Genomic DNA, 130,836 nt, shown 5'->3' on the forward strand with positions numbered 1-130,836 from the left:
CCAACCAGCAATTTTTGGAGGCTTGTTGCACCTGACTTTGGGTGGAGGCTGGGCAGGAATGAGGGTAGGAAAATGCATCAGTTGCTCTTCCTGAAAGAGCGAGACCCCCAGTCAACAGCTCACCCAGAAGTTTCGCACCTCAGCTTCTCCCACAAGAGGGCCCCGGGGTCTGCTGGGAGTCCAGGAGGACGGGAGGGTGTGAAGTGAAGGCTGGGGTATGGCGGTCCCCCTCCCTCCCGGCACTGATGGTGGTCACTGCCAGGATCACATCCAGGCCTCCTGACTGAGAATGGGAGTCCAAACTGCCCCGGTGCCCAGGGCTGCGACTGACCCATGGTCCCAGCCAAGGATGGGGATGCGTGGAGAGGCTTGAGGGGCCCCCTGGGCGTGAGCCAGCCATGGGGCATCTGAAGAGCAGGAGATAAGGCAGCTCTGGGCAGCTCCCCAGGCCTTCTGTGGCCACAGCCGCCATGCCCCTTCTGTTCAGGGTTCATTCAGCACCCCTGCACCCCTGCCCCATGCCTCAGGACTTGTCTCCGTGATGCAGGAGGCTGGCAGGGAGACTGGGCTAGTCCTGCGCTCAGGACCTCCATGGGGCCAGGAGGGGGGCGGAGCACGCGTAATTCTTTCAGGAGGCTGAGGCTCAGAGGAGTCTTGCTGGAGTCCCCACACCCCCATCAGGCACTTCTCCCTGGGGAGCCCCTCACGGCCCCACTCAGAGCCCATTTCTTCTCCTTTTTTTTTTTTTTTTTTTTGCAGTAAGCGGGCCCCTCACTGTTGTGGCCTCTCCCGTTGCGGAGCACAGGCTCCGGAGGCGCAGGCTCAGCAGCCATGGCTCACGGGCCCAGCCGCTCCGCGGCATGTGGGATCCTCCCGGTCCGGGGCACGAACCCGTGTCCCCTGCATTGGCAGGCGGACTCTCAACCACTGCGCCACTAGGGAAGCCCCCTCTTCTCCTTTTTGATGCAGTTGTGGTGCTTTGATTTCCTAGATCAGAGCAGAATCGAAGAAGATCATTAGAAACATGCATGGAGGGAGGGTCCAGAAAGAGGGAAATAGTTGCTAAAACTCAAACATTTGCCGAGAGGGTCTGTCTTATATTAAGTATTCTTATCATAAAACAAACACAAACCACAGTTGCTGACTTGGCTTTAACAACATTTGTAGCGCACTCTAAGGGAGGACCCAGAGCCACTGTATAACCACAGGCCACCTGTGGGCACTGCCAGGCGGCTGGTCACAGGACCCATGGATGCTGTCCTGGCTGTCACTGCTGAATGCCTTGATACAAGTGGAGGCTGCATTTGTAGGACATTTTGTTAAAGCAAACTAGGTATAAATAAAGACTTATGTCCACAGATGTCTATTGCAACTCACAAAATAGTGAAAAACTGGCCACTGCCTTAGTGTGCAGCACTGGGGGCTTGGGGTTTGGTGAAATGAATCACAGCACCTTCCTATGACAGAATGTGATGCAGCCACTAAAAATGATGCTTATGAAAAATTGTAATAACATAGGAAACGCTTTTGGTATAAAACCAGGATACAAAATGGTATAGGCATATATATTACATCAATAAAAAGAGAAAAGGAAAAACTAGCTGCTGTGAGCTCAACTTCATTTCACAACATATAAGGAAAAAGCAGACAGAAAACACAAAAACGCTCACCTTATTTATTTCTGGGTAGTGGGATTTAGAGTGATTTTTAAATTTTTAGTACTTTGTCTTTTATTGTATTTCCAAATTTCTACGATAAACACCTTCAAGTTTGAAAGTTATTTGAAATAAAGGCAAAGAGTGTATCCTATATTTAAGAAAGAGTCTTTTTTCTCTGGAAAATCTTTTTATGTGGATGTGAAAGATCTTGGACTGTATTTAATACTCTATATTTTTCAGCTTGAGGTAAGGAGCTTGAATCAGTTTAGGAATGCATTTGACTACAAGTAACAGAGAGCAGGTTGGTTTTTCTCCATAACAGGAGGTCCCTGTTAGGCCAGCCAGGGCTGATGTGCTCAGCGATGCCGCTGTGGAAGCAGATCTCCTGTTTTCCACCCAGAAACCACCTCTTTCAAGCTTCTGTCCCCCATGCCATTTCTCAATATTCTGGGACTGAGAACAGCTTATGCACACGCTGCCCCGCCCCAGCCCAGTGACATTAGGATGTTAGAGAACCTCAGGTGGACCAGGCAGCCCAGGTCACGGTATACTTGTGGGAGGCTATTCCTGAGGAAGTGACCTGTCCAAGGTCACACTGCTGCTCAGTGAGCTGAATGACCAAAGGATGGATGGTCACATGGAGGCCGGATTAGAACATGGCTCTTCCCCAAACTGCCAAGTCGAACCATTTGACGTGGCACATGAGGACCTGGAAAACCAGGCCGTGTGGACCTACTTACTCAGCACTGAACTGCTGTGGCTCACAGACACCTCACTGGTTTTACTCTGAGCCTTTGCTTATACTGTTCCTTCTGCCTGGAATGCCTTTCCCTGCTGCCCCCACCCTCTTTGGTCTAACTTCTGCTCACCCTTTGAAAATCAGCCCCAGCATCATTTCCTCCTGGAAGCCTTCCTGACCTCCTGGCTGGGCTAGTGGTCCCTTTTCTGGCACTCATAGTACACTGTGCTTGCTGCTTCTACCACACTTGGTTAGACTTTTCTGTTCACGTGCTGACTCCCCTCCCCACCAGCCTCTAGCCCCTTGAGGGAGGACTGCATCTGATTCATCTCAGCATCGGCCTGGCCCCAGTCTGGGCACATTTGAGCAGGAAGTCATAGGACTGGCTCTCCCTCTGCTCCTGCAGGAGCCTTGACAAGTCATAGCCCCGTTTCCCTGCCCCAAATGTGGGGGAGTTGGGCTTCACCAGGTCCCTTCTGAGACCCAGTCATCCTTAAGAAGGCAGGGCTGTTGGTGGTGCCCAAGATCCAGTGGGGCAAGGGGCCCTCGGTCAGGATGGACGTCCCCTGTGGCCACCTGCCCTGCTTAATGGTAGGGACGGGTTGGGGTGGAGGGCTGCATTCTGGGCCTCAGCAGACCAGCCTCCACCAAAGAGGCTGGCCCTGTGTCCCCGCATCAGGGAGGGCGGCCCCCAGCACTTATCAAAGGCCAGCAGGGCCCCCTCCCTCGGAGGATGACTGGGAGGGGGAGGGGATGTCCCTGGGGCTGCTAAGGCTGGGCCACTGCCACTGACAAGCCGGCCATCCGTCAGCCAGCAGCACAATGCGGCCATTAACCCCTGCCCCCTGCCCCTTTTTAGCCACTTCCTCTGGAGGGCTTTCCCCCTCCCCATGGAGAAGGGAGAGGAGGATTTCTGTTAAGCCTCCCTCTTCAATGAGGGGCCCAGGAGCTATGGCCCCTTGGCTGGTTTGGGGAGTCGCAGCTCTGTGTCCCTCCCAAAGCTCGAGGTCCCAGGTTTCCAGCTCCATCTTCTGCGGCCACCTTGGGGGTCAGGTGGTGCCTCCTCCCTCTGCCACCCACGGGAGTACCCTCAAGCCAAAGCAGTGTGTATGAGGAGAGACAGAGAGGGACCCTGAGAGAGAGACAGGGATAGGGACGGAGAGATTCTGCGAGACACACTTTAGACTCAGGGATGGCTCCTTTCCATTTACACAGAACATTCAAAGGGACATTACAGACAAGTCCTCCTCGTGAAATTCAATGCGGGAACCGTAAGTAAGATATTAGCGAAACAAATCTGCAATGAATAAAAAGGATATATACCTCATAACAGAATTTTGTTTATCCCGGAAAGGGAACCGTGGCTTTACATTCGAAAGTCTGTAATGCCATTCATCACGTTAATAAATTAAGGGAGAAAACTCATATGATCATCTAGGCACTGGCAATAAATTTCAACATCTACTTCTGATAAAAATGTTTTAGCAAACTTGGGACAGAAAGGAATTCCTTAAACTGATAAAGATTACCTACAGAAACCAGCACATAGTTCTTAAAGGGCCAACAGATACATTCCTTAAATCAGGGACAAGTTTGCCCTCATCCATGCATCTATTCAACATTGTACCTAAGGTTCTATCTGGAGCAGTAAGACATGAAAAAAATAAACAACAACAACAAAGTATAAGGATTGGAAAAGAAAAAGTAAAACTGGCATTATTTGCAGGTGATACGATTGACTACATAGAGAATCCAAAATAATCTACAGGCAAATTATTAGAACTATGAAGGAAATTTCACAGAGCTAGAGATAGGATATTCCTATATCAAATCAATATCAAAAACCCATTGCAGGGACTTTCCTGGTGGTCCAGTGGGTAAGACTGTCTGCTCCCAATGCAGGAGGCCGAGTTCAAACCCAGGTCGGGGAACTAGATCCCACATGCCACAACTAAACATGTCGCAACAAAGATCCCACGTGCCACAACTAAGACCTGGCACAGCCAAAATAAATAAATTAATGAATTTTTAAAAAATTGCACCTACAGCATGTGGATGGATGAACCCTGAAAACACGACGCTAAGTGAAGGAAGCCAGACGCAAAAGGCCACGTATTATGATTCCATTGATATGAAGCACCTAGAATAGGCACATCCATAGCAACGGAAAGTAGCTTAATAGTTGCCAGGGGCAGGGGAGAGCGGGGAGATGGGGAGTGACCGCTAATGGATATGTTTCTTTTTTGGGGTGATGAAAATATTCTGAAATTAGATAGAGGTGGCCGTTGTACAACCTTGTGAATATAAACTGAATTGTACACTTGGTGAATTTTCTAGTGTGTAAATCATATCAATAAAAAGTAATTGCATTTATAAACAACAGAGCAAACAAAATATAATTTTAAAAAGTCCTCCACTTACGATAATAACAGAAATTAAATATAACAAAATATTTACAGAGAAAAGCATAAAATATTACTGAGGTATAGCCACGCTGGAAAATAGTTTGGTAGTTTCTTAAAAAAGAAAATGTCTGCTAACAATATGACCCATTTCTGGGCATTTATTATAGAGAAACAAAAACTCATATCCACAATGATATATGTACATGATTGTACATGGCAGCTTTATTGGTAATAGTTAAAAATTGGAAGCAAACTAAATGCCTTTCAGTGAGTGAATGATTAAACAAACTGGTACCTCCAGACCACATAATACTACTTGGCAATAAAAAAGAATTCACAATCAATACATGTGAGGATCTGGATGGAGCTCAAGGGAATTACGCTGAGTGAAAGGAACTATCTCAAAAGGTTGCATGCTGTGGGGTGATGTTCTCAAAATGACAACACTGTAGAGATGGAGCCCAGATTAGCGACTAGAGGAGTTGGGGAGGGGAAGGGGGGAGATGGGAGTTGCTACAAATGAGTAGCGTGAGGGGTCTTGTTGGACAGAGTTCTGTATCTTGATTTTGGTGGTGATTATATGAATTCACGCAGTTGATGAAATTGCATGGACCTACACACACACACACACACACACACACACACGCACAGAGGAATGCATGGAAAACTAGTGAAATCTGAACAAGGTCTGTGGATGGTACCAATGTCAATTTTCTGGTTTTGGTAAAGTGCCATGGTTATGTAAGATGTCACCATTGGGAGAAACTGTACTATTTTTGCAACTTCCTGTCAATCTATAATTCTTTGAAAACAAAAAGTAAGACAAAAAAAATTACTGGCAGACATTAATGAAGACCCCAAAGATTGGCTGGAAAAAAAATGAATGCTGGGATGGGAGTGGGCAGGATTATGGTTGAAGATACAGTGGCTGAGAGGTTTAATTGGTAAAGCTTGGTGCTGGGTAAAAAGAGCTTTGTTATCCTTTTTTTGTCTAATCTTGTGCATTTGAAATTTTCCTTAATGAGAAGTAAAATAAAGAAACTAAAATGAATGCAGAGAGACAGCCACTGACTTGCATAAGGAGATTCAATATCTTAAGGATGTCAGCTCTTCCCAAATTAATGTCTAGATTCAGTTCAGTCCTGATCAAACCCCAACAGGGTTTTGGTAGTGTTTGTCAAGCTGATTCTAAAGGCAGTAAGAAAGGGCGGAGCACTAAGAATAGCTGAGATACTCCTGAAGAATAAGGTAGGGGCACTTGCCAACTAGCCAGGCTTATTATAAAGCTCTAGTAATTTGGCCAGCGTGGTATTTATTGGAGAAAGATGGACAGCTAGACCGATGGGACAGAACAGAGAGCCTGACACAGACCTGACACGTATGGATCCTGAGGGCGGGGTGGGGGGCAAGTCAGAGGGGAAAGAGGGAGAAGACACAGTCACAGCTGTGTCCCATGCCATCCCCACCTCTTCCTGTGGGGCTGGCTTTGCTCTTAGCATCCCAAGATGCCATTTCACACTTGGTGGAACTCAAAGAGGGCCAGGGATGCCCAAGGTCTTCTGGCTCTGGTCCCAGTCTCTTTCCAAAGTGGGGTCCTACCAAACCTCCCAGCCCTGTGTTGAATCATGGGCCCCCATGCTGAGCCTGATATAATCTCTGGGGGGTGTTCCTGGAACTACATAGGTATTAACTTCCCACTTGAGACTGAGAATCCCTGACCTGGAGAAAGAGAAAGAGAGAGAATGACAGAGAGACGGGGAGAGAGGGGGAGAGAGCCAAAGTCAGTCCCTCAGCAGCCAGCATGGCTGCGCTGCCAGGGGCGGGGAACAATCAGGCACTGTCCGCCTCCCTCTGCCCCCCGGGCTCCCACTGGCTTTCATCACTGACCTAACCCGGGGGGCAGAGCACTAGGCGGGGGCGAGAGGGGAAGGTCAGGGGTCAGCCCATTACATGCCAAGCAGAACTAGGAATAGAGCTGCCTTGGGGGTGGCTGGGGGAACTCGGGGCCCCCCAGGGGCCTCTGGCCAGAGGCAGCCGATTGGAGGAGGCAGGTCGAGAAGAAAGGTGAGAGCTGCCCACGGAATGAGGGCCATGGCTCCCTCAAAGCTAGGAACGGGCCTCTGGAAGGATGCAATCTAACCCCCTGCTCACCCACTGCTGCCCTAGTGGGAGAGGTTTCCTTGTCCCTAGGGGGATCTGGCCCCCACCGGACCAGGGCTCCCTTCTGCCTCCCCAGCCCAGCTTCCCAGTCGGGCCACCCCTGCAGTCTGATTCCCCACCTCACTTCAGACTCCGGGAGGGGGAGGCGATGCCCCCGCCTCCACGACAGGCGTCTCTGGCTCCCTCAAGCTGCCGCTAGGGGCCTGTGCACTCCAGCCAATGCACAGATCTGACTGATCTGTCCCTCCTCTGCTCGCCTCCTGTGGCACCTCAGTGCCAGGCTGATAGGGTCTGGGGTTCTGATTCTGAAATTGGAGACCTCCACTACCTCTGACCACTGCCTGGTCTCTGGGATCCTAGTGACAGAGTTTTTCATTCATTCATTCATTCGTCAGGTATGCATTGAATGTACTACTTGCCAGGCGCCATGCTAAGTGTTGGCGACAGAGGTGTGACCGAAACAGGCCAGGTTCCTGCCCTCAGGGAACTTGCAGTTTGGAGAGAAAGACAAGAAGCCAGTTAACAAGCAAATAAATGCGTAACCCAAACTGTGCTCCATGTCAGGTGGGAGATGAACGGATGTTCTGAAAGAGACTGGCCAAAGGCTGGTGCTCACCGAGGGCTTCCTGGAGAAAGCGACGAGGTAACACGGAAGTAGAGATGAGGATGAAGTGAGGGAGTAGCACACCCGGGGGAAGAATGTTCCAGGCAGAGGAAGCTACAAGAGTAAAGGCCCTCAGGTGGAAACATTCCAGCATGTTCCACGAACAGCAAGCCGCCAGAGGCCCTGAACAGGATGTGAACAGGGAGAAGCAGCCAGGCCCAGATCTCTAGCTAAGGACCTGAACTTTATTCTGCCTGTGATGGAAAGACATTAGTGGGGTTTGGGCAGGGGGTGTCATGGTCTGACTTAAATTTAAAATCAGCACTCAGGCTCTTATGATACCCATTTTACCCATGGAGACTAAGGCTCAGAGAGGTCAAGGGACATTTCCGGGGTCACACAGCTGCCACGGAGCCAGTGCTCTGTCCAGCCCATCCACCAGCTCCCACGAGTCCAGTTACACCCTTTCCCATTGGGCTCCCCTTTTATTTTGGGGTCTTGCCCAGTGCTCTGAAGTGGGGAATGTTACCTGGGTCAATGCCTGCCACTCCCACTCATGTGACCTCTGGCAGGGCAGGACCTTGCTTTTCTTGCCCCCTGATGTGGAAATGGCCAATACGTGTTAGCTTCTAGTATTACTGCTATTATCTGTTTGCTTTAAAAACCCATGCTCTGGGCTTCCCTGGTGGTGCAGTGGTTAAGAATCCACCTGCCAATGCAGGGCACAGGGTTCAAGTCCTGGTCTGGGAAGTTCCCACATGCCGTGGAGCAACGAAGCCCGTGTGCCACAACTACTGAGCCTGCGCTCTAGAGCCCACGAGCCACAACTACAGAAGCCCGCGTGCCTAGAGCCCGTGCTCCGCAACAAGAGAAGCCACCACAATGAGAAGCCCACGCACCGCAACAAAGAGTAGCCCCCGCTTGCTGCAACTAGAGAAAGCACGCACGCAGCAAGGAAGGCCCAACGCAGCCAAAAATAAATAAAGAAATTAAAAAAATAAAAAAACAACCCATGCTCTAAATCTCTATGCTGATGATGAATTGAACTGAATTCCACCCACCCACTCCTGGTTCCTTGACCTTTACAAGGGCCCATGAGGCCAGGGGTGAGTCAGTAAGGAGTCAGGCCTTGTTCTGGGGCCATGGCAGCACTGAGTGGTGGGCACGTCAGGCATAGCTCAGCACCCATTGCCCACAGACTCCAAAGACTCGCCAGCCAGCCCTGAGCTAGGCGGGGTAGTGATAGTTACAGGAATGGTGCTGGCGGGGTCGGGGTCGGGGGGTGGACTTCGGTGCCCCAGGAGGTTTTTCTCCCAATGGCCACTGGGTGGCAGCACTTCCCCAGGAATATGGGATTGTGGGGGGCAAGCTTTTCCTGATTGAATCTGAGGCTCAGAACGGTTAGAACCTTGGAGGAGACCTAGGCCCAGAGAGGACTTGCCTGGGGTCACACAGCTTTCAGTGGCCGGGCCAGGCCAGGGGTCACCCTCCTGCCTAGGATGGACTCTGGAGCAGCAGGAGGGTGAGGGGTAGTTCTCCCTGTGCTCTGGCCAGGACTTGGTGGTAGCCTCATCATGCCTGTCACTGCCCCCGCTGTCTGTCTCCCCTGCCACACTGTGATTCTCTGAGGACAGGGGACTGTGCCTTGTACCCACTATCGCCTGTACCAGCTATGTCCTCTGCCTGGGTCACCCTGCCCCTCTTCTCGACCCGGGTCCCACCAGCACCTCCTTCAGGACTCAGCTAAGATGTCAGTTCCTCCAGGAACCCTTCTCTGGCCTTTGTCTTGGGCAGGAGCCCCTCCTATGGGCCTACAAAACATCCTGGGCTCCTCCTAGATGGTGAGGCCCCCAGGGCAGGGATCGTTGATGTAGCTGAACAGGCCCACCCTGAGGGTGCACAGACACTGTACATTCTGAGCCTGTGACACAGTGGTCCTCAAACTGCAGGAGACATTGAAGCCACCCATGGAGCTTTGTGAAAATGCAGCCTCCAAGATTTCCCCTTTCCCTGGAGAATCTGATCCAATAGGTCTGAGATAGAGCCCAGGAGCCTACATGTGAGATACTTCCCAGGCGAGTCTGAAGCAAGGGCCCGAGCATCCTAAGGCCCTCGAAGTGTGCCATCAGCCCTGCCCTCTGAAGTAGTTGGGCAAAATGATTATAATGAGGAATGACAATAAAAACCTCTGATGTCATTAAAAAGTCTACAAATAACAAATGCTGGAGAGGGTGTGGAGTAAAGAGAACTCTCCTGCACTCTTGGTGGGAATGTAAGTGGGTGCAGCCACTATGGAGAACAGTATGGAGGTTCCTCAGAAAATTAAAAATAGAGTTACCATATGATCCAGCAATCCCACTCCTGGGCATATATACAGACAAAACTATAATCCAAAAAGATACATGCACCCCTATGTTCATAGCAACACTACTTCTGCCTGCGAGAGGTGGATTAGAGCTGAGCCTGGGAGATGGGGGAGCAAGGAAGAAAAGAGGAGGTTGGGCATCTTGCCCTCACCTGGGGAGAGGGACTGGAGTGGGCTGGGTGGGGGGTGGTCAGGAGGCTTGAGGGACATATGTGTCATGTGAATTGTTTACAAAGCACTCATACCCGTTTCTCTTTTTTATCTTGATCTTTGGGAGAGTCATTGTCCCCAGTCTACAGATATCTGAAGCTCAGAGTCAGGTAGTGACTTGCCCAAGATCCCCTAGCTACAAGATGGCAGCATCTGGGCTTGATCTAGGGCTACTGTGAGGTGGAAGAACCACAGTCCACGTTAAATTATCTGGGTTTGGAGACTGCTGATTTTTTTTTTTTTTTTTGCAGTACGCGGGCTTCTCACTGCCGCGGCCCCTCCCGTCGTGGAGCACAGGCTCCGGATGCGCAGGCCCAGCGGCCATGGCCCACGGGCCCAGCCGCTCCGCGGCATGCGGGATCCTCCCGGACTGGGGCACGAACCCACGTCCCCTGCATCGGCAGGCGGACTCCCAACCACTGCGCCACCAGGGAAGCCCCAGAGACTGCTGATTTTTTAGAGTCGAAATTCTGGCCTGCAAACAGGGCTTGGAGGTCCCAGCCCTAGCTCTGCTGCTGACCACCTGGGAGACAAGGGCAGGTGCATCTCTGAGCCTCAGTTTCCTTACCTGCACAATGTGGCTGACAATACTTGTTCTTCTCTCACAGGGTCAAGGTGAACTTTGAAATCCTGTGAAAGTGATCTGAACAGCAGAGCAGTGGGTACATGGGAAAGTCATCGCTGTTGTGGCGTTCTGCACAACTGCTGAAACTCAGATAGTTCCCTAAGGAGGGGGTGGGGTGCAGCTCCCATCAGGCCATGGGATATGTGGATAATCATCCTTCTGCATTCCTCCTTCCTCTGCTGCCCCTGGGAGGAAGCTGGACAGGGCTGGGCCCATGCTGCCTGGATGAGGCAGATGCCAGCGCTGGGTCTCTGGGAGTACCAACCCTCTCCAGGGAACTTACTTTACACAATACCAGTGGCAGCAGAGGTTGTTGGGGAGATGAGATTTGGACCCTTCGGCTGGGAAGCACTGATGGCGTTCCCTGAACCTCAGGTACACAGGGGCTGTTACTCTCAAGGGGATCCCAGGGGAGCTGCTCAAGACTAAGGAAGGAGTGGGGGTGTGAGGAGTCTTTCACTAAATATCACAGAAAGCATTTCCCTCAGTGCTCTTAGTTTGCATTTGGAGAAAGGAGGCTCGTAAAGGAAAGGGAAGGGAATCCAATCTGTCAGTAGCAGAGCCACTGACCACAGGTGTGCAGGTGTTAAGACGGGCACTGAAGTAGGTGGCAGGAGTCTCAGGGTCGAGATCTGGATCTTATATTAACTGTGGGTGGCTCTGGACAAAATCTCTTCCCCTCTGGCGCTTAGTTTCCTGGCCTGCAAAACTCCTATTAGGCTGGCATCTCGAAGTATCCTTCCAGCTCGGACACTCTCATTCTAGTAGAGGAGTGACGGCACCCTAGGACGGGGTGCTGAAAATGTGAAAGGGAGAGTGTCGGGGTTTGTAGTCCACTGAACTTCTCTGGAGGTCTCCCCGCCTAAGGATGCTTCCGTTGCTACGGCAACCAGCCAGGCGGCTTGGTCCCCCGGCGTCCCGCTGAGGAAGCTGGGAAGAACCCTGACCTTACCAAGATGGCGGCGGCCACAGGGCAAGGGGCGGGGTTGAGCGCCGTCGGCCTGTCCGGACGTTTTCCTCTGTTTCCGCTTTTTCATGCTAAAGAGGAGCTTCCGTCAATACTTGTTCTCTTTCCTCGTTCTGGGAACCCCGAGAGGCAGGGAGGGAAGGGTTGCCTGTAGGGACCCAGGCAAATACCCAGTGCGGGAAGACGGGACTTCCGCGTCCCCCCGGAAGTGACGCGACAGTCGCGGCCGCCGACAGGTGGAACGGCAGGTGCGTTCAGGTGCCAGCCTGGCTCGGACCCGGCTGTGGTACTGGCGCTTCCGGTGAGCGACAGAGGCGAGCTCCCAAGGGCCTGGAGACCCGTGGGGCGGGCTCTGGAATCTGAGGCCCCGCCCTGGCCTGGAGTCCCCCCTGTACCTAGTAAGAATCACTTACCCACCCCCCACCCCGGGGACTACCCCCATCGTCCGGAGGGGAGGGGGAGGGCCCGGCTCTCCCAGATCGCCGGGGTTGGGGTTGGCATTTAGGCACTTGTTCCCTAAGCCCTGTGCTCTTTTCTTTCCCGGATCCAGTTCCCCATTCCCCTGCCGAGTTGGGCAGTAAGCCAGCCCACTGAAACTCTCGGAACCATGTTTGCAGACTTGGATTATGACATCGAGGAGGATAAACTGTGAGTATGTTGTTACCCCAAGTCCCACTAGTGCAGGAGCCCCAGGTCTCTCAGGTGCCTGGGCTTACCAGTTCCACAGACCCTTGCTTCTCAGCAGATTAGGTCTCGTACTGTAGCAGAAATGAATCCTGCCCTTCCAGGAGCTCACCGTCTGTAGGGGGCTGTGGACACATTGATGGATAAATACAGTTCAGGGCCATAAGGGTGCTAATGGAGAATGACCTGGCTACGAGGAGAACCCAGCAGGCCAAGCAGTGCCTCTGCTGGGGTGTTCAGGGAAGGCTTCACAGAGGAGGTGACAGTTGAGCCACATTTTGAAGGATGAATAGGAATATCATAAACATACTTTCCTCCCCAGCGTAGATGATCAGTGGAGCAGATTTTCAAAAATTAAGTTAGTTTCCTTAATAGAATATATCCTCCCGCAGAGCAAGGACTGCGTCCAATGCCTTTCTGTGTCCTCAGCACTTAGTATGATGCTCAGCATCAATAGGTTGTTAGCAAATGTTTGTCAAGTGAATAAGAGAATAAATGAGAATATTTACCACAAAACATAAATAAGTGCTAATGTATAGTGAAAACTGAGAGGTAATTGAATACAGCAATTGACAGATGGGTGATGGATAGTTTAACAGGAGAAGGCTTCCTGGAGGAGGTGACTGTTATGTTCCATATGTGCCTGAGAAGGTGACAAGGATAGAGTCTGACTCAAATCTTAGAGGGAGAATGAAAGAAAGGGAAGGGGGACCTATTTTTACGGAGTGCCTGCTCTGGGCTGGGTTGGTGTTAAGTGCCTTCCATGTACTTTCTTCTAAGAACTTTGATAAAGTGGCCATTTTTTATCCATACCATTTTATGGATGAGGAAACTGAGATGCAGAGAGGGTGACTTACTTACCCAAGTCCCGCAGCTGATAAATGGCTGAATTGGGATTTGATCCCCCATCAGCATGGCTCCAAGAGCTCTGTGATGTTCCAGCACAAAATGCTGTCTTTTTGGCCAAGTGAGAAAGAGAAAAGGCTGTGCAGCACTTGGAGGCCCTTGGGAGTTTTAGAAGGCCTGTCTGTCCCCGTCCCCTCCAGTCATCCTTTCTCCAGGGGACTCAGCTGCACGTGCTTCTCTCTCCAGCGGAATCCCTACTGTACCTGGGAAGGTGACCTTGCAGAAGGATGCTCAGAACCTGATTGGGATCAGCATTGGAGGAGGAGCCCAGTACTGTCCCTGCCTGTATATTGTCCAGGTATTAAGTGCTTTGGAGGTGGAAGGGAGGTGCTGGAGGCGGCGAGCCACCTCCCTACTTGGGCGTGACAGAGGTTCATTACTCCACTCTGCACAGCTGACTCCTCATTCTCTTCAGAGGGGCTTCCCCGAACACCCACTGTCAGTAGGTCCGCCCTTGTTTTTCTCTATCGTTTCAGTCTGTTCTTTTCCTTCTCAGCACTTATCACCATCTGTACTCATGGATTTGCTCATTAGTTCTGTATCTAACTTCTTTTCCAGACTCTTTGCACTATGAGGGCAGGATCCCAGTTTGCTTTTTCACTGCAGTCAGTACCTTGTACAATGCCTGGCAAATAGCGGACCTTCAATAAAAATGTCATCAGTGAATCAATAAAATCATCAGCCTTTGGTACTAACACAAGTGAAGCATAATGGAAAGACTAAAAGACCATGAAATAATAATGGCCTGAGTCCAAGTGCAAGCTTCCCTGCTTATTAACTAGTTACTTAAGCTCTCTGGGCCTCAGTTTCCTCACCTGGAAAATGGGGATATAAAATATGTAGATCTGGGCATCTTTGGGTTGTTGTGAAGATTAAACAAAATGACATCACACAATGTCCGGCCCTTAAGCAGCACTCCCTCGATAGCAGCTGCTATTATTTTTATGACAGTTCCCTTTCACAGATGATCTGCCAGTGATACTGAACAATTCTGTGGTCCTTATAAGAAGGGATGCCCTGGTGATATTCTGTCAGCTGTGACGCAGGAGTGGGGACAGGCCTCGTTTATTATGTGGCTGGTCAGAGTCAGTGATCTTTCTGTAGCCTTGGAAGGGAGCTTGCCCCGCTCAGACATAAACTTGACCTGGATTCCAGCTATGTTTTAACCTTCTCAGCTATGTAGCCATTGGTGGCAGATGGGAAACTGCAGTTTCTCTGAGGATCTTGCAAAAGAGTCACTTCTAAGGCCTAGAAGGTGGAGATTCCCTGGATCTGGTCTTGCCTGCTTAGCGTGTGGCCTTTACGAGCGCTTTGGCCTCCTCTGGCCCAGGAGGTGTTAGGGAGGCCTCCCCCAGGCCTGGCTTCCTTGCCATCTCCCTGCTCAGCCTCCCCTGCCACCTCCCCCTCGCTACCTGTGGGGGGCCAGGTTTGTTCTTAATATGAGCTGTGATTATAAAATAATAGAATTGATTTTTTTCAAAAGTCCATTTTATTTTTAATCAAAGGCTATCTGACTTGCTTTGAACAAGTCAAGAGTACTAAAAGGCTAGTGTCAAATAAGCAATCCCCTCTGCTTGACGCCTTCTCACTGCCCTTCCCCCCACCCCCGCCAATCCCAGAAGCAACACTGCTTCCCACCCTTTTAGCTGTTGATTCAGGTGTGAGGTCCCATTTTTCCCAGTAAGATGCTTATCCTGTTATTTTTTGGTCTATTGCTTGTAAACATCTGTCAGCTTTTCTCAGTCTAGGAGATAAAAATTTAGCTTTCTTCCAAAACCTGCTTCTTCTCACTCTGTCTTCCCAACATAGTTATCGTATCAATTTTGGTTAAATCAGTATCAGTACAACAGATACTATGTTCGGGAAATATTTTCTGAGGGCCTGGCCAGGCTCTTTCGTAGCCACTAGAAACAAGAAAGCAAGAAAACAGAGACCCCGCCTTCAGAGAGCTCAGAGCATAGTAACATGCTGTTTTTTTGTCCTTTTTTAAAAATGGCATAGTGTTTGCATATGACCTCTGCACATCCTCCCGTATAGTTTATTATTATTATTATTATTATTTTAAATAAATTTATTTATTTACTTATTTATTTTTGGCTCTGTTGGGTCTTCGCTGCTGCGCATGGGCTTTCTCTAGTTGCGGCAAGCGGGGGCTACTCTTCCTTGCGGTGCACGGGCCTCTCACTGTGGTGGCTTCTCTTGTTGAGGAGCGCGGGCTCCTCAGTAGTTGTGGCACGTGGGCTCAGTAGTTGGGGCGCACGGGCTTAGTTGCTCCGCAGCATGTGGGATCTTCCCGGACCAGGGCTTGAACCCGTGTGCCCTGCATTGGCAGGCAGATTCTTAACCGCTGTGCCACGAGGGAAGCCCTTGTGTGGTTTTCTAGGTGAGCAGACCCAGGTCCTGGCCCAGGTCCCTAGCCAGCTAAGTGGTAGAGGCCAAGTTAGAAAGCAGATCTGACAGGCTCCAAAGCATCCACATGCTCTCCTGCTGTACCAGATGGCACTGCCTGAAGACTCTAGAAATGCTGGTCCCTGCCCGCCCTCCCCGCCCCCGCCTTAATCCCTGCGGCTGCTTCGGGGGGGCCCAGAGGCTTCAGTGCGGACTGTCTGCCAAAACCCGTGACAGTCTGGGAAAAGTCCGCTGCTGAAGCTCCAGCAGGATGTGGGCAGGGAGCCAGTGGCCAGTGCTGAGGCATTGGCATTCCCGTGTCCTCCGTGTTCCCCAGAGAAGGGGTCGTGGAGGGTTGTGTGGGTGGGGAGGGAGCCTGGAGTTGAGTCTGTCCCCCTACTTTCTACCTTGCCTTCCACCCACCTAAGGATGTTTTCAGAGGTCTGTTTCCTGGCCTGCTGGCAGTTTCCAGCAAAGACTAGCTCTCTTTCATCAACCCCCTCTGCAGGCCCTTGGATCCCCACTGTTCCATCTTCCAGAAACGGCTATATATCTTTTATTGTTGTGATCTCCTTTACCATTCTTTTTCAAATAATCATGATGTTTTTATTGTGATTCTTGGAAGGTAGCAGAAAGAAACGTTTGTCTTAATTATTTCATTTTTTTCTTATAATATTAACGTATATGAAACATCATGAAATATTCTTTCTACGTGCTTTGCATAGAAAACTTGGAAATTAAAGATAAGGTATAGGGGAGACAGCTAATAATTTTGGCATCTCTCCTAGTGGTTTTTGCCTGATGTGACTTTTGTATTCTTGGGTCCGTCTCTGCACACACCTGTGTAGCCTGCTCACCCCTTGCCCCGAGCGTCCCCCATACATCTGTCCTTTAACAGACACATTCAGCTGCACTCAGCCAGTGAGTGCAGACCCTGTGTTAGGGGTCATCTTGGGAGAAGGGGCTCACATGTGTGGCGGGGCCCTTGCTCCTTGGAGACAGAGATGAAGAGCAGGAACTGATAAGTGGTGCCTTGGGGCTCCGAGTCAGCTCAGTGCAGCATTGTTGGAAAAAATCTCAAGAAATGGCTTGGGAGGAGCAAACACTCCTGTGGTCGTGTAAGGTTTGGTGTATTTGATACCAGAAGAGGAAAGTCTCATCAGTCGCATTTACCTCCAGTTCCCCCTTCCCCTCCCCCAAGAATGTGGGTCACTCATTTTTGGTTGTTAGGGTGTTTTCTCCCCTTGCCCTTCTCTGGCACCACTTAAGGGATAGAGGGTAGAGACCAGGACGGAGCCGGGTGCCGGTTGGGGTGGAGGGAATGACTGTCCCCCACCAGATTTCTTCCCAGCTTTCCTTTTTTCCCCCCGCCTTATGCACCCACAGGTGTTTGACAACACCCCAGCCGCGCTGGACGGCACCGTGGCAGCTGGTGATGAGATCACCGGGGTCAATGGCAGGTCAATCAAAGGAAAAACTAAGGTGGAGGTGGCCAAGATGATTCAGGAGGTGAAGGTAAGGGCTGCTGCGGGGCTGGGGGCACAGAGGCCCTTCTGAGACCTCCAGCCTGCAGGGGGCCTGGAAGGGGGGACTGGCCCTTTCACAACTCCCTCCTCGGTGCATCAGGGTCTGGGTCACATCCCGGCTCCCTGGGTTTCTTCCGTGTTCATTCAGTAGATACTATTTATGATCCAGGACTTGTGCTGGGCCTTGGTGAAAGAGTGGGCACCAGGACTGAAAGGTCCCCATCCTCGAGCTCCCAGGGGAGCTGTCAGACTTGGAACCACTCCTCAGGGCGGGCCAGTGTGTCCCCAGTCAGGGCTGGAGCCGAAGCTGGAAGTCTGAGGTGAAGCTACCTGGGTCAGTAGACATCCAGTACATGTCCACCGGGCCATGCTGGGCCTAGGAAGTTGTAAGAGGGAAAGAGGGACCCCTCCCCCCAACCCCCGTCCCTGTAGGAACTTTCAGTCCCCTGGGCCCTGGGGCAGCCTGGGGCAGCTCCTGGTCCAGCGGTTGGTCTCCTGTTCTGCAGACCACACAGCACTCTGCCTGTCCCCAGCTTCCCCCTCCCTGCCCCCGCTGCTCCAGGCCCAGGCCTCTCCCCACAGGGCCCCTCTCTCCCTGCATGGCAGGCAGCAGCCCGGCCAGTCCCGGAGGCGTGCAGCCCTTTTGCCGTTTCCTAGAGATGTTTGCTGCCGGTAGCTCTTGGGAAACCAAAACAGCGAAGGAGGTGCAAAGCCACAGGATGATTTAAAAATCTGAGAGTCAAGCGTCCCAGCTGTATGTGGAGCTTGGCCGAGTGTTTGAGCTCCCTCACCCCATCCATCCAAACCTCTCCTCACCTCACCTCCCATCCGTCCTCCATGTCCTCTGTACCGTGTTTCATTCTGGTACAGAAGTGGGGTGCATGTGCCCCCTCTGGATCCCCTCCCTCATCCCCCCATCTCTACTCACCAGAGCCCTTCTCGTCCTCCCAGGCCCGTGTCGCGCCAGCCCCTCACGTTGCCCACGAGAAAGGAGCTTTTGGTGTGTGAGCACAGCCTTGCCATTGCACAGGGACTCCCCAGCTCCCACGTTTGGGTGCCAGGCAGAGATACAGCCCCTATTTTACTGGTGCCCAGAGTGGGTGGAAGGGTTTGCTTGTGGTCACACAGCCGGACCAGAGCCCAGGTCTGGCTGCCGCTGCAGCGCTCCTTCCTTTCCCCACGGCGGCCCTGAACACACTGTGCTGCAGCCCGAGAGCCTTTGGCATCTACCCCTGATTCACTGCGTTGGGTCCCTTAGGAGGCAAGTTTGAAACCCTGTTTTGCACTTGAATGGATTCTGTCCCAAGTTCAAAGGTCTTAGGATTTCAAGAACAGAGAGAGAGTGATCTGGGTGGCCTCACATGGTCAGGGGAGGCTTCTCAGGAGGAGCACCACCTCTCTTCCAGTCAACTAGACTGCAATTCATGTAATTTCCCTGAATTGCATCGGCCTCCCTTGCTGGCCTCAGGCCCTTGGGGGCTGGGGCTGCCCCTGCACCTGCTTCCTCCATCCCAGCACCAGGCACAGAGAACGTGCTGGGACAGTCTGTGGAGTGAATGGAGGGAGGATGGGGATGGTTTAGAGCGCGGGAGAAGATCCTCCGTGTGGCAGGAAAAATGATGTCGCAGAGGTTTGGAGTGTGGCCGTGGCATGGGGGTGGCAGGGGCACAGGACATCAGAGATCGCCAGGCTGCGAGCTCAGTGTCAACAAGGACCTTGTCTGCCCTTGTCCCTGCTGATTCTCCAGGGCCTGGTGGGTGGTGAGAGAAGGAGGGACCTTTTTCCAGGGCTCAGGATTTTTTCATGACCACAAACTCCAGGGAAAACAGGCCTCTGCCGGGAAGGGGCTTGGGGTCCGGGGGACTCTGTCACAACTCTGCTTGTCCTGCTTTTCCAGGGGGAGGTGACTATCCACTACAACAAGCTGCAGGCGGACCCCAAGCAGGGCATGTCCCTGGACATTGGTAAGCTGGGCTGGGGCAGTGGCGTCCAGTGGCCCTGTAAGCCCCTGTTCTGCATTCTTATGACAATGCATCAGTACTCACATGGATGTGGTCTCTGACTCTTCTGACCAAGCCGATCCAAAGGGTCTGGGAGGACCCAGGGGTGCTCCCCCTGCAGCTGGTCCCAGGAACCTGTCCCTGGTTTCTCCCTGCCCTGTGTTTTACCCCCTTCCCCCAGCCACCTCCTCTGGGACCTTGCTGCCCTAGGGTTGTCCTTTGTAGGGCAGCCCTCCAGCTCACCAGACCCAGTCGCTCACCCTTCTGAAAGGGAGGGCAGCCCAGCCCTGGCCTGGTACCTCATGCCCACCTGCATACCCCTCCTCAGCCCTGGCTCCTTCTACGCACCTGCTCCCAGAAAGACTCGGTCTGAACTGGACCTCACCTTTGGGGCAGAAGCCAGCCCTTCTGCCCATAGCGTGCCCTGGGACATGTTGCCTCCTGCTAGGGGGTCTAGGCCTTGGTTCTGAGGAAGCTTCAAGGCTCAAGAGCTGGACAGTAGCTTCAAGGTCCTCTGGGCCAGCCACTTCATTCCAGATCAAGGCCCGAGATCCAGAGAGATGCTGTGTCCCCTGGGTGAAGGCACACCCAGATCTCTTGGCTCTGGGATCCAGCACCCTTTTCCTACACCCTTGGGCCAGAGCCTCCTCCTGGTTTTTAAGGAAAGAGGCTAAGGGCAGATCAAGTCTGTCCTGGAGGTTCTTCCTCTAAAACCCTCTGGTCCCATCCTAGTCCCCTTCCAAGGACCGAGTATGTGACCACATACGCAGTAACCGAGTCTGGAGCCTGAGGCCAGTTGTCACTGATGGTGCCTCTGCTCCTGGAAGTGGAGGAGAGACGGAGGAGAGGTTCTCCGTGGTCGGCCTGTGAGCTGGAATCAAGCCTGGGCAGCTCTGGGCTCTCAGTGGTAGCCAGTAGCCACTTTGAGTGTCAGGCCCTTGGTTAAGCGCTTTACATATTTACACTTCCAGTCTCCCAGTGCCTCCCTCAGGTAGAGAATGAACAGGGCGGGGGCCCAGAACCCCTCACTGGGACCCTCCCTACTTCACAGTCACCCACACACCAAACCCCAGTTCAGCCCCTTCTGCCCCTAGTGTCACTCCCAGTGAGTCATGATGGGGCAGGGATGGCCTGGGGGCCCAGACTATCTCACTGAGTTCCTTTCTCACCTGGTCCCAGTGTTGAAGAAGGTGAAGCATCGGCTGGTCGAGAACATGAGTTCGGGGACTGCAGATGCTCTGGGCCTGAGCCGGGCCATCCTGTGCAATGGTGAGTCCCCTCCTTCCACCCCCTGACCCTCGGTCCCAGAGGACTCAGGCCCAGGCCCCAGGGGCAGGGGCACCGTGGCTGCCCACCAGGCTGCACCCTTGGAGGCCTCTCCCGCTTCCAGAGCATTCACAATAGTCAGCGTAGGCATCTTACAGCCAGTGTCCTCTATTCCCCAGCAAGGGTTCACAGGCCCAGGTCACAGATGAGACAAATTCCTGTTGGGGAGGTGCCTCCTTTCAGCTCCCCAAGCTGGTGCCTTCGCCACTGCCCCCAGCTGCTCTCACGCAGCCAAGGCCTACCCCCCAGCCCCCCCCGCCCCCCCCACCTGCCCGGTTCCACCCTGTGCCCTCTTGTCACCCCAGCATGCACTGCACTGCTCCCACTGCCCGCTCTGCCCCACCTCTCTCCAGGAGGTGGCGCTGCTGCCCGCATCCCAGGGCTGGAGGTGGCTGCCTGCCTCGGGCTGGGGGAAAACCGCGTACACGCACATTCACGCCCACGCGTGTGCGTGCGCGCACACACACATACACACACATACACACACACATACACACACACGCACACGCTGTCTCCCCAGGGGGCCAGTGAAGCACTCGGTCCTGCTCCTGCTGTCACCAGCCTGAGTTTATAAATAGCAGCAGCTCTGCTGTGTACGTGTGGGGACAGATATAAATACCTACATACATTGTAGGCTCAGCTGGGCACACTGGGCTTTATTGGCTGGGATGCGGGGGAGGAGGGGTCTGAGCTTGTTCCAAATGGGGTACAAAAGTGGCGGCTGCTATTTCCAGCTTCTTGGTGTCTATAAATCCCTGTTACTGTAGTTACCATGCGTTGGGATGAAATTAGAACTGGTTGTTGTGTTTTTCCCCCCAGACCTTGCAATTTCCCCAGCCTTAAATAGGGTTTCTAAAATTGAAGCTGTCATGATGTCCCATGACCCAGCTAAAAACAACAGCATGGCGCTTACGTGGCTCCTTCCCTGCCAGTCTGGCCGGGGGCCAAGGCTCTGGGGAGCCAGGGCCTGGAGGCCAGCCCAGTGGCCGAAGCCTCCTGAAGACCTCCGAGGTGCTCCCTTCCAGCCCCCAGAGCCCGGGCCTTCCTCCCTGACAGCCCAACACACAGCCGCCTTCTCTGCCCAGAGAAAGGCCCAGGCCCAGCTTCTGCTACTCCCCTTCTCTCCCGCCACTCTGAAAACCCTGGCCCAGGTCAGTGCAGGAGACTGGGCACCCCAGCCTGCACAGCCCTCGCTGTGTGCCTTTAGGCAAGTTGCTTTACCTCTCTGTCCCTCGATTTTCTCTATAAGATGAGCAAAGTAGTCTCTGCCTCAGAGGCTCATGTGGAAGAAGGACTGAGCTGCATGGAGGTCACTCAGTAAGGCCAGGCCCTGTCTAGGAGGTGCCGGGCAAGGAAGCCACCAACATGGGCCCTGCCCTGCATTTGCTGCCAGTGCTCCCGGTGGGGAGTTGGGGGTGGACCTCAGCCCTGTTGGAGTGGAGGAGGGTGCCACTCGCTGCTGGTGGGAGAACCACCCACCCCAATCTGGAATGCGGCCCCCTCCCTGGCAATCCACTTGCTCTCGTTTTGAGCCCTTGAGGTGAGGCAACTGCCCCTGCCCCTCAGCTTACAGCCCTTACTGTCCCTACCAGTCATGGCCTGGTCAGTGTCACTGCTGGACTATGAGCCTTGAGGGCACAACTCAGATTTCATTCACCACGGTCATTCCTGGGCCTAACGGGGTCCGGCACACAGTGCGTGCTCAGTAAACTACCTGTGAAGCCAGCGAAGATGATCACCGGGGCCCGCTCCCATGCAGGCTCTTCCTCGAGGCCCTCGCTGAGTTTCTCTCCCCTCCCCGGATTGCTCTCGTCTCTGAGCCAGCGGTGGTGGTAGGGGCTGCCTTTGAGCCTACCTTAGAGTTATTGTCGGGGCGTCCCGTCTCTCCTGCTTGTCTCTGACTGCCTTGCTCCTTGGCTTTCAGCAGGGAGTATGTTAGAAGTCCCAGGGCCTTGACTGCCAGGCATGGGCCTGCCTTCTGCTGGCCGTGGGGAGCCACCCGCGGGCTTGGCCTTGGGGACGGCCCAACTGGTTTTCACTCCTGATTTCTGGAAGTACCCGCATCCTCTTCATCTTTCTGCCCCTTTGCTGTGTCCCAGCCTGCTGGGGTGGCGCTTATCTCAGGAGCATCCTGAGGGCTGCCCTGCCTACCCCCACTTGTCTGGGTGTGCCGGGCTCTCTGCAAAACACCAGTGAGCCAAGCTGACCCTGAGGTGCCAAGTCCCCCTCCCTGGGACCACATCCTGTGCTGCTCCCCTGGGGGCGACCTTGCCCCTCCCAAGCCTGGCTCGGGTGACCTGTGGGGCTCTCCCCTGACCCTGTGGCTCTCTGATCCCCACAGATGGGCTTGTCAAGAGGCTTGAGGAGCTGGAGCGGACCGCCGAGCTGTATAAAGGTGGGCAGGTGCACCCTCCGGCTGGCAGCCCCGTGGTGGTGGGGTATCCCGGTCTGGAAAGTGCCTAGCACTGGCTCTGCCCTGGGGTGGAGCTCTGGAGCCCTGCTCTAAAGATGATGGCAGTGGGGGCAGAGTGCCAGCCTACGCAATTCTAGGAGCATGGCCATTAAATATTCATAAGGGAAAAAAATCTTAAGACATACTTCTTTTTTTTAAAAAAAACTTATTTATTTTTGGCTGTGTTGGGTCTTCGTTGCTGCTCGCAGGCTTTCTCTAGTTGGAGCGAGTGGGGGCTACTCTTTGTTGCGGTGCGCAGGCTCATCACTGTGGCTTCTCTTGTTGCGGAGCACGGGCTCTAGGCTTGCGGGCTTCAATAGTTGTAGCATGTGGGCTCAGTAGTTGTAGCACGCGGGCTCAGTAGTTGTGGCTCGCGGGCTCTAGGGCGCAGGCTCAGTAGTTGTGGCGCATGGGCTTAGTTGCTCCGCAGCATGTGGGATCTTCCCGGACCAGGGCTTGAACCCGTGTCATCTGCATTGGCAGGTGGATTTTTAACCACTGCGCCACCAGGGAAGCCCAAGACATACTTTTTCTGATTGTAGAAGTAATACATGCCCATAAAAATCAAATAATGGCACATGTAAACCTAGTGAGAAGAGTCTGAAACCCAGGAGCAGTGAGGGCCTCGTGGTGGGGTGGGCGTTTGGAGGCCGTGTCCTGGGCCAGTGTGGTCCCCACCATGTGCCCCCAGCCCCCTTGGTTGGGTCTCTCCCACAGGGATGACAGAACACACCAAGAACCTCCTACGGGCCTTTTATGAGCTGTCGCAGACGCACCGGGGTAAGGATGCCCCAAACCTGCTGCGTGACCCTGGAAAAACCCTTGTTGCTCTCTGGGCTCAGCACCTCCCCTACACCCATACAGTGAGGGTGCGGCCAAGCTCCTCCCTGGGGCCTTTCTCATGCCCATGCTCAGGCAGACACCGCAGCATCTGACCTCAGGCCAGGTTTGGGCTGGGCACTGTCTAGATGCTGGGGTGTAGCAATAATGGGGCCAGCCGGGAGCATGTAGACCAGCTAGTCTTTTTCTTTTTTTTGGCTGCACCACACGGCTTGTGGGATCTTAGTTCCCCGGCCAGGGATTGAACCTGGGCCCCCTGCAGTGGAAGCGCAGAGTCCCAGCCACTGGACCGCTAGGGAAGTCCCCTAGACCAGCTTGTCTTCTGTGGGGCACAGTTACTCCTCCGGGCCCTGTCCCGTCTATCTGTACTGCCGCTTACAATGTACGAGGCCCTTCCTTGTTTGTGATCTCATTTCCTACAAGTTTGTTATTAGTTGGGCAGGGCAGCTACAGTTAACCCCGTTTTGCAGTTGGGAAAACAAAGCCCAGATAGAAAAAGTGGTCACGCAGCTCCTTAGGGGCAGAGTTGACCTAAGGCCCAGATTCCCAGACTAGTATTTTGTCCCCAGACAATTTCACCGCCTTCAACCTTGACCCAGCCTTCTCCATGGTCTGGTCGCTGTGGGGAACGAGGGCCAGCTCCCTTGAATGTAGACCCAGCTTCCTCAAGGTGTAGACTCAGGTGTCTACACCGGAGTCTACATTCCTTGGGGATGTAGGTCCAACTCTCTTAGGGGTATAGATTCACCTTTCTTGAGGTGTAGACCCATCTCCCTTGGGACGTAGACCTCGGGCAGACCTTGGCCTCCAGCCTGCCACACCCCCCGCCTTGCTTCTCCCCAACAAATCCCTGGCTTCTCCGTTAAGGGGTCAAGTAGGGGCAGCCTTCAGGACAAACTTGTCACGCAGCCTTTGGGGACGTGTTCTCCGTGATTGGGGTGCGGGAGCCCCAGCCAGCTGCGAGTGAGGCTTTCGTGAAGTTCGCCGACGCCCACCGCAGCATTGAGAAGTTTGGCATCCGGCTGCTGAAGACCATCAAGCCAGTAGGTCCTGTGGAACGTGTGTATGTCAGCACGTGATGGGGGAGGGGGCAGTGTGGTGAGCAGAAAGGGTCCTGTTCTGGACTCGGAGCACCGGGGGGCTGGTCCTGGCTTGGTGTCCTACACAGCTGACCATGGGTGAGGCACTCCTCCTCCGTGGCCTCAGCATTGACCTCCAGGCTCTTTTCTGGCCCTGGCTCTACCAGAGTTACAGCTTGCCCTTGACCTAGTCTGTCTTCTCGTCCTTGAAATGGACAAGGCTGTCTAGGAATGCCCTTTGGCTCTGACACCTGAGTCCACTAGAAGGATTGACACATCAGTGCCATTCCTTGCCACCGTGGCCAGCCTGACCCCTCTGCCCATGGGGACTTAAGCGTCCGCCCCATCCTCCCCTTCCAGATGCTGACGGACCTGAACACGTACCTCAACAAAGCCATCCCAGACACTCGCCTCACCATCAAGAAGTACCTGGACGTGAAGTTTGAGTACCTGGTAAGTGGTCTCCAGCCTCTGCGTGGGTGTGGGCCTGGCCTGCTGGAGTCAGAGCCCACCTGGAGATTTGCCCCTCCTCAGTCGGCCACACAGTGGCTAGCAGGGCAGGTCCAGAACCTCGGTCACATCTGATTGAGGAGGTGGGACCAGGGGCCTAGGGAGGTGCTGGAGAATCAGGCAGCAGCCTAGGCCCTGCTTCAACTGTTCAGAGGAGCCCCTGGGAGCCTGGGTGGGTAGAGCCCTCACTCTGGAGCACTCTGACCCCATGGGAATTCTTTGGTCACTTTTAACAATGGATTAGACTAGGTCAGTGGTTATAAAGTGGGTACCAAGGGATGTTAATGAGTTTTATGTTCAAATAATAATTCTGTGGTGAAAGGAGATGAGGAAAAATACTCCATCAAAGAGGTCAAGGTCCTTTGCTTGAGGACTTGTCAGAGGCTTTGATAGACCCATATGTAACATGGGCCTTCAGGGGCCTTCCCAAGTTCTTTGGACCATGGAACCTTTTTTCCCAGAGCATCTCTTGGGACTTGAGTGTGGTAAATGCTGGCCTGTCTCTCAGGCCCTTTCCACCCTCCTAGATGAGTGCCCTGGCTGTCCTGAGTCTCCCGAGCAAAGACCAGTCTGACTGAGGGGCCAGCCTCTCCCTGACACGTCTCAGCTCATCCCAGCTGAGGGTGCGCAGGGCCCATGAGGCCTGGCATACCGGCTCCTCTGGGTGGCCGAGGGGTACAGCGTGGCATGGGAGGAACTGGGGACATCAGGGTGGGCACCCAGGTGGTGCAGCCCCTCTGACAACCTGGCCTCACCTGTCCCACAGTCGTACTGCTTGAAGGTGAAGGAGATGGATGACGAGGAATACAGCTGCATTGTGAGTGCCACGGGGGGAGGGGGCATGGCTGTGGTATTGGAAAGGCTCGGGGTGCACAAATCTTCCCCTGCCTACCTCACAGAGCCCCAAGAATGGGCTGCGTCTGCCAGGGACACCAGGTGGGCCAGGCCAATCCAGGAGAGGCCTGGGGGTTTGGCCAGGCTCTTGTTTCTGGAGATTGGGGCGATCCCCCCACCCCTGGCCCCTCCGGGCCTCGGAGTGCTGGCCAGCTTGCTGTGGGACACTCCCAGTGCCTGCTCCCAGACCAGTTGCCCCCCAGACTTTGTGGGGCTCTTGCAGGGAAAAACTGACTTTCCTCACTCCTGAGAAGTGGTTTTTTACTTCTTTATAATTTTTTTTATAGATTTTTAAAATTTTTTAATTTTTTTTAAATGTATTAATTTTTGGCCGTGTTGGGTCTTCGCTGCTACGCGTGGGCTTTCTTTAGTTGCAGCGAGTGGGGCTACTCTTCGTTGCTTCTCATGACAGTGGTTTCTCTTGTTGCAGAGCACAGGCTCTAGGCACATGGGCTTCAGTAGTTGTGGCGTGTGGGCTCAGTAGTTGTGGCTCGTGGGCTCTAGAGCGCAGGCTCAGTAGTTGTGGCTTGCAGGCTTATTTGCTCCATGGCATGTGGGATCCTCCTGGACCAGGGCTCAAACCCTGCATTGTGTCCCCTGCATTGGCAGGCAGGTTCTTAACCACTGCGCCTTCAGGGAAGCCCGTTTTTAATATTTTTGATATCAGGGTCCATCTATGACTAAATATTCATTTATTTAATGTGGCAAGGGTTTGGTTTTTTGGTTGTTTTTTTTCACAAAGCTATCACTAAGCGCTTCTAGCAGTCCTGGCGCCTCAGAAATGGGGAGCCATGGTAGCTTTGAAGGGTGCCGTGCTGTGCAGGGGTGTGAGTCGGCTCTGCAGCCTCCCGCCCCCACCCCCCTCTGCCCCAGAGCAGGCTCCCCACCCCGCCCAGGGTCCCTGACATGCTTCCCCTGCCCCAGGCTCTAGGGGAGCCCCTGTACCGCGTGAGCACAGGCAACTACGAGTACCGCCTGATCCTGCGCTGCCGCCAGGAGGCCCGCGCTCGCTTCTCCCAGATGCGCAAGGACGTGCTGGAGAAGATGGAGCTGCTGGACCAGAAGCACGGTGAGGGGTGTGGGCTGTGGGCGGGCGTCTGGCCCGCAGGCCACACCCTGCCTCGGGCAACCCCTACACCATCCTCTCCCCATTTCACAGCTGGGAAAACTGTGGCCCAGAGAGGTACAGTACTTACCTCCCAGGGCCAGCGCATGGCAGAGCTCTGAGTCAGACCCAAGATGGGAGCTTCCTGGAGCCTGGCCTGGGTGGGACTGGCCGTGTCCCGTGGGCTCCTTGGGGTGTAGTCCACCATCCCCCGACCCTGGCAGGGCTCCTCCACTGCCTGACTGGGAGCTGGGAGGCGGCCTGGGTTCTGTGCAGGGCTGGGCAGCCCTGGCCTAGCCCCGTCCCGGGGCACGAGGGGTCAGTGAGGTGCATGATGGGGTGCCCAGGCGGGCAGGGAGGGTCTTCTCCACGCGCAGGCAGCCCCGGCCCACTGGCGCCCATCTGCCCGCCCTCCTGCCCCAGTCCAGGACATCGTGTTCCAGCTGCAGCGCTTCGTGTCCACCATGTCCAAGTACTACAACGACTGCTACTCAGTGCTGCGTGACGCCGACGTCTTCCCCATCGAGGTGGACCTGGCCCACACCACGCTGGCCTATGGCCTCAGCCAGGATGAGTTCACTGACGGCGAGGACGAGGGGGAGGAAGACGAGGAGGACACGGCAGCCGGGGAGCCGTCCAGGGATGCGCGAGGGGCTGCCGGGCCCCTGGACAAGGGCGGAAGCTGGTGTGACTCCTGAGTGCCCCCTTGGGGTGCGGATCTGGGGGGTAGGGCGAGTGGGAGGACGGCAGCACGGGAGTGGGGGCAGGGCTGCCGCACAACAGGGTGGTGCCTAAAGGCCTGCTGGCTCGGGGCACCCGCCTCCCTGCTCCTCTGTCCCAGCACAGCGAACCCGGGCGCCTGCCCAGGAAAGGCACCGGGCTGTGGCCTGGGACCTGGACGCTGGCCCCTGCACCTTCCCTCCCCACCTCCCCAGCCAGCTGGAGAGCTTGGTCTCTGGACCTGCCTTAGGAAGGAGAAAGAGGGCAGAAAGGAAGAGGGGCTGGAGGTGGCAGGGAGTCCAGGAGCCATTCCTTGCGGGCACCTCCACTGGCCCCCCGGAGACCTGCCGGGAGGGGGCCGCGGGTGGACCGCCGAGCTTGGGACCAGGGTTTCACGCGCACCCTCACCTTGCCCTAGGCCGGCCCCACCCCAGTCCACACTCACCTCGGCGGCCTTTATTTGTTTTATTCCCTCGCTCAGCCACTTCCCTGGGGAGGGGCTGGGCGCTGGGCCTGTACTGAATAAACACAAACCCAGATGGAGCCGGGCTCTTGGCAGTGGCCTCAGACCCTCTCTCCCCTCGACGCCCCCCTCTTCTGCCCCCTGATCACCAAAGCAGGGCAACAAGGTTTACTGACATTCCCTTTATAGCACTGACTCCTCACAGCACTTCTGTGGATTAGCACTGCTGTCCCCATTTACAGATGGGAAACTGAGGCTCAGAAGAGGCTTGCTCAGGGCCACATGGTGTACAGGGACAGAGTGGGATCTGGACTCAGATCCATCAAATTCAGAAGACTCCACTTTTCCCCCTGCCTCCCAGGCTTTCTGCTCTGTGGAGCCTCTTACATCCTCCCTCATCTTTGATCCTTCAGTGCTTCTGACCATGAACTCAACCTTTATCTGGGGAAGGGCAGGGCAGATACTGGGTCAGGAGGACCCGAGGCCCCAAACTGGGGAGAGTGTTAAGGGTGCCCTGGCCATTCCAGGTCGCCTGTTCTGCCAGGGCCAAGGGGAGAAGCCCAGTGGGCAGTACCACACTAGTACCCCATGTGTCCGGCTTCACCTGGACAGTCCCAGTCCACACCTGTGGTCCTAGTGTAATTATGAATAGTGGCCCTTTTCACTCTCAAAGTGTCCCTGTTTGGACAATGAAATATGTGCTCGTCCTGAGAATGGGAGGGGTGCAGGAGGGTGTGAGAGGTGGGCAGGGTTCACAATGGCCGGGGCGGGGGGTAGTTTCCTGCTTATTAGGTTTGCGTGTGTGGGTCCTGGGCAGAGACCTGAATGGGATCCTCAGGCAGGATTGGGAGTGTAGAGAGAGGGATGGGCTGTCACCACGTAGATCCCCTAGAACTGTCAGACTATACCACCTCCCTGAAGGGGCAGCCAGTGTGGAGGCCAAGGGCACAGGCTGGAACCGACAGCCTAGGTTCCAGTCATAGCTTCTGTGACCCTGAGCTACCTCCTCACTTCCTGTGCCTCAGTTTCCCTATCTGAGTGCGGCTAAAGAGGGTACCTACCTTCTTGGGTCCTTACTGAGGATGAGATGAGTTAACATTTGTGAAGGGCTTAGCACGGTGCCTGGCACAGTCAGCGCTCTGTGAGGGTTTGTTAAACAAGACAAGATGTAGTCACTGTTGTAGTGGCTTAGGGGAAAGCACAGACACAGTGACTGTTGGCCAGGCATCTGCAGGGGCTCCCCACACCTTCCTGGGACGTGGATGGAAAATGAGCCCAGTGGGGAGGGGGTCACCAGTGGAATAGGCTCCCCTGAGGAGTACGGATGAATAGAGTCAGGGTCGGCGGTGGGAAGGCTGCTTCCTCCACTGGGCCCGGGTCACCAAGCTGGTGATTCGGAGGCAGGGAGGCAAGGAAAGGGGTGTCTGGTTTGTGGGAAGAGAATGAATACTTAAATAGATCCCTAAACCTTCCTAGCCAGGGTGAGACCTGGAGCTCCATGCACTTGACTCAAAGTGCCATTGAGGAGCTATCCCTGGGACTCCACTGGCGTTGGGGGGAGCAGATGCCAGGGTCCGCAGTGGCGTCCCTAGGGACACGTCCAGAGCAAAGGTCCCAGGACACCCGAGTTTATCCCCTAGAGAGAGGAGACCCAGAGCCGGGCTGGAAGAGGGTCCCTCTTAGGAAGGTGAGGGGGCAGGGCAGGTGCCGTTCCCCCCTCCCCCACCCCCCTGCTGTCCACAGGATGGAGTCATAGCGTCAGGTACTCTCCACCTCCAGGGCCAGGATCCAGCCCCAGCCCTCCACTTGGACCTGCGCTCTCTCTGCTCTGGGCTGCTCCAGTGGCAGGTGCTGCCAGCAGGGGCTTCAGTGTACAGCTCCGAGCAGCGGGGGCTGGAGCTGGGACACTTTCCCCTGCCGTCCTGCACCTCTGCCACTTCCACCCCAACACCCACGGTGGGGGGGGGGTCGGAGGGCCCCAGGGAGAGCCTCTCAGACTCCCTGCTAACCCATCCCCCAGGTAGCAGCCAGAGGCGCAGGAACAGGACCTCTTTCAGCTCAGCTTTATGGACTTAAGATTCACACAGGCCCAGACCCTGCCATGCACAGCAGCTTCACTGCGGGGGCCAGGGCCAGTGGGCAGATGAGGGAGGCAGCTCCCGGCATGGACCCTGGGGGTGACCACCAGAGCAGCCTCCCGTGTGCCAGGCCCTGTTGGGGTAGCCGGGGCTCTGAGAGGGGAAGCCCCATTCCTGAAGTCCCTGGCCACCCCACCTAGTGCCCCCGCGCTACACAGGCTCGGAGTCTAGCCCCGGCTCTGCCTCCATCTCGGGTTCCGAGGGCCCAGTCCCTGGGCTCGGCACCTCCAGGGCTTCGAGGCCACCGGGCTCCTCGGCGCTGGTAGGCAAGGGCTCAGAGTCCACTTCAGCCTCAGCATCCTCCGTGTCGCTGGCCCTGCCCTTGGTGCCTGGGCTGGGCGTGGCGTCCTGAGAGCGGCGCAGGCAACACTTGGTGGCGACAGCCATGAAGATCCCGGCCAGGGCCACCTCAGAGCCTGCCAGGTAGAAGATGATCTCGTAGTTCTTCAGCGCGTCCACCAGGCGGCCTGCGGGGAGGGCGGATGGGGAGGTGAGGGCCTGCGGGGGAGCCCACCCTTCACACATACACCCACACCCTCAGGTAAGGGCAGTGCTCTTGGTGGGGCCCACGGGTAACACACACACATGCCCCAGTCTTTGTTCCCATTTCACAGATGCAAAAATCCATGAGGGTTCTGCCATTTGAGATCTTAACACTGTCACTTCACCTCCCTGGACCTCAATTTCTTAAGTGATATGGGGCCTTTGGTGAGGCAGCACTTCACAGTTTACAAGGGACCTCCTGTCCTCAGGATTCCAACCCCACATGTACCCTGGGACTTGCCCAGCTGGGGATATTTGACCTGTGAGTGGGGAGTGCACTGGTCTTAGCCCTGCTCTCCTGGGGGCCCCCAACTCTTGTTCTTTCCATTCCACTTAACCTCCTTGGTCTTCAGGAGCCTGGCTCAGCTCTCCCCACAACCCCCAGGCCTCCCCCCTCCCAGGAGGCCCAGTGTACCCAGGACTGAACTATCATTAGCACGGGGGCTGGGGACAGGGCTTGTAGAACTCCTGTTGCCTTCTGTGTATTTTCCAAGTTTTCTATCACAGGTACATGTTACTTTCATACTCGGCAAAATCTTTTCATTGCAAATACTTCCCCTAAAGTGTGGTTCCTCAGTGGGCTCCCCCCTCTCTCGGAGGCATCCTTGTGGCTGTCCATACCAGGCTGTGACCCCTCAGTCTGTATCTCTGAGGCCTTGGGGAGGTTCCCTGGAGTCCCCCAAGCCAGCTGCCCGCCTGAGCCCCTCTGAGCAGTACCCCAGACTTGCCTTCCTGACCCCTGCCCAGCCAGCCAGCCCCGCCCCTTCCACACACAGCCCCGTGGTGTCCCTCACCTTCTTCTCACCCCACGTGCCTTCTCTGCCTATTAGATCCACCCCAGGGTCACCCAAGAAAATGGAAGATGTGTCCCTGAGCCTCTGGCTGGTTTTATAGCTTTTGGTGGTTGGGCTTGGGGGCTGCTCACATAGGGGTTCAGGTTCAGTGCAATTCCCACTGCACTGAAGTGGAAATTCAGGGTCAGGTGAGGTGACAAAGCTTGATGACGGCACTCAGCTAGCCCAGCCCTGGAAGAATGGGCAGCTCACCTCATCTCGGGTGCAGCCTGGGCCCTAGCAAAGGTAGCCCCCGTCATTGCTCCATCCTACAGCCTGACCTCAGCTCTCTCCTGCTCACAGGCAGGCTTCCTGCTGTTTCAGGGATGACCTGACAACCCAGCAAGACCCTAATGTCCCCCACCCACACCTTTCTGATCCTAGCTCCTGCCTTACTTGTATAGGAACAGTGTCCCCCAAACACTCCCTGTGCCCTCTCCTGGGGGGTCCTGTCCTGCCCCGTGAGACTGCCTTCATGCCAGCCCCTGCAGGAAGCCTTCCCCTACCACCGTCAGGAGGATTTCCTATGATGTGTAGAGCGCCCAGCAGGCGGTGTGCACAGCGGAGACTCCCATGCCCCGCCTCTCTGTGAGCGGAATGAGCCCTCCCACTCTGCTCCTGGTGCCCCAAGGACTCTCCCTATTCCAGTCACCCTTAGAGGCTGGGGAGACTAGAGCACTCAGATACAGTGTTTCCAAGGTATGGGCACTGAGCACTGGGCAGGGCTCCACTCTGATTCTGGGACTGCAACCTGTACTGGGCCTCTGGGCCTCAGTTCCCCCACCTGCAAAAGGAGAATACGCATCTGCACTTCACAAGGCCTTTGTGCCATCTGCTGGAGATGAGCCAGTGGGCCAGCTACTATCCGTGTTGGGTTCTTCCTGGCACATTTCCCGGCTTTTCCATCCCCACCCTGAGCTGGTAGTACCGCCTGGAGGGGAGGCTAACTGGCCATGGTAAGGGGAGTCTACCCCACCGGGCTGTCTCTCCCCCCTCCCCACCCCCCATGGGTCCCTTCCCCTCTCTCATCCCTGGACGTTCCATCTGGGATAGGGAGGGGGCTTCCCTTGGGCTTAGGGGCACTAGGCCGCGTCACCCTCTCCTCCTGCGGCGCGCACCGGCAGAGGGCGGTCCGATGAGCACAGCCACAGCCTCGAGGAGTAGCACCAGGCCCAGCGCACTGGGGAATCGGGCCGCACCCACAGCCGCCATGAGCACCTCGAACTGCAGGGCGCCCACCATGCCGTAGGAGAGGCCGAAGGCGACACAGAAGGCGACAAGGGCGCCGTAGGTGCGCGCGCGCGCGCTGCTCAGGTCCGTGAGCCCGTTGGCCATCAGGGCCAGGCTGAAGAGGTAGGCGACATGCGGCCGCAGGCGCGCCAGGCCGGCCAGGGCGCCGCATGCAGGCCTTGCCACGATGTCTACGAAGCCCACGATGGAGAGCAGGAAGGCAGCCTCGGAGTCAGGCACGCCCGCGTCCTTGGCGTAGTTCACCAACAGGATGGCGGGCACGAAGAGCCCGAGCGCCATCAGGAACTTGGTGACGGCGTACACCGCGAAGGCGCGGTCGGTGCACACGGTCACGTCCAGCAGGCGCTGGCGGGTCCGGCCACCAGAGGGCGCCTCGCGCAAGCGCAGTCCCGCACTGTCCGCCTCCGCCTCCCCGGGAGCGTCGCCCGCGCTGTTCCTGCGCGGCCGCGGGCCGGGTGGCGGCCGCATGACGGCGCCGCACGCGCAGCAATGCAGCAAGAGGCCGCCGAGCAGCAGGAAGCCGCCGCGCCAGCCGAAGTGCTCGAGCAGCTGCTGGCCGAGCGGCGACAGCGCCGACAGGAACACGGGGCTGCCGGCCGCCGCCAGCCCGTTGGCCAGAGGCCGCCGCCGCTCGAAATACAACCCCAGCATGATGAGCGACGGCTGGAAGTTGAGGGCCAGGCCCAGGCCTGTGGGCGAGGCGGTGCTGTGACGGGCTCCCCGAGAGCGCCCCCACCCCAGGCCCCGGCGGGAGGGAGGGGCGAGGTCCCGACAGGGTGGGCAGACCCCGGGGTGGGGGGTGGGAACGGGGCCGAAGGATGAGGACCGCCCCTCGTGGGGAAACTGAGGACAGGAGGTCTTGCAGCAAGGGCTGCTGACCCCCACTGCACCCCGACCCCCACGGGGAGGAGAGCAGTGGGCGCCCTCACCTGTGAGCACCCCAGCTGTCAGGTATAGCTCCAGGAGGCGCGTGGCGAAGGATGCTAGGACCATGCCGGCCGAGGCCAACAGTCCACCCACCAGCATCACCGGGCGACAGCCAAAGCGGGTCACGAGGATGCTGGACACCGGGCCTGTGGACAGGGCAGGATCACCAATCAGGCTGGACCCCTCTCTGGTAGACACTCCAGGCTTTGTACCTCCCAGCCTTGAAAGACGGCTTGAAGGAATGAGGTCACCCCCGGTTCAGAGAGGGCAGTGTTGTGGCCAAGGTCACTATCTTGGCTGGGACAGACCAAAGAGAGCCATATGGGGGGATGCAGGGGAGGAGCCTCTATACTGGTCCCCAGCCCTCCTGAGAACACGGAACATTAAAGCAGAAGGGGTGGACCCCATTCTCTTTATTATCTTCACAGCTGGAATCACAGCTTGAGCTGCCTTCCTCCCCAGGCTTCCCCCATCCCTCACCTCCACCCCTCCACGCTTCCTGGCCAGGATAACTCCAGCATCTCCCCCACCCCACAGGTGGTTAGAGCTTTGGGACTGGGAATCTTATTTAGATCTTAGTTTTCCCACCTGTAACACAGGCGGGTGTGGGTCTTTTGACAGAAACGGAGGGGCCCTTCCAGCTGGCCAAGCTTGACAGGTCAGCCACCTGGGTGTGGGCTCCACCTCTGGCCGCTGCCACCCTCCTGCCCTCTGCTCCCCTCTCTGGTGCTAATGTTTCCACAGGAAGGAAGGGGTTTCCATGCCCACCCCGAGGGGCCTGGGGGAAGATGCTCAAGGGGTCGGGTGTCTCCTGGTCCCTGATCCGGATCCTCAATCCTGGGCCTGGGGGAGGGGGGAGGGATCCGCGAGGGGCGCTGACCTGTCCCGTAGAGCATGGCGAGCATGATGGAGGATACCCAGGCCGTGTCGCTGTAGCCCGCGCCGAAGTCACGCATAAGCGCGCGGAAGAAGACGCTCACGGCCTTGGGGAAGCCATAGGCGAAACCGGTGACCACGAAGCAGGCGCCCAGCACGGCCCAGCCCCAGCCGCCGTCTGGGGGGCCAGGGCCCCGCCGGGGGCCTCTAGTGCCCATTGTCACCGCCTCTGCTGGAGGAGAGGGGACAAGAGGGAGCGGCGAGGGTCTGTAGCCCAGACAAGAAAGGGGGACGGAGACCCCGGTGTGGGGAAACTGAGGCACAGGGCTACCCGCGGGAGCCCTGCTCAGGGAATGGAGCCAGGAGGGGAAACCGAGGTAGGACCTCACCCCGAATCTCCCCTCCTCCAAGGGGCGTGAAGGATGAGGGGTGGGTAATAGAGTCGTTCCCACCTGAGTCTTAACTTCAGGAAGACTCCCTCTGGAGGATACTCCTTGCCCCTCAGGACCTAGTAGTGTCAGGAGAAGGGGTTCGGATGAGTGGGAAAGCCAACAGCCAGTGTGTGACTGGAGGCATGCGTGGGGACCGGCAATGTCCCCAGGGTGTACATGTGGGGGTCTCAGGGCAACGGAACAAACAAGGTGTGGGGTGGAGGGGGAGACAAGTGCCAGCGGCAAAATGGGCGGAGTTCATTTTCCTCCTTGGCCTTGGGGTATGTACCTAATTTTTCTCAGTGATCAGGAATGTCTATTGTCATTTAGAAAATTATGAAAGAAAAACCAAAACATGTTGTAACAATATTAGCCTTGTCTCAGAAGCCAAGGGAGCTGAGTTCCAATTCATCCCAGCTTAGCCATGGACTTGCTCCGTGACTTGGGCAGCTCCCCTCCCCTTGCTGAGCCTCAGTTTTCCCACCTGTAAGGTGGGTGACTGAACACCCCAGACCAGCTGGGGATCTTGGTGTGGGGAGGGTCAGATCTCTGGCTCCACTGGACAGATGCAGACCTTTGAGGGGGCACTGGGAGAGAGACCCTCTGCCCTCCAAACCCTTAGCAGCCCCCAACCCGTCCACATTTCCAGAGCTCCACCCAGGGGTTCACACAGCACCCCCATTGCCCCCATAACAGACCAGGAGGGGGGCCTCACAGGCAGGATGGACCAGCCCACAGCTGGAGCCTCCCTCCCTCCTGCAACCCCTCTGCGCTGGGGTCTCCCGCCTGGCCTTGGGCAATGCCAAGGGCCCCGTGGGACTCTGCCCCTGCCCCACCAGGACCAAGTTCTGGCTTGGTCACCACAGCTGCAGCCACCTGAGGACCAGGACAAGAGGTGGTCCCTGACAGCTGTCGCTGCACACTTACCTGAGCCGTCCCGTGGGTTTGGGTGTCCAGCCTCGCATCTCCTGAGGCCTGCAGGGAGGGGCTGCCCCACTGGCTCCCCTGTGAAAGCCTAGCCCCGATGGGGGCTGCAGCTGAAGACTCCCAGGCTTCCTGCAGATCAGCCACTCAACAGCTCGTTCCCCCAAGCCTGGGGCTTAGTGTTCCCCACCCCCATCTCCTCTAAGAGGCTTTCCACGGGGAGGGGAGAAGGGCCAGGCAGCCACTGCAGCACAGGGCCAGGCTGGGCCGCATGGTGGGGCTCCCTGTCCCAGGCCCATCCAGGGAGAGCTAGAGATAGGGGGGCCCCTTCACCTCCTGGAGCTTCGGGCAGAGAACACAGAGAGCCCTGCCCTGGGGGGTCCGAGTGGTACAAAGGGCACAGCCCTGCCCTGGAGAGACCCCACCAGCCCTAATCACCTCAACTCCTCGCCTGCCCTCCGCCCCCAGGCCACATTCCAGGAGGGGCCTCCATGGCTTTCCCCTGGATAAGGCTAATCCAAGCCAGAGCCTGGGACTGAGGGGGTGGGGATGGGCCAGAACAAAGGGTGCTGTGTCCCAGGGCACCGGAGGGTGACTTGCTGATGGTCCCAGGCCTCAGCCACTGCCATCCCTCTGGCTCTAGGGAACCCACAGCAGAAATGAGCCTGGGCCAGAGATGGGGGGGAGTACAGTTTGCAGGAGTTAGGCCAGACCTAAAGACTTAAAATGAGGGATGTGAGGGGCTGGGAGTGAGTGAGGCCTCCCAGGGAACTGCCAGTGACATTTAGGACCTTCCGGACTCCCTTCTCCAGTGGGAGGTCTCCGTCCCCACCCTGTCCCACCCTGTCCCCCAAGTCAGACTCCACCAGTCCCGCTGCCATGTCTCACTTGCTTTATTTCTCACCGTTTACAAAAGTTAAACAGGGGAGGTGTGTGGGGCAGGGGAGGGGGTGTGCAAGGGGCTCCTCCTCACTGGGACAGAGAAGAGGGAAAGAGGTTGGGGGGCATGAGGCAGGCCCCCAGGGAGAGTCTGGGGCCCCTGGAGGGGAAGAACTGGTTCTGTCCCCCACTTCCGGCTGCTTTATTTTGAAGTCCCCAGACCCCAGGCCAGTGCCTTTGGAACGGCTCAGGCTGGGGCGTGGTCTGGGGAAGGGCAGCTGCCCCGGTACCAGGGCCCCGGCTCCTTGGATCCACTGCTGCTGCTTCTGCTGCCGCCAGCTCTGGGCAGCCTCCAGGCAGGTGTTGGGGGGACGACCTCAGACCCCTGGTGGAGGAAGGCACCTCAGTGGATGAGGGGCGCTGAGCGGTCATTGGTGACGGTGGGACGCAGCTTTACGGTGGCAAAGGGGTTTGTGCCCCTGTTGGGGGAGAGGAGGGGGTGAGAGGGGCCCAGGTCCCCAGCTGGCTGTGGATCCAGGGAAGGCAGCTGGGCATCTGAGACAGGTGTCCCCCCTACCTCCTGTCCCCGTCGGTTCACCTCCACTCACGCCCACCTTTGTTTCCCCTCCACGGCCCTCTGCTGAGCCCGGCCCCCTCTGACCCTCACTCAAGGACTCACCGAGGGAAGAGCTCTGGGGGTTGCTGCTCCCAGGACATGAGTTTCTGCAGGGAGTGGGGAGGGAGGGCCAGGTTTGGGAGGGAAGGAGCAAGTGAGCCCCTGCCCCCGCCAACAACCCAATCCAGCAGGGCAGAGGACTGGACCAGAGGCCCCTGCAGCACCAGGCTTCTGGGAAATGAGGTCCAGCCTTCCGAAACCCAAAATGCTGTGGGTTTCAGACTTGAGGAGCCTCTGGGCCAAAGTGCCATCTCCCAGGGCTAACACCACCCCCAGGGGGGGGCCTTTTCCAGTAATCCCAGCAGGAGCCCGGGGCTCCCATCCACTAGAGGAATGCATTCCCCCCACCCTCCACCCCAGACTCAGAAGCCCATCCCACCCCTCCCGGCACAGATGGGCAGACTGAGGCTGGAGTGAGAGGATCCCCTGCCAGACAGCCAATGGCAGGGCAGGGAGGGTTACCTGGTCTCCAGTCTTCCTGCCCACTGGACCACCCCAGGGCTGAGGGCAGACTGGGGGAGGGGGCTCACCTTGATGTCACTGGCCACCCCCATGCTGCCCATGCTACTTCGGCGGCTGCCAGGCAAGGGTGTAGGTGTGGGGCTGGGGGTGCGGCTCGGGACCCGGCTCGGGGTTCGGGAGCGGGACTGGCCATCCCAGTAGTCTGAGGATGCTGTGGAGTTGCCTGGCCGGTCCAGGAGGTCATCAAGGCTGTGGCTGCCCCGGAGTGGGTAGGACCTGAGCCCAGAGAAAGGAGGGACGGGAAGGGGCAGGCCCTGCTGCAACCCCCACCACCCACCCCATCTGCTGGGCTCCTGAGCATCCTACATCCTCCTCCCTTGCCCCTGGGTGAGAGGAGACTGTTGGCTTGAAGGCAGTCCTGAGGGGAGGCAGAGGGATGGACACATGACCTTCACATGTAGAGAGATGGGGGTGCCCTTTCTCCAGGAGCTGAAGGAGGTTGGGCTAACTACGGACTGCAGCTCAGAGATGCCCTTCCTGGTGGGTGGGGCCACCCCCCACTGGAGTCCCCGCCCCTGCCCCGTCTCTGACCACAGCGGTACCTGGAAGGCAGCTCATTCATAGGGCTCATGGGGTTCATGGACGTCACTGGGTTCAAGGGGTTCGTGGGATTCATGGAGGTCACGGGGTTCAAGGCGTTCATGGGATTCATGGGCAGCTCCTCCAGAGGCTTCACATAGGCCTCGGGGAACCAGCCGCTCCTGTGGGGTGGAAGCAAAAGGCCCGACAATGGTGGTCAAAATACCATTTCTAAGAGGAGTAGATGTGTGCCAGGCCTGGCTCTAAGAGTAACTCATTTCATCCTTTGAAGGAGGTCTTTCCCGACATTCAAAGCCACTCATCCAGCCTCATGTCCCACCAGGGGCTGGGGCGCCTTAGAGAGGAGGGACTGGAGATCCGAGAAGGAAAGCATTGTATCCAAGGACATGTGGTGACCAGCTTCATTCCCTACTTGCTGAGTACCCACCACACGAGGTCCCACCGAGAGCCAGATGCAGTCCCTGCTCCCCAGGGGCTCCCAGCCAGCCTGCGGGGGAGACAGACCCACAAACAGATGATTACAAGGGTGAGGCAAAGGGGACCGGTGGGGGGGACCAAAGGCAGCTGTAGGAGCCCAGAGGAAGGGGAACCAGAGCCGGGGGTGCCTGGCTACCAACCCTCCACCATAGGCCCTCTGGTCCCGGTGACCCCAGCCACCCTGCTCTTGGAGTCTTTGTCTGGCTGGAGGCTCATTACTGCATCTCCAGAGCAGCCAGGGTTGAGGGAGAGGCACTATGATCGATGTTCCTTAGCCTTTTCAGACTCCACGGAACCCGTCAGATTCTTGCAGAACATCTGGGAAAGTGTTCTCCAAACAGCCACCTTAGATCCCCAAACCCGATCAATAACATTCTCACCTATAGGTAACTGGAAGCTATTTCAAGTCAAACTGACAGAATAAAACCATTTCAGAACGTTTTACTTCTGTTTTCACCATAAAGTGCCTACTGATGAAACTTGTCATTGTTTTCCCTAACCTGAGTCTCAGAAAGAATAACGATGTCCCGGAAACGCGGTTTGAGAGCTCAGATCTAGGTGGTTTTATAATCAGGTCCCCAGGAGGTTTGCTACACACCTGTTTTGGGGACTTTCAGGGCGGCACCCTGCTGCCCTCTGACGCGGGTCTGCAAAGCAGGTGTTTTTTCCACTACTCGTGCTCTTAGTCGCGTCTCTACCCACCGGCTCCTCTTTCCATTCCTGATCCATGCGGTCACCTGCTATCCACCCATCTATCTACACGTCATCCCATCCATGCATCACCCATCCATGATCCATGTGGGCAACCACCCAAGGACCACCAATCCACTAACCCATCCATCAGCACTTGCCCACCTGCCCGCCTCTCTATCAACCCACTCACACACCTCTCCAATCACCCATTAGTCGATACACGCACCCCACATCCGTGCATCCTCCCATGCCCCCTTCCATCTACCCGTCTGCTCACAGGAGCATGCATCCACCTGCCATTATGCCCTCATCCATCCTCCACCTGTCCATCTACTAATCACATGACCATCCCGGCAGGTACCCTCACATGCACCTGCTGACTCCCCTGTCGACGCTCCATTCATTCATCCCCTCTTCTTGTCCTCATTCATTCCTCTCTCCTTAGCATGAGTGGGCGTGGGCACCACACAGTCTCTTGCCCATAAAGCCCTGTGGGGGGCATTGCCTGGCTCCAGCAAGCTCCCACCTTCCCCTTTTTCTCTGGTAGAAAGAGTGATCCCTACTTTCCTCCAGGCTTACCGAGACTGCAGTGTACTCCCTCGCCTCCCCCTTCTATTCATGGTGTCAAAAGCAGCCCCAGTTTATGTTCTTTAAGGATTTCCACTGCGCCTGGCTGCAAGGAGGTGAGCACACTCAGCTTGCAAGGTCCCAGCACCGCCCCTGCACCTGGCCCCCCTCCCTGTCCATTCCCTCCGTCAGAGCTTGGCGGACTCCCTCAGGGTAGAAGGCAAGCTGCCCCCTCTCTTAGTGTAAAGCGCACAGCAGGTGCTCAAGCAATAGGGTTTCTGTATTGTTCCCACTTGTGAGAGAACCTTCCCATTCCCCATCCTCTACCACCCTCTCAAGGGCCACCACCCTGAACTTGATAAAGAGACTCTTCCTACCCTCGTTGAATGGATGAGGAAACTGGTGTGGGACGAGGAGGGGATGGGGGATGGGTTGTTCGAAGGCCCAGGGACAGCCTCCATCCTGGAAGACTCAGTTGCAGCTGGAGCCCAGGCTTTCCGGTCCTCCTTCCAACCCACCCTGCGCCCCGAGGCTCCTACTCACGTGGATGAGCCCTCCAGCTTGCCATAGAGCCAGCCGTTCTGGGCCTCCGGCACCAGCACCTCCACAACGTCTCCGGCCGAAAAACGCAGCAGCGTGTGGTTGGCGCCCTCCGAGTGGGAGACCAGGGCGCGGACTCGCCGGGCGCCGCCGCCGCCCCTGCAGCCCGGGCGCTCGCCGAAAGAGTTGGAGCGCGAGCGCTCGTTGCTGCTGCTGTAGAGCGAGGCTGCCGAGGGGCAGGAGAGCGCCGCGGCACGTGGGTGGGAAGTTCTCCCTGGCGTCTACCCTCGATCCCTCCTGCTGCAGCGCAATCTCGGTTCCTCTTCCCGGCCCCGGGTCCCCAACCTGGGTACCTGGCCCTCCCTCTGCGTTTCGGGGGCCGGGGGTACTCACAGGCGGACGGCGTCCGGGGCAGGGACCGGCGTTCTGGCTCCAGCTGGGACGCGTATCTCGCCTCAGTGGGCTCGGGGCCGTGGGAGCCGGAGCCGTGCCGGCTGCGGGGGGAGCCGAACTCTCCCAGAGGCCTCTGGGGCTGCGAGGGGAGACGGGCAGGGGAGGGTGGGGCGGGGAGGGGCGGGGCCGCGGTGCCCTAGTCCAGCCCCCACCCCCAGTCCCAGGCGTCAGCGTAGGGGTTCTCTGGCCTGCGGCCGAGCAACCACGGGGGCGCCGCGCCGGGGCGGAAGGGCCGGCCGAGGGGCGCTTCGTAGAACGGGACCCTCGGGGGGAAGAGGCTCCAGGCGGAGGGCCTCAGGCCCCAGGGCCCCGCAGAGGGTGCCGGGGGCGGCGGGGGCGCGAACGGCGGCGGGGGCGCGAACGGCGGCGGCGGGGGCGGGGGCGCCCAGGGCCTCACCATGTCCAGGCGGGTGGGCGTCAGGCGGCCCGAGGGGTAGGGCGGCCCCAGCACGGGGCCCAGCAGGCCCGGGGAGTGGGCGCGCGACGGACTGCGGCTGGCCTCCGACTGCTCCTTCCACAGCAGCACGCGGTTCTGGAGCATCCCCCGGGCCTGGCCGGGTGGGGACACGGGGGTCAGAGAGATCCAAGCAGACCCCAGAATCCCGGGGACTCAAAACTGGCATCCTAGACCCGGGAACTCGGGCCCTGCAATCTGAGGATGACCGGACTTTCCAGCTGGAAGGAACCAAAGATCGCTGTGGTCACTTTGGGTTCACCCACTGGCCAGCCCTCCCGGTCTTTTGTCAAAGGCCCCTCACTTTTCCTGGAGGAGTTTCCCCTGACCCGTCTCTCAGTCTTTGCTTTGACGGGGGCTCTCCTACTGTCTGATGCAGGGGTAGGGGTGCAGTCCAGGCTTGGCTACAGAGATGGAGTCAGGTATGTGCACCTACCCAAAAACTGTTACCAAAGAACCCAGTCCCAGAACTTACCCTGGAATAATCTGGAAAAATATATTCTCTCACCTCACGGGGTTTGCTAAATGGATAGAGCGAAGCCGGCATAGGACACTTCAACTAAGCAACAGACAGTGGCAAATTTCTGATGACATCTTGTGTGCTCCTGGATCCAACTGTACCTGAAGCCCTTGAACTTCCCAGTGACTAGAATAATAAACACCTTTTCTGTTTAAGCCAGTTTGAGTAGTTTTCTAAAAGAAGCCTTCCAAATACTTTTTCCAGTCTATCCCTTTAGTCTACGTAAGCATCCCTTTTCTAGTATCCCCAATACACGGGCATCTAACTCTGCCTGAATACCTTCAAGGACAGGAAACTCAGCTGCTGACCACATAGTCCATAACAACTTAGGGTGGGAAGGTTTTAAATGTTAGACCTGCTGTTTGTATTAATCATGTTTTTAATTTTCTGTACTTTATGATGCTTTGACATCGTGGGGCCTTGTTAATCTGAAAAGACTGCACCTCACAGGGCTAGATAATTCCTAGAGATAGTAAACAGTTTGCTTGGAGCACACCTTTCATATGCAAAACAACCAACCCAAAACCCATATCCCCAATCACCTCCTTCTAATTCACACACCAAACCAAAGTTTCCCCTGCCCTAAATCACCCAAGCCAGGTACCAGACAATTAGAATAACCCCTATAGCCCAGAGCCCACTGAAATTATTCAAACCATCCAATCCTAAACTTACTTAAACTTGCTTACCCTTCTTTGCCCATCCCTTCCCATGGAAACCATAACAAAGGTTCTGGGCCATGCTTTCCCCTAGCTCCTTCTGCCTCTTGACCAACCCCCAGTGCTCCTCCCATGTGGCCCTGCGTAGTGTGTCATGACCCTTTCTCTTGGGAAGTGTGGTATGTAATAAAACTTCTTTCAGTGGGATTGACCTCTCTGTGTTGTCACTCAGGTCATCCTAGGTACAATCAAAACACTCTGCTCTCCAGTTATCAGTGTCTCTCCATTTTCTACTCCAATACTCGCTCCCTCAAGGCCAAGTTCAGGATTGTCACCTTAGGAATAATAAAAGCTTCCCTTTGCTGAGCATCTACTCTGTGCCAGGCCCAGTGTTAAAGACTTTACCTCCATTATCCTATTCGATTCTCCCAGTAGCCCTGCTAGGTAGGTGCCAGTAGCCCTGCGAGGTAGGTGCCATTATTATCTCCATTTTATAGAAGAAGATGCTGAGGGTCAGAGCAGTTAATGACTGGCTCGAGGTCTCTCATCCAGTAAGCAATGGAGTGGCCTGTACTCGTCTGTCTTGAGGAAGCTTCCTGTGACTATATTTCCATGATTTTTCCCTTCATTCTGGCCCAGCTGCTGAAAATTTGATCTCAGGCAGCAAAACAGAAAGGCTCAGCGCCTCAAGTCACAGGAGCAACTAGTTCAGTTGGTGGCTAGGTGGCCGCCCCCTCTGTCGCCTTGCATAGTTAATTAGCAAAGCAGCCCAAAGACAAAACTCCAAAGGCCTTTGTGCGCTTGTTTCAGAGGCAGTAAGCAAAGTGAGACCATTAAGTTTTGCTTATCGTATTTAAAAAAGGGTTTTTGTCCAATTTGAAAGTGCCTGCCAGGGTGCTAGGGGATTCTCGGAGTAATGGCCTCAGCACCGAGTCCTGGCCTGGATGGCACTCAACTTCACTGGCTCCCCTCAGCCCTGCCTTTAGGCAGTTTAGCCAGTGGTTGGGAAGAAACATAGAGGAGACCATGGGAAAATGTTAAAAATATTTACAGAGTGGAAAAGCCATTCTGGGACTTCCCTGGTGGTGCAGTGGTTAAAAATCCGCCTGCCAATGCAGGGGACACGGGTTTGATCCCTGGTCCAGGAAGATCCCACGTGCTGTGGAGCAACTAAGCCAGTGCACCACAACTACTGAGCCTGCGCTCTAGAGCCCGTGAGCCACAACTACTGAGCCTGCGTGCCGCAACTACTGAAGCCTGCGTGCCTAGAGCCCGTGCTCCGCAACAAGAGAAGCCACCGCAATGAGAAGCCCGCGCACCGCAACGAAGAGTAGCCCCCCGCTCGCCGCAACTAGAGAAAGCCTGCATGCAGCAATGAAGATCCAACGCAGCCAAAAATAAAATAAAAATTAAAAAATTAAATTAATCATGTAAGAAAAATATTAAAAAAAGAAAAGCCATTCTAAGTATGATACAAACCCCCTAAACTATAAAAGACTGATAAATTTGACTAAATAAAAATAATTTTTTTACCATGGCAAAACTCACAATAAGCAAAATCAAATGATAAAGGACAAACTGGGAAAATAATTTGCAACTCATCACTGTGAAAGGGCTAATTTCAGCAACATATAAAGAGCTCCTACAAATTCATAAGAAAAATGGAGGAAAAGATACTGACCTGTCACAGTAAAGAAAATCAAATGGCTCTGAAACATGAAAAGATGTCAATCTCACTTATAAGACAAGCGTAACAAGTGTAAAACTACACTGATACCATTTTTATCTTTTTGATTACCAAAAATCAAAGTTTGCTCACATACTGTTGTCAAGGAAACAGGGAATCTCCGTCATTGCTGGTGGAAGTGTAAATTGGTACAGCCAATGCTTATATCCCTGGACTCACCAATCCCATTTCTAGGCATTTATCCTAGAGATATACTTACACAACTGCGATAGATTCAGAGAAGCTGACGGTGAGGTAGAAAGGCGTGTTATTGACTAGACTTGGACTAAGCAAGGACCGATTATTGGAGACAGATGAGAAAGACACCTTACTGTGCTCAGGCACTTAAGAGTTCTTTAAATCTTGTGCATTCTGCGTACAGATATGCTTAACAGGTACATATTTATGCTTCACTGTCTTAGGAGTTAGATCGTGTATGTCCTAAAGCCCAGATGGATCAGACAACATGCTACCTATTCCCCTGTACCTAGCGGAAGTCTGGTTCATTCAATCCACAGCTCCCTCCTGAGGGGGCGATCATTCAGCAGGAGGCAGCCAGTGGAGGAGTGAGCTCTCCTCTTAATATTGGAGGTTAACTGTTCAAGACACAGGCGGAAAGGAGTTTTCTTCCAAAGAAGATGTACACATGGCCAGTGAGTACGGGAAAAGATACTCAGCATCATCAGCCATCAGGGAAATGCAAATCAAAACCATAATGAGGTACCACCCCACACTCACTAGGATGGCTATAATCAAAAAGACAGGGCTTCCCTGGTGGCGCAGTGGTTGAGAGTCCGCCTGCCGATGCAGGGGACACGGGTTCGTGCCCCGGTCCAGGAAGATCCCACATGCCGCGGAATGGCTGGGCCCGTGAGCCATGGCCACTGAGCCTGCGCATCCGGAGCCTGTGCTTCGCAACGGGAGAAGCCACAACAGTGAGAGGCCCGCGTACCGCAAAAAAAAAAAAAAAAAAAAAAAGACAGTCACAAGTATTGGCAAAGATGTGGAGAAATTGGAAACCTCATAAACTGGTAGCGGGAATGTAAAATGGTGAAAGAGTGTGGAAGTTCCTCAAACAGTTAAACATAGAGTTACCATACAATCCAGCAATTCCACTCCTATATACCCATGAGAAATGAAAACACACGTCCACGGAAAAACTTTTACGTGGATATCCAGAGCAGCACCATTCATAATAGCCAAACAGTAGAAACAAGCCAGATGTCCATCAATTGATGAATGGGTAAGTAAATGTGGCATATCCTGATGATGGAATCCTATTTGGCAATAAAAAGGAATGGTGTATGGATACATGCTCCAACACTGATGAACTTGAAAAACATGATGTTCAGTGAAAGAACCCAGTCACAAAGGACTACATATTGTACGATTCCTTTCATATGAAATTGCCAGAAAAGGCAAATCTATAGAGACAGAAAGTAGATTAGTGGCAGCTTAGGGCAAGGGGGAATGGGAAGATCAAGGAATGACCGCAAAGGAGTACTGATTTTTTTTTTTTTTAGCAGTAATGAAATGTTCTAAACTTGACTTGAGGCAATGGATGCACAACTCTGTGAATATACTACACCACTTGTTAAAAAAATATTTATTTATTTTGGCTGTGCCGGGTCTTAGTTGCAGCATGTGGGATCTTTTAGTTGCAGCATGTGGGATCTAGTTCCCTGACCAGGAATTGAACACGGGCCCCCTGCATTGGGAGAATGGAGTCTTACCCACCGGACCACCACGGAAGTTCCTATACTACACCGCTGAATTGCACACTTTAAATGGGTGAATTTCATGGTGTGTGAATTATATCTCAATATAACCGTTTAAAGGAAGAAGCAGCAGCTCCTCCCTGAAGGATCACTCAGTGGGGGTGGGGTAGGGTGGGAGAAGGCCGAGCCCTGAGCCCGGGGCTGGGTGCGGTGGTGAGAGTGGGAGAATGTCAGCCGGGGCTGGGATCAGTCACTGGATCCAGCCACATCTCACACCTCTGCTCAGCACCAGATTTCTGATCCCTGGGATCAGAAACAGAGACTCAGGGAGGACCTGGCAAGGTAAGGACCTCGAGGTGGGGAGGCGGGAGTTGGCTGCTGGCTGTTGGGGGCAGCTGACTGCAAGCACTCTGGTCTCCTGAATGGGAGCCTTTGTTTTCATCTTTGGAGGGGAGAGAGCAGGGGCAGGAGGACCTAATCCCACTGGGCTCCTGCATATGCCAGGCTCCACCATCGCACCCACCTTCTGCAGGGGTGATTATTTCCCTCCTTTTCCAGATAAGAAAATGAGACTCAGAAATGAAATCACTTGCCAGAATTTGCAGCCAGGGCACAGTATTTGGGAAACTGAATAAGAATACAAAGAAATGGATATAGAAACTAAATAAGACTACAGAGAAATAGGAAGCAGTAGAAAGAGCAATGAGGCTGGGGGAGGGGCAGAGGAGCCCGTGTTTGTGGCCAGGAAAGAGAGGTTGGCTGGCTGGGTGGGTCTCTCTCAGATACCAAATAGAACCAGAGCCTGATATGTCATCTGGGCTCAAAGACTATGTGTTGAATAAATGAATGAATGAACAAATGACATTGGAAAAATGCAAGGATTTTTAGGGAATGATGGAAGGATGGTTTCCCAACAGCCCTGGCCCCTCCCCTCCTGTAGATTCCAGCATCCCCCTCCCCAGAGGGGTCAACAGCTGGGCCAGGCCAGGGAGGTAGGCAAGTCCACATGCAAGAAGGGTGATTGGGAGGCTTTGGCCCCTGTTGGACTTTCACAGAAGGCAGGACAGAACTTTGACCACCAGTGGGCTGGCAGGGGCCTGAGGATCTGCAAGTGAGAGGCCAGGCAACAGGGCTCAGGGGCCTGAGCAGTGCAGTCACAGAGACACTTGGGTAGGGCAACATCAAGTGTCCCTCCTGAGTGTGCTTTGAGAGGGGCCGCTGGCTTTCCTGAGTTCCAGGCATCCATAGACTTGGGCAGCTGCTAGCCCATAAGGTACTTCTTTGTAATTTAGAAACAGATGTTCTGTCTGGATGGACAGAGCCTGGTGGGTACACATTTGGTGAGAGAATGGCCTCTTTTTCTTTTAAATTTTCTTGATAATTTTTTTTTTTTTTTTTTTTTTTTTTTTTGCGGTACGCGGGCCTCTCACTGTTGTGGCCTCTCCCGTTGTGGAGCACAGGCTCCGGACGCGCAGGCTCAGCAGCCATGGCTCACGGGCCCAGCCGCTCCGCGGCATGTGGGATCTTCCCGGACTGGGGCACGAACCCGTGTCCCCTGCATCGGCAGGCGGACTGTCAACCACTGCGCCACCAGGGGAGCCCTTCTTGATAAATTTTTAAAAATTGAAGTATAGTTAATTTACAATGTTGTGTTAGCAAAGTGATTCACACACACACACACACACACACACACATATACATTCTTTTTCAGATTCTTTTCCATTATAGGTTATTACAAGATATTGAGTATAGTTCCCTGTGCTATACATTAGGTCCTTGTTGTTTACCTTTTTTATACATAGCAGTGTGCATATGTTAATCCCAAACTCCTAATTTAACTCTCCCCCCACCCTCTGCTATCGCCTTTGGTAACCATAAGTTTGTTTCTATGTCTGTGAGTCTATTTCTCTTTTCTAAATAAGTTCATTTGTATCATTTTTTAGATTCCACATATATGATATGACATATATCATATCATATCATATATCATATGACATATATATGTGGAATCTAAAAAATGATACAAACGAACATATGATATTTGTCTTTGACTTACTTCACTTAATATAATAATCTCTAGGTCCATCCATGTTGCTGCAAATGGCATTATTTCATTTTTTATGGCTGAGTAATATTCCATTGTGTGTGTGTGTGTATGTGTGTGTGTGTGTGTGTGTGTGTGTGTGTATATCACATCTTCTTTAGAGGATGGCTTCTTTAGAGGATGGCAAAGGTAATGATGCTCCTTTCTTCAGGCAAACACAGTCTGCACCAGTATGTTCAGCTTGGAGAGCACAGCATAGCTCTACTCTCAGCCAGGCTTCCTTGTGCAGTACACAACCTGTACAACCTTCCCTAGAAGCCCTGTCTGCTATGGTTCTCCACATGAGAGGCTGAGTGACAGCTGATGCTTGCAAAAGGAAGACCTGGGGCAGAGTGGGGTCCTACTGGGTAGAGATTGCTCCATTCTCCTGTCCCCCCCCCATTTGCCAGCACCACTGCCTGAGCCCTTGCAGTTCAACTCAACCCAGAGTGGGAACAGGACCATGAGGAGGCAAAGGAAAGAAACAAGGCACCTAAGAGGACCCAGTAGTCAGCAGGGAGAACACAGCAAACCACCCCGGCAGCTGAGAGGAGGGAGTGACAAGCTTAACAAGGACTTGATAAGGGTACTTACCACCAAAGACCTTCTTACCCAGACAAAGCATGATGTTAAGATTTAAAATTGAACAGATGAACTAAAGAGAGGACAGTCCGGGGTGGGATAGGGAGGGTGGGAGGGAGATGCAAGAGGGAGGAGATATGGGGATATAGGTATATGTACAGCTGATTCACTTTGTTATAAAGCAGAACCTAACACACCATTGTAAAGCAATTATACTCCAATAAAGATGTTAAAAAAAAAAAAGAGAGAGAGAGAGAGGACAGTCCTGTTGAGAACAGAATCAGTCGCCTGCAGGTCAAGGAGGAGAAATATCTCAAAATACTGAGCAAGAAGAAATGAAATAGACATAGTGGGGGGAGAAGATGGTCACAGATGTGGAGGCTCAAATGATTGGAGTTCCAGAAAGAGAAAAGGTAATGACGGCAGAGAGATAATAATTAAAGAAACAGAAGAGGAAATAGCTCCCCAGACCTGAAGAAAGACTTGAGCCTGCAGGCTGAAGGGCCACCGACAGGCACTCATCTAGGTGGTACCGGGACAAGTTCCCGAGTCGCAAGGACACAAAGAAAATCTCCAAGCATCCATAGAGAAAGAGCCTGTTACTTAAAAGGGAAAGGAGGGGCTTCCCTGGTGGCGCAGTGGTTGGGAGTCCACCTGCCGATGCAGGGGACGCGGGTTCGTGCCCCGGTCCGGGAGGATCCCACATGCCGCGGAGCGGCTGGGCCCGTGAGCCACGGCCGCTGAGCCTGCGCGTCCCGAGCCTGTGCTCCGCAACGGGAGAGGCCGCAGCAGTGGGAGGCCTGCGTACCGCAAAAAACAAAACAAAACAAAACAAAAGGGAAAGGAGACAGACCAGCACTTGACTTAGCATCTACAACACCGAGCACTAGAAAACAGGGGCAAATCATCTTGGACCATGAGAAAAAAAAGGCTGCAGCTCCTTCAACCAGCCAATATGCCCTCACCAGCAGGGTAAAAGTGAGACATTTGCAGAGATGCAAGGATTCCAACAGTGTATATGCAGAAAATACTCATGCAATTTCTCCAGCCATGCCAATTAATCAAAACAGAAACCTCAAGACAGTGGGAGGTGAAAAGGATTGAAAACAGTGGTAAGCATTGTGTCTGATCCTATGTGTGGTGAAATGTTAGTGGACGATAGTGGTGCACTGGCCATGGTAATACATGTAATCTAAGTACAGATTCTTGAGGTAGAAGGGCCATGCTGCAAAGAAATGACTAGTGAGGGTCTGGAACTAAAAGTCCTGAAGTTTCTTGGCAAAACCAAGAGGTGGTGGTTTGGAAGGATGAGAAGAGGAGTACAGACTTTACAAGCCTCATCTTAGAGCACCAGGGAGGGCAGGAAAATCCTTCTCAAGGTCTTCTCTTATGGGGTGAGGGGAGCAAAGGACCAAGTAGTGTGTGTGTGTGTTGGGGGGGCGGCATTATTTTTTGAAAAACATAATAGACAAATATATATGATTATGAGGTTCACAGAGTGAGGTCATCATGAGCAGAGATGAAAAGAACAATAGGCTTTCCAAAATAATAAAGGGGAGAGGGATGTGGAATTAAATAAATTAAATGAATCTCAGCTAAAATTGGGGTAGGGGCAGGCCTGTAGGGGGAGCTCACATACCCTGCTATGTAGCCTCAATTATTCCAAGCAGGAAGAGGAGCAAGCCTACATCTCCCACAGGAAGTTGCTGCCTACTTTGTTATCCAGCAGCAGAAGAAAACTTCTCCCCCAACCCCGACCCCTGTGACAGCCCAGCCAATCAGACTGTAGCAGCCCAACCAATGAGAAACCTCCATACTTTGGACTCCCAGCTTCCTCCAATGGACTCTTTGGGTATTACAGCCCCTCCCAACTCCTCTCTTTCCCCCATAAAACAAGCTGTCAATCCCTGTTCTCTGGATTTGCGCGTGGTCTGCCATACTTCACATATCGTGAATTGCAGTTCCTCTGACTATTCCTGAATAAACTTGCTTTTGCTGGTAAAATAACTGGCTATTATATTATTAAAGTTGACAGAGGAATGTATATTTTATCAAACTGACAAGAACAAGAATGGGAGAAAAAGAGGAAACGACAAAGTAAATACAGTTAACTCAAGTTATCCAGAAAGAATAGAGCAGGTATATCAGTTGTTAGGTTAAACGGGAATGAACTGAATTCTCCTACTGGAAGACATAGGTTGTCAGACTGGTCAAAAGTCAAAACTGAGCTATATCTTTGTAACATAAAACACTTAAAGATAAGAAAAGAGAAAGTAGGAAGGGCAATAGTAATGTCAAAGTGGAATTAAAAGTATCAGACTGGATTATGAGATATATTATATACATAAATGGCAGTATTTACAGAGAAGGTATAATAGTCAAGTCATAATCCCCACCACACTAAACAACATGGCAGCTAAATGCAGAAAGCAAAATCCACTAGAAATACAATGGTCTAGCAGATCAGACAAAGCAAGACCATAGAAGATTTAAATACCATGATAAAATTAATAGACAGTAATTGAATAAACCTATGAGTTAATGATTTTGTGAATAGTGAGTATATGTAAACAGGACTGAAAAAAATAAATGGTCCATACATGAATGAATAAATGCAGGAATTATTAGTGAATGTGAGAATAAAAAAAAATCATGACAATAAATGAATGAATATGTGATGATACGAATAAAGAAATAGATGGGGAGAGTAAATAAGTAAAATAAATATCTCCAGGGTGGAAGGAAAGAAGGGAATGGGGAGGAAGGGAGGGGAATTCCCACGCAGCCAGCTCACAGACAGCACAGCCCCCAGAAGGCTTCATTTAGCTGTCCCCCAGCCCCAGCTCACCCGGCCAAAAAACTGCAGGAAGGTGTTGGAAAGCAGCAGGTGCTTCTCAGCCAGGAAGCGGTAACGCCGCTTCTCTTCCAGTTCAGCTGCCCGCTGACTCTCAGACACGAAGGCCTGCATCTGCGCGTGCAGCCGGTTCACGCTCTCCTGGGGGAAAAGGGGATTCTGGCTGGAGGCAGGGGGTGTGTCCCTCATCCCACTCCCACGGGTGCCAGCTGTCTGAAGCCTCTCCCTCCTTCCTGAACCAGCCACCTCCTCCTGGAAGCCTCCCCTGAGCACCCAGCCTGCCCTCGCTTCTGGGCCTGCCCTCTCATGTGTATCCTCATCCTCATGAGCCTGGGTTCTGCCTGCCCTCTGGCCCGGGCACTTCTCCCAGGTAGGACTGGTGTCTGAGCCATCCTTCTGTCCCCAGTGCCAGGCACAGGGCCAAGCACAGAAGTGAGGCCTAAGAGAGTTGGTTTAATGAAAATGCAAATTAATTGATTAATAACCGCCTACTTGGGAGCGAAGATTTCAAAGAGGAGAGATATGAGCTTATTAAAGGAGCCAGAAGAGGAGGCAGGAAAGGAGATAGAGGTCTTGGAGACAGAGGCCAAGGATGGGGCCCTGAGCTTGGGAGGAGGGGCTGGCCTTAGTCAGGGGGCAGGAGGGAGGGGGAGGCTGGCGGGGCTGCTGGTGGATTCTGCCTTTGCTACCTTGATCAGGAGCAGCGAGACTGAGGGCCTCAGGTTTTCTCAATGAAGTAGGAGAAGGCAAGGAGGCCAGGGGAATGCGGGGAGGGCCAGGCAGTGACAGGACAAGGAGTGGCTCTGAGGGTGTCCCTGAGACAGTGATGCCCACCTGCCAGGGGCTGGCTGACCTCTCCAGCTATGATTGCCACACAGGGTGGGGCAAGACACGCTCCTGGGGTTGGGCTGGTGCTGGGTGGGAGAGCGCCAACGGGTGTTGGGGGTCCCCTCGGAGCCCGGTGTTGCCCCCCAGCCCCTGCACCTTCATCTCCCGTGCATTCTTGTCCCTCTTGCGCTCCATACGCCACAGCTGGGACATGCACTTCTCCAGGTTGGCGGCTCGGTGGCGGTACTCCATCTCGTAGTGCTGGCGGCTGTCCTTGGATGGGGTGGAGAGAGGAGGGAGACCCCCGTGTCAAAGAGCTCAAGGCACCTGGCTTATGGGCCAGAGTACTGGACAGGGGCAGGGGCTCAGCTGGGAGCATGTATAACCTGGGGCCAGTCAATGCCCAGCGCTGGCCTCAGTGTGCCCATCCCTCAAAAGGGGAGAGACGGTCCTGCTGGTGATGGGCTGTGGGGCCAGGATGCGTGGCCAGACTCACTTTGATGAACTGCATGTCCAGCTTGGTGTTCTTCTCCATGTGCTGCAGCAGGTCTCCATGGAATGTCTGCACCTGTGTGGAGTGCAGGGTGGGGGTGATCAGGGCGGCCCTATCATCCCCAGGCCCCAGAGTTCCTTGCACTGCTCACTCCAGTACATTGCCCACTACGTTCCTAACACACCAGGCACCTCGCCAATCATCAGAAAAATGGGTAAAACAAGAGCACCTATTTGGAGGGAGGATTAAATGGTTAAACATACAAAACATTTAGTGCAGTCCCTGGCTTGAAACACATCCTCCATAAATGTGTCGACATCTTCCGGTTCTTAGTCTCAGTCTGTGCCTTGATTATGCCTGGAATTTCCTACCAGTCTTCAAATACCAGCTTCACTTCCCCCTCTGCTGGGAGGCCCTCCTGACTCCTCAGGCAGAATTCATCACTCTCTCATTTTGTTTCTGGCATGTGTACAACTTGTTTGTTCATTGTTCGCTCCTCCAGCCATAAGATGGAATTTCTTGCCGGGCCCCTGGTCACAGCCCGTTTGTATGGGCAGCATGAACCAGGTCTGTCCCATCTCTGAGTCCCCGGCACCGTGGGCTGGGCCTGGCCCAGCAAAAGAGCTCACAACTGTTGAGGGCTTCACTGGGGTGGCAGGTTCCCGTGACAGGTGAGAAGGAGGTGGCTGACCACCTGGGTGACCAGGAGGACCAGGAAGGCTATTGGGCTCAGGCTCAGAAAAGCTTTGTTCTAGCCGTTTTGGTTCTGCCTCCAATTTGCCCTGTAACTTTGGATGAGTTGCTGCCCCTCCCTGGGCCTCAGTTTCCCCATCTGTAATGGGAAAGTTTTGCCCAGATGGTCCCCAAGGTCCGGCCCTAGAACCCAATGAGCGTGATTCTGTGGGCCTTGGTGGTCAGCTGGCACGTTCCCCTGTGTCCCCCATCAGTGCTCCCTGGGTCACTCCGTGTTGTTAGGACATCAGACCTAAATCCTTTCATCTGTACTCTTTGCAAAGAGGAGCATCTCCCATCCTGCTGCCGCCTCTGGGGACACTTCCAACTCTGCTCAGCCTTCTCTGTCTGCCTGACCTTTCCCCTCAGGAGTCCCTGCTCAAGAACCCTCGGTGGGGGACTTCCTTGGCGGTCCAGTCGTTAAGACTTCGCCTTCCAATGCAGGGCGTGCAGGTCCGATCCCTGGTCGGGGAGCTAAGATCCCACATGCCTCGCGGCCAAAAAACCAAAACATAAAACAGAAGCAATATTGTAACAAATTCAATAAAGACTTTAAAAACAAAAAAAAGAACTCTGGGTGGATCCTGCCTCCTGCCACGGGGGTCCCCAAGCTGTGCTGTGGCAGCTCTGTCCCTCAGGAAAAGGAATGCCGGTCGTCAGGAAAGACCAGTAAATTATAAAAGTTCTCAGTTTTTCTTCCATAGATGTTTCTGAAACCTTGCTAACTACTGGTCTATAAGGGAGCTTTGGTGTGGGCCCCTCAGGACTAGCCGGGCCTTAAACCCCTGAGTGTGGCTGCCAGTGTGTGTTCTGGGGGGGTGGCACGGGATCAGTGTTACAAACCTCTCTGAGTCCCTATTTCTGCCCCATGGGGGCCCTTTTCTGCTGGATCCAGGCAGTAAGGAAGTGAGCCTTCCTGACCTATACCTCCCAGTTGAAGGTTCTGTTCCAACACAAGACATATGTTCCTGAAAACTGCCACGTCCTGCCAAATCGCCCGATATAAACAACAGGGCTTATGGAAGATGCAGGATTGGGGCTGATGCTCAAAACCCAGGCAACTTGGCAACCAGAGCACTAAGAGAGATGGTGAATGGTACCTGGAGAGATGAACTTGAACCACGCCTAAGGCCGTGGAAAATATTAAAAATGCACAAAACCAATAGAATGGACACACTGGCAACACCTGAATTACTGCAGAGCTGGCATGCTGAGGTGATGCAGGAGGAGGTGGGGCTGTCATGATGGTGGAAATGGGAGGCTGCGACACCCACCCCCAGCTGAGAGACCCGGGAGGCTGGGAGTGCTTGTCCTCCCCAGGGAGGCCTGAGTGCAGGAGCTCTTTTAAAATGTTCTTAGGGCTTCCCTGGAGGCGCAGTGGTTGAGAGTCCGCCTGCCGATGCAGGAGACACGGGTTCGTGCCCCGGTCTGGGAAGATCCCACATGCCGCGGAGCGGCTGGGCCCGTGAGCCATGGCCGCTGAGCCTGCGCATCGGAGCCTGTGCTCCACAACAGTGAGAGGCCACAACAGTGAGAGGCCCGCGTACCGCAAAAAAAAAAAAAAAAGTTCTTAAAATGCAGCCTGAAGGGCTATTGCTGTCAGTGCAGCAGACAAGTTGGGGGCTTTACCTTTCTTCCTAATTCCTAACTTTCCCCTCCCCTGCCTAGGAAATGTCACTTATGAACAAGCCACCTTCCATGTCATAGGATACGGCTCTGGCTTCTAGTCGCGTAGGGACTAAGTCACACCACGGAAACATGCATTAGAGCAGGACAGGTGGGTTGTAATTCTTCTCATTACCAGGGCTTGGCTGTGATCGCCAACAGCATAGAGGACACAGACCCAGGATGCCCCAATCAGACGGGGCCCAGGCATCAGTGGGTTAATGGAAAGTCGTCAAGCTCCCGAAGAAATGGATCTAATAAGATGTTGATACTTGAAGAGAACTTTGAACTCTTGCTGTGGGGGAACCACAGGACTGCCTATAATTAGCAGGTGGTTTCTGAAACAAGGAAGACACCAAACCCAGGGGAGGCTGAAGAATTCCCAGCAAGTCAGAACAGAGGCTGCCGTGCCCTGCTCCCCTCCCCCTGGGACACGCTCCATTAGTGGGGTCCTGTGAGCCCCTCAGTACAGAAGCTGAGAGCAGACCCACTGCTGAGAACATGCACTGTAAGTTCTAGGTATGGAGTTATTCCAGTAACTTGAGAAATCCTTTTGCTTTTGATACAGGAAAATCCCTTTGAAAGAATTGTCTCTGGGGGCTGACCCCAGCTCCTTTCTTCCCATTTGCTCTTGAACACCCTCCATCAGGCTCCTGCCCCACCACGCCAGCAAAAATGTTGTTCTCAAAATCACCGAGACGGCACCTCACTAAGCCCCATGATCAATTCTCAGGACTCACCCAACTCGCCCTTTCATTATCATTGGACACAGTTGGCCACTCGCTCCTCCTGAGACAAGTTCCTCCTTCATCTTCCAGCCCACCACCCTCTCCTTGTTTTCCTCACACGCCCCGGCTGCCTCTTCTCTGTCCTTTGCTCAGTCCCCCTCATCTCCCCGGTCCACGAAGGTTGAGTTGCTCCGGGGCTCAGCCATGGGCCTCTTCCCTTCTCTATCTACACCACTCCCTTGGTGAGCTCATGCAGCCCACTGGCTGATGCCTCCCAGATGTATGTCCCAGCCCAGATCCTCCCCCAAACTCCAGTCTCATCCATATGACAATATGGGCTCCATTCAGCCAAGAGGAAGAGACAAATATTGAAGATAGGCTATGAAGGTCTAACACACAGATAATAAGAGTCTCTGAAGAAGAAACGCAGAGAAAGAGAACAAAAAAAAAGTCTAAAACTTGTAATTCAAGACAAGTTTCCTGAAATTAAAAAAAAAGAAAGATTTCAAACTACATATTGAAAGAGTACACCACATAGCTAAGAATATTGTCCCAGACAGACCAATATCAAGACATAGTCTGGAAAAGTTACTAGATATAAGAAAAAGAAAAAAATTGGGCATCTAAGGCAAAAAAAGCAAGTGATTTACAATGGAAGGAATAGATTATCAGACTTTTCAACAGCAACATTCAAGATGAAAGAAAAAGAAAGAAAAGAAAGAAAGAAAGAAGAAAGGAAGGAAGGGAGGAAGGAAGGAATGAAATGTGAGCCAAGAATTTTATATCCAGCAAATCTGACTTTCAAGTATAAGGAGAACAAGCTGTTGTCTTGGTGTCAGAACTCAGAGAACATTGTTCACAGGAGCCCTTCCTGGGGGGACAATCAGAACAAGGCCAAAATGACGAGAAAGACATGGACATGCGGTTTGAGGTGAACATTAAATATGTAGTTACTTGTAAACAAAGATCAATGAGGGTGAAAGGGGAGCAAGCAAGGTGCAGCAGCTCTGGGTCCTGACAGTGTAGACAAAGCGCAGCTGCAGATACCGCGTTTTTCACACATTGAAGATTTGTGGCAACTTTACGTCGAGCAAGTCTATCGGTGCCATTTTTCCAACAGCATTTGCTTACTTTGTGTCTGTGTCACATTTTAGTAATTCTCACAGTAGCTCAGACTTTTTTTATTATTGTCATAATCTGTTATGGTGATCTGTGATCAGTGACCTTTGATGTTACTATTGCAAAACATTACGACTTGCTGAAGGCTTATATGATGGTTAGCATTTTCTGGCAATAAAGTACTTTTAAATTAAGGTATGAACATTGTTTTTTTTTGACATAATGTTATTGTACACTTAATAGACTACAGTGTAGTGTAAACATAACTTATATGCACAGAGAAACCAAAAAATTTGTGTGACTCTCTTTATTGTGATATTTGCTTTTTTGTGGTGGTCTGGAACAGAACTCATAATATCTCCAAAGCACGCCTGTATTTTGAAAGGGGGGAGAGGCTGGGGAGAGCAAATGTAAAACAGATTTTAACAGCTTTCAGAAACCATATTGGTGGTGGTAGAATTACTATCATTATTCAGAGACTGTTGTGTATATGTAACATGAGATAAAGCAAACGGTAACTATGGGATATTCTTTTTTTTTTTTTTTTTTGGCGGTACGCGGGCCTCTCACCGTTGTGGCCTCTCCCATTGAGGAACACAGGCTCCAGACACGCAGGCTCAGCGGCCATGGCTCACGGGCCCAGCTGCTCCGTGGCATGTGGGATCTTCCCGGACCAGGGCACAAACCCATGTCCCCTGCATCGGCAGGCGGACTCTCAACCATTGCGCCACCAGGGAAGCCCAGGACTTTTTTGGGGGGGTGGGTGGGCTTCACCGCACGGCTTGCACGATCTTAGTTCCCTGACCAGGGATTGAACCCACACCCTTGTCAGTGAAAGCATGGAGTCTTAACCATTGGACCACCAGGGAATTCCCAAGAATCAGGATTCTTGATGTGGAACAAAAGAGATACTGGTGGAATAGGGAAGAGGTTAAGTAAAAATCTAGTGCTGAATCTGAATTGGAAGATCAGTATGAATTTATGAAGTGTTCTATCTTTAACTATATGTACTGTCACGTATGTATGTGTATATATATGTTTGTGCAAATGTATGTATGTATCCATGTGTGTATGTATCTACGTATATATGTATGTATCTAGGCATATATCTATGTATCGAGGCATATGTAGCATATCTATTATATGCACATATGTATGTACGTATGTCTGTATAGCACTGGCCACTGAAAAAGGCTAGGAGCAACGATCAACCCAATGGACATCCCTAGTGCCCAGATTATGGTCTTGAAATACCACTTTCCACCAAAAGCAAAAAGTAAAAACAGGGCTTCATGGGGAGATGGCTGATTCTATGTGTAGAGCAGCAAAGTACCAGATGTGGGCAGAACATCTTGTCAGGCTGGATAGCAAGGAGACTGTCCGAACCATGAGAGTTACGCCAAAGGACTCGTGTGCCAGACTGAAGAGGCTTCTGCTGGTCAGAGCGGGGAGATTTTCAACTTCAGTGAAATAATGATTGCAAAGGAGTAAAACACAACAAATATGTTTAGATCTATGATACTGACTAGATACTAAAAAATATTATAATGATGGTACTAGTAAAAAAATAAAGCTAACCGGTCACCTTCAGAGGATGACAGGGAGCAAATTCATGACCTTTTTTTTTTTTTTTCGGCGGTACGCGGGCCTCTCACTGTTGTGGCCTCTCCTGCTGTGGAGCACAGGCTCCGGACACGCAGGCTCAGCGGCCATGGCTCACGGGCCCAGCCACTCCACGGCATGTGGGATCTTCCCAGACCGGGGCGCAAACCCATGTCCCCTGCATTGGCAGGCAGACTCTCAACCACTACGTCACCAGGGAAGCCCCAAATACATGACCTTGAAAGCTGACAAGGCGGGAATAAGCCTTTATCCTGTCTTTCCCATAAGAAGCATGCCACTGGGTAAAAAATAGCACATAAGAAGAAACGTCTCTTTAGAGAAATATTCCAATTCATAAGTGAAAGAGCAGCAGAATAGCAGCATCTTGTAACTCCCACGTATGAGTGGGTGTGGACACACAGCCTCCATTGTTGTTATTGTCACAAGGTGGCAGGAGCCACATGCCTCCTGATGGAAGAAGCCAGCACCCACTCTAGTCTTGCCAAACAGATGGAACCTGAGTGTGATCAAGCTTCTGGGTCCAGAGGACAGAGGAACAAGCTGAGCTGCATGAGGAGTGTTTGGAAAACCAACAGGTCAAAAGGTCCCAGGCCCTTCAACAGATAAATGGTAAGGGAAAAAAAGGGATGGAGGGGGAGCCAGTAGATTAAAAGAGACTCAAAGACATATTTAAAAAAAGAGAGAGCAAGACAAATTCTAGCATCCAGGGACATACAATTGGGTGATCAATTACGAAGAAACACAAGGCAGTGTCGGACCAGTGGTCACATTTGGAGGAAGAGGGGGTCTGTGATTTGATGGGGGCATGTAGAAGGGCTCCAGGAAAGGCTGGCAAAGTTCCTGACCCGGGTGGGAGTTTCAAAGGTGGTTTGCCTTATAATGATTCATTAAGTTCGAATTTGTTCAGTGACACTTTCTGTGCCTGTATTTTAGTTTACAGTAAAAAAGATTTGGTTTTTGAAAACCAAACTTGAGTCAGATCCTGTCATTCCTTTGCTCTATACACTCAGAGGCATGGCCGGAGTTCCAACAATGCCCTCAAGGCCCGGCCCCTTTAGCGGCTGGTCATCTCCACACTGGCCTTCGCTGCCTCCACTCTGGCCACGTGGGCCTCCTCAAGCCTTCCCATGTGCTGATCCCTCTGCCCAGAACACTCTTCCTGCAGGTGTCTCCCACTCACTCCCCACCTCCATCAGGCCTCTTCTCAATGTCACCTTTCTAGTGCTGTTCATCTTGAGCATCGGTTAAAAATTGCATCCCTCCAATACTTTCTACCCCCCTTCCCTGGTCTATTTTTCTCCATAGCTTATTTTGCACCTAACCCATCACATCTGTACTCACTTACTTGTCCTGGGTTTTGTCTGGTTCCCCCTTGGGGAGAGCAGGGGGTTTTGTCTGCTGTATCCTCAGTGCCCATAGCAGTACCTGGCACAGGGCAGTAAATAGTTGTTGAATGAATGAGCCCAAGGGGGAGGTGGCCTCTGGTGTGTTCAGCCCAGTATGGCTCTGGCCAAGGGCCCTGCCCTGTTGTCACAGCCAAGACACTGGTACCCAAAGAGGGCAGCTCTCCTTACACAGCAGGCCTGGGTGACACTTGTCCGCGTCCAGCCCAGGTGTGCCACAGGTGACATGGAGAGCCATCAAACACAAGGACAGGAAGTTGCAGGCTGCCAGCGTGACCCGTGCTCTGTAACTCCCCGCCCAAGCCCCAGGAGGTGGCACGGGCTTAGCGCTAAGCCTCAAAGTGCCTAGGAGAGGGACCCAGGGTCCTGGTTTTATCGAGTGTAGTGGATGCACGTTTTCTGCTGGTGAATTTGTTCCCCATTTCAACATGGTTACCAAACTGATGAGTGTTTTATGGTGTCCCCAAAGATTATCCAGACCTCCAGTGGTTTCCCACACACACGTTTGAGAACTGTGCACTTCCACGATTAGTTGAAATTTCCTTCCGAACTTTCCAAGGTTCCTCACGCCCAGCCCCGCCCACCTTTCCCTCTCTGCCTGCCTCCCATCCCCGGCTCTCTTCTGCCTGATGCCACGCTCTGCACATGCTCAGCCCACGGCAACCTCTGGAAGGCCCTCTCTTCTCCTCTCCCTCTGGCCCAGCCCCGCTCCCTTTTCAAAGCTTATTCTTTCCTTCCCAGTCAGTGAAGCCCTGCTTGGTGCCAGGTCCCTGTCCCAGGCCCTGGAGTTACAGAGAAGACCGCGTCCCAGCCCTGGCACAGCTTTCAGTCTTGGCAGGGATAGAGACGGGGGTAAATTCTGCTTCTAATGATCATAGCTAAGGTACATAGAAGGCTACAGGTGCCAAGGTCAATAGTTTATACTTATTAACACAATTAACAACGCTCACAAGAACCCTGCAAGGCAGTTATTATGATTATCTCCATTTCACAGATAAACTGAGACATAGAGGTTAAGTAGCTTGTCCAAAGTCACAAGGCCAGTAACTGGTGGAGCTGGGCTTTGAACCCAGGTGCTCTGGCTGCAGAGCTGGTTTTCTTCACCACTACTTGCTAAGAATGGATAGAAGCATCTGTTGAAGTCCAGAGGGAGGAGAGACTGAACTTGCCCAGGAGTCAGGGGAGGCTTCCTGGAGGAGGGGGTGACTGTGCAGGCCAGCAGGGGTGGGGGTGGGGGTGGGTGGGTCCTAGGCTGAGAGAACAGCGTGACAGCAGCCCACGGTGGGGACGCCAGGCGTGTCTGCAGAGGGCAGCTCTTCCGGCTGGCTGGGCTGTGACTGGGGTGCCAGGGAGGCTGCTGGCTCAGCAGGACCTGGGACCCCTTACCGAGGGGCTGGGCTTAGCTCTGCAGGTGGCAGGGCTGTGGAAGGGTTTTCTCCTAGGTGTGTAAGGTCAGATCACTGGCTGCTCCCTGGGGAGGCAGGTAGGGGCAGGGCCTGCTGCACGTGGGTGACGGTCCTTTCGCTTCCTGGCTCCTCCACTCACTCTGGAATCTTGGGCAAGTGGCTAGATCCCTGAGACTCAGTTTCCTCCTCTGTCAAATGGAGATAGAAATGGCACCTGCCTCCCAGGTTGCTGGAGCTTGAACAAGATGTGCAGGTAAATGTGCCCAGCAGAGCCGGGCCCTGGCAGGTGCCCAAAAGGGCAGCCGCTGTTGTCATGTCACCAAAGTCCTCTCTGAGGAAGGGTGTGGAGGCCCTCGTCCCCCATAGAACGCAGCCCACTCTCCCAAGTGACCCCTCCAGGCTGTGGGGTCTGGGACTCACCACCACCTCCAGGTCAGAGTTCAAGTGCCGCTGGGTGTCGGACATCTGCACCAAGATCTCACCTGGAGGCACGGAGAGCAGCAGCTTCAGTGCGGGGACCTACCCTGCCCGCCCTCCTCCCACCAGAAGCTGTCAGAAGGGCCTGCCCAAGGCTGGATTTGGGGAGCAAAGTCCAGGGATTCCTCATATGACTCAGGGCCTCTGGCAGCACCTGTCCTAGCCCTGGCAAAGTCCTACAGGGAGGGGAGGGGAGGGGCTCTGGCTCCAGAACAAGAACCTGGGCTCTGGGCCTTGGGCTGCAAGACCTGTGTCTTTGGGGGGGACTTCCTGCAAGGGCCAGACTGTAAAAGGAACCCTCTCTGGGACCTGAGAATGGAGGCAAGGCCGGTCCCGGACCTGAGGGGAGGCACCAGGGAGGCAGGCAAATGGGGGCCCGGAGCCTGGAACACAGGAGGAGGCCAGGGGAGGGGGAGGGGGCTAGGAGGATTGTCCCCCAGGCCTAAGAAGACGAGTGGGGGAGATGGGGGGGGAAGAGGCGTGCCTCACCCAGAATCTGTGAGGTGGAACTCTGCAGGGCCTGCTCCCCGATCTTCTGGATGGCGTTGAAGTACACTTCTGCCGCCTCAGACAGAGCTGCGCGGAGAGAGGGATGCGTCCAGCCCCAGACCCCTCCTCCATGTGCCCCTCGCCACTTCTGGAGGCCTCTCCTTGTGGCAGGAGAGAGTGTGGAGGGGATGCCTCGGGCTCTGGCGTAGGTGTGTGTGAGAGGGACGGGGTGCCCCGGGCGGCGTGTGTGGAGAGGTGGCATTGGCCAGAGGAAGGGGGGGTGGAGGAGGGGGGGTGAAAAAGCGGGGGATGGGCTCTCCCTGCGCGGCAGGGCACAGGGCAGCTGCCCCCAGCGCAGGGCCTCGGCCTGTGTCTGTCTGGGAGGGGGCGGGGTGCGGGCATCTGTGTGTTGTGAGGCACGAAGTGGGGCTGGGGGTGGCACGGGCTCAGGTCACTGCTGTGAGGACTCTGAAGTCCTAAAGGGCGGGGAGGGATTGGGTGACACTCAGCTCTGGGTGTGTCCCTGGCTTGTCCAGCCGGCAGGTGGCTCACAACCCTCTGCTGATTAGCTCTGGGGGTGGGGCAGTTGCTGGGAAATGGGGGAGATGGGAGCTGTTTGCACAGGCGCTGAGCGAGTGGTGAGGTCTGGCTGTAGGTGGCTGGAAGGGGGGCTGGTCGGGGTGCCAGGCTGGGGGTGCAGAGGTGGCCTGGGTATGGGAGTGGGCTCAGTGGCAGCATCAGGGTGACATAGAGAAGTGTGTGTCGTCGGGGTTTTGAGAGCCTGCAGGGCCGGGCACTCACCGTGGAAGGCCCGGAGGTAGTTGTTCCCCAGGTACACCAGGTTCTCCAGGGCGGGGTTGAACTGCTCCATGATGCTCTGGAGTCCAAGGGTGATGGGAGGGAGGGTGGAGATGGGGAGAGGAAGACTGAATGATGGGCCTCAGGATCAGGGCACCCCCAACCCCAGTGAGAAGCCTGACTCGTGGGAGCCCACCTAGAAACTTGGAGTCACCCAGAATTCTGGCTCTCGGCTGCAAGGACCTCAGAGGCCAGGATCCAGACCGGGGTCCCCTTGGCCGGCTCCAGATCACCACCTGCCCAGAGGGAACTTGCACCTGGAAGGTTCTCCTCCCACTGGCTGAAGCCTGTGGTCTGTCACAGCGCCCAGCTGGGCGTGGCTCAACGCTGCCTTGAGTTCAGCCACCTCAGGGGCAAGGGCAGACCTTGCCCTGCTCAAAGAAGAGCCCCTGGGGAGCAAGACTGTGGCCGGGTCCCTTGGGCCGCTGCAGGCCATGGCCAGCTGGAGAGCACTCTGGGTAGAGGACTTAGACTTGGGTCTTGATTCAAATCTCAGCAGCCCCTCTTCTTCCCTTGGTGACTTTGAACTAGCTGTTTGGCCTCTCTGGCCTCAGTTTTCTTATCTATCACATGGGGCGATTATTTTCTACCCCAAAGATAGGGTGTTGTGAGGTTTACATGTTGAAAGCGTCCTGCACACAGGAGGTGCTCAGTAAATGTCTATGGAGACTGCAGCAACCCCCCTGGAGTCGAGTAGAAAGTTTGAGTGAGCGGCTCAGAAACCAGACAGAGACAGGGAGACACAGAGAGAAAGAGACAAAGAGAGACTCCCCTACCCTGGGGTGGCCAGGTGGCTCTTCGGGCAGGGCCCCTGCTCCCAGCTAAGGCCACCCTGGGCCCTGTCCTGCTTCATCCAGTGTTTGGGAGTCTGTCTCAGCAGTCCTGTCACTCACTGGATGAACCTGTGCTCTGGGAGCCTCAGGTTGGGGCTGGAGTGGCCGACTGCCCCCAGGGATGCCCACCCCCATGCCCACTGCTCAGCTCAGCCTGGTTCTGGGCCTTCTTTCCTGGAACAAACTGCTGCTATGCTCACTCTCTGTCCTCCAGAGCTGGCCGACCTTCGAGCCCTGGGAGCGGGGGCGGCAGCCGGGGCCTGGGCCACGCACACACTCACCTTGTAGATGGCCATGGTGGACCTGTAGAACTGGTCCATCTCGGGGGCCATGGAGTGGGTGCACCCGGGCACTGAGTAGAAGGCTGGTGGCACTAGCAAGGCTGGGAGCACTGGGGGTCGGTACCCTCCAATGCCCACTGCTCAGCGGGCTGTGAAGGAGGCTGCAGAGTGGGACCTGGAGATGGAGGGCTGGCCAAGGAGGAGGTGGCAGCTTAATTATTCACCAGCCAGGGATGTCAGAATGCGATCTGGGGCGTAACCAGACCCGGCGGGGAAGGCATTCTGTGACGCGGGCGGGTTCGTGTGACCTGCGCTTCAATTATTTACCCCTCTGAGCCGCGGACTGGTGGGCACGCGTGGATGGCCACTCTCCCGGGTCACCTCCTCTTCAAGGAAGAGCCTTTCCCAGGCCAGCAGGGACCCCTAGCTCTGAGGGACCCCCGCCCTCCCACCTGCCTACACTGGGCAGTGCCCACCCTATTGGGCTCGAGCTGTGCAGTGACCACCCCCGGACCCTCCCTGGAAGTCCGTCCCTGCAGGCGGAAGGCACCCATGGCTCGTCACTGTTCTCAGGCCCCCTCTCTACCCTGAGCCCCTGAGACCTGCAGCCCAGGGGCTGAGGCTCCTACGCCCGCTGCCACCCGCCCAGAGACGTGACAGCACAAACCATGGAGTCGCACAGACCTGCGGGCACGCTTTGGCCCTGGTCACTTGCTGTGTGACGGTGCCCGAGCACCCTGCCCTCTCTGGGTCTCATCCCCTCCTCTGGCAAGTGGGGCTCTCCCTCGCCCTCCACCGTGGGGCAGGCAGGCCTGGCGGCCGCCTCTGCACACCCTCAGGCCCTGATTTGGAGAAGCCTAAAGAGAGGAGGTGTCCCTGGCTCGCGGAGCCTGGTAACCAGAGCTTCCATCCGTCTGCATGGGCACAGGCAGGTGACAGCCAAGGCTGAGGGGGGCTGGCGGGTGGGGGGCACTCACGCCACAGTGCACACAACACAGGCAAACCAGATTTCAACCATTTATTTCACAGTTTGGGGTAGTCCCTGGAGCCCCTCTCCAGTCATAAACCACTTTCTGTCGGGAAGAATAACTGAAGTCCCAGGAGTGACTTTGAGAGCTGAGGAGGGCTCGTGGGTGGGCGGCTGGGGTGTGTGGAGGGGCAAAGTCGAATGGGACACCCCACTCCTAGGTTTCCCCTCCCGATGGGGTGGTGATGGCCCGTTTCTCTGGCTGCACCCCCCAGCGGAGAGGGCAGAGGGTAGAAGGGGTCTCTGTAGCTCCAGGGGCCCGGGAAGAACCTGGGGCCCTCTGGGAGGCCTTAGTGTTTGAGCTACCCTGGGGGTCAGGGAGCAGCCTGAGTGAGGCTTGAGGCTTTCTAAGCTGGAAGGACACAAAGTGCCAGCAGGCGGGGACAGAGGGGGAGAGAGGCCTGAGGACCAGCCCTAGGCAGGAAGCCCGGTGCCCCGCTAGGCCGGGTCTGTGGACACAGAGCCACCTGGGCCTGGCTCTGCCCAGCCTCCCAGCTGGGCCTGGGTGGGCGGGGTGGGGTGGGGATGGTTGGGGGCCCGGCGGCCTCACGGTGAGAGCAGCAGCTGGATGAGCTTCTGGAACTGCTCCCGGTGCTCGTAGATGTAGACCTCAGTCTCCCAGAGGGCATTGACCAGCACCGTGTCATTGACCTCGTCCAGCATGATGTCTGTCCCCAGCTGGGGATTCAGTCTGTCCGGGTCAAGGAGGAGGGGTCACCCCCAGGACACTTGGCCTGGGTAGGGGATGAGAGCTAGGACTGGGGCGGACTCGGGACACAGAGCAGCTCCTTGGGGAAAGGGAAAGTCCAGGCTGGGGACTGGGGCCAGCAGAGCCCTCACCTGAAGTACTGGATGCCAACCATCTCGCACCAGGCCCGGGCCCGGTCCACGGGCCGCCCATCCGGATCCGTGCACTGGTAAGAAGCAGCCTCTGTGAGCGTCCAGCACACACCACACACACAGCCCCTGCCTGGGGTCCCCAGGTTCCAGGTTGGCTTAGCCCCCTAACAGCAGAGTGACTTGGGGCAAATCCCCCTTTCTGGGCTGCAGTGACTGCAGAGGGGCATGGTCTGTGGCCTTGACAGGTGGCTCGGCAGCGTTCAGGGTCAGTGAGCATGGAGGGGCTGAGTGGACAGGCCTCCACCTCCCTGCCCCCTTAGCTTTTGTCCATCTGACATTCTGGGCTTCCACATGGGCTGTGTTTAAAGGAAGAAATCCACAGCTAAAAAATGCTTGAAAATCCCACTGGAGGTGGTCACCGAAGGTCCCTGCCAGCATTGAGACACTGTATATAGGGGAAGGGGAACCCCCCCTGCCCTGAGCTGGCTGAGGAGGATCAACAGAGCCCTGCCATCCCCATGACACCCAGGGTCCCACGGGAAGCCTCATCCTGGGGCTGAGATCCCGAGGGAAGTGGGCCTGGGGAGGGGTCCATACTCACACAGTCCACCACCATCTTGCTCAGTTCCTTGGCCCCAAAAACAGTCTTGGCCAGTTCCCAGGGGTTGCTGGGACGGAAGACGTCCACACAGGTCACAGGCACCTGCGGGGACCTCCCTGTCCCCAAGGAGACGACAACGGAGAGTTTCTTCACCTTGTTGCCCTGACCCTGTTGGGACAGGACAGGTCAGAGGAGGCCTGCCCCACAGATCGGGGGCACCCAGGGGTAAGAGAGAGGTTCCCTGGGGGATTGTGAGGAGGAGTACAGGCCTGTGGCAGAAGCACAGCCTGTGTTGCCTCTCCTTTGCTTCGGAACACGTTCTCCTGCCAATCTTCTGGGCGACCTCGGCAACCCACCTACCCAGGCTCCCCATGCACTCAGACGGGTGATGTTTGAGAACCCTTCCCCATCCCACAGTCTCTCACTGATTCCCTCTTCCTCCAGGAAGCCTGCCCTTCCACATCTGGCCCCTAGAGGGCGCCCACCTCCCTGCCGCCTGCAGCTTCATCAGGGGCTTGGTGATGACCGCAGTGACAACTACAGCCAACAAGGATGGGGCACACTCAAGGTCAGGCGCTGTTCTAAAGGCTTCACAGATAAGAGGCCACGGAAGCCTCACTGACAGTCCCCAGGCAGGTACTATCAATAGCCCTGGACAGTGGTTGAAGTGAAGCATGGGCAGAGACAGGCCCCAGACCCAGAGGCCCCTGCACCACACTGCTTCTCCTAACCTGAGTGGGCCTTGCCCACCTCTGCACTAAGCTCCTCGGGCTGAGGGCCGCTTCTCTTCCTCTGGATCACTGACTCTGCACTGCCCCATCCCCAAAGGCCTCAGCATGGGCTCCCCTCCTCTGTGAGCCCTTTCTGAGCCCTCATGTCTCTCAGCAGGGGTGATGCTCCTAGGCCCCTGCACAGTTCTCTGTCACAGAACCTAAAACACTCGGATGGATGTGTTCTTGTTTATGGACTGTCTCCCCTAAATGCGAGCTCCCCAAGGGCAAGCGTGTGTCTCCAGGCCGGGCAGCGTGGCTAGGCCTGTAAACTGGCACATACTGGTATGCATGCTGTCCTCCCCACAAACAGCAGATGCTGTTAATTGATTATAACACCCTTCACCACCTAGTCCGGATTGGGCCTCAGAATCCCTCTTAGCACAGTGCTTTGGGCAGACACCACCAATCAGGCACGTTCGAGTGTGACATAAAATTGCTGTTAAGTGCACAAATGAATGAACGCATGAAGAAAAGCCATTTGCTCTCCCAGGAGTCAGCCCAGAGTACAGTCAAGGTTTGCAGAAACAGGAGAGGCCGCTGTGGGCGGTCACGTCCAGCCCCTCCAACCTGAGGTGGCTCTCACCTTGCGGATCAAGTCCTGGTTGTACTCATGGATCTCCGTCATGGCGTCCAGCGTGGGGTTGTTGGCCAGCAGCCCGCCATCCAGGAAGCGCCCGTTGGGCCGGAAGTAGGTGGGGGCTGCCCCACTGCTCCGGGCTGCCCGCCACACCAGCTGCTCTGGGGGTGGGGGAAGAGGGGGTCCAGTGGCACAAGAGATGTGCGTTTCAGATCTAAGGGTGTGTGTGTGTGTATGTGTACACGTGGCACTGTGGGAAGAGGGTGAGGCTGGGGACTCTTCAGAAGCAGGACCGACAGGCCATGCTGTCTGGCCCCGCCATCCTGGTGGAAGGCAGGGTGCAGCCTGCCTGATGGCTCCCTGGCTCTGCCAGCCCTCAGCTGATACCCTTGGGAGGGAAGACCAGGGCAGTGGGTGGGATGGTGGTGGGCTGGGGGTGCCTGGCAGCAAGCTTGCGACTCCCATCCACCAACCTGCAGCCTCTCGGGCCAATCACTTCCCACAGATGCATCAAACATGGTTTTAACCTGAGGGTTGAGTTGGAGGCTTTAGGTTAACGTTCTGGCCGACATGAGGCTCCCGTACACACTCTGGAGCCTCGTAATTCCGGAAGAGGTGGAGTTCAGCCGGCTGCCGGTCAGACAGTGTCCCTGTCAGCATCACCCTGGAGAGAAACAAGGTGCAGGACACTGAAGCCACTGACCCATCCGCCCTTGACAATCCACCTTTGGCAATTTTTGTCCAAACTGCCGATGCACTAATTCTTAAACTCAGCATTCCTACTTCTGGGAACCCATCCTAAGACACTCCCACATGTGCGGGGAGATGGGCACACACTAGGCTATTAATGGCATTAAAGCAAACGACTGGAAACTAAATGTCCACCAGTGGGATGGTTCATGCTCCACGGCTCCTCTGCGCAGTGGGGTCTGAGTCGCTGGAGAACGGCTGAGGTATTGCTTCAGGTACTGATGGATGGTGAGCGCCAAGATTTATATTTAAGTGGAAAAAGCAAGGTTCAGGACAGTGTGTGTAATATGCCACCATTTATTTAAAAACAAAACCCAAAAGACTCTATATATCTATCTGCTTGGTCAGAGGGTAACTCTGGAAGGACCCATGTGCAGTGAGCTGCCTCTGGGACAGGGGACTGCTTGGGGTCTGCAGATCCAGGACAGGAGTCGGGGGAGACTTTTCAGCATGTCATCTCTGGTACCTAATCAGTGTTCTACCATGTGAGTCTACAACCTATTAAAGAAGACTCCTAACTGTCTCAAGAGACTCAGACATCCTTAAATACTGAGGGGAGTGTAGACTGACACAGCCCCCTTGGAAACCAATATGTATTCAGACCCTTACAAATGTCCTGGCTCTTTTTTTTTTTAATTTATTTTCTTTATTTATTTTTGGCTGTGTTGGATCTTCATTGCTGCATGAGGGCTTTCTCTAGTTGCGGCAAGCGGGGGCTACTCTTCCTTGCGGTGCGCAGGCTTCTCATGGCGGTGGCTTCTCTTGTTGCGGAGCATGGGCTCTAGACGCACGCGGGCTTCAGCAGTTGTGGCACATGGGTTCAGTAGTTGTGGCTTGCAGGCTCTAGAGCGCAGGCTCAGTAGTTGTGGTGCACAGGCCCAGCTGCTCTGCGGCATGTGCAATCTTCCTGGACCAGGGCTCGAACCCGTGTCCCCTGCACTGGCAGGCAGATTCTTAACCACTCTGCTACCAGGGAAGACCTGTCCTGGCTCTTTGATCTGGGAATTCCGTTTTGGAAAATCCAGCCTAAAGTAATAATCTTGGTTACAATGAAAGCTTTTTGTTTAAGGCTATTCATGCAGTGTAATTTATTACAGTGAAAAGTGAATGCTCTACATGGAAATAATAGGAGGGAGTGCCTAAACAATGGAATGTTTTGCAGCCACTTCAAATTACACTAGCAAGGAGTTGAGACTAACACAGAAAGGTGTTTGTTACAATGAAAAATATAAAGAAAAGGGAACAAAAACTATGCATGGGAAAAAAAGATTAGTTTTCCACCTCTAAGAATCTTGTGGAAAGGTTATTTGAACGTACCTCTCAATGAACAAAAAGCTAAATGCTGGAAAAAAAATTTTTTTTGATCTTAAAAGCACAGAAGATTGGGCGATTGGGATTGACATGTATACACTGATGTGTATAAAATTGATGACTAGGGCTTCCCTGGTGGCGCAGTGGTTGAGAGTCCGCCTGCTGATGCAGGAGACACGGGTTTGTGCCCCGGTCCGGGAAGATCCCACATGCCGCGGAGCAGCTGGGCCCGTGAGCCATGGCCGCTGAGCCTGCGCGTCCGGAGCCTGTGCTCCGCAACGGGAGAGACCACAACAGTGAGAGGCCCGCATACCGCAAAAAAAAAAAAAAAAAGAAAAAAATTGATGACTAATAAGAACCTGCTGTATAAAAAAATAAATTAAATAAAATTCAAAAATTCAAGAAAAATAAAGCACAGAAGATCTGATAAGATAGAAAGGAAAGATGAGGGTAAACTCTGAGGATAAGCAAGAACTCACAGAGGTAAATGGAGCACAGACCCATCTCTGACCTGAAGGCAGACACCAAACTATCAATTTGAACTTCCATGCTGATGGCCTCATGGGGCCAGAGGGACAGAAGTCAAAGCCCAGGGTTCACTAAAGTTTAGGGATCTAATGGGAGACCCTCCCCACATTAGGTTGTAATCCCAAAGGGCTACCCCCTTGGATAAGGGTAAACCAGAAATAAACCTGCCCCTTTCCCACCCCTGGAGGCTGTGAGTAAAGTTGGCTGGCATTAAACAAAGAAAGGAGAAAAAAAAGAAAATCCCTGAAAATGTATAACCACAAACTAAACCTCCTACAGATCTGTAGTCTAAATTCACATCACCTGGGGGGAAGTTCCAAAACCTTCATGCCAAGAATTTAGTTACAGTGACCCTAGATGCTACTGTACGTGGGTACCTGGAAGATACAACATAAGACACTCTGGAGAAGATACCCTCATTCTAGGCTTCACAGAATCTGCACATATTTCTCAACACTAAGGAATACCACACAGTTCCAAAAAGGGTGGGGAGGGGGGCATCAAGAAATAAAACACCATGAATAAGAATAAGCATAAACAACACAAACAGAAAAACATACCTACATAGACAGCAGTTATTTGAATCCTCAAACAAAGACTGTAAAACAGCTATGCTTGGGACTTCCCTGGTGGCACAGTGGTTAAGAATCTGCCTGCCAATGCAGGGGACACCGGTTTGAGCCCTGGTCTGGGAAGATCCCACATGCTGTGGAGCAATTAAGCCCATGCACCACAACTACTGAGCCTGCACTCTAGAGCCCGTGAACCACAGCTACTGAGCCCATGTGCCACAACTACTGAAGCCCGTGTGCCTAGAGCCCATGCTCCACAACAAGAGAAGCCACCGCAATGAGAAGCCCATGCACTGCAATGAAGAGGAGCCCGCGTGCCACAACTACTGAAGCCCGTGTGCCTAGAGCCCATGCTCCACAACAAGAGAAGCCACCGCAATGAGAAGCCCATGCACTGCAATGAAGAGTAGCCCCTGCTCGCAGCAACTAGAGAAGGCCCACGTGCAGCAATGAAGACCCAATGCAGCCAAAAATAAATAAATAAAATAAAATTATATAAAAAAACCCAAACAGCTATGCTTACAATGTTGAAAGACATCAAACACAAGCTTGATAATATTTTCAGGGAATAGAAAACTATAAGTAATGACCTAGAAGATCTGAAGAAAAAACAAAGAGTACTTCCAGAAATTTAAATAAATAAATAAATTAAAACTCAATGAATAGGTTAAATGAAAAATCAGATAAAGTTAAAGAGAGAATTAGTGAATTGGAAAATAGGTAAGAAGAAATTATCCAGAATGCAACACAGAGAGATAAAATGAAAGAATATACAGGAGAAGTTAAAAGACATGAAAGACAGAAAAGCTCTAACATTTTCAACTGGAGTTCCAGAAGGAGAGGCAAGAGAAAATTAGGCAGAGGCAAGGTTGAACCAATAATGACTCAGGCTTCCAGAACTGAAGAAAGACATGAATCCAAAGATTTAAAAAGGCCAACAAATCCCATGCAGGATAAATTAGAAGGAATTCATAACTAGATATATCATAGTACAACTGTAGAACACCAAAAACAAATAAACAAACACATAAATAAAAGCATCCAGAGGAAAAAAAGACTACTTACTTTCAAAGGAGTAAGAGTTAAATTGAAATTGACTGCAAGTGTAATAATGGATGCTAAAAGGTATAGAATGATATCTTTCTTGTTCTACAAGAAAATCACCAGCCTAGAATTCTATACTCAACAAGAATAAGAGAGAAATAAAAGAATGTTCAACTGATAAGGGTGAAATACAACTAGTTTCAAATGATGAGAGTGAAATAAACCTATTTTCAAACAACTCTGCTAGTGGAGAATTCACTACCAGCAGACCATCTCTACGGGAAAGGCAAAAGAAGGTACTTTAGGCAGGAGGAAGGTGGTCACAGGAAGATTGTAAAGCAAAGAAGTGATACACATGTATACATACACACACACATATGCATACTCATATACATACACACATACATGAGCTGGAGCCAGCTCATACTGGCTTGTGAGAACCTATTGCTAAATCTCATGAGCTGGTTGTTAAACTGTTGGTAGCTTGAAATCAGCCATGGTGGAGGTATTTATGCCATGGGAATTGGCCAACACTACAAACCAGGGTTTTATCCTCCTAGAGATCTAGTTTCCCAGCTCACCGCTAGATAAATATAAATAAACCTCAACTTCAAAAAACAATATCTAGGGCCTCCCTGGTGGCGCAGTGGTTGAGAGTCCGCCTGCCGATGCAGGGGATACGGGTTCGTGCCCCGGTCTGGGAGGATCCCATATGCCGCGGAGCGGCTGGGCCCGTGAGCCATGGCCGCTGGGCCTGCGCATCCGGAGCCTGTGCTCCGCAACGGGAGAGGCCACAACAGTGAGAGGCCCGCATACCGCAAAAATAAAAAAAACAAACAAACAAAAAAAACAATATCTTCTGAGGTTTAAGAAAACAAGATAGATTTAAAATTCAGAAAAGTAATTAGTGGGTTGGCCAAAAAGTTCGTTTGGGTTTTCCCATAAGATGGCATGGACCTAGAGACTGTCATACGAGTGAAGTAAGTCAGAAAGAGGAAAACAAATAACGTATATTAACGCGTATATGTGGAATCTAGAAAAATGGTACAGATGAACTGGTTTGCAAGGCAGAAATATAGACACAGATGTAGAGAACAGATGTATGGACACCAAGGGGGAAAAGTGGGGGGTGGGTGGTGGTGGTGGGATGAACTGGGAGATTGGGATTGACATGTATACATTGATATATAGAAAATGGATAACTAATAAGAACCTGCAGTATAAAAAATAAATTAAATAAAATTCAAAAAAAAAAGAATGATTTGTGCCGTCCAAATTCTTCTGCAATTTTCTTAAAAAAAAAAATCCTTGATTATCTGAGGGGGGATAATGGTATCAATTAAATTTAGACTTCTATAATACACACTAAAAAAAAAGACAACAGAAATGAGTGCATAAATTTCAAACTATTGGGTTGGGGGTGGAATGTAAAGATTAAAACTATTCAGTAAATCCAAAAGAAGACAAGAAACACGGAACAAAATAGGATAGCATATGTCATCCCCCAAATATGAGTAATTATGTAAGTATAAATGGATCAGCCATATAAACTATTAGATTAACTATATGAAGGTTCTGATAGCCAAATCAATCAGCTAAAACAAACTTAACTAATTAAATAACTTAAATAAATATACTACTATGCAATAAAAATCTATAAATAGGCTAAATGCACAGATTAGATAAAGAACAAGTCCAACTACAGGCTATTTACAAGAGAGACATGTAAAACATAAGGATCAAGAAGGCTGAATTAAAGCATGAGCACAGACATACCATGAAAATATAACCAATGAAAGCTAGTATAACTATATTAATATCAGATAAAATTAAGGTAAAAAGTATTCTTAGAGGGCTTCCCTGGTGGCACAGTGGTTGAGAGTCCGCTTGCAGATGCAGGGGACACGGGTTCGTGCCCCAGTCTGGGAGGATCCCACATGCCGTGGAGCAGCTAGGCCCGTGAGCCATGGCCGCTGAGCCTGCACGTCCGGAGCCTGTGCTCCGCAACGGGAGGGGCCACAACAATGAGAGGCCCGCGTACCGCAAAAAAAAAAAAAAAAAAGTATTCTTAGAGATAAAGAGAGCTCCTTCCAGTCACCAGAAAGATTCATAAAAACTTAAATTTACATGTACTTAATCCCATAGTGTCAAAATATTAATGTAAAAATTGACAGAAGTAAAGGGTCAAAAGACAAATCCCCAGAGTGGAAGATTTCAATGTATCTCTCTCAGTAATTGACAGAAGAAGTGGACAAAAAAATTAGTATACATACAGAAGATTTGGAAATTTTAACAATGTTTCTAGCCAATATGACTCAATCCACATGTATATATATTGGCATTCAACGAAGAATCCACATTCTTTTTCTTTTTTTTTTTTTGCAGTACACGGGCCTCTCAGTGTTGTGGCCTCTCCCGTTGCGGAGCACAGGCTCCGGACTCGCAGGCTCAGCGGCCATGGCTCACGGGCCCAGCCGCTCTGCGGCACGTGGGATCTTCCCGGACCAGGGCATGAATCCATGTCCCCTGCATCGGCAGGCGGACTCCCAACCACTGCACCACCAGGGAAGCCCCCACATTCTTTTAAATTACACATGGGAGATCTACAAAAACTGACTGAGGAAGGCCACAAATCAAGTCTCAATAATTTTAAAGGACCAGAATCAAACAGAGCATGTCCCCTGGCTACAAAGCAATTAACAGCAAAAAGATAACTCGAAAAATCCCTAAGTTTAGAAATGCCATTTTTAATAACCTATGGTTAAAAAATAATGATACATATTAGAAAATATTTTTGAACTGAAAAATCATAATTGTGCTTATAGGCTGTAATTAAAGCAGTACCTGGAGGAAAATGTTTAGATTTACATACGCGCGCGCGCACACACACACACACACACACACACATAATATATATACATATATTATATAGTAGAAGAGAAAAAAACGCCAAAAAATCAATGAGCAAAACATTTATTTCAAGAAGTTAAAAAAAGAACAGCCAAATAAGCCCAAAGAACGTACAAGAAGGACTAAGTATGTAAGAGCAGAAATTAATGAAACGGAAAACGTACATACAATAGAGAGCCAATAAATAGCCCAAAGTTGATTTTTTGAAAGACTAATCCAATTAAAAAACTTGTAGTAGCAAGACTATAATTTGAAAAGAGGAGGTGTAAATAATCAGGAATGAAGAGGGCCATCACAGCAGATGCTGCAGACACTGAAGATAATAAGAGAATTTTGGAACAACTCTATGTCAGTAAATTTGAAGATTTATTATGAAATGGACATATTCCCAGAAAAACATAATTTAACCAAAACTAACTCAAAAAGACATTTAGAAACCCTGTATAGTGTTATAGCCATTAAAGAAATTAATTCCGTCATTAAAATTTTTCCTACCAAGCAAACTCCAGGCCTAGATGACCTCACTGGCAAGTTCTACCAAATATTCATGGAAGAAATAAAATCACTATTATATTAACTCTTCTGGAAAACAGAAAAAGAAGAGACACTTCCTCAAAACCAAAACCCTGCAACCTAAAAATGGGAAAGAACAGGTCAATCTCACTCATGAACACGGATACAAAAATCCTAAACAAAATATTAGCAAATTGAACCCATCAGAATCCTCTCTGTAAAAGGCACCAGGAATTGAAAGCAGAGATTCAAACAGTTTTGTGTATACCTGGGGGGCATAGCAGCATTATTCACAATAGCTAATAGGTGGAATGAATCAGATGTCCATCAACAGATGAATGGATAAACATATGGTCTACACATGCAATAAAATATTATTCAGTCTTAAAAAGGAAGGAAATTCTGTCACATGCTACAACATGGATGAACCTTGGGGACATTATGCTAAGTGAAATAAGCCAGTCACAAAAAGACAAATACCGTATGATCCTACTTACAAGAGGTACTTTGAGGAGTCCACTTATGGAGACTGAAAGTAGAACAGTGGTTGCCAGGGGCTGGGGGGAGGGGAGGAATGGGGACTTTTTGTTTAATGGGTACAGAGTTTCAGTTTTACAAGATGAAAGAGTTCAGGAGATTAGCTGCACAGCAGTGTGAATATACTTAACATTACTGAACTGTACATTTAAAAATGGTTAAGATGGGGCTTCCCTGGTGGCGCAGTGGTTGAGAGTCCGCCTGCCGATGCAGGGGACACAGGTTTGTGCCCCGGTCTGGGAAGATCCCACATGCCGTGGAGCGGCTAGGCCTGTGAGCCATGGCCGCTGAGCCTGCGCGTCTGGAGCCTGTGCTCCGCGACGGGAGAGGCCACAACAGTGAGGCCCACGTACCGAAAAAACAAAAAACAAAGAACAAAAAACAAACACAAAAACAAACAAATGGTATTTCTAAATACCAACCACAATTAGAAAATGAAATGTTTAAAAATGTATAATTTACAGTAGCACAAAATATATGCAGTACTTAAGAATAAAAATAACAGGTGTGTAAGACTGCTATAGATAAAATTATAAAACTGTACTGACAAACTTTAAACAAATGGACTGTTTTGCTATGTTCCCTAATTGGAAGACTTGGTGTTTTAAGATGTCAATTCTCCCCTAAATAAGCTCACAAAAAACTCTTATATATATAATAGATAAACAACAAGGTCCTACTGTATAGCACAAGGAACTATATTCAATATCCTATAATAAACCATAATGGAAAAGAATATGAAAAAGAATACATGTGTGTGTGTATAACTGAATCACTTTGCTGTACACCAGAAAGTAACACAACATTGTAAATCAAGTATACTTCAATATGAAAAAAATAAAGCATACAGATTCAATGTAATCACAATCAAAATCCCAACAGGATTTGCTTTTCTATAGAATCTGACAGTCTGGTTCTACAATTTCTATGGAAGCGCAAATAGCAACAAGTAACCCACATCTTATACAGCACTTCTACGTGCTAGGTGCTTTTTACATGCTTTATAAACACAACTTTTTTACTTCTCATGTAAGCCCCAGGAAGCAGGTAGTGTATTATTCCCATTTTCGAGAAAAGGAAACTTCAGGGTACATGCTCTTAACGACTTCTCTAAAGGTCCTCCAACAATAGTCCTGAAGAAGGACAAGGTGGGAAGCCCTGCTATAAACTTGCTATAAACACTGCAGAATAAGGGCTCCGTGGTCAAAAACAGACCCAAGAAGGACCCTGGACCCACTGCAGAGGAAGCAAGGCCTGCGATGTGGAGAGAAAGACACACTTTTCACAGATGAGGCTGGGGAAACTGGTTATTCATGGGGAAAACAGGAAATTGGATTTCTCCTGATACAAAAATCAACTCCAGGTTGATAAAAGACCTAAAGGTGATAGGCAGATCGAGGGAGCTTCCCGACCTGAGACCCAGGAAAGCAGCTTCATGCCTCCAGTTAAGGAAGGGTTATTGAATGGATACAAAAAGCACAAATCATGATAAGGAAAACATTTCTAAATTCTGCTGCATTAAGAACATCTGCTCATCAACAAAACACCATAAGGAGAGTGAAAAGACAAGCCTAGAGTGGGAGAAGAGATCCATCAAAGGACTAGTTTTCAAAATATAAAAAAGAGAATTAAGGGCTTCCCTGGTGGCGCAGTGGTAGAGAGTCCGCCTGCCGATGCAGGGGACACGGTTCGTGCCCCGGTCCGGGAAGATCCCACATGCTGCGGAGCGGCTGGGCCCGTGAGCCATGGCCGCTGAGCCTGCGCGTCCGGAGCCTGTGCTCCGCAACGGGAGAGGCCACAACAGTGAGAGGCCCGCGTACCGCAAAAAAAAAAGAGAATTAAGAAGCCTCATAACCCCCAACACACAACCCAATTTTGCCAAAAATGGGTAAAACACTTGAATAGGAACTTTATAAAAGAGGAAATCCAGATGGCCCCTAAACATATGAAAAGGTGTTCAACCTCACTGGTAATCAGGAAAATGAAAATTCCAATCAACAGAGCCAGTATCTTTCACCCCAGATTTATAAAGACAAAAACGTTATAAAGCTAAATTGGTTTGACAATAACCAATGTTAGCAAGATTGCAGAGTGCCAGGAACTCTCAAACATGGCTAACGGGAGTGGAAATAGAAACCACCACTTTGGAAAACAGCTGGGCAGAATCTAAGGGTTGAGGCCAAGCAGACTTGGCAGCTCTACTCCTAGGCATGTGCCCCACGGGGTCTTCTGATAAGTCCCAAGATGTCCACTGCAGACTCAAGAGGCCCAAACGGAACAACCCAAGTGCCCGTCGAAGGTACCTGGAGAAATAAATCGTGGGGGCATAGTCATATGAGCCCTGAGAATGAATGAAGCACAGCTTCACCCAACAGTAGGGACCATGCTGACAAATGCAGCATTGACAGAAGGAAGGATAACACACAAAAGGATTCCGTCCAAGCCCAGAGACAGGCGGAACCGGAACTGTGCTCAGGGCTGCATTCAGGTGCCGAAACTAGACAGAAAGTCCAGGAAATCCGGGTCACAGGAGAATGGTTACCTCCGTGGGAGGTGGAGGGAAGCAGGAGCTATGATGGGGGCCGGCACACACTCAAGGGGCTTTTGGACTTGGCTGGTAGTCATATGTGGGTGTCTGCTTTAGAATTATTCAAGGAACTGTTTAATGTCCTTTTCTAAATGTATGTTCTATTTCACTATAAAAAAGAAAAAAACTGTCTAGGATAAAATACACAAAAAATGTTTCTTAAAACATTAACTTTTGGTTAATAAATCATGGATATTTTCCTCTTCTTTTTACTTTCCAAAACTTCCAAAATTTCTTAAAAGACTATGTGTTATTCTTAAATGGAAAAAAAAAAAAAGCTTTACTATGAAAAGAAATCCTCCCAACTCTCCAGGGCTCGCTCACACCTCACTTCCTCCAGGAAGCCCTCCCTGACCACCTTGTTCTCAGTCCTTTCTCCCCCTTGCTTCCACGGATACTCAGTTGCTGAACACTTTTCAGGGGTCTGCTCTGGGGCAGGCACTGTGCTAGACGCTGGGGCAACAGAAAAACAAGGCAGCCACGTTCCTGCTTCATGGAGCTCACAGTCTGGCAGGCGAGTCAGGCATTAGGCAGACAATAATGTAATTCCAGGATGGGAAATAAATACTACAAAGAAGTGGTGGTGCTGAAGGTTCTTCTGGAACCTCTTAATAAGCACATGCTGCTTTGCGTGGCTGCCATTTTTTTAGGTCACTTATCTCCTAACCAGATCGTAAGCCTTCCCACCTGATGGTTGCATCACCCCATCACACACACACACACACACAGGCAGTGCCGGGGGCAGAGCTGTGCTCAGCAAGTGTGTGTGTGAGGGACGAGAACCAACCCCCTTTGACCCAGGGATGTGCTGGTTGGGTGGAAAAACATCAGACATGGGTCGAGGGTGTTCTGCACCTGTGTTCCCCAGCCGCCCCCCCCCCCAATTCAGCTTTAATCAGACCAGGGCAGGGAGCCCTCTGCTGCCAGGAAGAGCCGACGGGGTGCACGGCTGGGGCCAAAGCCGCTGTGCTCCCGAAAAGGGGGAGGAGGAGGCTTACTTGGGTTTCTTGACATCCGTCATCTTGGTGTGCTCTCCGAACTCCCGCTTCAGGAACTCCTCCAGGGGCCCTGACTCGTAGGGCCGAGAGCCCCGGAACACCTCATCCTTCATGCGGAAGTACACCCCACGCATGTAGGCCATGGACTTGCCTAGGAACAAGGGGGTCGGAGGTGGGGAGAGATGCGAGGGCTGCCCTGACAGGGGGTCTGAGCACAGGAACCAGCGGGGGGCGGGGGGCGGATTTACCAAAGCACCAACCAAGCTGGGGCTCCTGGGACCATCCTCTGCAACTTCCCCCACAGGCAGAAACCCCCTTCAGCAGCCCCAAGGCTCGGCACTTAACCTTGTACTCGTAATTTGTATTTTTTCTTTAAAGAAGGGGTCCTGAACGTGTAAAAGCTTATAAATCTAGATCCACCCCATTTGCCATGGAATAGAAAGACCAGCCCTGTCCCGCGAGAACAGACAGCTTCCAAGGGGCAGGGTGCACCTCACAGCACGGAGAAGCTGCCTGGCACGCCTCAGCCGGCCCAGGGGTGTGCAAGCAGGGGGCTGCGGAGGGGAGGGCTTCTGCCCGCAGGAGAGGTTGAACTAGGCGTCTTCTCAGATCCCTTCCATAGCCCCCGGGTGCCTGAAGACCCTGGATGGGGGATAAATGCCCCCTGAAGAAGGAAGTGACCCTTTCTGGAGGAGAAACTAGAACCTCTGCCCACTCTGCTCCACGCCCAGATCTCATGCCCAGCCGGGCGGAAGCCAGCCCTGAGCTGGCCCTTCTCTCAGGGAAGACCAGAGAGGGGACACGGGGCCCCAGAGGCCAGGGGACAGAAGTCCCAGCAGCTTGCCGACTGATAATCCTCCTCTTCCCAGAGCCCCATGGGACGCTGCTCTAGGTCACCTCCTGGGCTGGCTGTGCCCCACGTCCGTCCCACGCACACCCTGGGCTGCCAGGCCATGGCCTCCTCACACTGGGAACACCCGGATGCCTATGCCTCCCCCATGGGACCCGGGGCTCCTTGAGGTGGGGCGTGCACCTGACTCAGCCCTGCACGCCTAGCACCCAGCACAGGCCTGGCCCGAAGGCCTTGATGTCCTGGAGGGGGAGGGTCCTCTCCTGGTGACTTCAGATCTGCAGGACGAGTTGGAGGGCATGGAACCCAACCCAGGCAGGGATCCCCCGTCAGGGATGCTGAGACAATTCCCGCCGGGCGGTAGCTCGTTCGGAGGGGGCCCCCCACATGCAGCATCATGCAGCCCAGACAGCTCCGTAAAGGAGACATCGCTCGAGCCGAGACAAGGCCTACCCGGAAATCCGTCCAGTAAGCAAAATGCCCCGTCACCTCTGGGAAGCTGTAGTGACAGCAAACTGCGTGGGTTGCCTGTGTCGCTGGGAAGTGCTGGGATGGGCGCCCTTGGGACTCCTAGCCCCAGCAAGCCCCCCAGTGGGCCATGTGACTTTGGGTCACCTCTCCCCCCAGGGCCTCCATTACCCTGTGTGGGTAAAATGAAGTGTGCAGACTAGGGCTCTGGCATTTGTGACCCCACCGAGTCACATTCCTCATTCCTGAGGCCACCAACTCCACCCGCCCTCAGAATGCTTCTCATTTCCAGCAGTTCTGAGGCCCTTCTGTGTCTGCCTTGCAGGGGCATGGCAACCGGTACAAAAATGTTCCCAACGCTAAGAGTGAAACCAGGTCTGTCCTCTGTGGCTGGGTGGGCATCACCCTAGACCACCCCCCAGCCCTTCCTCCTTCCAGCCTCGGACCCCAACACCCCAGCTACCCACTGAAGGGCCTATGGGCCCTCCCCTCCCCTCCCTCATGACGTTCTCCGCAAAGCTCGGAGAACAAACTCAGCCCCATTTGAGGGCAGGTCTCAGCCCCAACCCGTCCTGCCTCAGCAGCCCAGGGGCTGCCCTCACTGTGCAGGATGGCCAGGGCCAGGATGCCCCCCGTGCTGGTCCCTGCCACCCAGTCAAAGAGGTCTTTGGTGGCGATGCCCGAGGCCTTCTCAATGGCGATGAGGAGCTGGATGATGACGAGGCCTTTCACGCCCCCTCCGTCCAGGCAGAGCAGGTGGTCGCGGCTGTGGTGGGAACAGCAGTGGGAGAGAAGAGGGTCCCATTACAGCCGGCACTTTGCATGCCGTGTCCCTGAGCACCTGCCCCGTGGTAGCCGCTTGAGCGCGTGGAGACCAAGCCCTGCGGAGCTCGTGTGCTACCGGGGCTTTGGGGAGATGGCAGCGAAGTCAGTACAGGAATAAACACAGTACTTCAGGAGGCGAAAGGTGCAACAGAGAGACAGACACAGGAAGGTGAGGGCAGCAGGGGGCAGGGAAGACTTCCCTGGCCATGTGCCCCCTCAGCAGATGCCTGGGTCTGTCTCCCCCACTTTGAACAGGGGCTCCCTAAGGCCACTCGGTTTTGGTCAGATCCAGATCCCAAGTCCCAGACCTGACCCGAAGCAGGTGCCTGATAAAAGTCTGTTTGAATTAAACAAGGCTGGGGGAAGGGCTGCTCTCCCGCGGCCACAAGGAATGGGTGTCCAAGAAGGTCAGGCCCCTCCAGCCAGGTGGGAGCAGCACGGGGGAAGGACCGTCTGTGCGCCAGGAGCCATAGGAGCTTCCACCAGCGTGAACTCACTTAAATGCTCCAAACCCCTTCCAGGTGGACACTCCCTGTCACCCTGTGCATATCTGTGAGGACACGAAGCTCGGAGTCACACAGGTGGATCTGGACCGGGGTCTGTGGACTCCCGGGTCACACACTCTCCAACACATCCTGACCCGTCTCCCTACGGCCCGCCATGCCCAGCCCCTGCCCCGGGGAAGAAGGCCTCTATCGTCTGTGCTCAGACCTGGAACCTTCCTTCCAGTCTCCTCCTCTTCTTTCTATCCCAGCCTAAATGTCACCGCTGAGAGAAGCCTGCCCGATGCTATTGGGACACTCCCGCTCAGCCCGCCCCTGCCCCACCCACTTCTGTGGTGCAGAGCCCTTCTCGATTCCATGAGCAATTGCTTTTGGTCACTTGTTTGCTGCCTTTCTTCCCCCGCTGAGGGCAAGGCCCGGCTCTGCGGGCGGGAGGCATCCCACGGACACACAGCTGGTAGATGAAGGACCTCCGGGGTCCCTCGTCTTTTCCTGGACAAGCTGCCCAGCCCTGCAGCAAGCCCAGAGCGTGGCAGAGGAGGCGGTGCTGTCGCCGGAGGCCTGCAGGGCCCCCGGCCAGGGAGGCTGGAGCAAAGAGGCAAGAGACCTTTCTGAAGATGTGGGGCTGGCAATGCAGGGAGCAGGGCTGAGCTGTGTGGCTCACGGACCTGCGTGGGGAGGTCCTCACAGGGGTATCCTGACTCTTGTCTCAGCCCCACCTCTAGGGAGGGCGCTCAGGCTTGTGCAGACTCCCCAGTCCTGCTGGAGAATCTGCCGCCTCGTTCCTCTTACTGGCAGGGACCTGTCAGTCCTCCCTCTGATACCCTGCTTGGCCCCTGCGCAGGGGTGTGTGGCGGAGGGGGCGCAGTGGGAGGGAAGGGGGAGACAGACGATAGGGCAGGTGCACCCTCAGGACACATGGCACAGGGTGGCCGAGGACGAGTGGGCTACAGCAAGGGGAAGCCGAGCCTCCTGACGAGGAGAGGCCCAGCCACCGATGTGGCTGCCTGGTCCTGGGAGCTGCTTCTGGGAGAAGAGAGCTTTCCCTGCAGGGGAGGGTACTAGGGGTGCAGCCAGGAGAGAGCCTGCAGGAGCAGAAAGGGCATGGACTCAGAAGCCCTGGGCTGAGTCTGCTCTGACCTTAAACAAGTCACTTAACCTCAAGTTCTGCATTTGCAAATCAAGGTTACTAATGCCTCCCTAGGAAGGCTGTTAGGAAAACAGGATAGTAAAAAACAGAGAACAAATAAACCACTTCCAGCATTACAGGGAAGGGTGGAGAGAGCACAGCTGATAGGAAACACGTTTGTCCTGGTAACTCGCCAAGCTGGTGGGCACTGATTCTGACAACCACTATCACCAGGGACTGTCCTCAGGGACAGGGCTTGGGTTTCTTCTCTTTGTGCCCATCTCCCCAGCCTGCCTCCTAGAATGGGCCTGGGTATACGGCAGATACTTGGGGAACCAACCCACCACTAGCTCTTGGAGGGAGGCAGGGTAAGGAGTGGGTAGAATCAGAGGGAAGCAGGCTCAGCATCAAGGCAGCTGAGGGCTCTCTCCAGAGGAGAGCTGGGCCATCTCCCCCGACAATCCATGACAGGGTCAGAGAGAGAAGGGACAGGGCCGCAGCCAGCTCCACCGTGTGGCCCGGAGCCGGCATGGTGATTGACGGAGAAGCAGGCCCAGCCTCCCTAAAGACTCAGTCTCTTTGCTGTGAACACAGAGAGTGCGAGCTACCTTGCAGAGCCAGATACAGAGTAGAAAAAGTCCCACACCTGCTGCATGGCACCCAGCAGAGGCCCTGCCCACGAGCCTGCCCCCGACACTTACGTCCGCTTCTCGTCCCTCATGGAGCTCGGGATGAAGGCCGACTTCCGGGCCCGGGAGATGTGCATGAGGTCCTGCAGTTCTGTGAGGCACAGGGCAGAGCGGGCTGGGGCCAGGTACGTGCCGCTCCTGGCCACCCCCTGGGTCCTGAGGGCAAATCTGGAGCTGTGCCCTTACCCCACTGTCCCTAGCAGGAGCATCTGCCTCCCACCCCCTGGAAGGGCTCTTCATCCCAGGATACAGCAGGGCCAGAGGCCACAGGCCCCTCAGGGAGCGATGGGCTGGAATGCAGAGGGGAGCTCACTGCTCTGGGAATGGCGCCCCACCCTGCCCGGCCAGCTCCCGATTTTTCCTCGCAAAGCCCCGAAGCACAAGCACCCCCGACGTGCCCTGTGTGTACAGTTCACAAAGCGTTTCTTCATGCACAGGAGCCGGTGCTGCTGACAGCCACCGTCACAGAATCATTACCCCCATTTTACAGATGAGACTCAAAGAGGTTATACCAAGGTCATTTAGCCAAAAGGGCAGAGTTAGGACATTCCTCGGGGTTTAACTCCATGAAGGAATGGAGATATCCCGACCACTTTCCAGATGCCTCTTGCCCTGATCCCAGGTCTGGAAACTGCCTCAGCGGCCTCAGATCGGATGCACCCACCCATAGCATCCATGTTTTCCCCTGTGCCCAAGGCCCATCCCACGCCCACCAAATGGATTAGCTGCCCTCCTGACAAGCAGCCCGGCCCCAGGTTGCCTGGCCCAGCAGTGTCACATCATCCCGATTCTGACGGGCCCTTCCCACAGCTGTGCACGGAGTCTAGAAGCAGCAAAGCAGGACGGCAGGCTGGCAGGCAGTGTGTCTCCCCCTCACCAGGGCAAGTGGCCAGAGTGGACAAGATAAGTGGGAGACTGGCCAGGAGAGGCGTAGACAGAGCACCAGGGAGAGGGACGTGCAGCTGAGAAAAAGGAGCAGCGGGGACTAGAGCTGCAGCTAATGGGGCACAGCGGGCTCTGCGGCCCCTCTAGGCCCAGGGCATTACCCATCTGACGCCGCGCCCCAGGCCCACCATCCAGCCTGGCTTGGGTGGCTGATTGCCTGTAAAATTGAGAGATAACGATGGGGGGGCAGGTCCTGGGTGGGGAGGGGCAGGGGGAGGAGAGAGGCGGAGCAGAAGGACTAACTGTGGCTGCCAGCTCTGCCCTTCCTAAGCTCCAGGGCTGGCCAGGCTATCCTGGCTGAAGATGCTGGTGTCTGATTCGCCAAGAGTTTAAAAAAAAAAAAAAAATTGGGGCTTCCCTGGTGGCGCAGTGGTTGAGAGTCCGCCTGGGCCCGTGAGCCGTGGCCGCTGAGCCTGCACGTCCGGAGCCTGTGCTCCGCAACGGGAGAGGCCACAACAGTGAGAGGCCCGCGTACCGCAAAAAAAAAAAAAAAAGCACCAGCTTGCCAAGGATCGGTCTCTGACTGCCCTTTTCAGGGAACCCCACTCCCAAACAATTCAGGGCCCTGGGTGGGCCAGCCCACAGGAAGCCCAGAGAAGGTCTCCCCCTCCTCAGGGGCTGTCTCCACGGACACCAAGGATGCACGGGGCAGATGCTGGTTGCCTGGTCAGTAGGTCACAAAGGGGCCGGAAGAGGAGCACACAGGCCCCAGGCCTGACAGAGATTCAGCAGCGTGGCCGAAATGCTCCTGGTCATAGCCAGAGGGCCAAGGGCTCTGAGCCACCACCAGCACTCCTCACTGCCCACCCAAGCTCGCAGGGCACAGAGAGGCCAAGGGAGTACCCACCTCATGGGTGTCCAGGGCACCCTCTGGGGGGAAATGGACCGCGGGCCATTAGCCAGGGACCCCAGCAGCCTCTGGGCGCTATGGGTTGCTGGCTGCACCCGAGGCTGACAAATGCTGCCCACCCTCCTTTGCTTCCTTCAACAACTTCTCCCCTGGGGCCCCGTTTCTTTCCCAAAGGGACTGCTCTGACCCGAGGGCCTGGGAGCCAGGTAGAGAGGAAGGGAGCTGCCTACCTAGGTTGTTGAAGCTGATCGGTGGGGGCTGAGATCTTTCCAGGGAGGAGGAGTGCGTTGCTGCGGAGCACTGCTCTGCCGAGACCCCCTGGACGAGTGGGGAGTGGCAGTCGGCGCCCAGGGTTCTCAGCAGAGTTAGGAGCGCCTTCCTGGTGACGACTTGCCATGTTTGGGGAGGGGGAGATTGCACAGGATCAGAAACTGTCGACGTGCAAGTGAGAGGTCCCTCCCTTCCACACATCGTCCCCTCTCCCAGGCCACCTGGGTATGTGGGGGGTCGGGGGTGCCCCAGAGCCCTGATCCCACCCTGACAGGGCGTGCTGACTCTAGTCTGTTATATCCAAAGCAGCTGCCTGGGGCTGGGGTGGGTCCTGGGAGTCAGACTTGGAACACGGAAGGAGGAGGTCGGTGTTGCCTGGCCCGAGTATTTGAGGAACCCCCGCTTTCCCTTCTACACCAGTCAAGAAAGCAGTACCCCCACCTCCACATTCAGCAATTCTTGAGGCTTTCAGAGCTCAACAGGAACGAACCAGCCAGTGGGCATTTACTCCCATCTAACGGGTGGGGTAACTGAAAATGCGCATGCACGCACATACGCGCACGCTTGCTTGCAAACGCTATCAGGTACACACCCACAGCAACCTCCACAGTTCCCCGAACCTTCCAGAGGGCACCAGCCTTCTGGTGAGGAGGATCTGCTCTTTCCAGCCCTGAAGCCAAGGCTCACTGAGCCAGCACGCAGCACATGCATGGTGCCTGTGTGCACGAGGGGTGCACACGTGTCATGCAGCACATGCATCAGCTAGTGGCTGTTCTTGTAAGCGGTTCCATCAGTGAATTCCCCAAGAGTGGGAAAGAGGGCTGCTGCTGCTGCTGCCTACCCCGCCCCCCACCCCCCAGAGTCCTGGCACCCTGAGGCAGGATGGTGGCCGCACAGAAGAGGACACTGCCTTGGCAAGCCCCCTGGGGCCCCCATCTAGTGGTCAGGGGCCCTGTTCTTGGGAAAAGGAAACTTCCCCCCTGGGCCTCCCACTGCTCCTAGCCACTCTGTGCAGGGAGCAACTGGGGGCAGGTATGGACAGGATGTGGGCAGCTGATGGCTGGGACTTCCCTGCTCCCCAGTCCCTGCACCCCGCACCCACCCCTGCCCAACTCTGGTCCCAGAGTGTAGAACACATACGTTTGCTATTCTTGGAGGCTATGAACGCAGGAGTTTCTCCAAAGTCATTCGGGATGTCCACCTCTGCCCCAAACACAATGAGGGCCTTGATCATCTCCATGTTGTCTTTCTGTCGGTGATGGAGTAAGGGGGGAATATGCAACAGCTCAGGGAAATGAAGACAGAAAGGACCCCAGCCTCTTCCCCTCCAATCCATCAACTTGGCGGACCTCTCACCAGCATGGGGAGAGATACTGGAACACTTCTGACCCCCACCCGCAGTCAATCTCATATTGCACAGTCTACAGTTTGAAGGCCACTGCCCTGACAAACAGGCTTACAAGTATCCCCAGGTGAGAATTTAATAACCCAGGAAGAAAATGGAAGTGATTCACCCAGCACCCAGCCCCGCCAGCTCCTTCTCTAAAGAAGCAAAACATCTATGACCCCGACCCAGGAGCCGTGGGGCCACTGAAGGGTCAGCTGCTGGTCCCTTGCAGGACCAGCAGGAGAGGGTAAGTGAGGAAAGGCCCCCATTGAGTCCAGGGCCCCAGTTCTGAGGGGGAAACCGAGCACACATCCACCCTGATGGCAGCCCCCTTCCCAGAGAATGTGCAGTGAACGTCTGGAGGCTGGGCAGCGGGGGCTGGGCTGGGCTGGGCGTGGTTTCCCAGCACAAACCAACAGACTGGCTGCCAGGAGACCTGAGCGCTGGGCTTATCACCTCCCTCTCGGGGCCTGACTTCCTTGCCTAGAGAATGAAGAGGTGTGTCTAGAAAGCCGTTTTCCAAACTGCTGTTCATGCACCATTAGGATGTATGTGGGCACAGGTAAACGTGTGTTTCAACCATTAGTTATGTATTTCTTCTTTGGTTACCTTTTATTTGTGGCACTGGTTTACCACCTACGGTGGTAATATAACAGTTCCTTCAAAATAAATTTAAGTAAGCTTAAAAGCAAGCCAAATTAAAGCAATGATTAAGTACATAATTGTAAAAGTGGTTCTTCATGAATCCGCCCAAAACTGCACACATGGTATGCAGGTGACTGGAGTATGGAAGCAATGGCCTATGTCAGCAGTTCTCAAAGTAAGAACTGTGGACCCCTATGAATACGGAGACCCTTTAGAGGGTTCAAGAGGTTAGAACCATATTCATGAAAACATCAAGGTGTTGTTTGCATTTGCACTGTGTTAACTTTTACACCGATGGTGTAAAACCAACTGTGGATAAAACTGCTGGTGCCTTAGCACGAAGCAAGGCAGTGGCACCAAACTAACAGTCATCATGCTTTTCTCCTCGGCCACGCACTCATCGTAAAAAGTAAATTCATTCATTAAAAAGCCAGCTTCACTTAAGAAGGCCCTTGATGAAGCAGTAAGAAATGTTAATCTTATTGAGTTTCGACACTGGTGTATTCGGTGTCATAAAATGCACAGTATGCACAAGGCATTTCTGTGGCATAACCACGTATGATGGTTGTCTCGGGAAAAGCACTGTGTGACTGTTTCAGCTGCAAGCAGAATGAGCTGCTTTTTTTGCAAGAGAAACTGTTTTTAGTCGAGAAACAACTGGCAGACAAACTACAATTGTTCAGCGCTGGGTATCTAGGAGGCTATTTTCTCAAAAATGAATGCGGTGAGCCTATCACTTCAAGAAAAACAGCTGGCAGTACTTTGTGCCAGTGACAGAACTCAAGCTTTCAAACAAGAACTGGAATTCTAGAACACTGTTCTGTGCGATGACGGGCTTGACAGCTTCCCCAGATTTAAAGACTTTTCTGATGAAATTGTGGTGATATTTACAACTGTGGGGTTTTGAGACTGTATAACAAAATGGGTCAACATTTGGTAGCTAGGCAAACTCAGCAAACCAGTATTTTCCAAGGATGACACGAAGTCGTGCAGGGGTAAAAGATCCAGGCAAAGTGCAAAAGATGCCAATGGTTTTCACTGTAACAGAGAGTGAAAAGTCCGAGGAGATGATTTCAGAGTGTCTACTGCAACCAACTTGTCAGAAACTACCACTTGTCAAGTTTTGGTGCAACATGAAAGAATATCCAGGGGGAATTCCCTGGTGGTCCGGTGGTTAGGACTCCACGCTTTCACTGCCGAGGCCCAGGTTCAATCCCTGGTTGGGGAACTAAGATTCAATCCCTGGTTGGGGAATTAAGATCGCGAGAGCCATGGAGAGTGGCCAAAAAAAAAAAAAAACGAAAAAGAAAAAAGAAAAAAAGAAAGAATATCCACAATTATCTGCAAAGGTACAACTACATATCTTTTCCAACCATGTACATATCTATGTGAGGCCAGAGTTTCTTCATATTTTTAACATATGCAACAACATACTGAATAAATGTAGCAGAAGATAGGAAAATCCATGCCTTCTCTGAAGCCAGGCATTAAAAAGATTCACAAAAATGTAAAACGATGCCAACTCTTTTCAATTATTTTTTGTTTTGGAAAATAAAGTCGACCTTCCATAAAAATGTTACTTATGTTAGCATGGGCTTGGTAAATTATTGTTATTTTTAAATGAATTAATAAGTATCTTGAAAATCCCTCACTTCTAATTTCTAATATGGTAAATATGGATAGATAACATTCAAATAAACAGTCTTTGAGATTCTCAATACTTTTGAAAAGCATAGAAGGATCAAACAGACCAAAAAGTTTAAGAACTGCTCAACTACGTAATTCAAAGGGCCCATTCAGCGCTAAAAATGTCCACAGTTTTATTTATAGTTTCAGTCTCTTGGGCAACATCCCCTCTACAATTATGACCTTTGGTATAAAACAGGATGTCTCTGACTTTGTCCTAAATCTCCTTCTTTTAGAGTTCCAGGGGAATCTCCTATTCTATCACTCTGGGACATGTCGAACAGAATTATGGGTACATATGGTTTGCTACAGTTATACATACACACACATACACACACGTCTGTAACAAATAACACTCCCTCCCCTGCATTTAGTATGTTCATGCTGTAGTTGTCTAACCAGACTGTAGGGGCTTTAAGGGCAGGAACTGTGCTAATAAACCAGCAAAGGTGACCAGCATCTACCACAGGCCACCAAGATGTGTAAGCAGGCCTGGCCTTCCAGGAGCTTGGCGTCTACCAGGGAGATAAGGGCAACATGCAGATGAATAGTTTTCCCTGATGATGCAGGGAAGGAGAACGAACGTCTCGGGGATGCTTACTCCATGCCGGGTCTTACATGTATTGCTTAGACATCCCTCACAGAGTTACCGGGTGTCTATCACTGAATCCACTCAACCACTCTGTCAGGTGGGTACCAACACCTCCATTCTCCAGATAAGGAAGTCAAGGCTGGCAGGGGTGATGTGAGTTGCCCAAGGCCACGGTCAGTAGCCAGAGCTCTATTTTCCCCTCTCACAGCATCCAGATGTCACATGGGGGCATGGGAATGAGAGGTCCTGGAGCGCAGAGGAAGGGGCTCTTATTCTCGGCGCAGAGCGGGGCATGCCCCAGCCCTGCTGGTCGCCTGCACCCCTGCCGAGTAGGCAGTAAGCCCGGGGCTCACCGACATGGCCAAGTGCAGCGGCGTGTTTCCGTGCTCGCCCCGGGCTTCGGCGTTGGCCCCGTGGGTCAGCAGCACCATGACACAGTCGAAGCGGTTGCGCATGACGGCCACGTGCAGGGCTGTGTTCCCCACGGAGCTGGTGCTGTTCACATCGCAGCCCCGTTTCAGCAGCAGGCGGGCCATCTGCGGAGACAGGGTCCCGGCCCGAGTCAGCAGGGTGCTCAGAGCAGCTGTGGCCTGTGGCAGCTGGTGGCACCTGGGCAGGGCCACTTCCTTCAAGTCTCGGCCTCTGGAAAGCTCCAGCAATGGGAGGAGCCAAGGTGGCAGGCCCCAGTTCTGGGGGTGGCCCCAGATCTTGCCTCCCACACTGGCCGCACCCCAGGAACTAGGGGACAAAAAGCTGAAGCTGTGGTGACTTTTTCAAAGGGCTTCAGGGTCCTTTCCTGGAGCTCACAGGACCCCATCCCTCCCTGCAAAGGTTCCTCTGGGCCCTGCCCCAGAAATGCCCCACTCCCTGCCACCCTGCCCAGGACCCTGAAAAGATATGACCCCATCTAGGCCTTGGCAACACACACCCCTGCTCACCCAACAGCCCCGGAGAGCCTGGACTTTGGACCCTGACAGACCTGAGCCCAAAGCTCAGCCCCACTTCATCCCCATTGTCTGAACTTGGAAGGGTCACTGCACCCCTGTGCACCTCAGTTTTCTCTGCTGTGAAAATGGGAATGCAAGTTCCCACCTCAAAGAGTGTACTGACAAGGAACATGAAAACATACAGGAGGGCCTGACTTGGTGTTCAGCTCCTGGTGTGAAGGTATCCACAGTGGTTGTCAGTCTCTTCCCTCCTGGCCTGTCACATTTACGAGTATCCTATCATCTTTGAGGGCATCCAGTGCACTGATAGCTGTGCTTCCTGGAGATAAGTGATCAGAGACCTCTATCCTCCCAGGGGGTCAGAGCTTAGCTCAGGGAGAGGCCTCAGAGGAGATGCCGGCCAGGCTCTCTATAGACGAAGTTAGAGCCACCATCATCATCACCATCAGCATCATCAACATCTATCACCTTCTATTTGCGAGGCGCTTGACAATTTATGAAGAATTTTCTCACGCACTGCTTTGCTGACTTCACGATACCTCCACAGGTAGGCCACAGATCCCCAATCATACACGAGGAAACCGCAGAGGGGACACTCACCTGCAATGCCAGGACGTCATCCCTCCTTGGGCTTATCTCCTGGGCCCTCAAGTGCCACCCTCAGAGACCTCTCAGGAACCTCCTTCCTATAGGTAGCTAAGGAACAAAGGGCTCTGGGACCCTCCCGCTGCCCCGGCTCACCCTCAGACCTGCTTACCTCTGCGTTCTTGGCCCAGTGGAGGGGGCTGGCTCCATAGCGAGGGTCTTTGCTGTGGATCTGGCTGCTGTCCATGCTGACAATCATTTCAGCACACCTGGGGAGACAGAAGCCACGTGGGAGTGAGGAAGGCCAGTGGGGGCAGCCTGACACTGGAAGAGGCCACGACTCAAGGCTTCATCTACTGGTGAGGGAGAGCTCCTGCAAATACAGTTGCAACAAAACCGACCAGCATGCATATGGTGATACGGCAACGGTATCCTGAGCCCCTCAAGGCACATCTCAAGCCCCCTCCTCCAGGAAGCCTTCCTTGATGACTTCAGTCAGCAGTGATCACTCTCACTGGTGCTGGCTGCAGAGTCAGACAGGCTTGAGGTTAAGCCCCAGCTTCCCACTGGTGACCTCTGGAAAGTGGCTGGGCCTGTCTGCAACATGGGTGCCTGTGACTGGCACACGGCCGCCCTCTATCCTCCCCTGCCTCCCAAACAGCTGGTGTTGCAAGTGGTGACTGCGTCCTGTAGGAGGCAGTAGGCGGGGTGGTTACAAGTGCAGCTGCTTTCCACTCCTAGATTGATAACCACAAGAACTGAAAGCAGGGGCTCAAGAAGATATTTGTATGCCAGTGTTTACTGCAGCATTACCCACAATAGCCAGAAGATGGAAACAACCTAAGTCTCCATGGATATATGAATGGATAAGCAGAATGTGGTACATACAATGGAGTAATTCTGCCTTAAAAGGGAAGGACGTTTTGATACAGGCTACGACACAAACGAACCTTGAAGACATTATGCCAAGTCAAAGTGGGGTCCTGGGCCCAACCCAGCTCTCTGTGAAGCTCAGCTGAGCCAATACCAACAGCAGAGGGGCCCCCAGATTGGGGCTGGGATGGAACCAGTCCCAGCAACCCTGACACTTGTGATTCTTGGAGTATGAATGCACGGGCTGCCACGTGGTGACAGAGAGGTGTGCCCCCTTGGAGCCCTGAGAGGAGCGTGGCCGTGTGCAGGGCACACCCAAGGTATGAGACGACTCGTGTTGTCTCATTTGCAACAATCCACACGGGAGGCCTGGGATGTGGTTGCAGGTGTCTGATGAGGGAGCAACCTGGGCCACATCGGGACCTTGGAAGTAACCTGGACCAAGAAGGTGACTGAAGCCAGTAGGGTGGCTGGAGCCGAGCTGGAACGGGGCCACCGTGCCAGCCCTTGGGTATGGGAGAGCATCACTCATCACGTGTGTCCATTCAGGTTGCAAGCTGCAACTCAGTAACGGGGTGACTGGGAGTGGGAGCGCTGGGATTGTCTCCAACTATTTGGTCAAGTCTTCCCGAAAGTTCTAGTTCATCTTGGCTGTACGAGGAAGAATCAAGGAAAGGAGGGTTTGTCCAGGCTTGGACCAGACCTTCAAGGGGACATCAATGCCCTCCAGGGGCCAAAAGGTGGGTGCAGACCCCAGAGGAAGGAAGACCCTGAGGGAGGGTGAGTGTGCCTGCCCCCCACCCGAGGGCAGCCCCTCTGAGCTTTTTTCTTGCTGCCCGTCTATCACATGGCTCTGGAAAGTACTGGGCGACTTCTGTATCCTCTGTCCTGGGCTTTCTCTCAACCACTTCTGCAAGGCACAGTGCCCGGGACTGAGGGACCACCTGACTCATTCACTCATTCATTCATTCTAGTTACTGTATCTGCTGGGTAGAATTTTGGGATAGTCATCTCTTTTGTCTCACACACACACACACACACACACACACACACACACACTCTCTCTCTCTCTCTCTCTCTCTCTCTCTCTCTCTCTCTCTGCACATGGAGAAGAATTATCCTGAGACCAGGTTTCCCAGGGCTGGGGAGAAAGGAAGAAATGAGTGGTCTAGATCTCCCCAAGACATGGGCCTGGCACCTGAGTCCCAGCAGTGCCACCCCCCAGGAAGGAGGGACGCATCAGGCGGATGGGGCCCTGGGCCACCTTGCTAATCATTCCTAGGTTTCGAGTTGGGCACAGAAGCTGCACCAGCACAGCAGCCACGAAGGGGCTGTTCAGATCAGATGTGGTGGGATAGGACGGAAGAGGATCCAGGGCACATGGACCCTTCCAAGCCTTAGGGTTGCGTGAGATTCTAGCAGTGGGGCATCACCTGGGGGAGCGGGAAAGGGGGAACCCCAGGGAAGCTTAAGATCGTTTTGCTCCAGTTTGGTAGAGGGAGGCTCACGGTCAGAAATTAAGGTGCATGACTGAGCAACTTTCAAAGTTCTATTCTCTGCACAGCAGAGTTCATGGACCGAGATTCACACTCCCACACATTTATCAAATACTTTCTTTGTACCCGGGCAGCCCTTGGCACCAGGATCTGACATGCACCTAATGAGCCTGTGGAGGCCACTGCTCGCCTGGGCAGGGTGACTGGCAGCGCAGACTGGAGGCCCCTCGGATCACGTGGGGCAGGGCAGGGTCTTACCCCTTCTGGGAGAACTTCATGGCCATGTGGATGGGGTAGCCGTTGGGCCCCATGATGTTGCAGCGAGCGTTGCACAGCAGCAGCACACGGACCATCTCCTGCTTCCCCAGCTGGCAGGCCAGGTGCAGTGGGGTCAGCCCTTGGTTATTCACCTGGTTCAGGCCAGCCGATGCGTTCTTCCCTAGGAACTGACAGCAAGACCTCGGGGTGGGCAGGAGGCAAACACAGCGAGGCCCCTGGCCTGTCCCTCTGCTAACATCCACCGCTGTGGCCGTCCCTCTCTGGGGCCTCAGGGGTAGGGAAGCTGGACTCCATGAGAACACTGACAAGAACTTCAAGAGAAGCCACCAAGAAAGGAGGCTTTGGGGAGAGAAAGAAGCTGACTGTGCCAGTATTGCCTGGGGCGCTGGTCTGGCAGGACTGTGGCATGTATGAAAAATTTCTCAATCAGGAAATGTAAAAGAGGTTGTATCTAGGATGGGCACTGGGGGTCTGAGTGGGAATGAGACTTGCTTTCCATTGCATATCCTTCTGTCCTGCCTGAATTTTTCAGCTACGTGTAGGTATTATTTTTTCATTAAACAAAACACCAGTATTAATAAAACAGCCATGAGGATTTTATCTCCTCGACTGTGGTTGAAAGCTGTTTCCCTGAGGTTAATTATGACCCCTGTGTACCCCTGTGACCGGCTGGGTCTGTGGACAGGCCAGGGACACAGCAGGTGCTGGCCGAGGTGCTGGCATCCAGGCCCGATTCAAGGGCCAGCCCCACTGCTCACAGCTCTGTGGCACCCCTCCCCAGGCACATACCTTCGCTGAACCCCAGTCTCTTTGGCGAAGAGAAGAAGATGATGGCCCCCACACACAGAGGGTGTCTTGAGAATTAACTAGAACACATATAACACTGAGTACAGGGTCAGGCATGGGACCAGCGGTAAAGGACAGCTATTGATAAGAGTGTGTGCCCGCCCTCTGAATCGAGGCAGGTTCTACGTGGTGCTGTGCTGAGCACACAGTGGGGTCTCAGTAAGGGCAGAGTTCAACAGTGGGTACAGAATTCCCTTCCCTGAGAGCACTAATCCTAAGACAGGAATCCATATTTTCTGGAATAATGTGGTCCCATTCTGATGCCAAGGCACAGAGAAGGATATAACCTTTAGAAGAATCTTCTAATTCTAGGCAATAAAATACTGCCCAGTATTTTGTCTTTTCTATTTGATGTATAAGGTAGCCTCTTCATCATTTGATCTACTTGCCTACAATTTTTTTTATTTTTCTGCCCAGCTAATCAAAAATTTAATGGAAGGAGTGCCTTATGGTGCAAATGCCTACAGGAGCCAGATGGAGTTTTGTTTGTTTTGAGTTACTGTAAAAAGTTAAGCTCAGGTCCTGCTGGACCATGGGCGCCTCCAGGCGGGGGCTGAGATTCACCCGGCCCAGGGGCCCAGCCTACCGTGAGTGCTCAGGAGAAGCTGAATTAAACTGACTGACGGGACTAGACCTTGAGCTCAGTTTGCTGGGTTGGAGGACTTTCCCAGGGTTGTAGGAGGAAAGTGGCCGAGGATGTGTCTCCTTGACAAGCATGGGGAGGCAAGTGCCAGGTGGGGCTACACCCTCCAGGAAGGGGCTCAGGCCTCAAGGATCAAAGTGGGGACAGTGAGAGGCCCGGAGGGACACCTGAGCCCAGAGGCCCAAAGACAGCTGCAGCCGCCGTGGTAAGGTGTGGCCAGAATCAGTCGCCCTGTCTCCACCCCTGCTCACCTGCAGCACTTGGGAATTGTCACTCTGGACAGCGTAATGGAAGGCGGTCTCTCCGTTGTTGTTGGTGACGTCCATCTGGGCGTGGCAGTACTGCACCAGCTCCACCAGGATCTCCCAGTCGCCCTTGCGGCAGGCCAGGTGCAGGGGAGTGCAACCCTCCTCATTCTCCCTGTTGTTGGCGCAGCTGCAGGGGAGGGCCGGGGAGGTGAGGGGTATGGCACGAGGTGGGCGGGACACTGAGAAAGCCAAGTGCAGATGCAGGGGAGGTGGGGGAGGAGCCCAAGAGCATTCGTGCCCTGCTCAAGCTGGCTGGTTCAAACTCAGGGCTGAGTCACAATTTACCTGTAACTGATGTGATCTGTATCAGTTTTTAGTTCAGTTTGCACACCTGCATGAGGGATGTGCCCTAGGGCCACACCAGCCTGAAGTGGGCAGTGGGGTGGCATAGAAAGAATCACAGAAGGCAGAAATCTCACCAACCTCGGGCAATTCACTTTTCTAGGGTTCAATATCCTTATCTACAAAAAAATAAAAATAATACCTGCCACGCCTGCCCTAGGAAATTGATAGAACTATTGTGAGATCAAACACCATGATGTCCAAGATCATGCCGGTAAACTGTAAAAGGCAGTGAAGATTTTTGAGCTTTGGGCCCGGCAGCTGAAGCAAGCTGTCTGAAGCAGAGAACTGGAGGTGTGGCTACCTCAGGGCAGGATGGTGAGCTCGAGTCCTCTGGCTGGCACGGGGCCCTCCCCAGGGGCATGTTGGCCAAATAGACATACGAGACTAAGTGTTCCAGCTTCCAGAAGGGCAACCAGACCTTTGGAAAGAGACACCAAGGATCTGAAGCCTCTTCAGCCCTCTGCAGCTGAGTGACCTTGCACAAGTCACATAACGTCTCACTGGGATGACACTACTTCATGGGCATGTTGAGAGGATTCAAGTTCATGGTGGGTATAAAACAGCTACCGGGGGCCTGGCACCTGGCAGGCACTCCAGAAATGTTACCTTGTGCCTTCTGGCTTTAGTCAGCATTCCCCTGCTCTAACCCAGAGGCAATGCTGCCCCTTTTGAAGTCAAACGTTCTGGGCAACCTTTGAGTTTATGTAGGGGAATTGAGGCTGGACTGAGACTCCCCATCCACACCCAGTATCCCCAGGGTCCTGCCCTCCTGTCCCACCTGGCCAAGCCCCCCGCCCACCTGATGATGCCGCTGTGATGGAAGCACTCTCGGATTCCCAACTCCACCGCCAGGTGGGCCACCGACCAGCTGGGGTGGTTGCGGATGAGGTCGGTCAGCTGCTGCAGGACCTCAACATGCAGGATGAGGTTGGAGCTCTCGTAGAAGGGCGGCAACTGGGAAGAAAACTGCTGGAAGTTCACCAGGGCATCAGCCTCTGTCTCCAGCTGGAAGAGCCTGAGGAGCCAGGGCAGAGGAGGAAGACACAGAAGTGAGCCGGGAGGGACCCTTGGGCCGCGCCCTTGATGGAATCTGAAGACTTGGGTCCCTGCAAACAGGTGCTTGCCTGCTTCCTGCTGTGGACTGACCTGCTCCAGCTGGACTTCCTTCCCCCATCACACACACCTAAATGGAGTTGGGGCTTTCTTTTTATTTGAAAAGATTTCCTTTCCTTTCTTTCTTTTTTAAAAAATATCATCACGTATATTTCCACAAGCATTGTTGCAAATCCATGGTCCAGCATGAAAGCAAAACTCCCCAGGCACATGAAGAGATAAGAAAACATGAAAGATGGGACTTCCTTGGTGGTCCAGTGGTTAAGAATCCACCTTCCAATGCAGGGGACACAGGTTCTATCACTGGTCAAGGAACTAAGATCCCACATGCCGCAGGGCAACTAAGCCCACGTACTGCAACTACTGAGCCTGCACGCCACAACTAGACAGCTTGTGTGCTGGAACTACTGAGACCCCGCACTCTGGAGACTGCACACCACAACTAGAGAGGAGCCAGCGTGCCACAACTACAGAGAAGCCTGCACACCACAACGAAGAGCCCGTGAGCCGCAACAGAAGATCACACATGCCGCAACTAAGACCCAGTGCAGCCAAAAATAAATAAATAAATATTAAAAAAAAAAGAAAATATGAAAGAAAACCAACAGAGACAATATACAAGAGAAACAGATCTATAACTGGGGGTCTACAAATACTGAAGTTACCTGACACAGACTTTAAAATAACTATGACAATATTAGGATAAAATAGAAGATTTACAATTTTGGCAAAACACTTTAAACTATTAAAAAAAAAGAACCAAGTGGATATTGCAGAATTTAAAGATACAACTGCCAAAATTAAGAGCTCAGTGTTTAGGTATAATGGCAGATTGGACAACGCTGAATAGAAAATTAGTGAAAAGGAAGACAGGTAAGAAAAAAGTAGAATAAAGCATGGAGAGACAAAAGCTTGGAAAATACAGGAAACTAGATAAAAAACATAGAATACATAATGAAAAGATGTAACATACATATAAGTGGAGATACAAAAACAGAATAGAAAAAGAATTGTACAGAAGCCATATTTGAAGAGTTAATGACTATGAACTTTCCAAAATTGATGAAAAACATTATTCCATTAACTTAAAATATTCTATAAATATAAATATTCTATAAATGTATTCTATAAATGCTCCACCAAATCCACACTTACTTTCCTCCCATTGAGCCACTGAGAAGTGGGAATTTATGTATCTTTACCCTTTAACCTGGCTTTGTAACTGCTTTACCAAAAGAATATGGCAGAAGTGATGCCGTCCTAGTTTCTAGAGCAAGGATTTAAGAGACTGGAAGCCTCTATCACTTTTTTCTTGGGACCCGGCCATCATACCACAGGGAAGCTGAAGCACCATGGAGATGACTCCTGGCCCTGGACCCTTAACCCTGGATGAACTCCCAACCAACAGCCAGCATCAACTTGCCAGTTGTGAGTCATCTTAGAAGTGGATCGTGCAGTCAAGCCACCCCAGCTAATACTATGTAGAATCAAACTGAGCCTTTCCCACTAAGCTCTGCTCAAATTGCAGATTTGTGGGCTAAATAATTGATATTGTTTTAAGCCACTAAATTTTGGGAGAGTTTGTTGCATAGCAATAACTGAGAATGACACATATTGGTCAACATATTGTAACGTAGCAATAACTAACACCACATGTACCATGTAACAACCACTGAAAACAAAATGCAAAGAGAAAACATTAAAAATAGCAAGAGAGGGCTTCCCTGGTGGCGCAGTGGTTGAGAGTCCGCCTGCCGATGCAGGGGACAAGGGTTTGTGCCCCAGTCCGGGAAGATCCCACATGCCGCAGATTGGCTAGGCCCGTGAGCCACGGCCGCTGAGCCTGTGCATCCGGAGCCTGTGCTCCGCAACGGGAGAGGCCACAACAGTGAGAGGCCTGCATACTGCAAAAAAAAAAAAAAAAAAAAAAAAAAAAAAATAGCAAAGAGAAAAAAGTTTTCAGAGGGCAACCATCAGACTCAACAATGAAGCTCAACAATGGAAGCCAGAGATAATGAGATGACATCCTTAAAGGGCTAAAAGAAAATAAATGTCACTGAGAAATATACACCCAGAAAAAAAAAAAAAAAAAAACTTCAAGTATGACGTTGAAATTAAAATATTTCATTAGTCAAACAAACAAATGCACCAGAGACAGACTGACTGACTGTGACATTAGCAGACCCAAATAAAAGGAAATACAAAAGGATTTTCTTCTGGTAGAAGAAATTTGATCCTAGATGGATGCTCAAAGATGCAGGAAAAAAATTAAGCACCATGAAAATGGTAAATATGTGAGTGAATCTAAATAAATATTGACAGTATAATGTCTTGTTGGGTTTAAAATTAAAATATTAATAAAAAACAATACATGGCATAGAAGTCTGGAGTGGGATAAATGGAGTTAAAGGGTTCTAAGACCCTTGTATTGTTCTGGAAGAGGCCAAAGTACCAATTATACTTCAGTAAGGCCAAGGATGTGTGTTACAATCTCTAGGGTTCTATCAAGAACTGTGAAGGGTACCATACGACCCAGCAATCCCACTACTGGGCATATACCCTGAGAAAACCATAATTCAAAAAGAGTCATGTACCAAAATGTTCATTGCAGCTCTATTTACAATAGCCAGGACATGGAAGCAACCTAAGTGTCCATCAACAGATGAATGGATAAAGAAGATGTGGCACATATATACAATGGAATATTACTCAGTCATAAAAAGAAACGAAATTGAGTTATTTGTAGTAAGGTGGATGGACCTAGAGTCTGTCATACAGAGTGAAGTAAGTCAGAAAGAGAAAAACAAATACCGTAAGCTAACACATACATATGGAATCTAAGAAAAAAAAAATGGTCGTGAAGAACCTAGGGGCAAAACGGGAATAAAGACACAGACCTACTAGAGAATGGACTCGAGGATATGGGGAGGGGGAAGGGTAAGCTGTGACAAAGTGAGAGAGTGGCATGGACATATATACACTACCAAACGTAAAATAGATAGCTAGTGGGAAGCAGCCACGTAGCACAGGGAGATCAGCTCAGTGCTTTGTGACCACCTAGAGGGGTGGGATAGGGAGGGTGGGAAGGAGGGAGATGCAAGAGGGAAGAGATATGGGAACATATGTATATGTATAACTATGTTATAGATATGGGAACATAGCTCCCATATGGGAACATATGTATATGTATAACTGATTCACTTTGTTATTCACCATTGTAAAGCAATTATACTCCAATAAAGATGTTAAATAAATAAATAAATAAATAAATAAATAAATAAAAGAACTGTGAAGGGTTTCAGATTTTACCCTACTTGCAAACTAACAAGTTAGCCTGACACAGTTTCATGGATGCTGGCAGAAGACACAAGGTTCCTGGATGAAAGACAAAGGGCAATTTATTACTCACAGCAATAGCATTTGTGCCAGAGTATCAGCATTTGTGCCTATTCCCTGGGATCCATTTCCCAGAGGGTGACATGAAGAGGGTCAGGTGACACCTGCTCATGTTGCATTAGAAGACAGAAACCCTGAGTGTAGGGAACTTGAATCTGTTATAATCATCAGTGAGAAAATCTGTCTAAGCTTTGCTCTGGAGGAAAATATTATCTTTATTATATAGAAGAGTAAGCAAACCTACCCTTTGCTCGAGAGAAAGACCCTACCTCTATCTTCCAAGGCTGTTCACAATACAAACATCCTTGTAAAGACAGTATGGAACAAAAGTAGTCAGAGTCTCTGCTTGTAAGATGTACAGAAACACAAGAGACCCAAGGAGAACTACCTCTCAAAAGCTATCATTAAAAGATAATAATAGAGTATAAATTTCCAAGCTAATAGAGATGGAAAAATGGAATAATAAGAAAACATTCAATTCATGAATTGCAAAAGCATTATGCCAAGGGAAAAAACTCTGATTCATAAGACTACATGCTGTATGATTAAAAGATAAAACTATAGGGATAGAAAGTAGGTCAGTATTGGGGCTTCCTTGGTGGCAAAGTGGTTGGGAATCCACCTGCCAATGCAGGGGACACGGGTTCAAGCACTGGTCTGGGAAGATCCCACATGTCGTGAAGCAATTAAGCCCGTGCGCCACGACTACTGAGCCTGTGCTGTGGAGCCCATGAGCCACAACTACTGAGGCCCACGTGCCTAGAGCCTGTACTCCACAAGAAGAGAAGCCACCACAATGAGAAACCCACACACCGCAACTAAGAGTAGCACCCACTCGCCACAACTAGGGAAGGCCTGCACGCAGCAATGAAGACACAACAGAGCCAAAAATAAAAATAAATAAAATAAATAAATTTATTTTTTTAAAAAAGTAGATCAGTGTTTTCTAAGGGCTGTGGTGGGTGCAGAGGCATTACTACAAAGGAGCATGGAGGAAATTTAAGGGATAACAAAAAAGTTGTGCATCTGGATTGTGGTGATGGTTACATGAGTGTGTACCTTTATCAAAATCCATTGAATGATACACTTAAAATTGGTAAATTTTATTTTTTGTAAATTGCATCTCAATAAAGCTAAAACAAAACAAAACAAAAACCAAAAAATAAAAAGAAGACAAGAAAGAAAGGAATAAAGAAAAGAAAATAGGTGGAAGAATAACAAAAAAAAAAGCAAACAGTAAGACGGCAGATTTAAACCCAAATATATCAGAATTACATTAAGTATAAATAGACTAAATGTTCCAAATAAATATAAGAAATAACAGACTGGATAACAGGGAAAAGAAAAGACAACTACATATTCTTTACAAGATTAAAATTATAAGGAAATATATAAATACTAACCAAGAGAAACCTGGTGAAGCTGTATTAATTTTAGAAAAAGTAAAGCTTAAGGTAAAAAGCATTGCTGGACACAAAGAGGGACAATTCATAATGATAACAGTTTCAATTCACTAGGAGAATATGATAATTATGTATCTAATAATAAAGCTCCAAAATAAAGTCAAACTTGACAGAATTAAGAGAACTAGACAAATCCACAGTCACACTGATAGATTTTAACATACTCTACTAGTTTCTTACACAACAAGCAGACCAAAAAAAAAAAAAAAATCCCTATTGGATATAGAACAACTAATAAACTTGACCTAACAGACATATATAAAGCACTATCCCCATCAAGTACAGAATACACATTCTTCTGAAACACACACACAAAATTATAAATATTGGACCCATGCTGGGCCATAAAGCAAATCTAAACAAATTTCAAAGACCTGAAAATATTTAGACTATGTTCTCCAACCATGATGCAATTAAGCTAGAAATTGATAACAAAAAGATAATGAAAAATTTCCCATATGTTTACAAATTAACCAAGATACATACAAATTATCTATGGTTCAAACAAGAAGTCATGGTAAAATTTAGGAACTATCTTGACTCGATGACAATGCAAATATTACATATCAAATTTGTGAGACGAACTTCCATTTCTGGCTATGACAGAGGAGTTTGTACCAGACTAGCCTTCCTGGTGAAAACAAATATAAAGGCAGGATTAAATTCAAACAAATATTTGAAGGTTCTGGAGAGAACCAAACGCAGGCAAGGCATAGTAGGCCCGGATTTTAGAGAAAAGGGAAGCACACTGAGGTATGCCCCACATTTTTACTCAGGGAACTGAGGTAAGCCCCACGTTTTTATTCAGTTTAAAAAAAAAGAATAAAGGTAAAATATAGTCATTTTTAGGGATAGAAAAACAGAGAATTCACTGTCAGCAGACTTGCACTAAGAGAATTAAGCAGAAAGAAAACTATCTCAGATGGAAGCAACATAATGCAGGAAAGAATAAAGAACACTGGAAAAGGTATTATGTGGGCAAATCTAAATTGAATGTGTTTTGGGATTTTTTTTTTGGCCGTGCCACACGGCTTGTGGGATCTTAGTTCCCTGACCAGGGATTGAACCTGGGCCCTCAGCAGTGAAAGCATGGAGTCCTATCCAGTGGACGGCCAGGGAATTCCCTGAATTGACTGTTTCTAAGAACAATAAAAATGTTTGGGGGTACATAGATAGAAATATTTACATATATAATTAATTAAAATGAAAATACATCACAAAAAGTTGATGAGATGGATAAATGGAATTGAAATATTCAAAGGTTTCTGCATTGCCAGGGAAGTGTCGAAGTACCAATTTAAGGTAGACTATGGGACTTCCTTGGTGGTCCAGGGCTAAGACTCTGCATTCCCAATGCAGGGGGCCTGGGTTCCATCCCTGGTCAGGGAACTAGATCCCACATGCTGCAACTAAGAGTTCACATGCCGCAGCTAAAGATCCCTCGTGCCGCAACTAAAAAAAAAAAAAAAAAAAGATCCCACATGTGGCAACAAAGATCCCACATGCTGCAACCAAGACCCAAAGCAGTCAAATAAATAAATAGATAAAATAAATATATTTTTTAAAAAGGTAGACTGTAGTAAGTCAAGGATGCATTTTGCAATTTTTAACTACTTAAACATTAGTAAAACAGCTAATGGACAGGGGAAATGACATTAGCATACATACAGCAGCATTTGGCTTAAACGCAGTCAAAAGTTGGTTCTTTGAAAAGACTAAAAAATCAATAAACCCCTAACAAAGCTCAATGAGAAATACAGAAAACCCGAAGTACCGTCTTTTCAGATTCTTCAGATGTTAAAAAGGAAAAAAGAGGACATTATGAACAACTTTATGCCAACGAATTTGACATTTCTTGATAACACAACATACCAAAACTGATACAAGAAGGAGAAAATCTGGTAGTCCTGTATCTGTTAAAGAATTGAATACATACTGAAAAGCTTCACACAAAGGAAACTCCAGGCTCAGATGGCTTCACCCATGAATTCTTCCAGACATTTAAGAAAGTAGTAATATCAATCTTAAACAATTTTCAGAAAATAGGAGAAGGATTACTTCTCAACATTTTTTATGCAGCCAGCTAAAGCTGACACTAAAACCTGCTAAGAATGTTTTTTAAAAAGAAAATTACAGGATAATATCTCTCATGAACACAGTGCTGAAAATCCTAAACAAATATTTGATTTAATCTAGCAATGTACAAAAGGGATGCTACATCATGACAAGGAGAGATTTATTCCCAGAATATATGGCTGCATTAACGTTTCAAAACCAACCAACCACCCAAATCAATGTATAATTCACCACACTGACAAAATAAAGGAGAAACTAACGAGCTAATAAATGCAAATCTCAATTGTTTCAGTATGAGCATCTGATAATATACAACACTCATTCATGAATTTTTAAAAAAGAAAGCTCTTAGAAAACTGAGAATAAAAAGGAATATCCTTAATGCAACAGAGGGTATCTGCAAAAAACTTAGAACAAACATCATGCTTAATGGTATGATGTTGAAGCTTTCCCTTTTGAGACAGGAATGAGATAAGGATGCTTGCTTCACCATTTTACTCGTCATTCTTACCAGTGTAGTACGGCAAGAAAAATAAATTAAAAGTATAAGGATTGGAAAGGAAGAAGCAAAAACTGTCATTATGTTCATGATGATATGATTATGTTCTCAGAAGATCCAAAAAGTCCTATAGATAAATTATTAGAACTAATAAATGAGTTTAGCAAGGTTGCTGAACACAAGGTGAATATACAAAAGCTCAACTGCCTGGCTATATACAACAACAAACAGGTAGAAAATTAAATTTTAATAAATATCATTTATTATAACATCAAAACATGTCAAACACCAGGAATAAATCTAACAAAATATGTCCAAAACGAATGTGCAGAAAACTACAAAGAACTATTGAGAGAAATTAAAGAAAACCTAAATAAGTGGGAGGGTATTTCAGGTTTATAGTCTGGAAGACTAGACAATATTAAGTTGTCATTTCTTACTGAACTGATCTATAGAGTCAGTGCAATACCAATCTTAAATCTCAAGAGCAGAGGCTTTGTTTCTTTCTTTCTTTGCTTGTTTGTTTTGTGGGTGGAACTTCTTTGTCCCATAAAAATGCAAAGAGTTGAGAATAGCCAAAATAATCTTGAAGACGAAGGAAGTGAGAACTTGTTCTACCAGATATCAAGATTCATTATGAAGTTACAAGACAGCATTGTATTGGTGCAAGAAAAGAAAAATAGAACAGTGACTAGAAACGAATCCATTCCTACAGGGAGGGACGCCTGGATTTATGTCCAATGGCACTATAGAGCAGTGGAAAAGAACAGTTTGTGACAAAAGGTCCTGGGAGGGCTTCCCTGGTGGCGCAGTGGTTGAGAGTCCGCCTGCCAATGTAGGGGACACGGGTTTGTATCCCGGTCTGGGAAGATCCCACATGCCGCGGAGCGGCTGGGCCCGTGAGCCATGGCCATTGAGCCTGTGCGTCCGGGGCCTGTGCTCCGCAACGGGAGAGGCCGCAACAGTGAGAGGCCCACATACCGCAAAAAAATAAAATAAAATAAAAGGTCCTGGGAAAACTGAATCTCCAGCTGAAAAACAAGAAAAAGAAATTTGAGTCCTATTTCACACCATACGTTAAAAAAAAAAAAAAATTCCAGGTAGATTATCAACCTAGTTGTAAAAGCAAAACAATAAAGCTTCTAGAAGATAATATAGAAAAATATCCGACTTCCCTGGTGGCACAGTGGTTAAGAATCCGCCTGCTAGTGCAGGGGACACGGATTCGAGCCCTGGTCCGGGAAGATCCCACATGCTGCATGCAACTAAGCCTGTGCGCCACAACTACTGAGCCTGCGCTCTAGAGCCCGTGAGCCACAACTACTGAGCCCGTGCGCCTAGAGCCTGTGCTCCGCAACAAGAGAAGCCACTGCAACGAGAAGCCTGCGCACTGCAAGGAGGAGTAGCCCCCGCTCGCTGCAACTAGAGAAAGCCCACGCACAGCAACAAAGACCCAACGCAGCCAAATAAATAAATAAGTAAGTAAGTAAATAAAAAGATACATGCACCCCAATGTTCATGGCAACATTATTTACAATTGCTAAGATATGGAAGCAACCTAAGCGTCCATCAACAGATGAATGGATGAAGAAGATGTGGTACATTCCATACAATGGAACACTGACTCAGGTCCAGGCCCTGTCCTTCCAGAGCTCTGTGGTCTGGTGGGGGAGACAGATGTGCAAACAGACATGTGGCAATCTGTGGCAAGAGGGGCGGACAAAGGTACAGACACTGCTGAGGGAGAACAGAGGGGTGAGCACAGGCTCACAGAGCAGGGACACATGAGTCACAGGCCAAGGTTGCGGGAAGAGCATTCTTAGCAGATGGAAAAACAAGGGCAAACAAAATGTGTAAAGAGTGAAGGTTTGTCCGGGGAACATGAGTCTGACACAAGCCCATGTACCCCACATTTACCCCACTGAATGCTGGGTCCTGATCCACCTTTTCTGGCTACTGCCTGAGCCCTTGGAGGGCAGAGACCTGCCGCTGGTGGAGATGGGCTGTGGGCTGGATAAACAGTGAACGGGCAAACCTTAGGGTGTGTGTCCAGGCAAAGTCCCAGCACAGAGGGCCTCAAAAGTCAGTCCCCTGGGCTTCCCTGGTGGCGCAGAGGTTGAGAGTCCGCCTGCCGATGCAGGGTACACAGGTTCGTGCCCCGGTCTGGGAGGATCCAACATGCCGCGGAGCGGCTGGGCCCGTGAGCCATGGCCGCTGAGCCTGCGCGTCCGGAGCCTGTGCTCCACAACGGGAGAGGCCACAACAGTGAGAGGCCCGTGTACCGCCAAAAAAAAAAAGTCCCCTTTCGAGAAGCAAAGATCACATGTCACACACGCTTTGATCATTCCTCCCAGGATTTCTGGGACGTGCAGCCCTGCTTCTGCTGAGATACCAGCGAGGGGCTGGCGGGGTTCGTCAAACAGCATATGTCACAAATCAATGTCAGCAGTAAATGATTAACTCGTACCAGGAAGAGAGGTATGGACGTTATCACAATGTACACGGCGGTGCTACAAGTGACCACCATGGGGCTCACCCCAGAAGAGCCAGGCGCCTGGACCATATGTCAGGCTGGGGGCCCAGGATGGGCCCAGCTCATCACACTGCAAAGCGGCCTGCCTGGAGGAAAAGGAAGAGGTGGGTTCTGGAGCCCGGATGTCTGTACCCCAGCTCTGCTATGAGTGGCTCTGTGACCTCAGGCACGTTACCTAACTTCTTGGAGCTTTGTTTCCTCCTCTGTAAGAAGGGGTCAATAATGGCCCTACCTCTGGGGACTGTGGTGAGGACAGAGGGAGCTAACGGTTAGACCAGCGCCTCACACGCACTAATGTAACGGGGTACTAGCATTGCTGCCGTCTGTATCAGCCAGCATCCAACTCTCCACCCATAGGGGTGTCGTGGGACTCCCAGGCCTTAGGGAATAAAACCTGAGGATTCGGAAGACCCTGATCCCCTCCCCCAACCTGAAGCTCTGCAGTTACAGAACAATAGGAGCACCTCTACCTGGAGGCTGGAAGCAGGACCCTGACACCTCCGTCCAACACACTTAAGTACTTTGGGGACAAAGCCCTCCAGGCAAGCAAAGGAGGAGACTTAAAAGACAGAAGCTCGGCCCCCTGAAGAGGAAGTCCAGTACACCAAGACTTCTCTCCACAAAGCTCAGGGTGTTCGGAGCAGTGGGGGACCCCCCACGATGACTACCCCCAGTGGAAAGCCCAGGGCTCTGGCACAGTGCCCCCATCCCCGCAACAGCCCTCACTGCCAGCGACTCCCAGGTCTTGGCATCACCATTTCTGCAGCTCTTCAGAACCTCCGCTCCAGCCTCCCACCCTCCAACCTCCATCCCTGCCTCCCAGCTCACTCCCTGGACGACAGGACAGCCAGGTGGGTGAACGAATGAAGCAGGACCATCAGCACTAGCCCAACTCAGCCCCAGTCTGCCAAGCTCCCCTGGACCCTGCATTTGGGGTCCTTGGTCACTCCTCTCCCTTTTTTCCAACCGGCCCTGCAGCTGCTCAGTTCCCTCAGCCCTGTCCTGGATTCCTACACGTTCCTCTAGCCCCCAGAGGGGGGCCCAGCATGCCCTGAGAAGAGCAGCTGTCCACCCCTTCCAGGCTCCCCTGAACAAACCTCGGCCAACCAGCCCCTACAAGGACAAGTCACGCCTTAAGGACCCAGGGCTACAGGTGATCCCTGGGCCTTCCCCGATTTGACCTCCTCGGCTTCCCCGTCCTTCCTCCCTCCCTCCTTCCATCTGTATGGGTCAAGCCTCAAGGCAGGCAACAGTCCTCCAGCCCCAGCCCCTGCTGCCGGGACCCTGATGGGCCGGAAGGTGTCGAGTCCAGGAAGCCCCTCCCTCCGTATTAAAAGCAGCCCCACCCCCAACAGACCCCTCAGATGTCAACCTGAAGAAGCTGCTCTCGGCCAAGGGACCTCCAGGCTGAGACCTGGGAGGAGTCAAAGGAGAGAAGTGTGTGTGGGGCACTGGACCATCACCCACCGGAATCCACTCTGGAGGTTCCTGGGGTTGACCAGGATGCAGTCCCACGTGCGACTGGGAGCGTTCTGGAACAGAATCAGCTGCCTTTCTTCCTGGACCCGGCTGCTCGAGCTGTAGTCTGCCACGGCCACCTCCTTCACCCGGAATGGGTTGGAGAACAAGTTGGTGACGCTGCTGAGGGTGCTGACCAGGCGGCCAAAGAACTGCATCCTCCGTGGGGCCGGCGGGGAGGCCCCGCCACCTTCCCCCTCAGTCTGGAAGAAAACGAGGTCTCTGGTCAGCTGGGCTCGGTCTCCCATGCCCACCTCACCACGCATGGGGGTTTCCTGCATGGGCACCCAGGTGGCTCCCCATCAGCGCTGCTCCCCCGATTCTGGGCCTGGAGGGACCTGGAAAGGAGGGGAAAGAAAGAGAAACAGCACTGAGTGGGAGGGAAGAAGGGTTGACGAGAAGTTCCAGGGCTGCCACTGTGCACAGGTGACCAGCACTGTCCTGCCCCCTGACCCAGTTTCCCCAAAAGAGACTCAGTTTTCTCATCTGCAGCGTGGGGCTGTTGTGATCAAAGGAGATAGCAGACATGAACGCACGTGATGGGTGACACTGCCCTGTGCAAACGGGGTGTTCTCACCCTGTAAAGTATGGCGTCGACTTTTGGGAACTCAAAGAGCTTAGCACTGGTCATTTGAATTCCACAAACAAAACCAGTGTCCCCTCTCTACTGGATGCCACAAAGGGACCAGTGTCATCTCACACTCCATCGGGGGCATTTGTCTAAAACCTCTGGTGCCTGCTACCACGGGCTTCCCAAAGAGCTCTGAGAGAACGCAAAAGCAGGCTCCTCGGAAATGAGCATGAACGTAAAGACTTAGAAACAGTGACATAGGTTTGGGTGGAAATTTTGTTTCCTACCCACAGGGTCACAGGTTCTGCTATGGAAACTGTCCCCAGTTTGGATAACAGAATCAGATGTCTTGTTATTTCCTGGATTCCCAGAAAGCACACTACCTTCCTCAGGCAGTGCCACCAAAGCTGCATGACAACTGGCTGGAGGCCACCCCTGCCTCTGTGCCAGGATGTCACCTGCCAAAAGAGCAGGTCAGTTGCAGGACAGAGCATGCGAGTGTGGGCACCGTGGGAGAGAGTGGACATGTGAGTGGATACTAGTCATACCCTGGCCTATGGGTGGAGGGAGGATCAACATTAGGGATGAAAGGAAAAGCAAGAGGCCTACGAAGAATCATCTAAAAAGGCAGTAAGGGTCATCAATAATCATCACATCAGGAGACGCTTACTAAGCACTTACTAGGTAGTAGGCCCTGAGATAAGCACTGCACGTGATTGTCTCATTTAATTCTCACAAATTGTACGAGGCAGACGGCCAAAGCACACAGTGCAGCTTGGGAGCAAAACTGCATTAAAATCCCAGCCTCACCACTGACCAGCTGTGTGACCTTGGACAAGTTACTTAACCTCTCTGAGTCAGTTTCTTCAACTGTAACATGGGGATCACAACAGTGCCTAATAACAGTACCTGGCAGATAGTAGCTTTCAACAAACATTAGCCCTCTTTAGTTGCATCACCCCCTTTTACAGATAAGGAAACTGAGGCTTAGAGACCACGATTGAAGAGCTTTGAAAACGCTGTGAAGCTTTGTAACATCTTTCCTTTTTTGATGTGGTGTGAGCAGATCGTGAGAGTCAGTTTCTCCTCCTTTAAAACGAGGACAACGCTCGCCTCTCATGTGCGGTGAGGATTAAATGAGAACGTTCGTGAGGATGCTTAGACCTACGTCAAGGTCCTTCTTTCTCCCACACTTGGGAGCTGAAAGGACAGAGGAGCCGGGTACCTGTGCCTTTCCCCACAGCCAGGGGAGAGGGGCTGGGACCCCAAGAGAAGGCATGGGACTTGGTATCCGGAAAAGAATTCCCCCAAAACAGAACACATGGCATGCACAGCAATATGCTTTATAACAATTTCTGTTTTGACACAGAAATGGAAGCAACTTCAATACCCAGCATTAGGGGAATTGTAAGTTATGACACGTTACCCCCAAGACGCCGTGTGGTCACTAAAGGCTGCTACTGAGAAGGTGGTAACAACTCAGGGAAAGCACGTGGCGTCGTTATAGGCTCGGTGGCAATGAGTCTATGATGCTCCCTGTGCTGTTCTGGGCTGCGAGCTCGGCCTGCGAAGCCGCTGCCTGCCCGTCCTGTCTCTCCCCATCAGTCCCACCCTGTCAGCTCCAAACCACACGCGATTCCAGAAAGCAATGCTATTTCGCACCTCCTTGCCTGTCTGCATTGCTTTGTCTATCGAGAATGTCTCCTTTTCTAGCTGGAAAAGCCCTGATCCTCCTGCCAGACTGTACACTTCACAGCACGAACCACACCAGGCACTCATGTGGCTCTTTCTGTACTCTGGCCCCGTTGCAAGATCTTTACATATATTAATCATTTCGTCTGCACCACCACCCTATGAAATCGTTACCATGCTTATCCTCATTCAACATATGAGACAATCAAGGAACAGAGAGGTAAAGTAACAGGCCCAAGGTCGCACGGCTAGTACGTAGAGGAGTGAGGACTGGAGCCCAGATGGGCTAGCTCTGGAGTCTGAGCTTCGTATGGGCAGGTACTGGGTCTTTTTACTTCTATCAACTCTAACACCAGACTTGGCCCAAAGAAAGTTTGTTAAAACATAATTTAACTGAGTAAAAATTACGCACAGCAAAAAACAAAACAAAACAAACGAACAAAAAAAACTGATAGAAAACATACCAAAATACTAAGGGTAGATGAGAGTATTAGGTTTATGGGCAAATTTTTTTTCTTTCCCCTATTTTCCAAATGGTATAGAAAATTATTATATTTTTTAAAGAAAGTGGGAGTGTAGGCTGAGCCTCTGGGGCCTGCATCTGGGGAGTCAGGGGGCGTGGGCGGGTCAGGCCTGGCTTAGAAAAGCAGCACAGAGGCTTCCCAGAAGGCAGGCTGCAGCACCCGGAGAGGGGCTCACAGGGAGCTAGGGAGTCAGGAGCATCCAGCGCCCGCGGCCCACCTGGGTTAAGGAGGAGAGTCACCGTGAGGGTCCAGCTCGATGGAAGGCAGATGCCCCGCCCCAGAGGACAGCCTCCCTCCTCAAGGTCCCCAGGGCTGGTGGCGAGGGTGCCACCCCCCACACTGACAGCAGCCTGGCCCCAGAAAGGACAGGCCTGGCCCTCCTCCAGCCTTCCAAGGTAGGCGTGAGGATGAAATGACACAGTGGAGGGAAAGTGGGACGCTGGCCACTTTGGGCACACAAACAGTGGCCACTGTCATCACGAGGTGGAAGAAAGGAAATGAAAACCCTGGGCCACATCCTGGACCGATTGTAGCAGGCTGGCCTCGTTTCTGTCCCCTTCCTCCTGTCCCCACCACCTCTGACCCTGGAGCCCAGGTTCTTTCCGGCATAGCTGCAGGGATGGGCACTGGGCTGGGGAGCAGCTGCTGCCACTCGGAGTGTGGAGGGTCCCTGCGCACACGACCCCACCCACACCCCTCACCCCACCCCCTACCCATCCCTGACCCCTGCCTGGACTGTCCTCCCTGCCGTCTTCACCTGCCCCAGAGCCTGCTTTCAAGAAAGCGCTGTCAGACAGATAAATAACCCCCTTCTCACCCTTCAGGACTCAGTTTACGTGCCACCTCCTCCAAGAATCACACCCTGCGCCTCCCCTCCTCCCAGCCCCAGGCGCATGTGTGCCTTCCTCCGTGCCCCACCCCGCCCAGTGCACGCCCACTGACCACTTAGCCTGGGATGGTGATGCCTATCTGCTGGCTGGGGGGAGGGGGGCCCATCCCCCCTTTATGGATTTATCCAAGCACCTGGCATGCTGTTCCCGTCTCACAGTGGGCATAACATAAATGTTTGGTGAATGAATGAGAACAAATGAATGAACCAACTGGAGGCCCCAGGGGGCCAGCACCTCTGAGGCACCCCTCCCTCCTCTCTTCACCCTGTGCGGTGGTAACACACCACATGTCCCATTCCTCACCCACTCTGTCCACAACAGAAATGCCCAGGAGCTCACCCCAGCACAGGGCAACCTTTATGGGGCACCTGCTGGGCTTTGATCTGGAAAATTCAGTGCTTGAAGCTGAGCTCATTCATACTCCAGACAGGGAAACTCGTCAAGCTCGCTGCTGGACCAGAGGGGCAGGATGGCTGCTCAGGAGGTGCGTGACAGGACAGCCGGGCCAGGTGGCTGACCTCACGGGACGGGCCACATGGGGATTCTGGAAGCACACACAGAACTGCTTGAGTTGGAAATCAGGCTTTGTGAGCCCCAGCTGCTTATGACAGGATGTCCCATGATTGGAACGACTGGCACAGCACAGCCTCCGGCGCAGCCGACGTCACCCCCGTGCCCTGCCCTGGCAGGACGGGCTGAGAACACAGGGTCAGATCAGAGCACTCTGCCTGCCCTGACCCCCGCGGACTTCCTTCCTGCAGCGCTTGCCATCTGCACCTCCCAGCCCACAAGCGCATCACCGCATGCTGGCCCACGGCACATCCTCTCACAAGGCCACCTCGCTTTATGGCTGGCAGGGGGTTTTCACGTCTGTTAGCTGCCTCAAAGCTCACAAATGCCCATGAGACAGGGACGGTGCGATCGCTATCCCTGTTTGGCATAGGGGGCAACAAGGCCCAGAGAGAGGAAATGGGAGGTGTTGCCTGGCGACTGGACTCACGCCTTCTTCCTCGGACTCCTGACAGCACTAGGCAGAGAGCCTGCACGGAGCACGCAGGTGCTCCATTAGTGCACAAGGAAAGACAGGATGAATGTAGACATCAGCTGAAACACCATTTCTCCCTCTCATCCGAGCGTCTGGGCCTCCAAGGCTGCCTCCAAACAAAACATCCCTCCAAGTGTTCACCCTGACCCCAGCTCTTCCCAGACTCTTCCCTAAGCCGTCGAGGAATGGGGGAGGGCTGGCTCCCGTCACCTCACACCCAGCAACACTGCCCCATTCATCCAGCACCCACTGAGCACCAGATGCCTCACCAAGTTTGGGGGTAATGATCATATTTATTCCTCAAAACACTCATAAGAGAAGGCATACTTCTTCCCATGTTACACACAGGGAACTGAGGCACAGGAGGTGATGTAACTTGCCAGGATCTGAACCCCATTAGTTGGAATCCAGAGCCCCAGCTCGTAATCCTCAAGCTGCCTTCAGGAGAAATCCCGAACGGAACGTGGCTGAGTGAGGCTTGATGTGCAGACCCCTGTGTGCCAAAAGCCAAGGCTCTCATGGAACAGTGCACTGCCATTCATATGAGCCAGAGCAAAATGGTCTTTCCGAAAAGGAAAAGGTGTCTCTTTCACCCACTTTTTTTTTTTTTTTTTTTTTTTTTTGCGGTATGCGGGCCTCTCACTGTTGTGGCCTCCCCCGTTGCGGAGCTCAGGCTCCGGACGCGCAGGCCCAGCGGCCATGGCTCACGGGCCCAGCCGCTCCGCGGCATATGGGATCCTCCCAGACCGGGGCACGAACCCGTATCCCCTGCATCGGCAGGCGGACTCTCAACCACTGCGCCACCAGGGAGGCCCTCTTTCACCCACTTTGTTTAGCTGGACCACAGCTGGAAGCAAACTGCCCAGAACTGCTGCTGGAGTTCCCCACGACGGGAGACCCCGATGACTTTAGGACGTTTTTGGGCTGGTGGCATGATACAGGGTGACCATTTTATGATTCACTCTACAAATATTTATCAAGGACCAATTCTGTGGCAGGCACTGTTACAACTGCTGAGAACACACTAGTGAACAAAGAAGATAAAATCCCTGCCCTCCTAGAACTTCTATTTTACAGGGGGCTATAACAAAGAAGATAAATAGGCAAAATAAAGACATAGTTTCAGAATGCTGATTAGACGCCAAGGAGAAAAATAAATGAAAGATGGGAGATAGGAAGTGTCCATGTGGAGATTAAAATTTTAGATAGGGTGAACAAGTCCTCACCAAGAACTTGACCTTGAATAAAGACTTAAAAGAAATGAGGGCAAAAGTCATACAGGTATGTAGGTGAAGACTTTTCCAAGCAGAGGGAAGTGCATGTGCAAAGGCCCTGGGGCTGGACCATGCCTGGTGAGTTCCAGGAACAGCAAGGAAGCCAGTAAGGTCAGAGAGGTAACAGGGAGCCAGGCAGGTACATTGAGAGGAGAAGCTATTACAGGGCTTGGAGCAAAGGAGTGATATTAACTCTGGCTGGATGAGGGGTGTAGAGAGGCATCAAGGATAATCTCACAGGTCTTCCCTGGTGGCGCAGTGGTTAAGAATCCACCTGCCAATGCAGGAGACACGGGTTCGAGCCCTGGTCCGGGAAGATCCCACATGCCACGGAGCAACTGAGCCCGTGCACCACAACTACTGAAGCCCGCGCGCCTAGAGCCCATGCTCTGCAACAAGAGAAGCCATCGCGATGAGTAGCCCCTGCTCGCCACAATTAGAGAAAGCCCGCACGCAGCAACGAAGACCCAACACAGCCATAACTAAATAAATAAATGTATTTAAAAAAAAAAAAAGGATACTCTCACAGCTTGAGCCAGAGCAACCGAAAGAAGAATACTGCCATTTCCTAAAGATGGGAAAGTGCATGTGAGGGACAGATTTTGGTAGAGGGTGAGGGAAGGGATGAAGGGGATGGATATCAGGTGCTTAATTCTAAGTACTTTAAGTTTGAAATTCCTAAGTTTGAGATGTTGAGGGAGCAAATACGTGTGTGTCTATCATTCAGCGGAAATGTCTGGACCGGACTGGAGATATAAATTTGGAAGTTGGAGTCAGAGTAGAGATGGTACTTAAAGCTATGTCACTGGATGAGATCACCAAAAAAAAATGAGGATGGACAAAAAAAGAGAAGAGGCATTTAAGGCCTGGACCTATTAAAATGCTCTCCCAGGAGCCACATTCTATAAAGTGAAGCTTGTAACACAAGACCTCCCCTTCACTACAGCCCCTACCTCCTCCCACACACACCCAGTACATACGTGCAGACACACACACCGCATTTAAATTTCTCCTTCCTTTATCTCTTGGTGATGTCATTCTGCTGAGTGAGAAGGAAATTCCCTTTTGAGGATACTGCCATTTAATAAGAAAGTAACCCATGTAAGGGAAAAAGTGCCCTGGGCACTTAGACAACAGTAGTGACCCTTACAGAGCAGAGCAATCCGACCACAGGCTCTGGTGTTATAAAGTACTCTCTTCAGATTCTAGCTCCAACCACATCAGTTGGTGTGAACTCAGGCAACTCAATCGCCTTCTCTTCCTTATTGTGTTAAATGGGAGTAACATTGGCTATGAAGGTAGCCTAGAACATAACAAACAGTCCACTAATATTTGTGAAATAAATGAGGAATGAATGAATAAATGGTAAAATAACATATAAAAGAGCCTGACTCATAGCAGATGGTCAATAAATCTGCCAAATGCTAAATGCAAGACTTGTCTTTCCCTCCTTGATTTTTCATTCTATCCCTTTCCCTTTTCTGCCAATGACACAATAGCAAACCCATGCATTTGTACAGGGCCATGCTGGTTACAAAGCTTTGCCTTCTACATTTTCTCAAATTTTGAACCTCATGGCAGCCTTAGGAGGGCAGGAAATACAATCCCCCTGTCACAGATGAGGAAACTGAGACTCAGGAAATGGCCAACAAACTCCAGGAAAATTTTAAGGCAGAGACAATAACAAAAACACTGCATTCAGCCCAAGGGTGGAGCATCTGTGGTGCCAAACCAAACTTGCCTGACATCCTGTTGGGTGGGTAAGAGGGCAGGTGAAGAGAAAGACTCAGAAGTTTAGGGGAAGGGAAGGTATTTGAGGTCGTGTGAGTAGTCCATACAAAAAATGAGCATAGGGGCTTCCCTGGTGGCGCAGTGGTTGAGAGTCCGCCTGCTGATGCAGGGGACGCGGGTTAGTGCCCCGGTCCGGGAAGATCCCACATGCCGCGGAGCGGCTGGGCCCGTGAGCCATGGCCGCTGAGCCTGCGCGTCCGGAGCCTGTGCTCCGCAACAGGAGAGGCCACAACAGTGAGAGGCCCGCGTACCGCAAAAAAAAAAAAAAAAAAAAAAAAAAAAAAAATGAGCATAGATCCCTGAGCCCTGTGCCCTCCCTGTCCCACACCCACCGGCCTACCCGTTCCAGTCACATGGTCACAAGGGTCACACACTTCCTGTCACCAGCTTCCAGGTCATCGGTAGGAGCAGGAGATGGACACAGGACTGGGGGATTGGGAGACTCTGGGGTGAATAGGCTATGGGAAAGGAGGGAGCATGGGGGGTGTAGGCACAGATGAAATCTGGAGGCACCTGGGAGACAATAAGCAGGGAGAAGCAGGGAGTTAGAAATGGGGAAGAGTGATGGAGAACAGGGCAGACAGATGGAGGGACACAGAAGACAGAGATGCAGTGGGGGATCGGGTGGGAAGACACAGAGGCGGAAAAATCGGGAGCACTTAGAAAGGCACAGAAAGAAAGCTGGGAACAATGAATGGGAACCAGACTGAAAGCTGGGGGCACAAAGAGCCACTGAGAGCTGGGGGACGACGGGAAGGGGTTGACTCAGAAAGTGAGGCACGGGATAGAGGAGAGACGCACAGGGAAGAAAGAGGGGGAACCCAGGGTCGGAGCTGGGGTCCCTGAGGGAACACAAGTTAGAGATGAGACAAGAGCGGTCACAGGATGGGAGCTGGGGACGCTTGGGGATCAAAGGGTGGAAGCTGGGGGCATTTAGGGGTCAAAAAAGGGTTAATGGAGGACATGGCTCGGAATCGGGGAACAAGAGGGAAGACTGCGGGACGGTCGGGATGAAGCCCAAGGAGTCTGGGGCACGGAGGTTTGGGAAAGGTGCCCCTGGCCCCGCCTTCCCCGCGCCGTCACTCACCTCGGCTTACTCAGCACTTCTACTTCCTTCTACTTCCGCAAACAGACGAGCCCCAGGCCACGTGACAAGCCGGCCACGGCTCTCCGCCAGTCACTGAAGCCTGTGCTTCGCGAGAGGAAGGCAGGGGCGGGGCTCCGCCATCTTCTATAACTGCCCAATGGAAGGGGCTCCCATGGCCGAGGGAGGCCGGGCTTTGGGCTGAGCCAATCCTCGGCGGCGGGGCGCGGCCACGTCTGTGCGGGGCGGAAGGTTCGTGTTACCGCTCCTTGGCAGACATGTTAATGGGGGGCAGGGGTCTCACCGTTCTCCGCCCTCAGCCCACTAAAACGGTCAGAGGCCTGAAGTCTGAACCTGATTTTTACGACGGCTCGTAAAGACAAAAACAAAACCAACAAAGATGTGTTAGGGCATAACAAGCAGGAACCTGCTTTGATTTTGCCGGGTACCTCCAAGCTAAGTTTGCCAGATTTAGCAAATAAAAATAAGGGATTAAATTTCTATTTCAGCTGAACAATGATTTTTTAGTATAAGCAAAAAATACTTAGTTATGGTAAAAAAAATTATTCCTTGGTTTCTGGCAGCCCTTCCCCAAGCCGATCTCAGGAAATATTGCAGCACTTTTAGTAGAAACTTGGGCAAATGACTTGGTCTCTGTGAACTCCTCATCTGAGAGTGAGCACAGTAATACCTCATGGGGTTGTTATGATGACTAGAGATAAATTAGTCCCCCTGCCTGCACATAGTGGGATTTCAATAAATGACAGTTGTGGGACTTCCCTGGTGGTTGGTCCAGTGGTTAAGACTCAGTGCTCCCTATGCAGGGGGCCTGGGTTGCATCCCTGATCAGGGATCTAGATCTCTCATGCCGCAACTAAGAGTTTGCATGCTGCAACTAAAGATCCCACGTGCTGCAACAAAGACTGGAGACAGCCAAATAAGTAAATAAAAATATTAAAAAATAAATGACAGTTGTTATCATTAGTAATGCTGAGAATGCGTTAAATAGAAGGGAGGAGGCTGGGTTTTAGTCACAAATCTGTTTCTGACTGAACAGATCATGTCCCCTGTCCAGCCTGCCAGGCTTGGTTGGACACATTTTCTTCCCCCTAATTATTCCCCAACTTTAGATCTAGATAAATTGTCCAAACTGCTCTCTGTTGGCATGGGAAGGGTAGTTTCTGTTTGTTATTCCTGTGAATAGAAGAATATTTCGGGGGGGCTTCCCTGGTGGCGCAGTGGTTGAGAGTCCGCCTGCCGATGCAGGGGACACGGGTTCGTGCCCCGGTCTGGGAAGATCCCACATGCCGCAGAGGGGCTAGGCCCGTGAGCCATGGCCGCTGAGCCTGCGTGTCCAGAGACTGTGCTCCGCAACGGGAGAGGCCACAACAGTGAGAGGCCCGCGTACAGCAAAAAAAAAAAAAAAAAAAAAAGGAATATTTCTGCCTCTCTGTCGCAAGATATCAGTGCCCAGACTGGGGGCAGCCAAGGTAACTGGGGCAAGATTTAGTTAAGAATCTAGTCAAGTTAATAAAACTAACCACAGTAACTACTATTTGTACAGAGCTTTGCCAGTTACAAAGTAACTTGACTTCACATCCATCATCTGGGGATTGTAGTTACTCTCGTCCATATTTTACGGGTGAAGAAACTGTTCCTTTACACTAAAGTTAAAATTTTGTTCAGAGTTTCAGCTTTGAGTTGAGAGAGTGGGAAGAAGACTCAGAATTCTCAGTGAAATGTATCTTGCCCTCCGCACCCCAAACAATTGAAGTTAGGGCGATGGTTATCAGGGAGCTTCCACCCACTGCTGAGCAATCTGACCTGGGAAACCTCAGAGGTTCAACAGGATGAGTCCCATTCTTCAGCAAATACTCTCCCGTATTCAAGGTGAGTCTACAAGGCAGGTTTGGCAACACAGACACACAACTGAATCTGAAATGCAGAAAAGGCCAAGGAAGAGAGATCAATCATCTGGATCAATCTTTAGAAACACTCAAAGATCCATAGAGGAAATTAATAAAATATAGTAGAAAGAAAGTAATAAATAGAAGAAAATAATACAATAGATTCAAGGCCTGATGAAGTTGAGTGCCCCTCCCTTGGGTGTTTCTGGTGAAAACTATTAAATGAGTGGGTAAAGCAAGAGATGAAGAATCCAGAGTTAGTAGGTAGCACTGAATGAGCAAGCAGTGGGAAGGGAGGGGGCAAGTAAGCACCAAGTAGGTGCTCCTTTCAGTTTCTGCTGGATTTTGCTTTGGAGCAGTTCAAGTCAAAGAGCTTCTCTTGAGGGGCTGTGCTAGACCCTGCAGCTACAATCATCCCAGAGCCCAAAGTCGACCCAAGTCCCCTCCTCAAAGAGTTAGATGGAAATTAACAAACATGCTCAAGGTGAATTTTACACTTTTACCTTGTTTGATCCTCATGACAATCCTGAGAAGTAGTACGATTATCTCCACCTTATAGATGGAGAAACCAAGATTCTGTCAGGGGAAATGATTCACAGAGTCACATGTCAGTGAGAGGCAGAACCAGAATCAAGACCTGTCTTGACTTTTCTTTCCCTACACTGCAGGAGGACCTACTATGTGTCAGGCAGTGTTCTTGGTGCTGAGGAAACCACAGCAGAGAAAAGAGACAAAATCCTTGCCCTCACAGTGTTCACAGTCCTGTTGGGAAAGACAGACAATAATCAAGACAGAGAGGTCAGACATACAGTGTGTTCTGCTAAAGTCTTTGGGTGAAGTGTCATGATATTACCATCTTACTTTCCAAAAACCTAGTGTGTTGAATCTGGGGTTGTGTACATGAGTGCCTTTGTACTCATTCTTCCATTTTCTGTGTGTTTGAACATTTTTATAATTAAAAAGTTGGGGAAAAATACAGTGTGTTAGAAGGCGATAAATGCTATGGGGTAAAAGCAGGGAGGGGAGATGGGAGGATTGCAGCTTTAAAAGAGTGGCCCAAGGGCTTCCCTGGTGGCGCAGTGGTTGAGAGTCCGCCTGCTGATGCAGGGGATGCGGGTTCATGCCCCGGTCCGGGAAGATCCCACATGCCGTGGAGTGGCTGGGCCCGTGAGCCATGGCCGCTGAGCCTGCGCGTCCCGAGCCTGTGCTCCGAAACGGGAGAAGTCACAACAGTGAGAGGCCCGCGTACTGCAAAAAAAAAAAAAAGAGTGGCCCGGGGGACTTCCCTGATGCTCCAGTGAGTAGGACTCCACGCTCCCAATGCAGGGGGCCCAAGTTCCATCCCTGGTCTGGGAACTAGATCCTGCATGCATGCCACAGTGAAGAGTCCACATGCCACAACTAAAGATCCCACGTGCTGCAACAAAGACCCGGCACAGCCAAAATAAAATTAAAAAAAAAAAAAGTGTGGTCAAGGAAGGCCTGATTGAGAAGGGAGACTTTTTTTTTTTAACATCTTTATTGGAGTATAATTGCTTTCCAATGGTGTGTGAGTTTCTGCTTTATAACAAAATGAATCAGCTATACATATACATATATCCCCATATCTCCTTGAGAAGGGAGACATTCAAATAAAAACCTGAGGGAGACGAGGGAGCCAGCCCTGTGATAACCCAGGAAAGTGTTCCAAATGGAGGGAACAGCAAGAGCAAAGGCCCTGAGACAGGAGTCTCCTTGGTTTGTTTCAAGAAAAACAAAGAGGCTATTAAGCCTGGAGTAGAGTGAGAGGGAGTGTAGTTGGCAATGAGGCTGAAGGGAAATCAGCGCCTGTAGGACACTGTGGACAATTTTTAAACTTTAGCTTTCACTCTGAGGGAAATGAGGAGGCACGGGGAGTTTTTGAACACAGGAGTGGCCTGTCAGACTTACTTTTTTTTTTTTTTTTTTGCGGTACGCGGGCCTCTCACTGCTGTGGCCTCTCCCGTTGCGGAGCACAGGCTCCGGATGCGCAGGCTCAGTGGCTTTGGCTCACGGGCCCAGCCGCTCCACGGCATGTGGGATCTTCCCGGACTGGGGCACGAACCCGTGTCCCCTGCATCGGCAGGCAGACTCCCAACCACTGTGCCACCAGGGAAGCCCCAGACTTACATTTTAACAAACTGTGTCTGTTCTGTAGGAATAGACTGTAAGGGCAAGGCAAAGGCTGGGAGACCAGTGAGAAGGCTCTTGCAGCAACCCAGGTGAGAGACGATGGTGTGACCACCATCCCATTTAATCATCACAACTGTAGAATCATTACAATCGGGGTTTGTATTGTGATAAAATGTGTAAGGTACAGAGGGCTTTGCGAGAAGGCATGGTTGAACTCTGTCTTCTGGGAAGATTTGTGAGATGACTCTTGAACAGGGCTGGGCAAACTATCCCACCTGCCACCTGTTCCTGGAAATAAAATTTTATTGGAACACAGCACCATCCGTTTATGTATGAATATGCTTTCCACAGTGGCAGAGTTGAGTTATCATGACAGAAACTGTATGGCCCACAAAGCCTGAAATATTTCTATTTGGACCTTTACAGAAAAAAAAAATTATCAACCCTTGATCTTAAGTTGTGTTTCAAAGGTTGAATGGGAGTTTGCCAGCTGGATTAGGAAAGTAAGAAAGCCAGGTGGAAAGAGCCATATGGGCAAAGGTCAACATCATGAGATTGTGTGGATTGTTTGGGGAACGGCAAGAGGTCAAGTGTAGCTGGAACCTGGTATGTGAGCAGGTGAATGGGCAGGTGAGCCCCAGAGGCAAGGCACAAAGGGTCACGAGTGCCAGGCTGAGGATGAGGACCTTGCCCTGTGGGCAATGGGAGCCCTGGAATGGTCACAGGCAGGGAAGTGACTAGAAAAAAAAATCATTCTGCTGCAGTGGAAGAGGTGACTGGAGGGCACAGAGGCCACGAGGCAGCTGTGTAATGATTACAATAATGAGGTGGCTCTGATTTGAGGAGGGGGCCATCGGGGCTTGTGCCTTCCTCAGGGAGGAAACGAGTGCAGGTGACCTTGAGCTGTGAGGCTGCAACCACGTGTGCTCCCAGTCTAAGGGGGACAGCCAGTCCTGGCCAATAAAGGCAGGATTTCCCCAGTTGGGGGTCCCTCAGCCCAGCTCAGGGGCTCACAGGACAGACTGTGGGCTGAGGGGAGGCTGGTTCTCAGGGCCAGGGCGCCAGGGAAGCTTGGCCAAGAAGCTGGCCCGAGCCTGGGTCCTGAATGATGGGGAGGGTCTGGAGAGGCTGCTGAGCAGACGGCATTTCAGACAAAGATTCAGGCCATGTGCTGGTGATCATGCAGGATATGGCTTCTCAGGACGAGGTCCAACGGGGGGTTCATGAGGGTCAGAGTGTGCAAAGCCTTCATCCCTTCCTTCTTTCTCCTGGGCTTCTCATCCTCACTTAAGCTTCTTCAGTCAGCAATTACGATTTATTCCCCCCTGCGCCGTGCAGCATGTGGGATCTTCCCCGACCAGGGATTGAACCCGTGTCCCCTGCAGTGGAAGCACAGAGTCTTAACCACTGTACCACCGGGGAAGTCCTCAGCCAGCAATTATGAAGTGCCTACTACTGTCTGCATGGCCTCACTCCTGGTGGTGTGGGGTCACACAAAAGATATCCATTCCTGTCCTTAAAATTCACAGTTGAATACAAAGTTGCCTCAAATACAGAGATAATTGTTTGTTGTGAAAAAGCACTGGAATAAAGGCAAATACTGTCTTCTTGAAGAAATCACGAAATGATAGCGGATGATGTTCCAGACTCTGTCAGGCAGGATAGGCTAGGGAACACTGCAGTAACGAACAACCCCACAGTCTCGTTGGCTTAACAGGAGTTAACATCTTTGTTCACACTGTACGTCTGATGTGGGAGGGGTGGTGGGCGGGGCGTTCTGTTTATCAAAGTCGCTCGGGAACCCAGGCTGAGGGGGCCTCTGCTCTACACGGGGCTGGGGATGCGGTGAATCAGACCCTGGGTCTTAAAACTGCCGCTCAGAAGTGACACCTGAGTCTTTTGCTCACATTTCACTGGCCGAAGCGCATCACATGGCCATACCCAACCTCAAGTGAGCTGGGAAATGTAGTCCTGCCAGGCGGCCAGAAGAAGAGGAACCAGGATAGTTGCAAATATCCCAAATAACTACACTGATTGACAAGGCAATGAGGTTCTGTTTTTGTTTGTGATGACAGAAACCTCCCTGCTTAATCAACTGTAAATCATATTCCCAGTCTTCAGCCTAAAGTTTTCTAAAATGTATATAAATTAATTTAATATGGCAATACCACCATAATTTTAGAGCTTTCTGGAAGAGAGCACTGAGTAAGAGGGACAGGGTTCTATGGGAATAAGAAGAAAGAGACCAGAATGAGTCAGCACTCTCTTGATGGTAAGCCACAGAAACCCGACTCAAATTAGCACAGGCAAACAGGCAAAAAGACTGGAAAGTAACCAGAGAACCTCCCAGAATCCAAGAAAGAGGTGACCAGCCAAATGCTGGAGGGACCTCACGGCGAGCCTTAAACAGGCCCTCCACGGCCTCTGTCTTTCAGCACATCCATCTCACTCTCTTCTCTGGCTTCTTCTGCCCGGGAGTGAGGAACGTAGCCCCCACACCACCTACAGCTCTCAGCACTGGAAATGGACTGAGTTTCTTCCCTTAGTTCCTGGAAACGACTCTCATTGAGTCAGCTTGGGCTGTGTGCCCACCCCCGAGCCCATCAGCTCTGGCAGCTCCCACTCTAGCTGGGCATGCGTAGAGTTATCAGGAGAAAAGAGGGTGCTGGGCACACAGCATCCTACAGAGGCCCTTTCAGCCCTCAAGGAGGTGATTCCAGGATAGAGAAGACCACCAGAGGCCAAGAGCAGAGAGGGGGTCTGAAGCCTTGGGTGATGACAGGGGCCAGGCACAGTGAGTGAGGTGGCAGGGAGAGGAGGTGAGGTCCCGAAGGAAGAACATGGGCAGAACCCACTGGACAACCATGCGTGTTTGAATTATCCTGGATGATCTACATTCTGTGCTGGTGGTCCTCGTTTATGTCCCAGGGGCTCCCAAAACTCTGCTGTAAATCACACGTTTGTAAGCAGGCTGAATCGAATAGTCTCTGGGACACAATAGTCATCAAGGGGAATGGCAGGGACTCCCTGAGGATCCTGCCTTTGGTGGTTAGGCAGGGCACAGCGGACAGCCAGCGAGTGGACACAGCCTCCACTATCAGGGCAGAAGCACCTTTTAGGAAATTAACCATACCCTCTCCCTCCCTCCCTCCCTCCCTCCCCTGCCCAGCCTGCCCCACTGCTCCAGCCTAGGACACGGCCCAGTCCCAGCGGAGCAAGGGCAACTCCTCCATTCATCCAGCAAATAGTTACTGTGCCACAACTGCATGACGGCTGGGGCTAGGCACTGGGGACACCACAATGAAAAGATGTAGTTCTAGTCCTTAAAGAACCTGTGGATTAAGAGGAGAAGACAGCCACAAAAACACAGAACACGAACTCGGAGGGAAAAGTGCCATCGTGCAGGGGACCATCCCTGCTCCTGTGAGGGCAGGAGCCTGGGTCCGCCCGGGGGTTATTCGGGAAGCTCATTGAAGAACGTGACCTGCGCGCTGGGTATTGAAGGACAAGCTGCAACTGGGGAGGGTGTTTCGGTCGAGGGGTCTACAAGAGCCAAAGCGTGGCGGTATGGAAGAGCCCGGAGGGAGGGGTGAGAGCTGGGCCGTCAGAGGAGGCAGAGGCCAGACCTAGAAGGTCTGTGGAGAGAGTCTCAACTTTGTTCTGAAGGCAGTGGGGAGCCATGGAAGTTTCTGAGCCCAGGAGTGTCCGGGTCCAATTTAGGTTTTAGAAATCTCTCTCTACTTTCCCCCTGGAGGCTGGATTAGAAGGTGCTGGAGGCAGGGAGACCAGGCAGGAGGTCGTTGCCATGTCCAGGAGGAGAGATGCTGTGATTTGAATGGAGACCATGGCTGAGCGAAGAGAGCGAGCATGGAGGGAAGCTGAGGAGACCACGGGGGCTTGGTGACAGGTTAGCTGTGGGACTGAGGGACGGGGGTGAGGCAAGGATGGTGGCCTGGTTTCTCTCTAGGGTGATTGATTGGAAGGTGGTATCACCAACCCATCTGAGAAATGTGTGGGGAGTGGGGGTGCAGGCTGGGAGGGTGACACTGAGTGGCGCTGTGACTGTGGTGGGTTGGACATACCGGGAGAGGGGGGTGGGGGGTGGGGGTGGAGGGTGGAGGGATGGGGGGAGGGCAGGGGGAAATCCACATCTACTGTGTAGCTGTTTAAGAAGATCTGGTCCCTGAGACACAGAGGCGAGCAGGTGAGAGATTAGGGAGTCATCAGCATCAGATGCCGCCTGGACTCTCGAGGGGGAATAAGATTCCCCTGGGAGAAGAGACGCGGGCAAAGGCGGGAGCTCTGAGCATCACTGATCACTGAGAGGTCAAGAGGAACCAGAGACGGAGACTGAAAAAGGAGGAGAGAAACCCATGCCTTGGAACCCAGGGGCCAGAGTGTATCAAAAGGAGGAGGGGAGGGAGCAACAAGGTCCAGGGCTGTCAAAGGACAAGACAGATTAGGACGGAACATGGACCCCGGATTTAGCAACAGAGAGGTCACGTGGACCTCAGCAAGAGTCCCTTCAGAGGACTGTGGCGACCGGAGTGAGGCTGGGAGGGGAGGGGGCAGGGAGGGCTCAGAGTCAGTGAGTGGAGACTACTCGAGCATCTGGCCATAAAAGGGAAGAAAAGGCAAAGGTGGGGTGGGTGGAGGAATGAAATGTAGGGGGGTGGGTGTTACAGATGGCAGCCGCTTGGGGAAATTTCAGGGCTGAGAGGACAGGAGCCGGAGGGTGAGTCTGAGGGTCCAGGAAAGAAGAGAGGGAGGTAACTCTGGGGCCAGAGGAGGGACAGCTTGTGCCGGGACTGAGAGGGAGGGGATGAACAGTGCAGGGAGCTGAGGCCGGGCCTCGCAGGTGGGGGTGAGGACGAGGCCAGCGAGAATGGGGGTTGGAGAAAGGAGGCGGTCATCAGGGACCCCGAGTGCCTGGCTGTGACTGGAGGATGACTTTGCAGTTGAGTCTTGTTGCTGTGGGTGTCGTGTTCATGGTGGTAGTTTCTCTGCGAAACCCAGAGCAGCTGGGGGAGCAGAAGGGCAGCAGACAAATGAGGTACCCAAGGTTATGGGTTTACAGGCTCGGGGCACGGAAAGGACTCAGACTAGGAGTGGCAGATTTCCAAGTATACTGAAGCTGTCAGGAGGAAAAAGTTTTTAGAGGGAAAATATGATGGAGGGGTGGGAGAGAAAAGGGCATCTGTACAGTTCTAAGTCTCAGGGCCCTGAAGTGTCAGTTTGCAGAGTACATGAATAGACAATTCACGGAGAAGAAACTCAACTGATGAACAAAAGTATGGGAATGTATCCAAGCCTATTCATATTCAGAGAAATGTAAATTTAAACAAGACAATGTTATTTGCCTAGAAAATTAGCAGAACTTAAAAAATAGGAACAGGGACCTCCCCGTGGTCCGTGCTTCCATTGCAGGGGGCATGGGTTCTATCCCTGGTAGAGGAACTAAGATCCCACAGGCCATGCGGTGTGGCCATGAAAAAAAAAAGGGAACATCCAAGCCTGGTGAAGTGGCAGTGAAACGCTCATATTCACACAGAGGTCGTGAGGGCCTTTATTCACTGGGGTGTCCTGAGCAAATGGCATTGCCTCTCCGAGCCTCAGTTGCCTCATTTGCACAGTGGGGACAAGAAAGACACTCATCTCACAGCGTTTTGTGAGATAAAAGGTTTACAAAGGAAGTGTCTTATAAACGGGACAACAGTAGTTACTATGATTGTCTGGATTTGTTCAAACTCACTTTTCTCCCTGCTGGACAATCTCTAGCCCAGACCCAGGACCCTTGCAGACAGCAGCCCAGTGCAGGCACACCCTTTGCCAGCCCCTCCCTAGTTTGCCTTATGATTTAAAAGTAGGAAGGAAGAAGAGGGGGAGGAGGGTACAGGATTCCGCCACAGGAGGAATGGCCCACGTGACAGGGGACATCTCTCTCCAACAAAGCCCATGGTTATGCCTGGCCCTGGGCGGTGGGAGAGAGCATGGCCCTTGAGTCAGGTCACCTGAGTTCAAGTCCTCCTCTGCTGGGGACTAGCTGTGTGATATTGGGCAAGTTTCCTCACCTCTTAGAGTCTCAATTTCTGCACCTGCAACATCTAACTCCTAAGATGTGGGAAGAGGATTAAGGGCATCAGGCACAGCACACCCAGCAACAGGAGGGTAACCACCTGGACAGTTAGTGAACCCATAAATCAGTCAGAACCTCAGCTTGCCTTATTTATCTACTTTTTTTTTTTTTTTTTTTTTGCAGTACGCGGGCCTCCCACCGCCGTGACCTCCCCTGACACGGAGCACAGGCTCCGGACGCGCAGGCTCAGCGGCCATGGCTCACGGGCCCAGCCGCTCCGCGGCATGTGGGATCCTCCCGGACAGGGGCACGAACCCGTGTCCCCTGCATCAGCAGGTGGACTCTCAACCACTGCGCCACCAGGGAAGCCCTATTTATTTACTTTTTATTATATAGCATTTGATTTTTTAAAAACTTTACCTTCATAGAATACATTTTCACATTAGAGATTCCCACAGTGGGAAAAAAACAACTTACTACTTATAATTTTATATTTGTGGACAGATTATTTTAGGACCAGTAAAACAAACACATTTGAGGATTAAGTCTCAGTTTAGAATCTGTAACAATTTGAAACATCTATAAAGGGACCTCTTCCCTACATGGAACTTCTCTATATTCAGAAACTCTCCAGGCTCTTCTTCCTAGGATTTAGAAATCAGTAATGTGAAATATCAGCATTTCTAATTTTCAAATTTCCCTAGGACACATAACCATTGGTAACTGGTATCAACTGAACAGAGAGGGGATGTTTGCAAAAACTAAACACTGCCTAATTTTCTGCAAAGTCTTTACTTACGAAATAACAGTCTTTCCCTTTCTCCATCATCCTAGGACAAATATAGATGCTTGATAGGATATTGAGAGTAATAAAGCTGAATTCCCTCTAAGAGTTTGGTAAATTAAAAGGCAAAAGCTCATATATAATGTTTAGTTATACTGTGAGTCTCGTGAGAAGCTGAGAGACACCCCATTAACTCCCCAGCATACAGAACTCAGTCTGACAGCTTTTTGGATACAAATCTTCTCACATCTTTTCTCAAAGATTACATTCTAAAAATAACCAGGTGGGGACTT

At 52.1% G+C, this 130,836-nt stretch overlaps 4 protein-coding genes across 22 annotated transcripts; 1 reads left to right on the forward strand and 3 right to left on the reverse strand.

Annotated features, from left to right (window-relative positions):
• Positions 1–11,746: 11,746 nt before the first annotated feature.
• On the forward strand, positions 11,747–28,706 carry PICK1 (protein interacting with PRKCA 1). Of its 3 annotated transcripts, none has more exons than XM_082636164.1 (13): positions 11,747–12,131; positions 12,284–12,381; positions 13,510–13,621; positions 17,098–17,226; positions 19,135–19,201; positions 20,417–20,506; positions 22,905–22,958; positions 23,733–23,795; positions 24,765–24,898; positions 25,295–25,387; positions 26,211–26,261; positions 27,263–27,407; positions 27,872–28,089. In XM_082636164.1, exons 2-13 carry the CDS (start codon positions 12,341–12,343, stop codon positions 27,946–27,948), a joined length of 1,056 nt encoding a protein of 351 aa, XP_082492290.1. In that variant the 5' UTR covers positions 11,747–12,131; positions 12,284–12,340; the 3' UTR covers positions 27,949–28,089. The 3 variants fall into 3 exon arrangements, with proteins under 3 accessions (XP_082492290.1, XP_082492289.1, XP_082492288.1); XM_082636162.1 differs by having other exon boundaries at positions 11,750–12,131; positions 27,867–28,706; XM_082636163.1 differs by lacking the exon at positions 22,905–22,958 and having other exon boundaries at positions 11,749–12,131; positions 27,867–28,706.
• Positions 28,707–30,914: 2,208 nt separating this feature from the next.
• On the reverse strand, positions 30,915–35,412 carry SLC16A8 (solute carrier family 16 member 8; the record flags this gene model as incomplete). The annotated part of the gene is made up of 4 exons (XM_082635626.1): positions 30,915–31,231; positions 33,259–34,080; positions 34,321–34,464; positions 35,199–35,412. 4 exons carry the CDS (start codon positions 35,410–35,412, stop codon positions 30,915–30,917), a joined length of 1,497 nt encoding a protein of 498 aa, XP_082491752.1.
• Positions 35,413–37,278: 1,866 nt separating this feature from the next.
• Positions 37,279–65,573, reverse strand: BAIAP2L2 (BAR/IMD domain containing adaptor protein 2 like 2). Of its 3 annotated transcripts, none has more exons than XM_082636110.1 (14): positions 65,428–65,573; positions 64,257–64,332; positions 63,456–63,542; positions 62,910–62,971; positions 53,817–53,888; positions 53,477–53,593; positions 52,487–52,633; positions 42,294–42,446; positions 41,837–41,975; positions 41,447–41,669; positions 39,169–39,327; positions 38,635–38,842; positions 38,108–38,151; positions 37,279–37,907 (listed from the first exon to the last, which is right to left on the reverse strand). In XM_082636110.1, the coding sequence occupies exons 1-14, from the start codon at positions 65,476–65,478 to the stop codon at positions 37,832–37,834; spliced, it is 1,614 nt and encodes a 537-aa protein (XP_082492236.1). In that variant the 5' UTR covers positions 65,479–65,573; the 3' UTR covers positions 37,279–37,831. The 3 variants fall into 3 exon arrangements, with proteins under 3 accessions (XP_082492236.1, XP_082492237.1, XP_082492238.1); XM_082636111.1 differs by lacking the exon at positions 65,428–65,573 and adding an exon at positions 65,090–65,163; XM_082636112.1 differs by lacking the exons at positions 63,456–63,542; positions 64,257–64,332; positions 65,428–65,573 and having other exon boundaries at positions 53,477–53,588; positions 62,910–62,970.
• An 858-nt stretch (positions 65,574–66,431) lies between these two features.
• Positions 66,432–119,711, reverse strand: PLA2G6 (phospholipase A2 group VI). Of its 15 annotated transcripts, none has more exons than XM_082636362.1 (18): positions 119,629–119,711; positions 118,882–119,054; positions 110,704–111,092; positions 98,956–99,171; positions 97,755–97,938; positions 95,994–96,181; positions 93,539–93,635; positions 92,188–92,370; positions 88,665–88,773; positions 87,485–87,643; positions 85,472–85,550; positions 82,916–83,079; positions 80,996–81,146; positions 69,773–69,909; positions 69,252–69,406; positions 67,896–68,063; positions 67,295–67,368; positions 66,432–67,145 (listed from the first exon to the last, which is right to left on the reverse strand). In XM_082636362.1, the coding sequence occupies exons 3-18, from the start codon at positions 111,033–111,035 to the stop codon at positions 67,001–67,003; spliced, it is 2,541 nt and encodes an 846-aa protein (XP_082492488.1). In that variant the 5' UTR covers positions 111,036–111,092; positions 118,882–119,054; positions 119,629–119,711; the 3' UTR covers positions 66,432–67,000. The 15 variants fall into 15 exon arrangements, with proteins under 15 accessions (XP_082492488.1, XP_082492489.1, XP_082492493.1 ...); XM_082636363.1 differs by lacking the exon at positions 119,629–119,711 and adding an exon at positions 119,343–119,596; XM_082636367.1 differs by lacking the exon at positions 119,629–119,711 and having other exon boundaries at positions 110,704–110,957; positions 111,042–111,092; positions 118,882–119,596.
• Between the last annotated feature and the right edge of the window lie 11,125 nt (positions 119,712–130,836).

This window comes from Mesoplodon mirus, assembly GCF_964341445.2.
Source record: "Mesoplodon mirus genome assembly, chromosome: 11".
Taxonomy (NCBI): Eukaryota; Metazoa; Chordata; class Mammalia; order Artiodactyla; family Ziphiidae; genus Mesoplodon; species Mesoplodon mirus.

Excerpts from the sequence above, each read along its gene's own strand:
- PICK1 (XM_082636162.1), top strand. The coding sequence starts at position 12,341 with ATGTTTGCAGACTTGGATTATGACATCGAGGAGGATAAACT. Across the intron at positions 13,622-17,097 it reads CCTGCCTGTATATTGTCCAG|GTGTTTGACAACACCCCAGC; the intron begins GTATTAAGTGCT and ends ATGCACCCACAG. Across the intron at positions 20,507-22,904 it reads CCGGGCCATCCTGTGCAATG|ATGGGCTTGTCAAGAGGCTT; the intron begins GTGAGTCCCCTC and ends TGATCCCCACAG.
- BAIAP2L2 (XM_082636110.1), bottom strand. The coding sequence starts at position 65,478 with ATGGCCCCCGAGATGGACCAGTTCTACAGGTCCACCATGGCCATCTAC. Across the intron at positions 64,333-65,427 it reads CCACCATGGCCATCTACAAG|AGCATCATGGAGCAGTTCAA; the intron begins GTGAGTGTGTGC and ends CTTGGACTCCAG. Across the intron at positions 63,543-64,256 it reads CTACCTCCGGGCCTTCCACG|CTCTGTCTGAGGCGGCAGAA; the intron begins GTGAGTGCCCGG and ends CTCTCCGCGCAG.
- PLA2G6 (XM_082636362.1), bottom strand. The coding sequence starts at position 111,035 with ATGCAGGAAACCCCCATGCGTGGTGAGGTGGGCATGGGAGACCGAGCC. Across the intron at positions 96,182-97,754 it reads ACAATTCCCAAGTGCTGCAG|TTCCTAGGGAAGAACGCATC; the intron begins GTGAGCAGGGGT and ends TCTTGCTGTCAG. Across the intron at positions 83,080-85,471 it reads ATGAGGGACGAGAAGCGGAC|CCGCGACCACCTGCTCTGCC; the intron begins GTAAGTGTCGGG and ends TTCCCACCACAG.